This window comes from Oncorhynchus nerka, linkage group LG20, assembly GCF_034236695.1.
Source record: "Oncorhynchus nerka isolate Pitt River linkage group LG20, Oner_Uvic_2.0, whole genome shotgun sequence".
NCBI lineage: Eukaryota > Metazoa > Chordata > Actinopteri > Salmoniformes > Salmonidae > Oncorhynchus > Oncorhynchus nerka.
This window is the reverse complement of record NC_088415.1, coordinates 51,198,469-51,332,515: the sequence shown is the minus strand read 5'-3', so window position 1 is coordinate 51,332,515 and position 134,047 is coordinate 51,198,469. Positions and strand designations below refer to the sequence as shown.

General features: G+C 43.3%; 4 protein-coding genes, 1 long non-coding RNA gene and 1 pseudogene across 7 annotated transcripts in view; 1 reads left to right on the top strand and 5 right to left on the bottom strand.

Annotated features, from left to right (window-relative positions):
- Window positions 1–7,983, top strand: part of LOC115124322 (protein unc-13 homolog A-like) — a 157,008-nt gene extending 149,025 nt beyond the window's left edge. Inside the window, exons 30-40 of the mRNA XM_065006068.1 lie at window positions 2,494–2,571; window positions 2,732–2,820; window positions 2,985–3,128; window positions 3,250–3,373; window positions 4,355–4,411; window positions 4,546–4,626; window positions 4,846–4,993; window positions 5,198–5,254; window positions 5,756–5,848; window positions 6,011–6,170; window positions 6,273–7,983. Coding sequence (XP_064862140.1) covers window positions 2,494–2,571; window positions 2,732–2,820; window positions 2,985–3,128; window positions 3,250–3,373; window positions 4,355–4,411; window positions 4,546–4,626; window positions 4,846–4,993; window positions 5,198–5,254; window positions 5,756–5,848; window positions 6,011–6,170; window positions 6,273–6,564 — 1,323 coding nt within the window. The 3' untranslated portion in view covers window positions 6,565–7,983. The remainder of the gene's footprint in view (window positions 1–2,493; window positions 2,572–2,731; window positions 2,821–2,984; window positions 3,129–3,249; window positions 3,374–4,354; window positions 4,412–4,545; window positions 4,627–4,845; window positions 4,994–5,197; window positions 5,255–5,755; window positions 5,849–6,010; window positions 6,171–6,272) is intronic.
- Window positions 7,984–12,913: 4,930 nt separating this feature from the next.
- LOC115102720 (RNA-binding protein MEX3B-like) lies at window positions 12,914–21,964 on the bottom strand. The gene is made up of 4 exons (XM_029622958.2): window positions 21,610–21,964; window positions 20,556–21,088; window positions 18,492–18,748; window positions 12,914–18,086 (listed from the first exon to the last, which is right to left on the bottom strand). Exons 2-4 carry the CDS (start codon window positions 21,031–21,033, stop codon window positions 16,866–16,868), a joined length of 1,956 nt encoding a protein of 651 aa, XP_029478818.1. The 5' UTR covers window positions 21,034–21,088; window positions 21,610–21,964; the 3' UTR covers window positions 12,914–16,865.
- A 6,526-nt stretch (window positions 21,965–28,490) lies between these two features.
- On the bottom strand, window positions 28,491–34,841 carry LOC115102719 (methyl-CpG-binding domain protein 3-like). 2 transcript variants are annotated; one of them, XM_029622957.2, is made up of 7 exons: window positions 34,753–34,841; window positions 31,806–31,968; window positions 31,584–31,721; window positions 31,031–31,121; window positions 30,765–30,942; window positions 29,919–30,077; window positions 28,491–29,713 (listed from the first exon to the last, which is right to left on the bottom strand). In XM_029622957.2, exons 2-6 carry the CDS (start codon window positions 31,908–31,910, stop codon window positions 29,924–29,926), a joined length of 666 nt encoding a protein of 221 aa, XP_029478817.1. In that variant the 5' UTR covers window positions 31,911–31,968; window positions 34,753–34,841; the 3' UTR covers window positions 28,491–29,713; window positions 29,919–29,923. The 2 variants fall into 2 exon arrangements, with proteins under 2 accessions (XP_029478817.1, XP_029478815.1); XM_029622955.2 differs by lacking the exon at window positions 34,753–34,841 and adding an exon at window positions 34,066–34,233.
- An 880-nt stretch (window positions 34,842–35,721) lies between these two features.
- LOC115101721 (uncharacterized) lies at window positions 35,722–38,225 on the bottom strand. The gene is made up of 2 exons (XR_003859345.2): window positions 36,313–38,225; window positions 35,722–35,868 (listed from the first exon to the last, which is right to left on the bottom strand). It is a non-coding gene; the product is annotated as an uncharacterized LOC115101721 (long non-coding RNA).
- A 16,667-nt stretch (window positions 38,226–54,892) lies between these two features.
- On the bottom strand, window positions 54,893–97,969 carry LOC115102718 (transcription factor E2-alpha-like). Of its 2 annotated transcripts, none has more exons than XM_029622952.2 (21): window positions 97,415–97,969; window positions 93,457–93,549; window positions 92,455–92,527; window positions 84,827–84,900; window positions 77,194–77,269; window positions 76,641–76,681; window positions 76,267–76,396; window positions 74,249–74,298; window positions 70,259–70,361; window positions 69,684–69,823; window positions 69,408–69,546; window positions 69,180–69,232; window positions 66,086–66,164; window positions 65,455–65,531; window positions 65,098–65,277; window positions 64,833–64,920; window positions 64,570–64,702; window positions 64,191–64,244; window positions 60,626–60,870; window positions 59,669–59,815; window positions 54,893–59,578 (listed from the first exon to the last, which is right to left on the bottom strand). In XM_029622952.2, exons 2-20 carry the CDS (start codon window positions 93,508–93,510, stop codon window positions 59,676–59,678), a joined length of 1,929 nt encoding a protein of 642 aa, XP_029478812.1. In that variant the 5' UTR covers window positions 93,511–93,549; window positions 97,415–97,969; the 3' UTR covers window positions 54,893–59,578; window positions 59,669–59,675. The 2 variants fall into 2 exon arrangements, with proteins under 2 accessions (XP_029478812.1, XP_029478813.1); XM_029622953.2 differs by lacking the exon at window positions 60,626–60,870 and adding an exon at window positions 63,257–63,498 and having other exon boundaries at window positions 97,415–97,967.
- Window positions 97,970–104,218: 6,249 nt separating this feature from the next.
- LOC115102717 (dual specificity mitogen-activated protein kinase kinase 2-like) lies at window positions 104,219–110,106 on the bottom strand (annotated as a pseudogene).
- Window positions 110,107–134,047: the final 23,941 nt, after the last annotated feature.

Genomic DNA, 134,047 nt, shown 5'->3' with positions numbered 1-134,047 from the left:
CTCTCTCTGTCTGTGTCTCTCTCTCTCTGTCTGTCTCTCTGTCTGTGTCTCTCTGTCTGTGTCTCTGTCTGTCTGTGTCTCTCTCTGTCTGTCTGTCTCTCTCTGTCTGTCTGTGTCTCTCTCTCTGTCTGTGTCTCTCTCTCTGTCTGTCTCTCTCTGTCTGTCTGTGTCTCTCTCTCTGTCTGTGTCTCTCTGTCTGTATGTGTGTCTCTCTCTGTCTGTGTGTCTCTGTCTGTATGTGTGTCTCTCTCTGTCTCTCGTCTGTCTGTGTCTCTCGTCTGTCTGTGTCTCTCTCTCTGTCTGTCTGTGTCTCTCTCTCTGTCTGTCTGTGTCTCTCTCTCTGTCTGTCTGTGTCTCTCTCTCTGTCTGTCTGTGTCTCTCTCTCTGTCTGTCTGTGTCTCTCTCTCTGTCTGTCTGTGTCTCTCTCTCTGTCTGTCTGTGTCTCTGTCTGTCTGTGTCTCTCTCTGTCTGTCTGTGTCTCTCTCTGTCTGTCTGTGTCTCTCTGTCTGTCTGTGTCTCTCTGTCTGTCTGTGTCTCTCTGTCTGTCTGTGTCTCTCTCTCTGTCTGTGTGTCTCTCTCTCTGTCTGTGTCTGTCTGTATGTGTGTCTCTGTCTGTCTCTCGTCTGTATGTGTGTCTCTCTCTGTGTCTCTCTCTGTCTCTGTCTGTGTGTCTCTCTCTCTGTCTGTATGTGTGTCTCTCTCTGTCTGTATGTGTGTCTCTCTCTGTCTGTGTCTCTCTCTCTCTGTCTGTGTGTCTCTGTCTGTCTGTGTCTCTCTCTGTCTGTATGTGTGTCTCTCTCTGTCTGTATGTGTGTCTCTCTCTGTCTGTATGTGTGTCTGTCTGTGTCTCTCTGTCTGTCTCTGTCTGTCTGTTTGTCTCTCTCTCTCTGTCTGTCTGTCTGTCTGTGTCTCTCTGTCTGTCTGTGTCTCTCTCTGTCTCTTTCTCTGTGTCTCTCTGTGTCTCTCTCTGTCTCTGTCTGTCTGTCTCTGTCTGTCTGTGTCTCTCTCTCTGTCTGTGTCTCTCTCTCTGTCTGTCTGTGTGTCTCTCTCTCTGTCTGTATGTGTGTCTCTCTCTGTCTGTATGTGTGTCTCTCTCTGTCTATCTGTGTGTCTCTCTCTGTCTGTATGTGTGTCTCTGTCTGTCTGTGTCTCTGTCTGTCTCTCGTCTGTCTGTGTGTCTCTCTCTGTCTCTGTGTCTCTCTCTGTCTGTCTGTGTCTCTCTCTCTGTCTGTCTCTCTGTCTGTGTCTCTGTCTGTCTGTGTCTCTCTCTGTCTGTCTGTGTCTCTCTGTCTGTTTGTCTCTCTCTCTCTGTCTGTCTGTCTGTGTCTCTCTCTCTGTCTGTCTCTCTGTCTGTGTCTCTGTCTGTCTGTGTCTCTCTCTGTCTGTCTGTCTCTGTCTGTCTGTTTGTCTCTCTCTCTCTGTCTGTCTGTCTGTGTCTCTCTGTCTGTCTGTCTGTGTCTCTCTCTCTGTCTGTCTGTGTCTCTCTCTGTCTCTGTGTGTGTCTCTGTCTCTGTGTCTCTCTGTGTCTCTCTCTGTCTCTGTCTGTCTGTCTCTGTCTGTCTGTGTCTCTCTCTCTGTCTGTGTCTCTCTCTCTGTCTGTCTGTGTGTCTCTCTGTCTGTATGTGTGTCTCTCTCTGTCTGTATGTGTGTCTCTCTGTCTGTGTGTCTCTCTCTGTCTATCTGTGTGTCTCTCTCTCTGTCTGTATGTGTGTCTCTGTCTGTCTGTGTCTCTGTCTCTGTCTGTCTGTGTCTCTCTCTGTCTGTCTGTGTCTCTCTGTCTGTCTGTCTGTTTGTCTCTCTCTCTCTGTCTGTCTGTCTGTGTCTTTCTCTCTGTCTGTCTGTCTGTGTCTCTCTCTCTGTCTGTCTGTCTGTGTCTCTGTGTGTGTCTCTGTCTCTGTGTGTGTCTCTGTGTCTCTGTGTCTCTCTCTCTCTGTCTGTGTCTCTCTGTCTGTGTCTCTCTCTCTGTCTGTCTGTGTCTCTCTCTCTGTCTGTCTGTGTCTCTCTCTCTGTCTGTCTGTGTCTCTCTCTCTGTCTGTCTGTCTGTGTCTCTCTCTCTCTCTGTCTGTGTCTCTCTCTGTCTGTGTCTCTCTCTCTGTCTGTGTCTCTCTCTCTCTCTGTCTGTGTCTCTCTCTCTCTCTCTCTGTCTGTGTCTCTCTCTCTCTCTGTCTCTGTCTGTGTCTCTCTCTGTCTGTGTCTCTCTCTCTCTCTGTCTCTGTCTGTGTCTCTCTCTGTCTGTGTCTCTCTCTCTCTCTGTCTGTGTCTCTGTTTGTGTCTCTCTCTCTCTGTCTGCGTCTCTCTCTCTCTCTGTCTGCGTCTCTCTCTCTCTCTCTCTCTCTCTGTCTCTCTCTGTCTCTCTCTCTGTGTCTCTCTCTGTCTCTCATATCATCAAGATAAAGAGAAGCTGTATCTTTCTGCCTGCTTGTATCAGCGACATACAGCTTCTGCAAAGTTGCAAGGTCTGATCTCTAATTATGTGTCTTCCTTTCCCCTCAGCCTTGCATCATCATCAATAACATCCAGCAGCTGAGAGTGCAACTGGAGAAGATGTTTGAGGTCATGGGAGGCAAAAATGTGAGTTTGTCAACCTCAACATCACTCAGACCTCAATATGCCATTACAGGAACCACATTGTAAAAAAGTGTACCTACAATGAAATGATTACGCTGTGCCCACAGTGTAATTTTCTATGTAAAAACATGTATTATTAAAGACACTTACTTCCTGCCCCCAGCTTAACGTGGAGGCCAGTGACTTCCTGAAGGACCTGCAATTAAAGCTCAACAACGTCATGGACGACCTTAGTAGGATATTTGCCGTCAGGTGTGTGTGTGTGTGGAGTTGTTTAGTTGAAGCGTTGGTGCTTCCAGGGTAGTATTCATTAGGACATGTAACAGAACTCCCTCTTTCAATCTGTTTTCTTACGCCTTGGTGCCTAATGAATATGACCCTGAGTTGTGTGTTTTTATGGTTGTGTCGGCGTGTAGTTTCCAGCCCCATATTGAGGAGAACGTGAAGCAGATGGGCGACATCCTGGGCCAGGTGAAGGGACAGACTGTTACTGACAACAACAGCGTGGTCGGGGACGCAGACAACGTCCTGCAGCCCATCATGGACTTCCTCGACACCAAGTGAGACAGAACTAGAGATGCACTCACAGAGACACACATACTCTCTCTCTCTGTTCTGTGTTGTGGGGGAAAAAGTATATATTCTGGGTGTGTTAAAATGTGTTTATTCTCTCCTCCCTAGCCTGTCACTGTTTGCTAAGATCTGCGAGAAGACCGTGCTGAAGAGAGTGCTGAAGGAACTGTGGAAACTGGTTATTAACACTATGGAGAAAAGCATCGTGCTCCCACCATTCACAGACCAGTCAGTGAGTGTAATACACACTTCTTCCTACGTCCTGCACCAAACTCTTCAGTACATTCTCTCTGGTATAATACTGAATCTACCGTTCGTTCATAAATCTAAAGTTCTGGTTTGAATACGAGGTTGCGAACATACCCATTGGCTAGAATGAGAGGTAGAGGATTGAATGGTTACTTCCGCTCCCTGCTTGTTGTTAATCGCCTTCAGATTCACTGACCCCCCTCTCTCGCCATCGCCCCACCCTCTCTTTCTCTCCTCCTTAGGCGATAGTAAGTAGTGTGTTTCGCCCTGTCTGCTGTGTCAGCACGGACACACAGGCTCCTCTGCTACCTGCGACAGCACAGCATCACTCTTCTTGTCCCCCATGCTACTCTATGTACCCACCTCTCCTTCTCAGATTGAGCCCAAGACCCTACCCACCACTTGTATAACTCTAGAAAAATGTGGTTGGTGTAAGTAGTAAGGCCATAAGGCTTGCACCTGTCCACTCCCACCAGATCTACACGAGTGACTAGTAGGTAGGGGCGAGGGCTGGATTTGAGTGTGTTGAATAGTGTCAGGATCATCCCCTGTATTTTAGATAGGCGCATGGCGCACGACTGACAGATGGGTTCCCTGAACCGGTGCCACTGCAATACAGTGCCGTACCCCTCCTTACTCTTCTCCTTCCTCTCCTCCCTTACCTCCGGTCTTATATTTTGTCCTTCCTCTAAAGTGTTGCCTGTACGTGGAATGGATTGGGGGCGTTTCCCCACAACCCGGTACTGGATTTGAAATCTCTACCCCCCCCCCCCCCCGATTTGTCTTTATTGTGACATGTTACGTTTAGCGATGAATAAACTCTCCCCTCGTCATTATACTACCTCTTCTGTCATCACTCTTCTCTCTCTCAACCGCATTCTTTCTTTTCATTTTTTCACTCTCTTTCTTTCTCTCCTCTCGCTCTCGCTCTCTCTCAACCTCTCTTTCTCTCTCCCCTCCACAGGGCACTCAGTTGATCCTGAATGCAGCTAAGGAGTTGGGCCAGCTCTCCAAGCTCAAGGTAATGGATGCCACGTTAGGATGAGTTCCTTTCTACAGCACATTTCAGACACAATGCAGTCCTGTCATGTAGTGTGCCGTATTAACTACATTGTCGCATTAACTAACTCTGTCTCTGTTTCCCTGCCCTTGCAGGAGCACATGGTGCGAGAGGAGGCCAAGGCTCTCACTCCTAAACAGTGTGCCGTCATAGAGCTCGCATTGGACACTATTAAGGTACAGTATACATTATGTACACTTTGTAGGATGGATGACATAGTATGTAGTATGTGTTATGTACATTGAAGTAAAATGCACTTTACATAAAGCATCCAGGTATAAAGCTTCATAACTTGTTATAAGCATCTATGAACCTACATAATGTATTATAACAAGGGTTATAATGTTATGTCTCTATGGATAAATAACAATACCTGTTGGCCTCTCCCCCTGTAGCAATACTTCCATGCGGGCGGTGTGGGCCTGAAGAAGACGTTCCTGGAGAAGAGTCCTGACCTGAAGTCTCTGCACTACGCCCTGTCCCTCTACACACAACACACTGACAAGCTCATCAGGAAGTTTGTCCTCTCCCAAAACACTCAGGGTACGACTGTCTGTCTGGATGGCTGGCTCTCTCTGGCTCTTCACTTCTCTCTCTCTGTCTCTCTCTCTCTCTCTCTCTCTCTCTCTCTCTCTCTCTCTCTCTCTCTGCCTGCCTCTGTGAATGGTAACTCTGGTCGTGAGATTTGGTACAACGATACATGTGAGCTGGGATATCCTACTGAACTTTCTCCTCTCTCCCTGCTAGTCCATGGAGGGAAGGGGGTCAGGTATACCCTGAATGAAGACACATTACCAGAGAAGGGTAAGTGCCTTCTCACCTCTCCACCCTCCCCCTCTCCATACACATTCAATGTAAACAGCATGTTTCAGGAGAATTACAGTCTGGTGCAAACCAGCTGCAGGCTTTAACCCTGGCTCTAAACCTACTGTGGCTATGGGCCAGCCAGCCAAGCACTGCTGCACCCTTACACTAACCGGATTGAACCGATATCTGTCCAGCCCTTGTAGGCCACACAGACACGTACTTGTGCACGTGACGATAAAACTTGGAAGAAAGATTGTATTTAGGGAATGGATAATGGAGGAGAGGATTCCAGTGGTGGAACGATCCCAACGTCTAGACATAGCCAGACACACGCACACTGACACAGCATGCATTGTGTAGACAGATTTATCAGCCTGCCTTTGCTTTATTGTGCATTAAACTTGCTTGCTACCAACTGAAACACTTTGGGGTTTACAGAGTGTTCTGGTCAACAGAAGTGATCTCAACACTGTGTGTCTTACACTTGACCTCTGGTAGGGTCGGGAGTGGAGGAGCCAATCGGAGAGGTGGTCATGCATGTGGAGATCTTCACCCACCCCAACACTGGAGAACACAAGATCACTGTGAGAGGTGAGAGATGGAGTGAGGGGGAAGGAGAAAGAGATGGAGGGGGTTATGGGGAAAGGGAGGGCATAAGGGAGGGGTAATAATGGGCTTTACATACATAATTGCACTAGACTTGAGCTTTTCTGAAATGCACTGCAAAAACCCACGACCCTTTCTCTCTCCCAGTGGTGGCTGCCAATGACATTAAGTGGCAGACCCAGGGGATCTTCCGTCCCTTCGTGGAGGTCTACATCATCGGCCCCCACCTCAGTGACAAGAAGAGGAAACACGCCACCAAGTCCAAGAACAACAGCTGGTCGCCCAAGTTTAACGAGACCTTTCAGTAGTGAGTATATCAGGCCTATTTCTGATTAGGGTGTGTGTGCTCACGTGTCAATGTCAATATGTGTGCACTATCCAACCCACCTCTTCTCCGTCTCCTCTCCAGTTCCCTGGGAAGTGAGTTGGGTCCTGAGGGTTATGAGCTGCAGCTGTGTGTGAAGGACTACTGCTTCGCCAGGGAGGACCGTACAGTGGGCATGGCCCTGATGCAGTTGAAGGACATGGCCTCTAGGGGCAGCATGACGTGCTGGCTCCCCCTGGGGAAGAGGGTCCACATGGACGAGACGGGCCTGACAGTACTGAGGATCCTATCCCAACGCAACAACGATGAGGTGGCCAAAGAGTTCGTCAAGCTGAAGTCAGACCAGCGCCCTGCTGAAGAGGGACAGGGGAGCTGAGAGAGAATAGGTCGAGAGATACTGATGCAGACACACACACAGTCACGGAACATACACAGGGGTACACATGTATTCATACACCGCACAAAAACGTGCACTGTACATACACACAAACAATACAGGAAAACACACAACATATGCATATGTTATACAAAACATGGTCATAAACACACTAATGATCTCTATCACAATGATTTAGCACGTGTCCAAACACTGGCCAACGGTTCCTTCGCAAATAGATAGATTTTGTACACCTATCAATCAGTTTATCCATTTCTGCTGCTCTCTTTCACTCTTGCATATTACATCCAATTTTTCTATACATTTAATGCAGAAATTGATTGTGAAAAAAAAATCACCTGAGGAGTTATGGATGACTTTGCACTTTGACCTCTGCATGTTCAGGAGAGCAGCCCTAACCCCAACTCTTACTCCTCTGTCTGTTTCTGTATGTCTGTCTGTCAATATAACAGTCTGTTGTTCTCTGTTTTTTATGTTGTGCTGTGTGATGTGTTCTGTGTAGAAGAGGCCATAAGGCACAGATCTAGGATCAGCGTACAATCCCCTTGTCCTTACTTTGCCTGTTAGGGAGGGGGAAATTTAACTCTGATCTTACAGCGCCTTCGGAAAGTATTCAGACCCCTAGACTTTTTCCACATTTTGTTACGTTACAGCCTTGTTCTAAAATGTATTAAATGTATTTTTTACTCATCAATCCACACACAATAAATACCCCATAATGACAATGCAAAAAAATATTTTTGGGTTGTTGTTTTTTATAATTTATAAAAAATATCACATTTAAGTAAGTATTCAGACCCTTTACTCAGTACTTTTTGTTGAAGCACCTTTGGCAGCGATTACAGCCTTGAGTCTTCCTGTGTATGACGCTTGTAGCTTGGCACACCTGTATTTGGGGAGTTTCTCCCATTCTTCTCTGCAAATCTTCTCAAGCTCTGTCAGTCTGGATGGGAGGCGTTGCTGCACAGCTATTTTCAGGTCTTTCCAGAGATGTTCGAACGGGTTCAAGTCCGGGCTCTGGCTGGGCCACTTGGACGTTCAGAAACTTGTCCCGAAGCCACTCCTACGTTGTCTTGGCTGTGTGCTTTCAAATCAAATTTGATTTGGCACATGCACCGAATACAACAGGTGTAGACCTTACAGTGAAATGCTTAACCAACAAGCCCTTAACCAACAATGCAGTTTTAAGAAAGATATGTGATAAGTAAAAATAGATAAGTAAAAAATACAATTAAAATAACAAAAATATTTAAAGAGCAGCAGTAAAATACAGCAGACAGGCTATATACAGGGGGTACTGGTATAGAGTCAATGTGCTGGGCCACAGGTTAGTTGCGGTAATATGTACATGTAGGTAGAGTAAAAGTTACTATGCATAGATAATAAACAGAGAGTAGCAGCAGCATAAGGGAGGGGGTGAGGGGGAGGGACAATGCAAATAGTCTGGGTAGCCATTTGATTAGTTGTTCAGGAGTCTTATGGCTTGGGGGTAGAAGCTTTAAGAAGCCTTTTGGACCTAGACTTGGCGCTCCGGTACCACTTGCCATGCGGTAGCAGAGAGAACAGTCTGACTAGGTTGGCTGGTCTTTGACAATTATTAGCGCCTTCCTCTGACACCGCCTGGTATAGAGGTCCTGGATGGCAGGAAGCTTGGTCACAGTGATGTACTGGGCCGTACGCACTAATCTCTATAGCGGTCGGAGACTGAGCAGTTGCCATACCAGGCAGTGATGCAACCAGTCAGGCAGGACGCTCTCGATGGTTTAGCTGTGGAACTTTTTGAGGATCTGAGGACCCATGCCAAATCTTTTCAGTCCCCTGAGGAGGAATGGGCTTTGTCGTGCCCTCTTGAAGACTGTCTTGTTGTGTTTTGACCATAGGGTCATTGTCCTGTTGGAAGGTGAACCTTTGACCTAGTCTGAGGTCCTGAGCGCTCTGGAGCAGGTTTTCATCAAGGATCTCTCTGTACTTTGCTCCGCTCATCTTTGCCTCGATCCTGACATGTTTCCCAGTCCCTACCGCTGAAAAACATCCCGACAGCATGATGCTGCTACCACCATGCTTCACCGTAGGGATGGTGGCAGGTTTCCTCCAGACGTGACGCTTGGCATTCAGGCCAAAGAGTTCAATCTTGGTTTCATTAGAACAGAGAATCTTGTTCATGTACCGTTTACTGAGGAGTGGCCTCTGTCTGTCCACTCTACCATAAAGGCCTGATTTGGTGGAGTGCTGCAGATATGGTTGTCCTTCTGAAATGTTCTCCCATCTCCACAGAGGAGCTCTAGGAAGAGCTCAGCTCTAGGAAGAGTCTTGGTGGTTCCAAACATCTTCCATTTAAAAATGTCCTTCAATGCTGCAGAAATGTTTTTGGTTCCCTTCCCCAAGATCTATGCCTCAACACAATCCTGTCTCTTTGTTCTATGGACAATTCCTTCGACCACATGGCTTGGTTTTTTCTGACATGCATTGTCAACTGTGGGACCTTATATAGACAGGTGTGTGCCTTTCCATATCATGTCCAGTCAATTTAATTGACCATAGGTGGATTCCGTTCAAGTTGTAGAAACATCTGAAGGATGATCAATGGAAACGGGATGCACCTGAGCTGAATTTCAAGTCTCATAGCAAAAGGTCTGAATACTTATGTAAATAAGGTATTTCTGTTTTTTATTTGAATTTGCAAAAAAAATTAAAACTTTATCATTATGGGGTATTGTATGTAGATTGCTGAGGATTTAAAAAATGTGGATTAGAAAACGTAGGGGCGTGGATCAGAAAACTAGTAAATATCTGGTGTGACCACCATTTGCCTCATGCAGTGTGACACATCCTTCACAGTCTGTTGATAGTGGCCTGTGGAATGTTGTCCCACTCCTCTTCAATAGCTGTGCAAAGTTGCTGGATATTGGGGTAACTGGAACACGCTGTCGTACACGTCGATCCAGAGTATCCCAAACATGCAATGTGTGACATGTCTGAGTATGCAGGCCATGGAAAAACAGGGTCATTTTCAGCGTCTCGTCGCGGTATCTCTGTGCATTTATATTGCCATCGATAAAATGCAATTGTTTTTGTTGTCCGTAGTTTATGCCTACCCAAACCATAACCCCATGGGGCACTCTATTCTCAACATTGACATCAGCAAACCGCTTGCCCACACGACACCATACACGTGGTCTGCGGTTGTGAGGCCAGTTGGACGTTCTGCAAAATTCTCTAAAATGAGGTTGGAGGTGGCTTGTGGTAGAGAATTTAACATTAAATTCTCTGGCAACCGACACATTCCTGCAGTGCCAATTGCACGCTCCCGCAACTTGAAATATCTGTGGCGTTTTGTGACAAAACTGCACATTTTAGTCACCTTTAAATGTCCCCAACACAAGGTGCACCTGTGTAATGATCATGCCATTTAATTGGCTTCTTGATATGCCACACCTGTCAGGTGTATGGATTATCTTTGTAGAGGAGAAATGCTCAGTAAGAGGAATGTGAGAGAAATTATATTTTTGTGCATATGTAAAAATTTCTGTGATATTTTATTTCAGCTCATGGGACCAACACTTCATGTTGCATTTATATTTTTGTTCAGTGTATATCAAACTGGATGCAACTTCCCCCTTCTTGGTGTGATGTACTTCCTGCATGTTGAACACAATTCTCAGAACACTGTGATTAATTTGATATTACCACAGCAACAGCTGTACAGACCCCCTCTCCCCCCAATACTGACACTTGACACCTTATACCTGTGTGCACAGTGCATATAACCACTATCCAAACTACTATACAATGTGAAACACAAAGTGAGATAAGAATGTTCCGATGTCTGATATGACCGTGTATTTTTTATGATTGTAATCAAATCAAGTTTTATTGGTCGCATACACATGTTTAGCAGATGTTTTTGCAGGTGTAGTGAAATTCTTGTAAGACATGCCAGACTTTCACATCCGTAGAGGGTGGCCTACCAGAGGTTTGGATCAGTTGTTGGGATGTTAGTCGGCTTGTTTGGAACACACCGTATGGCCATAATGTACAGACACTGACATGGTGCAATAGACCCAAGCATGTATGTTTTGAAGATGGTCTGCTCTTTTTACATACTCACCTACTCTAGCAATGGCGCTCGTTTCACAACACTATAAAGGAGTAATAATAGCCAAGATGGTTGCGTCAACTTCTCACAAAAAACACTCTTCTATGTTCCCCTGAAAGTGCACAAATACTGCAAAGGGCTACATGACCATCAGACACAGAAAGGACACTGCCTAGTCAGTCCATATGTCTGCATTTGTGAAAATGTAAGAAATGTTTTCTATGCTATGGGCTAGACAATTACCAACCCATAGGCCACCCATAGCAACTGCATGGTCTCTCTGACTGCCTTCATGATAATCTGTGTTTTAAGACAATATCTACAGTAGTTGTCTTTTTGGTCAATTTGTCCCTGCATTTTCCTGTCAAAAGTTGTCAGCGCATTTTGGAGTGTGTTTGTGCGTCTGTCCTATCCTACCTGACTTCTGGGCTAAGAGTTAATCTGTTTTAATGTGGTTGCAAGCAATATAATCCCAACATAATCACTGGAAACGTGTGGCACGCCCAGGAGTTCCAACTGCAATGCCAAATCCCAACTTTTCATTGGATCACTGAATGGGGAATTCCCTGTTGTAATGGACTCATCTCAATCCCCTCATAGGAAGTGTGTGTTTCTTGTATGACTGGGAATACTTTAGGAATGCGGGAGAGCAGTCCAGCTTACATTAAGACCTATCTGCTGTTCAGTCAGCTCCTGGTCAGACTTTTCCACTGGATGACTTTGCAGGGATTGCGGTGAATGGGCCAACTCAAACGGACCAGCTAATGTTTTTCAAAGACCAATGTTGGCTAGCAGGAGTGTCAACCCCCAAGCCATTGTAGATGACAATGTAGTAGTTCAATAATACGACACAACCCCTCTATATATATCAACCACTCACTTACCATGTCACAGCTGATCTTACTATACAGAAAACACCCCATGTTACACAGACCTGTCTGTCCATTTTTGAACAGTTCTACATTTACAATGCAAAATGATGGGTGTTAAGCACACAGCGCTTATATTGTGATGTTTCTGCTTATTGTAAATTAAAATCAACTCGAGCTTCTTCTAATATTTCCACTGCTAGAGGGCAACATGGCCTGTGTTATGTTGCACTGTGGAGGGAGAGCTAATCCATTAATGTTCTGTTTTCATCTTTTGCTTTTGACCTGTTGAACCAAATGCAAGACATCACAAGATTATGAGAGCCGAGTGTGCCACTGATAGTGAGAATGTATCACTTACTACAATAACCTATGGTCTTCTACTACACACACTGACGTATGCTCAAGCACAAAAGGGCACATGTGAGATGAACACGCATGCATGCCAACACATCTCCATGGAGACCAAGCACCGACGACCCCCGTGAATAAAAACAAAACACCAGTCCAAGAAAGGAAAATTAACTTCATCATGCCAGCACACATCTTGTTTTTCTTATCTGAATACCTAATTAATAATGAATTGTGAACATTTATTTTTCAAAAGGCTTGTGAAGACAAAATATTTAACTAATATGAATGTAGCCTGTACACAGAATTCGCATGAGAATTATTTTTTGAGGATGTTTCTAATTTGTTTATCATTATGATTGATTGTTCTTCGTCAAGGATTAAGGTGGGTTGGAAAGCAACTTGGTTGTGAACTGCTTCCTATTAAAAAGGCGTTTGTCACAAACTGCCTATTCTTTATTCTGTTATACTCAATGACCACATGTAAAAAAGACACTGTCCATCCTAAACCTATCTACAAGCTGCCAACTGAACTGCCTCCTCTCTGAATGGGAGAGCTTTGTTAGACCGTTGTATGCACACCCATCGTTCATAGCATCTAGCCAATGAGTATCTACTGCCACCATGTGGTGGAATGAGAACAATAAGGGACCTACTGCAAGGGATAGTTCACACATATTTAAAAAAGTTACTTTTTACTTTGCTCTGAAAGCAGTATGGACATCAATGCTTCAGTTTTGTTAACCAAGCCAGTCAACAGATAAATGTATCATTTTCGAACCACACCAAATTAGCATTCCTATCCAGTCCATGAAGGAGCGGTGTAGCTCACTAATCTCAGTTAACCCAAAACTAAAATCTTGCGTAATTTGTTCAGATATGTTTACATAGGCTGTCCATAAGACTAGTGGCTCACTGATTTGGTTGGAAGTTTGGAATGCAAGGTAACCACACAGCCATGCAGTATTCCAACCATAAAAAGTGGAGAGAAAAAAACAGAATCACAATAGGGTCATTGTTTTACAGTAAAAAAAATGAAACCAAAAACAAGATTTTATTAAAGAAGCATAAAAAATAAAACTCTTGATACATTTCTCAACCGTCAACAGCTCAAATTATATGCATATATTGTTCCGACTCACGGTTAAAATGTCCATAAACTTTCAAATAAAATATATTTCAATTTTAAAATTTCTTCAATAATTTTTTCTAATTTTGTTATAAATTGCCTACATGTTGTACACAGGAAATAAAATAAAAAATATGGAAAATAAAATATTTTGAAGTAATAAAAAGGGTCACATTATTGTCTGGGATATTTAGGTAAGCAAATAAATTGTAAAAATAAAGTGTAAAAAGTTATTTTCCTCTGAAAAATTATTTGCTAATGCCTGATGGCTTGAAGACATGCACATGGTTAACCTACAAATAATGTTACATGTTTTTAAAAACTACAACTTCCTTACTTAAGTCTGGTAACTTTTTGAAAATGACATCCCATTGATTGTATTCAGGGTATATACACAAGTCAGGCCTGAAACCTTGTTTGCTAACATAACATTTTGGTTCTGCGTTAAAGGATTAAAGCAAAATAGGAAGGCGAAGTTCCAGGGGGAGCGGCTTTCCCGGATGGGCGTGGCTCCCCCTGGGTCCAACTTTGTCACAAAAAGGTCAGAGGTCACTCCTTAAGGACCCTCTATAAACCCTGTTTTCAAACCTTAATGGGGTGGGGATCAGGGGTTAAATTCAGCAAAAAATAATCTGCAGTCAATATGAGAATATTCTGTACCCTTTAACTGTTCATGCTGCTGTACATGACCTGGTGAAACAACCAGACCAGAACCACCTGGCAAATTCAACTCTGGACATTTTAGTGACTGAGAAGTCATGGGGAGTTCTGGAAAAAGGCCTTTAAGATTGACCCTTTTAACACAAAAAAAAGTGACACAACAGTCAGTTCATCTGTTCCTTTAAAAGACGTGGTCACATCCTTCCTTGCACCCAACTTGAGTCTGCAGGAGCAGAGAAAAACTACTAAAAACATTTAAAGTCAGACCCAGCAAGGACGGGTTGCCAGTTTACACAGATCCCTCCCACGTTGAGGGGAGAGAGAGAGCGGGGTCAGGGTTGCCAGTTATACAGTTAACTCCTAAAAAAAGAGGGGGAGAGGTGCTGCGGTAGAAAACGGTATCTATATCAGTAGTGAGTTGCACCAAAGCACCATTATAGTCTTCAGTGAAATATGACTCAGTCAGCCAGCTACTAGCTCCACATCTGTGGACATGAAGGGCCATCCAAGTAGGGAGCATTGCGGTGTAGTTAAATGTGGAGGGTCGATTATTAGATTACAGACTACGACGTCAAGCCGCTGTCCCCTTCACTTGACGAGCTCATTTAGTCAGGCATCTCACAGACATAGAAGTTGTTTGTTAAAAAGTTGCCCGGCTTGACCCTCAAGCACAGAGACTATACTTGAGCTCTGTAGCAATGTGAATTGCCTGTTCATTCTCTTTTTTTTTTTTTACGTATAAATTCTGTTTCATTGTCACACACCAGATAGGTGCAATGAAAAGCGTTGTTTTACAGAGTCAGCCATAGTAGTATGTTGTCCATGGAGCACATGAGGGTTAAGTGCCGTGCACAGAGATTTTTTTTCACCTTGTTGGCTCGGGTATTCGAACCAGCAACCTTACGGTTACTGGCCCAACGCTCTCACTGCTAGGCTATCTGCTGCCCTGCATCCTTTCCTTCTCCCTCCCTGAAGGTAGTCACTCATCTGAAGTGACATTATTGAGAAAAATCCAGTAGAGAACCTGCTTTCACCTGTCCACACATGGTAGATCAGTGGATAGTACCTGAAGGTGTGAGGGTAGAAAGGGATGCTGCATTTGAAAAGTATTGGAACAGAGCCTTCTGTTAATTCGTTCACAGGCGATGGACATGACTGAGAAGGGCTGGTGCTGACAGGGTTGACCAGTGAGAAAAGAACAAGCAACACATTCTGCAGCTGTTGGGGTTTGAACACAGAGTGTCTGGAAGCCCTGGATGAACTAGCTACTAGCTGCCATATTGGATAAGTTGATTATTCTCGCTGTTGTCACTGATAACATGGTTAACATCTGAAAATGTAGTGTGTATATGTGTGTGCGCACAAGGAAGCCCTTTTTCTTCTCCCATTCATTGTTTTGATTTTGTTTGCCATGGCTTGTCTGACTCTAGGAGTAGATCCGCATGTACGTTCAGAAGCCTGCATATAACAACCATGTACCGTCACACCAAAACCAACCATGTCATACTTAAAAACACAGTAAGAGAGGCAGTTGATGTGAAAATACAAACACAAAAATAGAAACACAAAATAGATCTCCTAGGGTGACAATGTCACTTGGGAGGGGTGATCCAGGTTGGACTAGGAGATAAAGAGCTTTGCTGGGGGAGTTGAGGCAGGGGCGCGGAAGACCAAAAATCCCTCAAATCGAGGAACCCGAGGAGGGGGGGGGGTCTAATAACATTACAATGTGTCGCTCAGGGCACAGACAGCTCATTCGGATGCCCCTAATACTGGGGGTGGGCCACCTCCCCTTAACCAAGACCCCTATTGGACGAGACATTCCTGTGTGTGTGTGACATCAAGACCCATCTTATCCTACTCGACGTCAATGCAGTTCAGAGAGTAGGGAGTCAGGGGCAACGTGAGCCACATACTTTACAGTCAAAAGCCAAAGACCCGTTAAAAACAATACATTAGCTCTCCAAAGCAAACTGTAACAGAGGATCTGAGTGGACTGGGTTATGGATGGCTTGGTGTCTACACTGAGCTCCACAGGGGGAAGAGAGAGTGGAAGAATGGGGCCAAAAACAAAACTGGAACTATTGAAGGAGAGCGATTGGGTGGAGAGGGAGAGAGCGAGAGGGGTTGAGAGAAAGAAGGACCAAGGGGAACTGAGTAACTGACCTCTGGCATTAGTTCTGATATTCCTTAAATAACTTAATACCATTGTATTATTCCTATACTAGTCATTAAAACCACAACATTGGATATCAGTTTTTGAACAGTATAAATACCTTAAGTGTTTCAGTCTTCATAAGATCTAGGAGGGCCGTCTAGCTTGTTTTTGTCTGATAGGCGTCTCTGTGCCTGTTTTAAAGTCAGTTCCAGGCTCATAAAGCATTTCCTTTGTCACTATACTAGCTAGCAAGAGAGACCTAGTCAGTTGTATTGAAATGTGTCTTCCACATTTAACCCAACCCCTCTGAATCAGAGAGAGGAGAGATGGCGAGAGAGAGCTGAAAATAAAGAACAGGAGAGAACTCAGAAGACAAAAAAAAACAGCGTTTTGCATCCTGTCAAAGAACATCGAAAAGGAAACTGAGTAGAAAAGTGCAGGCCTAGACAGCTCCGTCGAAAAATATCTGCTATTAAGTACAAAAGTGTCAAAGGAAAAGGCTTGTGAGAGAAGCAGGCAGAGATATCTGAAGAAGAAAAAGATGCGAGAGGATGAAACTATACAGACAGCCTGGCAACCTAGAGGCTAATTCAGGCCTGAAGGCTGGTCCAGGTCAGAACAAAAATCCAGAAGATAGATAAGACACTGGTTTCCTTCCACACAAGTCCACCGTGAAACCTCTTGATCCCACCATACTGTTTCTGCAGTCCGCAGAACCAATCAAAATCAGTCAGTCTGGAAATATTTTCATTATTATTATTGTAGTTATCATTAAATCAACATCCGTATAGTGTCATTTCTAATATTGTAATCATTGTGGTCCATCATATGTGCGGAGAAGGTCATTGCTGTCCGTCCGTCCCGCCACAGTTGATGGTCCACTGCAGTTCTCTCGGATAGTAAGACCGTAAAGTTCCGTTTTTAAAAAAAAAAGATGACACCCCTACCCCTCTCGCCCCCTCCTCAGTCCCCATACCATCCCTTGTCTTCGGGTGGGTGAGGGGGGGGGGGGGACTATTAGGAAAAGATACGGATGCACTGTGTGGCAGTGGTATGGCAGACAGGGCACTCAGGCTCAGCGGACTGGCAGATCTGTCCGGCGCAGTCCATGCAGAACAGATTGTGGCCGCATGGCACCAGAGCCGCTGTCACCTCGCTCTCAAAGCACACAAAGCAGTCCCTGCTCACACCCCCTGGCCCCATGCCAACCAGACCTCCAGAACCAGCGCCTGCCGCGGCCTTCAGCCGGCCCAGCATGCCAGAGCCCAGGCCAATGCCGCTGCCCCCACCCTCTGAATCGGTGGGAGAGCCTCCGGGCAGGGAGGAGGCTGAGCAGGAGGAGTAACCGGTGGATGACCCTCCGGAGCTGGAGCTAGATGCTCCAGAGAAGGACCCTGCACCGGCACCGCCCGACTGCAGCCAGGAGAGGGTGCTGAGTGGGTCGCTTTGGGCACGACGGGCCAGTGGATGATCCAGGGGTCCCACCACTGCGTCAGGGGGCAGGGTAGGGGACAGGCGGGGGGTGATGGCACCGCCGCTCAGGCCGCTGCTGTTTCTGCGGAGAGGCTGCTTCTGAGAGGTACCTGGGATCTTCCCTCCTCCTCCGTTGACGAAAGGGGCCCATATGTTGGAGGCGCTGAACTCAAAGCCCAGCTCCTCAGAGGGAAGGCCTGGGGTGGAGTCACCCCCGAAGGTGAACCCCCCTCCTCCGCCGGCATTGCTGGAGCTAGTGCTGAAAGGGCTGGTGGGGCTACCTCCCTCGTTGGCCCTCCTGGGGGCGCTGTAGCTCTCAGAGCCCATCCCTCCGTTGTGTTGGTGGTAGGAGGCCGAGGAGGACAGCTTCCTCCCAGACGATTGGTGCATGGCCATGGGGAGCGGGGGTGGTGGAGGAGGCGGCGGGGGTGGAGGGGCAGGGTGGGCGTTGTTGGCCCGAGCCCAGAGAGCAGCGCCCAGCCCCCCAGCCAGCGAGCCCAGGCCCTCTAGGCTGACATCAGTCCCGTTAGTGTGGAAGTCGTTGTCTCCCTGGAGGTCCACAAAGGCCCCGGTCCGCAGGGTGATGTGCGTCTCAATCTCCTCCCGGGCTCGGTCCACATTCTCAGGCATGCCAGTCACCTCAAACACGGGGTCCTTCTCCCTGCTGGGCGTCACGATGTAGGTGTGCGTCTGCTGCTGGATGCGCTTGATGGTCGCCCCCTTGGGCCCCACCACTAACCCCACCACACGATACGGTACCCGCACCTGCACCAGGGAAGGAAATACTTAACAGTGAGAGTTTTCCAGACCACCTGACCTGGCCATGAAAAACTGTCAGAGGAATTACATAACTATAAAAACTGGTGATGAACCATGCCATTTACTGGTAGAGCAGTAAAGCAATTGGCATTTAAATGGAATTGAACGGTCGTGCAGTAAGTGTATGAAAGTAGACGTTAGACATTATCATGACCTCTACTTTATCTATCCAAAGAAGGGACATTTTAGCCAACAGATATTTGTATATCTCCACAGGTGCTTGTGATGCTGACTACTGGCCAAGGCTCCCTTGTCGTAAAATAAAGATGACCATCTCAACGGAACTGGTTGAATAAATGATAAAACAAAAAACATTTTAAGCTGCTGTATCTCCTACTGTGATTGTCATACCTGTATAGTGGTCTGTCCAGGCAGGTGGGGGGGTCCAGGGAGCACTCCCCCTGTCCCGGGTGCTCCTGTGCCCGTGGCCCCAGCCTTGCAGCGGGATGCCCGGATCATGGAGAAGTGCTCGGCCGCAGAGACGATCTCCCGCTTGGCCATCTCCACGTCCTCCCTGCGCCCTGTAACTATGAACACAGGCTCCTCGCCTCTCACCGGGGTCTTTATGTAGGTGTTGGTCTTCGCACGCAGTGCCTTGATCTTACAGCCTGGGACAGAGAAGGGTGGAAGATTGCATATACACTTTTTTTTGTTGCCAGTTTTGTTTGGGGGAATTTTTATTGGTCACATACACGTTTGCCAGATGTTATTGCAGGTGTAATGAAATATGTGTGTTTCTATCTCCAACAGTAATATCAAACAGACAAATTTAAACTAAAGGAATGGAATTAAGAATATATAAATATCTGGACGAGCAATGTCGGAGCGGCATAGACTAAAAGAGCGGCATAGACTACAGTAGAACAGAATACAGTATATACACCAGATGAGTAATGAAAAATATGTCAACAGTCTATATAGGGCAGCGGCCTCTAAGTTATTCATTATTCTCATAATGGGAATTTAAGTGGAAAGTATTGGTTGTGCATAAACTATGTGAAAATGAATTATATAATTTAAACAGTATATACAGTGACTAACTTTAAGCGGCATGCAACTTCCATATTTGAATTTATGTATATACCCATTGAATCCTGATTAATAGAACTTATAAATGCCCCATGAGCTTAGTTACACTCAAGAGAACCCAAAATATACGCTTATTTTACTCCAATGTTTAAACAAATTACATGAAAACAAACATAGTTAAAAGTAAAATGTTGATATCATGGATGGCCTGTCCTTGCATCTATAGCCCTTGTCTATGAATTGGAGAGTGGATACATTTCTCCAACCCCTCCTGAAGTTGTTACCAAAACAGGGACAGAACAGCTTTGTTATTGTTACAACCCCTGCTTGCTGCTTTAATTTATTGAAAGACGAGGAATTTGTTGGGGAGACAAAACAATATACAAAACGGGCAAAAAATTCTGGCCACACTGCATTCACTGGTTAACAAACAGATTAAAATACATTTCCAGAATATAAAGCCTATAGCTTGTTAGCCAAGTAGTATTAATGATGCTAACTCAAGAACCGCTGCACTGTTCCTTTAAATATGGACGGTTTACTCTCACCCACCAATGGGGTGCTGAGTGTGTGATGTCATTCTGGGAGGCAGAAAGCATGGCATTTTCAAACAAAGAGAACAATGCAATAACGTTGCCACAACTGCGCCAAGCATAGACACTGTGTGTATGCAAACTAGTAGTGAATATTGAGCTAAGTGTGCGGAGATAAAAATATGAGTGGATTTCGAAACCAGTCGAGAGCGGTCGACGGGGCTGGATGCTGGGCGAAAACACCGCCCAATCCCGTGTTCTGTGCATCGGACCTCCCAAAAGACTCGCATTGGGGTTGAGCAAAACTATATACAAATGACTAAAAATCTACTTTTAACGTTGACCTCAATGTAAACGCCAGGCATTTTGTTTAAATGTGTGACTTGAGGCCTGCATATAGCTAAATCAATATTATTCGACAGGTTTCTTTTGTTTGGTGCCTGCCGGCTGCTAGACATGTCCAGACTCCCGACAATCTGCTGCTTTGTCTGACCCACCCCTCCCCCTACTCGTATCCCATACACACAACATCTTTAGTTGTCTCAACACTTGTCAGGACATGCAGATTAGGCTAGTAAGTCATTCTTGATCTACATGTATTATGAAGCGCATAAACAACATCCACTGTACACATCAAGGCCAAGTCTCAAATTTATCAGCGCCGGCTGGTGTTATTATGAGATATCTCACCATCCAAACAAAGGAAGGCAGTCCTATGCATTCATGTGATTATGAGAGAGGTAGTTGGTAATGGCTAGACTCTGAACATCTATAACTAGAATACCTTATGAATTAGCTAGCTACGGCCTAACCACATTGATAAACAAAAGTGGAAAACATACAGAATTCTTACCCTGTCTTCCCACTATTTCAGCAACGTGTTCTGAGCTGGGCACAGGTACGCATTCGGTCATGTTGACACTCCTCTTGCGATTGCAGAGAACTGAGCTTTGTTCACCGAGCATGGGGTGAGAGTGCGGGCCAGTCATGTGGTACCCGCCCGATCCATAGTACTCTGGAGACGGGGAGCAGGATGTCGGGGAGTCCCGGGAACCCCCTTGGTGCTCCAGCATCTGCAGGTCGACATAACCGCCGTTGGAATTCCCGGAGCACGGTCTCTGGTTCCCGTCGAGCGTGTCAACGAGCCCCCCACAGTCCACCTTCTCCAGGGCCATAAATGACAGCTGGTCCAGGGCGAAGCGGAGCGCATCCTGGTGGTCCTCGTCCCGGGACTCCTGGTCAGTCTCTCGCGGCAGGCTGACCCCGTTGTGCTGGCTGCTCACTACCATGTCGTGGTCCATAATCTCGGGGTGGAATAAGGGGCTAGGCATAGTCCAAGAGGATGAACATCAGATCTTGGGGCGTCTGTGTGCAAAGCGCTCTTTTCTAGGAAATTGACACAACAAAGGGCGTTTCAGCACAAAACGTGTTGCGCCAAGATACGTTTTAGAAAACACACAAATTAAAGGCACTAAAAGTTATTAAACATATCCGATGTCATAGTTCGCTAGTTTCATAAATAGGTTAGTGTGTTGTTCCACTTGGGCGACGTCTCCTTCAACCCTTCTCCTATCCTGCTTTGTCTGTTTGTTGTTGCATTCTGTCTCTCTGTGTGGCGAAAATAAAGCTTGGTTCTTGTTGAAATATGCATCATACAATATTCACCAACACTAGAGCATTTTCTTTAGTCTATTCTGACCGTCTCATCCCGAAATGGGAGCATCACATTTGGAAAACCGGTAATCTGCTAGCAAACTAGCTCCACAGTTGAGTCTGTCACGTTGTCCCCTTTGTTTGGGAGTACCACAGCTAGCTGGCTAGCCGAGCAAAAATACTTAAGTTCAAATAATACGTCTAATCCAAATACGTGTATTTTATATTTGAATAAAATATCAAAGTTACTTTACCTTTTGGCTACCTCCCAATTGTATGGAGTTCCTCTCGTTTGATTCTTGAAGGAATGATGAGTGGCTACCAATGCTCTAATGCTAGCTAGTAGCTAGCTCGCTAAATTGGGGGCGTTGGACAAAATGTTTAAAACGAAAGAGAAGGGACAGGCTGTTGAAACAATTATATTCCAGGCGAATGTCGAGGTCATTTAGCGGCCCGTCGATCTTTGCATCGATTTGTAGTCTATCATTTTACTCCCATGCAGATACCTCCCGACAATTGTATCTGGATATTTATCCCGGCTGTTCCCTGGTCCGCCGCCTTTGTCTCGCCAGGCGCACGCCGCTCTGCCTGTCTCGCACATAGAACTGACGTCAGTCGCGACACAACAATGGGTTCAAAGGCCACGCAACACAGAAGCGCTTCACCGCAAACCTGCTAGCCTCACAGTCACGATCGATATTATTGTTACTGTGGTAAATTTTTATAATCGGAAATTGATCAAGCAAATTAGTCATTTGATGGTTCCATGTCAAATCTTTTGAAAAGTGGTGGGAAATTGGCAGTTTTGGATGCTATGGTGGTGTGGTATCACACGGTTGGTTGGATTATTGGGAGAATGGGGACATTCTATAAATGACCTATCAAAACCTAGAACTCAAAAAAAAAAATCAAGGGTAGCAAACAGTTAAATATCACCAACTATGCTTAAAGGTCGAGAACGGAACAATGTCCCTGTTACTTATTGTGTGGGTGCCTGTCATCCCTCTTGTCATTGACCAAATGGGACAGTAACTGAATAATAGATGCCAGACATGTAATCTGGAATAAGAAATTATTATCCATTATTGATTGCTATCCATTTCTGATTCTCACATTGACCTAGAGCAGGGATGGGCAACTTTGATAGGGGTGGAGCCACGAAAAATCTTAGCTCACCATGAGGGACCACAGCCTACCCACTTCCATGCCCACACATGCAGTCAGAGCCGGCCCTAGCCGTTTGGGGGCCTGTCATGCCAAATAATGTCCCCCAGCCAAAAAGTGTCTCAATGGGTTTCAATATACTATTAGCGTCCATGGTAATGTCAGCGGTGTGATGACCTATAATGATTCAAATTTTGGAGATCATTACAATTACATTATTTTCATCCCTGCTATTCAAACAAGGCTGATTTCCACGTTCCAAGTTTCATTTAGCTAATAAAATGAAAACCTTACTTCAAACCATTTTTGGGTACCTTGTTAACATTAAAACATGAATAGCACAAAAAAAACTGTAATCTGCATGACACATTAATGTTACTTACCCTACAGATCAAAGTCAACTAATTTCCCCTCCATTCATATGCAAGTCCGTTTGATTCATACAGTGGCTTGTCTGGCTGTCATGTTTATATTTTAATCTGCCCTTCCCTTATCTACACTGAAATAATATCATTTCAGTAATCCTCTATTATGATTAACTTTTTTCTATCTCACATAGCTCATTAGTACACCCTTGTGGTTGAATATATATAATTATCTATTGTTTTTTGTTGTTGTTTTTTTTCACCTTTATTTAACCAGGGAGGCTAGTTGAGAACAAGTTCTCATTTGCAACTGCGACCTGGCCAAGATAAAGCGTAGCAATTCGACACATACAACAACACAGAGTTACACATGGAATAAACAAAACATACAGTCAATAATACAGTAGAACAAAAGAAAACAAAAAGTATATATACAGTGAGTGCAAATGAGGTAAGTTAAGGCAATAAATAGGCCTTGGTGGCGAAGTAATTACAATATAGCAATTAAACACTGGAATGGTAGATCGGCAGAAGATGAAGTGTGCAGGTAGACATACTGGGGTGCGAAGGAGCCAAATAAATAAATAAATACCAGTATGGGGATGAGGTAGGTAGATAGATGGGCTGTTTACAGATGGGCTATGTACAGATGCAGTGATCTGTAAGCTGCTCTGACAGCAGGTGCTTAAAGCTAGTGAGGGAGATGTGAGTCTCCAGCTTCAGAGATTTTGCAATTCGTTCCAGTCATGGGCAGTAGAGAACTGGAAGGAAAGAGGAGGAACCAAAGGAGGAATTGGCTTTGGGGGTGACCAGTGAGATATACCTACTGGAGGGTGTGCTACGAGTGGGTGCTGCTATGGTGACCAGTGAGCTGAGATAAGGCGGGGCTTTACCTAGCAGAGACTTGTAGATAACCTGTAACCAGTGGGTTTGGCGATGAGTATGAAGCGAGGGCCAACCAACGAGAGCGTACAGGTCGCAATGGTGGGTAGTGTATGGGGCTTTGGTGCCAAAACGGATGGCACTGTGATAGACTGCATCCAGTTTGTTGAGTAGAGTGTTGGAGGCTATTTTATAGATGACATCACCGAAGTCGAGGATCAGTAGGATGGTCAATTTTACAAGGGTATGTTTGGCAGCATGAGTGAAGGATGCTTTGTTGCGATATAGGAAGCCAATTCTAGATTTAATTTTGGATTGGAGATGCTTAATGTGAGTCTGGAAGGAGAGTTTACAGTCTAACCAGACACGCAGGTATTTGTAGTTGTCCACATATTCTAAGTCAGAGCCGTCCAGAGTAGTGATCCTGGACGGGCGAGCAGGTGCGGGCAGTGATCGATTGAATAGCATGCATTTAGTTTTACTTGCGTTTAAGAGCAGTTGGAGGCCACGGAAGGAGAGTTGTATGGCATTGAAGCTCGTCTGGAGGTTAGTTAACACAGTGTCCAAGGAGGAGCCAGAAGTATACAGAATGGTGTTGTCTGCGTAGAGGTGGATCAGAGAATGTTGCAAGAGCAACATCATTGATGTATACAGAAAAGAGAGTCGGCCCGAGAATTGAACCCTGTGGCACACCCATAGAGACTGTCAGAGCTCCGGACAACAGGCCCTCCGATTTGACACACTGAACTCTATCAGATAAATAGTTGGTAAACCAGGCGAGGCAATCATTTGAGAAACCAAGGCTGTCGAGTCTGCCAATAAGAATGTTGTGATTGACAGAGTCAAAAGCCTTGGCCAGGTTGATGAATGCGGCTGCACAGTAATGTCTCTTATCGATGGCGGTTATGATGTCGTTTAGAACCTTGAGCGTGGCTGAGGTGCACCCATGACCAGCTCTGAAACCAGATTGCATAGCGGAGAAGGCATGGTGTGATTCGAAATGGTCAGTAATCTGTTTGTTAACTTGGCTTTCGAAGACCTTAGAAAGACAGGGTAGGATAGATATAGGTCTGTAGCAGTTTGGGTCTAGTGTCACCCCCTTTGAAGAGGGGGATGACCGCGGCAGCTTTCCAATCTTTGTGAATCTCAGATGATATGAAAGAGTGGTTGAACAGACTAGTAATAGGGGTTGCAACAATTTCGGCAGATCATTTTAGAAAGAGAGGGTCCAGATTGTCTTGCCCGGCTGATTTGTAGGGGTCCAGATTTTGCAGCTCTTTCAGAACATCACTTGTAGGTCCTAGGATACAACAATGAATAATGTGGAATTAATATATACCATCAAAGGATACCTTACAATTTAGAATAATTAACACCTTGTGAAACAGCTGTGAAAACCAACCTGGCAATATTTAAGATTTGAATATATAAATGTTGATATTGTTTTGATAGAGCTGTGTCATTCATTTATTTTCACAGATTTTTGTTGTACACTCACATGGCAATCATAGACTTAAATACTGAATTCTGGTGTGTAATATGGAGGTGGTTGCTGTGTGGGTGGGAGGTTCTGTTTGTCACTTGTTCGCAACAGGCAGCCAATCTCTGAAGGAGGACTTGAAGAGGGAGATTGCAAAGTCCAGGCACTGCTGCCCTTTTTCTTCTGAGTGTTTGCAGTGCTAGAGTTTTTCGTTAATCTCTGTATCTCACATATTTAAGTGCCCAGTATGATAGAGCAAGAACACTTTTTTAGCAGATAATGACAACATGACAATAACAGTAGCTGATGTAATGAAAAGTTGGAGGGTGGTTGGTAATGGAGGACATGAGGTGGACCTACGTCTGGGTGTTGGGCAGAACCCCTAGGTCCTGGAGAACAGGAGCAGAGTTAAAGGGAACAGGGTAGGAGACAGACGTAAACAAGCAAACACACAGGTTACACTTTACTGTGAGAAAATGTGATGGATTAGTGCATTCTCTCAGCCAGCTTCACTAGCTGTCGTTGACAAGCATATTCAGTTCATAGACATATTATATATATTTAATTCAGTGATTGAAATTATAACCCCATCCTCAGTAGCCTATTCCAGCAGGCTATTGGGAAACACAAGCACTTTCTTATTTCAAAATCACCTCGTTATTCATGTTGAAAAAATTAGTCTGTTAATTTGAACTAAGCAAGCTGCTAAATCGTTCACATCTTGTCTAGGCTACTGTACACTGAAATGAGATGTAGGCCTATCAGGGGCTAGAAGCTCCTGCCTTTAGCTAAGCAAACTATGGCAAAATGTAATTACAATCATAAACCCAGATTTGAGTCTGTAGCCTATGCCTATTGAAATGGAAAGTCAATCTCACAAATGGGCCATTTATAACGGTTTGTAGTCTTAACATCTGGCACATTATAACAGCACAATTGCCAGAAAATAGCCTAACATTAGTTTTTTTTATTTTCATCCAAGTGTTTCTTGCTCAGAGATTTCGAGATCCTCTCAAACTCTCCTGTCAGATTTATCTATAGTTATGCACATGCGCAAATGTAATATATTTACAATTATAAACCTGGTTTGAGCCCTGAATGCTGATTGGCTGAAAGCCATGGTATATCAGATCATATACCACGGGTATGACAAAATGTTACTTTTTACTGTTTTAATTACGTTGGTAACCAGTTTATAAGCAATAAGGCACCCCTGGGGGTTCGTGAAATATGGCCAATATACCACGGCTGTAACCAGGCACTCTGGGTTGCGTCTTGCTTAAGAGCAGCCCTTAGCTGTGGTATATATATTGGCCCTTGTGTCATCCCCCTTGTGCCTTATTGCAGTCAAACGAGTTAAATCGCCATCCATTGATGGACAATGATCTGGCGTGTTTAATAAGGGTAAATTATATTTTCTCTTGCCACATATTCATATTCCTTAATAATTCAATGTCATAGCTTGCAATTGTTATTATTTTGAGGAAACCCTAATTTTGCTTCCAACGTCATTACAAGTTACTGAGATATTCCTTCCTAATTGGCTCGATAACGTCATTGAAAAATGGTTTATTGTATAAATATGGCAACTCCTCTCTTGGGTGGTCATAGGGCTATACATTTTGCTTGACCTGGCAACCCTGATTGGCACTATTTTTACCTGTTGGTGGTAGAGAACAACAGAGCGGGATTAGGAGAAGATGGCGGAAGTGGATGCGAATTGAGCAGCGGGTCAAGTCAATTTGGTGAAGATGAATGTTCTGAATGGACAACAATATCTAAAACTGGAACAAAAAGGAAATTGTATAAAATTAGAGTGGAGGAAACATGTATAAATGATAACGAGCATGCATAAAGCACTTCGCTTGATACCGTTTTCTTTACCCAGTCAAAATGAGAATATACACACAATGCAACGCAGAGTGCCTGGATACAGCCCTTAGCCGTGGTATATTGGCCATATATCACAAACCCCCGAGGTACCTTATAAGCTGGTTAACAACGTAATTAGAGGAGTTAAAATAAATGTTCTGATATAAGCACAGCTGTCAGCCAATTAGCATTTAGGTCTCAAACCACCCAGTTTATAATGATGTGTATCAGTTCTAGCGTATTAATGTTTTATGGAAAAAGGGTTGGAAATAGTTCTCCATAATGACAATCTAAATAGCCTACCTACAAAGAGCATGCGTGCTGCTCCCTCTCCTCTCAATCAAGTGACTCAGCCAATAACTATAGTGCTATCAACACACACACCCCTTTGGCTCTCCCCACCACTCACTCACTCAGCAACAGCCTGCCTCACTGCCTGACAGTCAGCAGCAGGTCACAGTAAAATATATTTAAGAGAAAAAATAAAATAAAAATGTGCTGGGGACAATTAAAGGCCACTAATTTTCACACAACGCCAGAGATGTTTTCGCATGTTTTGAGGGAGTGTACAATTGGGCCTGGCTCCCCAGTTGGCGGACCTGGCTGCCAAGTGGGTGGGCCTATGCCCTCCAAGGCTGCTCCCCTGTCCAGTCAAGTGAAATCCATAGGTTAGGGGCCTAATACATGCATTTCCATTGACCGATTTCCTTATATGAACTCAGTAAAATCTACAGAATTATTGCATTTATATTTTTGTTCAGTATCATTTAATTCTACTCATTTTGCCATGGGGAAGAGATAAATGTTTGATGTTTTTAATGAGTGACTAACCATGATTGATGCAAGTTTACATAGCTGGCTAGACTAATTTACCAATCTAAAAAATGTTATCCGAGTGACTGTCAGTGACCAACCTAAGAGGAAAAACTGCTGATGCACAACCAAATTTCACCTTGTGTATTCTACTATTCTAACTTTCAACAGTAAATTGAGACCCCTACAGAGTTCCTAAATAAAATGTTTTTGTTTTGTTTGTGGAAATTGATCCACAGGCCTGAAAAAGGGGGACCGCCAGTTGCCCTTCCCTGACGTCGAGACTGGCTAGGTGGCCTACAAAACCACACAAGTCTCGTGATGAATCTTCTCCAGGTCGTCCACTGCTCTCACAAGCCAAGTGTCTAAAACCTTCAAACTCAATTCTGGACCTCAAAGCCAGTCCCACTGCATTTTTCATTGTTCCCCCCCAAATAACAGACTGATTTAGACCTGGGACATCAGGTGGGTGCAATTAATAATCAGGTAGAACAGCAATCCAGCAGGCTCTGGAGGTAAGAGTTGAATACCCCTGGTCTAAAAGAACACAATACACAAATTACAAAAGAGTTAGCATTTATTTTAGTTATATGAAGAAAAAAAAAAATCATCCAGAATTAATTGCTTGATGTTTGACCTCAAATTTCAAGAGAAAATGGTAACAAATCCCTCTATAGAAACAAAGATTTTTTTTAAACTATAAAGCATAATCTGAACAATTTACATGGAGGGATCATTCTGACAGTGTATGATCTTCCCATTCAGAACTCAAATCAAGAACAAGTTTAGGGAAAAATGTCAGCATTTAAAACCTACTAAAAACAACCAATGTTAAATAACTATGGCATAATTGTGACTTGCCACACAGCAACGATTTCAACAACAAAAAATACAAAATCCCAAATAGGCAACTATTTCAGAGTAGCCGTCTACGTCAGCCGTCGCACCTATTGACAGATCATCAATGTAACATGAAAGCAAATACATCTAGAAAGATGAGAACAGACTAAATTAGCACCATTTTGAACTTATGGGAGAGTTTGAGACATGAGAGCCTGTTCAACCTCTGTGCAGAGCACCACTCTTCATGACCGTCCAGAAGACAGTTTGGAGAACACAGAATCCAATTATTAGTTAGAGATAACAAGAGCCATAATAGATCATGATGCATGCTTATCTATGACTGACTTCTGAAACAGGTAGTCTTTTGCAAAGTCCATTTTGAGCCTCCAAATGTCATCTTACAGCAGGTGGTCCCTTGCCCAATATGCACCCCTCTAACCACTCACTAATTCTCCACTTGGGCAAAGGATACTGAGTGGTACCAGATGGGAAATTGGAATGGGCCGAGTGGTGCCCCACAATCACTCTCTCCCCCTCCCAAAAACACACTTCTCTCTCTCTCGCGCACACACACACACACTGTGTTTTAACCTTAAACTTGTCTTCACAAGAGGGCAAGACTATATTGCCTAAAGCACCATACATACTTCTCCACATTCCATACAATTAGTGAGGGTAAAAATGAGTGAATTGAACTCTGAACGTCAAAGCCTCGTCTAAGAGCTTAAAAAAAATATTCAAAATTACATTTAAATTGGTCAAAAATATATTTAGATTGTCTTGAAGACAGTCAACAACAATTCAGAGAGACGTAGACGAGAGAGGGTCCTTCATGTTGACAGATGCTAGTCAGAACCTGGTGAATGTCCTGTATGTGTATTGGTGTGTGTATGGGTAGAATACTGTGCTCCAGGCAGCTCTCTGTCGCAATCACCAACCCTGTAGGAGAGAGAAAAATGATTGCAAGTAAATCAATAGTTTTTTTTTTGTCTGTGGTACAACCGGTAATCACAGAATTATGTAAACGTTTAAATTCCGGACTTTAGCTACCCTGGTTATCTCGTTACAAAGTATTACTAACAAACCCACACCTAGGCCATTTCTTAAAGGCAAAGTAACTAGCTATTTCATTTCTACGTTCTACCTCTGCTATACGTCCTCCTTGTCATCCTGCTCGGCTTGCTCCTCCTTCAGAGCGTCTGTGTCTGCCTCGTTGGTGGAGGCCTCTATGTGAGCCAACATGTCCGCCATCAGAGCTTCCTCCAGCCTCCTCCTCACACTGTGGACCAGGTCCTCTTGCTTCCTACATACACCAGAGGGAGAGAGAGGAGAGGGGTTAGGGAGCAATGGATGGATGACAGTCCTCGTGGCAAGCTTAAAGGGATACTTATCCAAATTACAAAATGGCATATTGGTTTCCTAACCCTGTAAGCAGTCTATGGATAAGGTATGACAGCAATCCAATGCTTTGGTTTAGTTTGCCTGGAACAGTTTCCACATGTTAACGTTTTAGCAGTAGTGGCACAAATCCCAATCACGGGACCGATAATTAGCATTTTTTAAGCACTATGTCCAAATCATCCGAAATCATCTAAAATGTATTGTGAAGCTCAACATTGTCACTTATTGATGATTTGAACATGATATGTGGCACATTTTTCACACATTTTAAATTCATCTATAAGCAACAATGTTGAGCTTCACAATCAGAGATTATTTCGGATGATTTGGACATGATGCGTAAAAAATGCTAATATCAATCCCATGACTGGGATTTGTGTCACTAATGCTAAAACGTTAGAATGTGGAAACAGTGCCAGCAAACTAAACCAAAGCATGAATTGCTGTCATACCTTGTCCCTTGATTACTTACCGGGTAAGGAAACCAATGTGTCATTTTGTGATTTGGGTGAAATATCCCTTTAACAACAAGGCCCAACAGTAGCTGGGTGTTGTTGAGCCAGACCACTGAGTTGTGTGTGTACTTTACCTGATGTCGTCATCGGTAACCATGAAGGCCTTGCAGAGTGGCTGGGTGGTGTTGAGCCACACCCCAGGGTTCTTCTCCACGGCTGCGGTCAGCTGACCAGTGACGGGTGTGGGGCTGGTGTGCAGGGCGCTGGCAATGGCAGAGAGCAGGGTCTTGTCTGAACACACAGGCCCAACACCTGGGGGGAGATTCACAGAGTCAGATATCCCAAAACATTGGTTTTATGTGTTTATGAGTCTCAAGTACTCTCTGCTGTGTGTACTTACCCTGTAGGCCCTTGGGAAGGTCCATGGTCTTGACCAGCTCCTCTGCAATGTCAAACGCACTCAGACCACTCAGCTTCCTCTCCCAAAACAGCTGAGGACAAACAGTGGGTAAACAGCTCGCCATTTGACTTTAAACGCATCACATAATGATGTGCTTCATAATTTATGGAAAACCTCTAACAGCTAGTTCAGGTTACATAGCCCTCCCATTATGCTCGTCCAATGAGGACTCTCACTCAGACCACTCCTAGCAAAATTATTTATTGAGAAATTACTCTATTTGTTTCTTTTGACTATTTTAATTGAAAACAATCACAGTAAGGTACTTAATTGTTACCCAGAAATGATTTGATATTGAGATAAAAACAGCTGCATTAGACATTTAAGTCAGCTTGATAAATCGAGTGACTCATCCCAATTTGCAATAATACGTTTTCAAAGACTAGGCCAGAGCAGATGACTTCATCTACCAACCATATGGCAGCAATGAAATAAATAACATTACGGTATCGATAAAAGACAAACAATAAGCGCAGAGCATCGTTGGACTCACCTGTCTTGGTTGGTCGACAGCCTTGTGGGGGTCCGTCTTCACTTTGTTGCTAGGGTGATTGGTCACCTTGGTGACCGGCTGTTTAAAGATGGATGCGGTCTGTCGGACTGGTAGGGTCGTGTTCAGGTCCGGCTTAACCTTCAACACAGACAGAAACAGGTCAGGGATCATAGTTCAATGTTCAAACAGATTACACATGATCATGGACTCAAACTCCCTCACCTTGATCTGATGGTTGTTGTTGTCATAGCGATGCTTGTGCCTGTTCCTGTGCAGTTTGTTCGTTAGCATCCTTCCTGCACGGGGGTCAATAGCGTGCACCTCCATGGTGTTGCCCAGGTAACGAGCTAGCTGGGGCTTGCTGAGGAATCGCTTTCCAGGGTCACTAAAGGTGCAGGAAAACAGGCCATCAGGAGAACAAAAAACATAGGCAATGAATTGAGGCACAAACCTGCAGGTACAAGAGGCACAAACCTATTGTGGAGGTCAGTGGTGTTGCACTGACAAGACTACAAATGGGCCTAATTCACAAACCTCAGCCTGCAAAACAACCATAGTAGCAGGGGTGAAAGTAGATTTAATGTCTTACTGGTATGGGACACGAAGTGCCTGCACATTTTTCTTTAATGCTACAATTTTTTAAATTTATTTTACCTTTATTTTACTAGGCAAGTCAGTTAAGAACAAATTCTTATTTTCAATGACGGCCTAGGAACAGTGGGTTAACTGCCTGTTCAGGGGTAGAACGGCAGATTTGTACCTTGTCAGCGCGGGGATTCGAACTTGCAACCTTTCGGTTACTAGTCCAACGCTCTAACCACTATTACAGGGTAGCCTAAAAATTACAGGGTAGCCTACTCTGTCAAAAATATCAAAAACTATGCCTGACTCATAATTGGCCTACGAAATACAATTCAACATCCATCTAACCTGGAGGGGGAAATTACTATCTAAAAGAAACCCAATGACAAAGACAGTGAATACGCACTCACCAGGGATATGGCCGATGGTGCCAATAAAATAGGCTACTGTTTGCTCAATTCAGTTTTAAGAATTTTGACACCTAAAAGACAGGTTGGAGTCTTTCATTGGCATCTCTTTACAGCAATATCCATTTGCTTTCTAACCGGTTTTTCCGCGATTGTGATGTTTAATATTGCGATATGCCTGGCTAGGTCTCCGCGTTTCACTGACAGTAGCAACTCAACAATCATCTATCCGACTGTAGGCTATGCAATTTAAAACAATCCACAGCGTTTTTTCAAATGCGCTAATGATCCTCTGTGGCCAAATCATGCTTTCTGGTGTAGTAGCCTATTTCGAATTATTTGATTTATTTCGGTATAGATAGAAGCTAATTAGGCTATATAATTTTGCCAATTTAATTCAATTCGCTTTAGGGAAGGCTTAGCTTCAACTAGCATTATGGTCACGCCACCTATGCCTTTTAATGTGGCATAAACACAACCAGCCAGATGTTTTCATATGATTGCCAAACAATCACTTAACAAATGCGCTCCTGTAGGCTACCTGCGCACATTCGTCCGCTCACAATATAATTTCAGCATCCAAACCAACTGTGCACCAGCGGACGAGACATCTGTTACAAAACACCTACGTGTATTGTAATGCCATTCTGCGATTGTCATTAGGCTTACACTTGTAGTCTCAATTGACGCATTCACTGTTGTCCTCGCACGCCTCGGTCTCCGCCACTAATCTCAGCCTTGTCCGCCACTCAACACGGCCTTGACTGAATATAAGCGTTCTCCTCAAACCACAACGCAATATGGACAGTATAACACCCAGTTTCCAGTCAATTCGAAAATGCTCATGGGGCTGACAGGCAGAATTGTTAAATAATTGTGTAATAGCCTATAGTTGTTTGGGCATGTATTACTTGTGATAGGTTCACGTTTTACCGGTACGGCGTACCCCCACTATTTATTTTTGCCGGGACGCCGCACCTGACCGCCGTACTTTCACCCCTGCATAGTAGTAAACAATGAAAGTTAGCTAGCTACTGCCGTGGGTAACCCGCAGCACTGCACCCATAATAATGTAGTACAACGTCCACATAATCGGAATCAATTTACACAAATCTAAACAAAGACTTGTAACAGAAAGCTATTGATGCTAACGTTACTTGCTAATTTGTTGTCAAATGTGCGGGGAGCTGACGTTTGCTAGCAAGCTAACGTTAGCAATCAATGACTTATCGTTCGCTATCTAATGGTTACTTATCAAATTTGACGTAATATGTAGACACTGATCATTTGCAATTTTGGTACACAGTTACCTAAGTGGGTGATGTTTTACTTTAGTGGCTAGCTAACGTCTCGGCTACTCCATCGAGAAACAATGTTAGCTAGCTAGAGACATGCTTTCTCTACTGCAGACCAGCTAACATTAGCTAGCTACCGTCTTTTACTTAGCTACTTGTCCTTCTTACAACTCATTCGAGCAAGTCGTACAACCCCACCTTTTCCTCTCCATGCTTCTTGCAGGTTATGATTGCTCGATTTATGTTGATTCGGGAATCTGCATGGGGTTTTAAATATTTAGCTATATATTTTTTATGTGGATCTGCTTTCCTTTTCGATGTCAGCTGTCCTCACTGCTTTCTCTTGTCAAGACACTCAGAAGATCACTCCGCAACGCTAGACCACTGTTACATAAAGTGGACAGCAAGTCATCCGCTGGTCCACAAACTAGTCCCAACTGAAGTCCTGTCTTTGTTGGGATCAGTTGAGTGTTTTAATATGGTTTAATCTAGCTACATTTGCTGGTCTTTTTCTCATCAGTTTAGCTGTATGTTTGTACAAAATTATTTAGATTTCACACTAAACACTTTAAAACTGGCATTTATTCAAGATAGCCCAATTGAGACCAGGGTCGCATTCCCAATGGTGCCCTGAGTACAAACATTGTCTCACAACAGGAAGAACACTTTACATTACAATTAAAACAATAATAAAATATAAAAATCAACCAAGCTGGATGAAATAACCCAATACCAACTTTTTCCAGAAAACAACTATCCATCATGTCAGGTTTGCCAGAAGATACCGACCCTACCTTTGCGATTGTTGACACTTTCGTCTGAACGCAATCATGGTTACAATAAGACACTGTGGAGCCGGTGCGACACATGGGTCGGAAAACATACCTCAATGCAGGGATGCGATATGCCACTGTCCTCCAAATTGTACCTTTATCCACACTGCCACGTTAAGAAGATTGAAAGATTGTTGTTTCTAGGGATGCCTATCGAAACGGACGATATTAGCTATAAAAAAAACACCTGCATCGGCCCAACAGTGACAGTGCGCACCGAGGAAGAGACCACAGACAGAAAGAGCTGAAACTTCACTGCTTGACATATATGATGCAATCCTGGTTGAGAATGAAACAACTGGACAACGAAACAGCACAGCAAGTGAAATAAATAGGTTTTGATTATGTTTTACTGGTAATGGGGACATACGTAAATGCCAACAAAATAACTTTTTGGTCAGTGTGGTGTGTGGCCTTTCTTTAAACTAGGCAAGTCAGTTAAGAACAAATTCTTATTTAGAATGAAGGCCTACCCTGTCCAAACCCGGACGACACCCTATGGGACTCCCAATCACAGCAGGATGTGATACAGCGTGGATTCAAACCAGGGACTGTAGTGACACCTCTTGCATTGAGATAAAGTGCCTTAGAACACTGCGTCCATGTGTGTGTGTTAACTATACTAGAACGCTTAAAGATAGCTAAAATGTAACATTTCGGTATCGGATTCCTTTTGGAAAGGAAAATATCAGATATCGGCCAAAAATGTCATATCGTCGGTGCATCCATACTAACTTCCCCAGAAAACTGATGTTTTCGTCCTCATGCTAACTAGCAGTAGTCACAGCAGCCATTATTGAAAACGGATGAAAAACCATGAAAAGCCGAATTTTTTTTACTTTAAAAACAACATAAATCAGACTTCAAACTAACAAAGGAATAACAATGGTATATAAGAGAAATGTTAATTTCTCATGCCTGCATTTCCCATTCTTCCACCTGAATCCTTGGCTGAGCAATTCCCCCCCAAAATACATAAAATGCACAACAGTTATTCCAAAAAATATGTCAAAGATCAGGATGAAAAGTCCAGTTAAGTTTATTGAAAAAGGTGAAAGCATGTTATTTCTCTTGTCATTGCCCTGGTGTGGAGTTGTCTGATGACATCTGCAGCTCTGGTCACACTGTCCCCATTTCTCTTGGCCTGTCTCTGACAGCACAGACTGACCTACAGGAAAACATAATTGATTTCAGACAGTGGGGGGTGAAGGGGAGTCCAAGGTGAGAATTTATATTTGAGAAGCTCAGTTCTGCTGACATTTTAAAAAGGATATTCTACTCCAAAATGAATGGAAATACAATTCTAAAATGTAATTTCCACCAACTGAAATGAGCCCAATAACATACATATTTTGGACAATGCATATAGCCTATGCATGGTCCATATTATCAGGTATGCTATTAGCAAGATGCATTATCACCTGTAGCCCAACTGATGATGCAGCAGAATAGTGGCTACAAATAAATAGGCTAAAGCATGGGGTTGCTCATCTGCATTTACCCTATTGGGCCAATCATTAGCTAAATGTGATATTTTAACTTGTTAGCATCCTATTGATATATTTTATGTCCCAAAAAAGTAATAAACACAGTGAATAGAAATTCGGCCTACCTGTTAGGGTAACTTGGTAGTATGCCGCCAGCCAGGGTAACATGTCCCTTGCCTGTACTTCTCACAGAAACCACAATTCTTCCAAACATTTTCCCTGGTTGCCACTACTCTTGCTCAACTAAAAATGTAATCAGTCTCACCATTTTTTAAGTCCCCCAGAAATATTTTGTAGGTAGGGTGGTGTTTTACCCCAAGGTACTGTGTTACATTTAGCTCCACTCTCCCCTCTCCTTAACCATGACACGGTTAAACACTTTAAAATGGTGCATATCCCCATCTTTTTAACAAAGGCTATTAAAAACTGCTGTTTTCTCGAGATTGCATTAAGAATTGTTGTGCATTGACTGCTTGGATGTTTCTGCAAAATGAATGCGCCTTGAGAGGAATATTTCTCATATCCAACACACAAGCCGGATAGGTAAATAGATAAACTATTCTACTATGGGGTTGTCGGATTATTCTATTCATTAGTAAATGTGAACTGTTATAGCATCTTCAAAGTGCGTTTGGGCAGAAATATTATTCCAGGGTCCATGTTTTTAGGGCGTGGCGACAATTTTTCCGTGGCTAAATGACTGCAGCGGAAACACTGGTCCCCAAATCGACCACTAAACCCAATATATTGTGAAGATCTGATCATTTACTGTGGCGATTTCACATTGTATAAAATATACCGAGATAATACTGCATATCCGGGTATGAAATCAGGAAGAAAGGAAGTGAAAGATTTGGGATACCACCTAGTCGCGATGCACAGATGCTATCCCTCTTGGACATTATCCGCGCACAGAAATCCTTTGCCGAAAACCTTCCAGCTAGCTTCACGTGCACTGTGTTTCACGAATGTTGAATAAAATTACATTTGAATTTCAGCATGAAACACACTGATAATCTCACTAACGATAGACTGCTACTTATTACAGTGGGATGCCGTTTTGTCTTTGCTAGAACAAATGCTGTACCTGCTACGTGTAGACGCCATAGCGACGATCCTGTCTTATCTACTTGTCAGAATCTCAATGCTCGTCAGTGGACAATGACTTGACTTTGTGCCAACCAGAGAGCATGAACGTGGGGAGCAAACAGGAGTGACAACAAAATTGAAAAAATGACATTCTCCATACATACACGGTTAAATGTCATGAGCCAGTCACACTTCATATGCAATATGGGATAGTAAGTAGCTAAGTGCACAGAAGCAATGCACACTAAATAATTCCAAGGAAGCTAACCAATGTAGCTAGTAATTACATAATTAAATCACAATGGATTGCTTTCCATGAAACAGCTACCGAGTTGGTGCATTTTTTAAATTGTACCTTTATTTAACTAGGCAAGTCAGTTAAGAACAAATTCTTATTTACAATGACGGCCTACACCGGCCAAACGCTAGGCCAATTGTGCGCCGCCCTTATGGAACTCCCAATCACGGCTAGTTTGTGATATATACTTCTGTATGTGTAATGTTTACTGTTAATTTTTGTTGTTTTTCACTTTATATATTCATTTTGTATGTTGTCTACCTCACTTGCTTTGGCAATGTTAACACATGTTTCCCATGCCAATAAAGCCCTTGAATTGAATTGATACAGCCTGGATTCGAACCAGGGTGTCCGTAGTGACGCCTCTAGCACTGAGACGAGTGCCTGCGCCACTCGGGAGCATTGTCCTTAGCAAACTAGCTATGTTGTGCTAGCTAGCGAATATGCTAATGTTAGCTAGCTAGCGATGGGCTGGTAGTGGAATTATGGAGATCGAATTAAAGTGCTTCTTCGTCATCTTGCTATGTAGTTATCTAGTTGTGGCCATCTGGATAGTATCAACAACGGCTTTCTACAAAATAACAACAACAGCGGAGCTAGCTAACATTGGAATCTAGACCATGAACTAAACAACACACAGACATGCATTGCCGTGCAAAGCTACTGCCACCTTCTGGTTTGGAGTATTTTAACATGGCTACGTGTCTGACGACCTCAAGGTCTGTTCAAATCAAATTGTATTGGTCACATACACATATTTTGCAGATGTTTTTACGGGTGTAGCGAAATGCTTGTGTAACAGTGGGTGCATGTTGCACATGCAGGGTCGGTCCTGGACGTTCTTCCACCCTAGGCGAAACAAAAATATTTTCAGAAAGAGAAAAGCTCAATTAATAGGGACAGAATAGCAAAGTCATTTCAAAAAAGAAAATATCCTCGAATATTATTGGCTGAAGTTTGAACATCAGATTGGCATAGTGGGGAATCAATGCATCGGAGTCACGTCTTTCACGGGCATTTTAGAGCTTGTTTCTACCATAAGGCATCACCGAGTTAAGCATTGTTATAGAACGCTTGATATAATCTGGATACGGTTTATGTATTTATTTCAAAATATAAAGCGAACAAAATATATAATTTTTGCCCTTTTCTCAAAGGGTATGTGACTCAATTCAGGCCCTGGTTTTAGTCAAACACACCAAGCCGTTCTCAGACATGGAGGTATTTAAATAGTGCATGGACAATATTGGAGAATTTGGCTATACCAACATCTATGGATAGGATAATTGTTTCTGTCAAACAGGGAGGCTTACCACTTATTTTTTGGAAGATGAAGAAATAAGCTCCAATTATCTATGTAATTCTATGTTTATGCCCATAAACATTTTTGATGGACGCATGCACATATAGGAGGCAGAAAGGAATTTTACTTTAACCCCTGCATCAGCGAGTTACATTGTTGCTATCACTATGCAACCTACTACCAAGTTTCTTATTTAATTTTTACACCTGCATTGTTTGCTGTTTGGGGTTTTAGGCTGGGTTTCTGTACAGCACTTTGAGATATCAGCTGATGTACGAAGGGCTATATAAATAAATTTGATTTGAATTTGATTTGATTTAATAATATCCCACCTGTTATCACACATGGCACGACCCCATAATTGTTACAATTACAATAAAAATAACACTTTTATATAACATATTTAAATATTCCTATAGAACTGTAAAACAGAGTAAGATCATTTGAGCTTTGGAAAGGAGTGCTTTCATAAATGCATGGCGGCCCTCGTTTGCTGGAGCAGTGTAAAATAAGCTTTATGCCTATGCCTTAAAGAATTTTGTTTATTTACATATCGAATTCGATTGTCCAACATCAGCATTTATTTATTTCGTCTCCACCTAGAGTGGCCTCTTTCCTCTGCTGTGGTGCTGCGTTGCAGTCAGCGATTTTCTTTAGCTTGGTAGCTGTCCATGGTCCTGAAATCAAATCATCTGAGTTTGCTAAAACACCAGACAGATCTTCAGCTCCTTCCACCTCTGGAAACTATCTAGGTGGTCATGTGACTTCTCATGCGAGCTGAGGAGGTGACACTGATTCTTCCAGTCCCTGGTTCCATCCCTGACCAGCGCAGATTTACACTGTGAAAAAAGTTTGCAGCAGAAACAGAAGGCTGCATCGTTTTTGCTTGGAATAGACAAGCCTTGGTCTCTCCACTCTCTCCCCGTTCGCCATCCTCCTATTGTAGTGGGCCCTCTTGTGAAATTCCCCTCCTTATCCTGATGTGGCCCAGCCTGTACTAACATATCCCGTAAAGATCCATTCTTATATTTTGGCCACTCACCGGGATCTTTTATGTTTTTTGTCTGGGAGTCGGATTTAGCAGCAGCACCACGACTGTCATCCGGGACGGGGAACGACGAATCTGAGTCTGGGTTCAAGATTAGTAGGGTCTTTGCTGGCATTGTTTGGAGGTGTTCCTAGGCCTGGTGCGACCACCTGTTCTTGTCAGGCCAGAGAGCTGTCATAATCGGTGGAAGTGCATGGCTTGTCATTCTCCACACCGGCTGATGGACATTGCAGCACACTTATACATTTCACCCCGAATTTCTTTGGTTTAAAGATTGTGACTCCTTTCTCATTGTTTTTAAAATATTTTTTATATTCACTTCCTGATAGTTTTAGTCTCTTAGACATGGTAGCTAATTGTTTCAAATCTCTATAGATGACTTTTAGCTCAAATTATATCCACTAGTAGTAGCTAACTAACGTTAACAGGCTAGGTTAGGCTAACGTAAACTCATACATCGCCTTGGTCCGTACAATTGCCCTCATTTTAGTGCCCCAAAAACGTAATACTTCCAGATCAACTGTAATGTGAATACCATTGTAAAGCACAATTTCTCCCCTTTCCAACAGAATCAATTACATGACCTAAACGCAACCAGTTTTTGCATAATTCAAGCAGGCAATGAGCACGTCTTTTTAAAAATGGCGGGGTGGGGAAGCAAAACTAATGGGCTATACTCAGCCTTGTCTCAGGATGGTAAGTTGGTGGTTGAAGATATCCCTCTGGTGGTGTGGGAGCTGTGGTTTGGCAAAGTGGGTGGGGTTATATCCTTCCTGTTTGGCCCTGTCCGGGGGTGTCCTCGGATGGGGCCACAGTGTCTCCTGATCCCTCCTGTCTCAGCCTCCAGTATTTATGCTGCAGGAGTTGATGTGTCGGGGGGCTAGGGTCAGTTTGTTATATCTGGAGTACTTCTCCTGTCCTATTCGGTGTCCTGTGTGAATCTAAGTGTGCGTTCTCTAATTCTCTCCTTCTCTCTTTCTTTCTCTCTCTCGGAGGACCTGAGCCCTAGGACCATGCCCCAGGACTACCTGACATGATGACTCCTTGCTGTCCCCAGTCCACCTGGCCGTGCTGCTGCTCCAGTTTGAACTGTTCTGCCTTATTATTATTCGACCATACTGGTCATTTATGAACATTTGAACATCTTGGCCATGTTCTGTTATAATCTCCACCCGGCACAGCCAGAAGAGGACTGGCCACCCCACATATGCTCTCTCTAATTCTCTCTTTCTTTCTCTCTCTCGGAGGACCTGAGCCCTAGGACCATGCCCCAGGACTACCTGACATGATGACTCCTTGCTGTCCCCAGGCCACCTGACCGTGCTGCTGCTCCAGTTTCAACTGTTCTGCCTTATTATTATTCGACCATGCTAGTCATTTGTGAACATTTGAACATCTTGGCCATGTTCTGTTATAATCTACACCCGGCACAGCCAGAAGAGGACTGGCCACCCCACATAGCCTGGTTCCTCTCTAGGTTTCTTCCTAGGTTTTGGCCTTTCTGGGGAGTTTTTCCTAGCCACCGTGCTTCTACACCTGCGTAGAAGCCTGCTTCTACACCTGCAGGCTTCTACACCTGCATTGCTTGCTGTTTGGGGTTTTAGGCTGGGTTTCGGTCCGATAAGTCACGGTCCATTTCTTGTTTTTAAAGGATGATAGAAGTACTACACCTGGTGGAGAGAGGTTGTAAAGACATAAATAGTTGCTTTATGCGTGCTGTATGTTACGACATGACACGTTAAGATGTAACGGAGGGTCCGTCTTTTCAACTTTTCTCCAATACTATAGAGCCATTACCATGTCGATCAACGCTTGAATAGAAACCTAGTTCACACCCCTGATTTTGACGTCAACACAGTCGCTACAGTCCCATTCGTTTTCTTTGTAGCTTCATGTTGTTTTGCAATTATAATATTGACAAAGTTCCAGTGAAACTTCCTGCTTTTCATCGGCAGGTTTTCTTGTCATGGTCCTTAATTTATAAACACAATTTTTCTCCACACAGATATTATATATGGAATAATCGGGATATATTGTATAAAAATACCTCTCTGTTTTTAGAATATTGGTTCCGAAATAATATCCTATTGGTGAGCCAACTGGTAAATGCAGAGGGTATTTTACTCAGGTATAAAGAATGATTATCACTTTACAAGGTCCCTGTAACACCTAAAGATTTTGCAATTGTTTTAGATGCCATTCCCTCAGGTGTTACTATTCAGGAACGTGTCAAAACGTGTCAAGACCTGACCCTCACAGCCTTCCCTCTATTGACCCTGTTGACTCATCAGTAGGAAAGATTTGTTTATCTTTTGGTCCATTCAACAACAGAGCGATACGATCCTTGTTTCAGCAGGATGTTGTATCTATGCCTTATTGGAATGGATTTATTGATAATATCTGTTGGAAAAAAGTTTGGATGTTGCCACACACATACCTACTTGTTAACAAAATTAAGGTAGTTTCCTTTAAAATTATTCATAAATATTATCCTGCCAACCACTATATGAAGAAGTTTAAGGAAAACATCAACTCAAATGGCTCCTTTTGTAATGACCACCCAGAAACAGTTTTGCATCTTTTTTGGCATTGTATGCATGTAAAAAAAACTGTGGTTTATAATTGAACACATTTATGAAGATTTTACACTATTGTGGAGAGATGTACTGTTTGGATTCTTTACATACAATAGAAATAAGCGGAATCATTTTTATGTAATTAATTTCATTATTCTTTTGGCCAAATTTCATACGCACAAATGTAAATTTACGAACAGAAAACCAGATTTTCGTACCCTACAAAAAGAAATTGAACTGTATTTTAAGACGGTTAAATGCTCTACTAACAAAAAAGCTGTTAGAATTGTAAGTATATGCATGTCCCTTAAGGTCTTTGTGTAATTGTAATGTGATATTGTACCCCCTAGCTCGATTGTCCATTGTTTGTAATCTATGTATGCCTGTGTTCCCTCATGTGCTTTATGTATTGATTTGTTGTTAATAAAAAATAAAATAAAATAAAAAGTTCTTTGTAGCCTCGTTTGAATGTTGCTGTTTACGTTACTGCCTTTAATCACTAATCATCGTCGTAACTCACAAACGTAAAAATGAAAAAAAAAAGACAATAATTTATTTGGCAGATTCATTTTGATTAATGTTTCACAATTGGATAAACGCATATAAACACACACATCACCATTAGCTACCAAGGACAGTGGGAGTGAACTTCGGGAGAAGCGGGAATGGGGTGGGGGCGGGAACTGTAGCAAAGCTATGGCTGGGGTGCCGCGGGCGGTGTAGTAGCGGATCAGGAGCGCTAGAGGGCGGCAGCCAATTGTCAAAATGCAGCCTCAAATTCAAGTGCCGCCATAGGTGAAGACCTAGTCTTGCCGAAAGGGAGGGCCGGACCTGTGCACATGGCTAGTCGAACTCTGCATTGTGACAATGCCGAAACATGAATCCATTTGCAAACCTGTGCCACATATGATTTTTTACCGAAATCAAAACTTTTTTTTACGGCGCGAAATATGCTTTTACAAGTGCCACCTTAATTTTATTACTTATCGTTAATGCAGTCTTTGGTGTGCTTATCAATGCATGCGCACCTTTCCCCCCCACTCCTATCGATAAAATGATTATCAGAATAATAATTGTATTTCTCATACAAACGTTCTACTGTGCGTGAAGTTTGAACTGCATTCTGTCATTACATGATAATGTGATAGGTACTTCAACATTTTACTCTTTTTTTTTAAACAAAAAAAAACATTGATTAATAAAACATATCAGTCTTCCTCAAATGAATGGAATGAATCTGATTTTATTGGTCCTCAACTGGCAGCTCAGACACTACTAAGTGATGGGCATTCCGGCTCTTTTCAGTGAGCCGAGTTCGGTTCAGCTCACCAAAAAGAGCCGTCTCTTTTGGCTCCCAAACGGCAAAAATATGTTTTGTCATTTTTCAAGTCAAACAGTTAGCGATAGTTTGACTATGATTGATGTTACAACAATTCAAAACAAACTATTAAATGAAATCATACTCCACCTTAACCACAATGTATTTAAAAATGCATTGGTTTGTTATGAAAAATAATGCTATTAAACATGTGGATTTAAAGTATAACTTTTTATTGTATATAAAACAAAGTGCATATAAATCTAACCATTCAAAACGAATGCAATCTGAACAGCATAATAGAATATTGCACCATATCAAAGAAAAATAAATAACAATTTGCAAAACTGCAGCATCCGACTTAAAACATTAAACTGGTCCCTCTTTTCTGTCATGTGGTTACATTTGCTTCTCTCTGGCGGCTGGCTGTGATTCGCTGCAGACCCTTACACAGGAGTAGCATTTTTGAGGCTGTCACATAGCTGAAAAGAAAGAACAGCAACTTATTAGTTCAGGTTCATGTTTTGTCTACTGATACTACATTCTCATCTACATATCTAATGCTGGAATAAATAATGATGTAGTAATAACTGCTTACTGTACCTCTCTCCACTGATCTCTACAGTGACCTGCTCAAAGGGTTCCAGGACTCTGCACAGCTCCTCCACCACCTCCCATTCCTCTTGGGTCAGAGCATCAACAGGTGCATTGACAATGGCCAGGGTAGAGATGATGTCATCCTTTGACTCAAGAAACCGCTTCAACATATAAAATGTTTAATTCCACCTTATGGAATTGTCTTGTTTAGGCCTCAGCTCAGGCATCCCCTTCTGGCGTTGTGTAGACTTTCGTTTTTCAGCACCTACTGTGCTCCTGTGGAAGTATTCCACAGCTGCTTTCACTTTGTCCACAGTGGACTTCATCACCCCCAGAGCATCTCTTACAGTCAGGTTGATTGTGTGGGCAAGACATGGATGATGGGTCCATTTGAACATTTTCAAGGCTTTGGTTATGTTCGCTGCATTATTGCTAACACAACATACCACTTTTCCATCTATACTTGCCATTCTCTGGCCACTCTCAACAGTTCATCTGCCAAGTTCTCGGAGGTGTGTCTGTCGCTGAACTCAGAGTTCACATATGCCGGTGTAGGTTGTGTGTAGAACTGGCTTTATGAGATTTTTGGCAAATTCTACAATGTTCACTAACAGTCTTCATTATTAAAATGCATCCAAATGCTACTGTGCTTCTGACTCATTTTCCAGCTGTTGTTTTCACAACTGTCCTTCCTCTCTCTCCTCGGCTGCTAAGTGCGTGACTGTGAATGAGTTGGCTCGGCCCTCCCTCACGCATCTTTGGTTCAATGGTTGACACTGCATGTCTGATTGATAGGAACAACAGGTGAGGCTGTTAGTCTGAGCAGACAGTCAGAACGAGTGCTTGAGCATTTAGGCCTATATTATTTTACTTCTTTTTTTACGTTCTTTGAATTAGTTAATTCTATTCATTTCAATCTTTTGATTATTCATATCTTAATAATTTATTTAAATTAGAAATAGATTTGGCTCTTCTGATATGCGAGCCGGCTCCCAACGTTCACCTACAAGCCGACTCGTTCGCGAACGACCCATCACTATTAGACACGTCATTAAGGATAAATGGAGTTAGCCCTGAGTTACCCTTTCCCGGAGCAGGTTAGTTCTGAAGGATTTGTTGCCATAAAAATATACCTGACTTAAAAAGGTGAGCCACATTCACATGATTGGTTATCTCGAACTGAACTCAGAGTTGACCGAAGTTACCTCACCAACTCCTCAAAGTTGATTCCTAGGATACCAGGTTGTCCTCTAACGAGTGATGTAAACAATATTTATGGTTTCCATGTGTTTGAGTTGTTAGCTTCAACAGCACATACAGTCATGGCCAAAAGTTTTGAGAATGACCCAAATATTAATTTCCACAAAGTTGGCTGCTTCAGTGTCTTTAGATATTTTTGTCAGATGTTACTATGGAATACTGAAGTATAATTACAAGCATTTCATAAGTGTCAAAGGCTTTTATTGACAATTACATGAAGTTGATGCAAAGAGTCAATATTTGCAGTGTTGACCATTCTTTTTCAAGACCTCTGCAATCTGCCCTGGCATGCTGTCAATTAACTTCTGGGCCACATCCTGACTGATGGCAGCCCATTCTTGCATTATCAATCTTTGGAGTTTGTCAGAATTTGTGGGGTTTTGTTTGCCCACCCGTCTCTTGAGGATTGGCCATAAATCCTCAATGGGATTAAGGTCTTGGAGGTTTCCTGGCCATGGACCCAAAATATCTATGTTTTGTTCCCCGAGCCACTTAGTTATGGCAAGGTGCTCCATCATGCTGGAAAAGGCATTGTTCGTCACAAAACTGTTCCTGGATGGTTGGGAGAAGTTGCTCCCGGAGGATGTGTTTGTACCATTTTTTATTCAAATCAAAATCAAATCAAATTTTATTTGTCACATACACATGGTTAGCAGATGTTAATGCGAGTGTAGCGAAATGCTTGTGCTTCTAGTTCCGACAATGCAGTGATAACCAACAAGTAATCTAACTAACAATTCCAAAACTACTGTCTTATACACAGTGTAAGGGGATAAGGAATATGTACATAAGGATATATGAATGAGTGATGGTACAGAGCAGCATACAGTAGATGGTATCGAGTACAGTATATACATATGAGATGAGTATGTAGACAAAGTAAACAAAGTGGCATAGTTAAAGTGGCTAGTGACATAAGAATGCAGTCGATGATCTAGAGTACAGTATATACATATGCATATGAGATGAATAATGTAGGGTAAGTAACATTATATAAGGTAGCATTGTTTAAAGTGGCTAGTGATATATTTACATCATTTCCCATCAATTCCCATTATTAAAGTGGCTGGAGTTGGGTCAGTGTCAATGACAGTGTGTTGGTAGCAGCCACTCAATGTTAGTGGTGGCTGTTTAACAGTCTGATGGCCTTGAGATAGAAGCTGTTTTTCAGTCTCTCGGTCCCAGCTTTGATGCACCTGTACTGACCTCGCCTTCTGGATGATAGCGGGGTGAACAGGCAGTGGTTCGGGTGGTTGATGTCCTTGATGATCTTTATGGCCTTCCTGTAACATCGGGTGGTGTAGGTGTCCTGGAGGGCAGGTAGTTTGCCCCGGTGATGCGTTGTGCAGACCTCACTACCCTCTGGAGAGCCTTACGGTTGAGGGCGGAGCAGTTGCCGTACCAGGCGGTGATACAGCCCGCCAGGATGCTCTCGATTGTGCATCTGTAGAAGTTTGTGAGTGCTTTTGGTGACAAGCCGAATTTCTTCAGCCTCCTGAGGTTGAAGAGGCGCTGCTGCGCCTTCTTCACGACGCTGTCAGTGTGAGTGGACCAATTCAGTTTGTCTGTGATGTGTATGCCGAGGAACTTAAAACTTGCTACCCTCTCCACTACTGATCCATCGATGTGGATAGGGGGGTGTTCCCTCTGCTGTTTCCTGAAGTCCACAATCATCTCCTTAGTTTTGTTCATGGCTGTGTTCTTAGGCAAAATTGTGAGTGAGCCCACTCCCTTGGCTGAGAAGCAACCCCACACATGGTCTCAGGAAGCTTTACTGTTGGCATGACAGGACTGATGGTAGTGCTCACCTTGTCTTCCTCCGGACAAGGTTTTTTCTGGATGTCCCAAACAATCAGAAAGGGGTTTCATCAGAGAACATGACTTTACCCCAGTCCTCAGCAGTCCAAACCCTGTACCGTTTGCAGAATATCAGTCTGTCCCTGATGTTTTTCCTGGAGAGACGTGGCTTCTTTTGCTGCCCTTTTTGACACCAGGCCATCCTCCAAAAGTCTTTGCCTGCCTGCTGCAATTCCTGGGCAAGCGGTGGTGGTGCTGGTGGTGCAATGATGACAGCACGTGTTTCCATGCAGGTAACCATGATTGACAGAGGAAGAACAATGATTCCAAGCACCACCCTCCTTTTGAAGCTTCCAGTCTGTTATTCAAACTCAATCAGCATGACAGAGTGATCTCCAGCCTTGTCCTCGTCAATACTCACACCTGTGTTAACGAGAAAATCACTGACATGATGTTAGCTTGTCCTTTTGTGGCAGGGCTGAAATGCAGTGGAAATGTTTTTTGGGGATTCAGTTCCTTTGCATGGCAAGGAGGGACTTTGCAATTAATTGCAATTAATCTGATCACTCTTCATAACATTCTGGAGTATATGCAAATTGCCATCATACAAACTGAGGCAGCAGACTTTGTCAAAATTAATATTTGTCACTCTCAAAACTTTTGGCCACGACTGTACAACCTGATTTCAAACAATCACTTAAATAGCAGCCAACCATTGTCGCTGTTGATATCCTATGGTGTCATGATTAGTTGATTTCCATGATAGCAGCCTCCTGAAATCAAAATCTGCCATTCCAAAATATAGATAGAAGCCTTCTACTAATTCTCATCTAACCAACTATGTATAGCAGGGTTCCCCAACAGGTGACCCTGCGGGCCAAATTCTGTGATTTTATTTGGGCCCCCCCAACAGTGTTGCGTTTTTCTTTTGACGACCCCCGTATCAAAATCCAACACTGAAATGTAGTTGACTGTCTTCTGCAAGTTGTCCTCTAACCAGGTGAGGTAAAAAAATATCTCCCTTTCCAATGTTTTTTTTGTTATGTTAAATTCGACAGCATGTACAACCAGATTCAATTTATGTTTTGGGAATATAAATAACTTTCAACATTTATTTCCAATGTTATTGTACTTAATCAGGTAAAAAAAAAAAAAGACTGCTTGAATGAGTCCAAAAACGCACTGCCATGGATTTTGATTATATACCAGAAATCCTAAATCGGGTTTGCCCTGCCTACACAGACATCCTGCAAAACAGGACAAGCAGGCCTCTTGGTAGAGAGCATATTCACTTACTGATTGGCAGCATGCACAATGATACTCACCTTCAACTACACAAAAAATACCTCTAGTAGAATACCTCTAGTCCTTGAATTTGCTGCTGACATATGGTACATAATCCAAGATCAGTGTACCAATGCCACCCCTCCAACTGAACCCTACACCGCCAACGTTGGAACCCTGCATTTGGGCGGAAGATTGAATAAGTCAATTTTACAATCTTAACCAGAATCTGGGTTTAAAAGAGACCTGCAAAAAATATTTCCAGACAGGCCTTTTTTTCAGTTGCATACAAGGCAGTGATGCATGCTCTCAATGGTGCAGCTGTAGAACCTTTTGAGGATCTGAGGACCCATGCCAAATCTTTTCAGTCTCCTGAGGGGGAATAGGCTTCGTCATGCCCTCTTCATGACCATCTTGGTGTGCTTCAACCATGTTAGTTTGTTGGTGATGTGGACACCAAGGAACTTGAATCTCTCAACCTGCTCCACTACAGCCCTGTCAATGAGAATGAGGACGTGCTCGGCCCTCCTTTTCCTGTAGTCCACAATCATCTCCTTTGTCTTGATCACGTTGAGGGAGAGGTTGTTGTCCTGGCACCACACAGCCAGGTCTCTGACATCCTCCTTATAGACGGTCTCGTCATTGATCGGCAAACTTATTGGTGTTGGAGTCGTGCCTGGCCATGCAGTCATGAGTGAACAGGGAGTACAGGAGGGGACTGAGCACGCACCCCTGAGGGGCCCTCCTGTTGAGGATCAGCGTGGCAGATGTGTCGCTACCTACCCTTACCACCTGGGGGTGGCCCGTCAGGAAGCCCAGGATCCAGTTGAAGAGGGAGGTGTTTAGTCCCAGGGTCCTTAGCTTAGTGATGAGCTTTGAGGGCAGTATGGTGTTGAATGCTGAGCTATAGTCAATGAATAGCATTCTCACATAGGTGTTCCTTTTGTCCAGGTGGGAAAGGGCAGTGTGGAGTGCAATAGAGATTGCATCATCTGTGGATCTGTTGGTGCGGTATGCAAATTGGAGTAGGTCTAGGGTTTCTGGGATAATGGTATCAATGTGAGCCATGACCAGCCTTTCAAAGCATTTCATGGCTACAGACTTGAGTGCTACGGGTCAGTAATAATTTAGGCAGGTTACCTTAGTGTTCTTGGACCCAGGGACTATGGTGGTCTGCTTGAAACATGTTGGTATTACATAGTCAGGGAGAGGTTGAAAATGTCAGGGACGACTCTTGCCAGTTGGTCAGCACGTGCTCGGAGTACACGTCCTGGTAATCCATCTGGCCCAGCGGGCTTGTGAATGTTGACCTGTTTAAAGGTCTTACTCACATTGGCTGCAGTCGTCTGGAACAGCTGATGCTCTCATGCATGTTTCAGTGCTACTTGCTTCGAAGCGAGCATAGACGAGCTAAATAACTTCTGTTAGGCTCGTGTCACTGGGCAGCTCTCGGCTGTGCTTCCCATTGTGGTCTGTAATAGTTTGCAAGCCCTGCCACATCCGACGAGCTTCGGAGCCGGTGTAGTACGATTCGATCTTAGTCCTGTATTGATGCTTGCCTGTTTGATGGTTCATCGGAGGGCATAGCGGGATTTCTTATAAGCTTCTGGGTTAGAGTCCCACTCCTTGTAAGCGGCAGCTCTACCCTTTAGCTCAATGCGAATGTTGCATGTAATCCATGGCTTCTGGTTGGGGTATGTACAGTTGAAGTCGGAAGTTTACATACACTTCGGTTGAAGTCATTAAAACTTGTTTTTCAACCACTCCACAAATTTCTTGTTGACAAACTATAGTTTTGGCAAGTCAGTTAGTTAATCTACTTTGTTCATTTTTTCCAATTTTTCCAACAATTGTTTACAGACAGATTATTTCACTTATAATTCACTGTATCACAATTCCAGGGGCCAGAAGTTTACATGCACTAAGTTGACTGTGCCTTTAAACAGCTTGGAAAATTATGTCACTGTTTTAGAAGCTTCTGATTGGGTAATTGACATCATTTGAGTCAATTGGAGGTGTACCTGTGGGTGTATTTCAAGGCCTACCTTCAAAGTCAGTGCCTCTTTGCTTGACATCATGGGAAAATCAAAAGAAATCAGCCAAGACCTCAGAAAATAAATTGTAAACATCCACAAGTCTGGTTCATCCTTGGGAGCAATTTCCAAACGCCTGAAGGTACTATTTTTATATGTACAAACAATAGTATGCAAGTATAAACACCATGAGACCACACAGCAGTCATACCGCTCAGGAAGGAGACGCGTTCTTTCTCCTAGAGATGAACGTACTTTGGTGCGAAAAGTGCATATCAATCCCAGAACAACAGCAAAAGACCTTGTGAAGATGCTGGAGGAAACAGGTACAAAAGTATCTATATCCACAGTGAAACGAGTCCTATATCGACATAACCTAAAAGGCCGCTCAGGAAGGAAGAAGCCTCTGTTCCAAAACGGCCATAAAAAGCCAGACTACAGTTTTCAACTGCACATGGGGACAAAGATCATGCTTTTTGGAGAAATGTACTCTGGTCTGATGAAACAAAAATAACACTGTTTGGCCATAATGACCATTGTTATGTTTGGAGGGAAAGGGTTGGAGACTTGCAAGCCGAAGAACACCATCCCAACCATGAAGCACGGGGGTGACCGCATCATGTTATGGGGGTGCTTTGCTGCAGGAGGGACTGGTGCACTTCACAAAATAGATGGCTTCATGAGGTAGGAAAATTTGGTGGATATATTGAAGCAACATCTTAAGACATCAGGAAGTTAAAGGTCGCAAATGGGTCTTCCAAATGGACAATGACCCCATTTGAGCAAGGAGGCCTACAAACCTGACTCAGTTACACCAGCTCTGTCAGGAGGAATGGGCCAAAATTCAACTTATTGTGGGAAGCTTGTGGAAGGCTACCCGAAACGTTTGACCCAAGTTTAAATTGTTTAAGGCAACGCTAGAAAATACTAATTGAGTGTATGTAAGCTGAAATAAGTCATTCTCTCTACTTTTATTCCTACATTTTACATTATTAAAATAATGTGGTGATCCTAACTGAACTAAGACAGGGAATGTTCACTAGGATCAAATGTCAGAAATTGTGAAAAACTGAGTTGAAATGTATTTGGCTAAGGTGTATGTAAACTTTATTTTTATTTTTAACTAGGCAAGTCAATTAAGAACAAATTCTTATTTTCAATGACGGCCTAGGAACAGTGGGTTAACTGCCTGTTCAGGGGCAGAACGACAGATTTGTACCTTGTCAGTTCGGGGGTTTGAACTGGTTACTGGTTCAACGCTCTAACCACTAGGCTACCCTGCCGCCCTTACGACTTCAACTGTATGTACAGTCACTGTGGGGACGACGTCCTCGATGCACTTATTGATAAAGCTGATGTGGTGTACTCCTCAATGCCATCGGAAGAATCCCGGAACATGTTCCAGTCTGTGATATCAAAACAGTCCTGTAGTTCAGCATCTGCTTCAGCTGATCAGTTTTTTATAGACCGAGTCACTGGTGCTTCCTGCTTTAATTTTCCCTTGTAAGCAGGAATCAGGAGGATAGAGTTATGGTCAGATTTGCTAAATGGAGGGCAAGGGAGAGCTTTGCACACGTCTCTGGGTGTGAAGTAAAGGTGGTCTAGAATTTTTCCCCCTCTGGTTGCACATTTAACATGCTGATAGAAATGAGGTAAATCTGATTTAGAGCTCTACAGGGAAACTTGAGACAGGATTTTGTCGAAGCATAGATTTGGGGAAGGGTACCAAAAATGGTCTGCAACATTGAAGGTCCCCAAGAACACAGTGGCCTCCATCATTCTGAAATGTAAGTGGTTTGGAATCACCAAGGCTCTTCCTAGAGCTGGCAGCCCGGCCAAACTGAGCAATCGGGGGAGAAGGGCCTTGGTCAGGGAGGTGACCATGAACCCGATGGTCCCTCTGACAGAGCTCTAGAGTTGCTCTGTGGAGATGAAAAAAAACTTCCAGAAGGACAACCATCTCTGCACCACTCAGGCATTTATGGCAGAGTGACCAGACGGAAGCCACTCCTCACTAAAAGTTACATGACAGCCCGCTTGGAGTTTGCCAAAAGGCACCTAAAGACTCTCAGGTCTGATGAAACCAAGATTGAACTCGTTGGCCTGAATGCCAAGTGTCACGTCTGGAGGAAACCAGGCACCATGCCTATGGTGAAGCATGGTGGTGACAGCATTATGCAGTCAGGATGAGAATGAGATGTTCGACGAGCAGGTGTCCACATACTTACAATTTGGAAGCTAATAGATTGCATTTAGTTAAATTAGACAATAATTGTAATAAGAATACTATTTACATGTAAATATTGGTAACCCAAAAAATATCAGAATAACCGCAGATTCAATAAATGTTATTGAAACGCTATGAAGCTATTTTAGCCTACAGATCACATATTGCAAACAAATCATCTGAACCACACATTTTGGATTTCTGTGCATCCTTTCACAATAGCAAATCAATATCCCAAAACAGTACACACGTTTTTTCCCCCGAACCTGCACATAGTCTCTTTTTTGTGGCACCAATGTGAGTACTTATGTTACTGGCAGGGGAAACAGTGTTGCAGTAGTCTTGTGTAGTGAGTGAATAATAACAAGCAAACCGAACTCCGACCACCTCTCCAGATGGTCTCAGTTCGCTTCAGGGCCTCTTTTGAATGGTCTGATTTCCTTTGGAGCGAACCTCACGGAGTTCACAAAGATAGGCTGAAAGGGAAAACTCCCTAAGCCATTGGCTGTGGATTGACTGCATTGTTTGAATGGAATGATGGCATATTGGCAGTTAATTTAAACTATTTATGGAATCATTCCCCTGAAAAACTGTCTGGCTAGATAACAAACATACAGTGCAGATAAATTCAAATGTATTATTTGACATAACATCTTATCATAGCACTTGCAAACCATGGTCGACCAACTCCCTGACCTTTATCCCATCATAAGAAGGTTCACGTCCATTATATTATTCTAATTCCTAACAGTATGGTTGTCACTATCTGGTCAAGTTAGGAAGTCATAAACCCACCTATTTCTATAATTTGTTCTTAATATGCCTGATGACTTAATAATTAAGCAATAAGGTCCAAGGGGGTGTGGTATATGGCCAATATACCACCGCTAAGAGCTGTTCTTTATGCACAATGCAACCCGGAGTGCTATATACACAGCCCTTAGCCGTGGTATATTGGCCATATATTTCAAAACCCAGAGGTGCATTATTGCTATTATAAACTGGATACCAACGTAATTAGAACAGTAAAAATAAATGTCATACCCATGGCATACGGTCTGATATACCACGGCTGTCAGCCAATCAGCATTCAGGGCTCGAACCACCCAGTTTATAATTATTAATAACACCTAATAGGTGTGTTTAACACGGGAAATAGTTTGCGAATGTTGGCTAATATTCCATTTGCTTTGTTTGTGTTAGCCGCAACCATTTGCTAAAATTTTTGCAAACAGTCTGAAGGTAGTGTGCAGCGAGCATGTGTCTGTTTCGTGTCTAAACTGCCGCTGTTGACTGTAAGTAAGTATTTAGCCACATTTTTCATTCCCATAGAGTCTGTCCTCTCATAGCTCTAGAATCATTGGAAATTGAATAATCAAACTGACATTGCATGGAGTCATTACTCAAAAAAATGCAAAGGACTGGAGAATATCATAATTAGCCTGTAAATGAGAGTATACTTCCAGTAGCCTTCTTTCAGATCTGTCTTTAGTTGCAATGGAGTACAGACAGGTATACACTTATGGCCATATTCCCATCCAGCACTTTGTAATTCTTCAAAAACATAAAACGCTTGGGGCATTCTCAGCCGCTTCTTTCAGGCTACCTTCACACACCTTCACAAAAAAATTGCCAACAGATCCCAAATATTATGAGGCCTGAGGACTGAAAAGGAACAAATGATGTATTGATGCTAGGTCAGGCGGCAATTCAACTATATTTCTTAATTCTACCTATTCCTTCTAAATCCATGAAGAGGGCGTGAGCATGTGCATCAGGGAGAAGGGTGGAATCGCACTGTAGTAGACATTCGCAGAGAGATCATCATGTTTTCAATACACAGTAGCCTACAAACATAAAAGCAAATAATCTAAATACGTTTTCAACCCTTTATTACAATGTTTTTTTTCTCATTTAGGTATACAAGCTCAAAAAGACAGACATTGAAAAAATGTATATTTCTCTTATTAAAAATGGCACATTTATTGCTACATTACTGTTATATACACGACAGTTCTCAATATCTACTTTATATATAAAAAAATAGGAAACTGGAGGCACTTTGAGGACAAATGGATTCTGTCCCCAATGTAAGAGAGACAGTGAGTTTTGTAGCAGTGTGTCCATCTGTTGAACAGGGCAGAGATTGGCAGACCATGAGGCCCCTTGGCAAAATACTAGTTGTGCATTTTGACAAGGGAAGTTCTAAGGATACTGTACTCAACATTCAGTTAATAATAACGAAAAAGGAACACACGTCAGCGATGTTGAGTTCTCAAATCTCATTCGAGTAATAAATCAAAAGACAATACATGTCCTCTGTGAAACAGACAAACCAATGGCAGTTGAGGTGGAAACAATACATTACTGATACTAATGCTTAGGGTTTCATCTGGAGGATGGTTATTATGAAAGAAACTGACAAAATCAAGAAAAATACTGTTACAATTCAGTATCACTCTGCACGGGAAAATACTGTTTAGTTAATAAGTAAAACAAAAAAAACTGGTCAAGGTCCTGTATAGGTACATACAGGACATGTCAATTTCAGATGTTTGATATGGTAACAAATAATGAATCTCTGCCCTAATTCAGTAGAAAATAAAGTTCAGACGACTGTTGCAAATAAAAAAATAAGGACATCATACTCTATTCCACATGAGTATTGTTTCCAAATCGCCAATGGTTTGTACAGAAGATAAAAGGTCTGGGGACACTTCTATTATAGAAACTTCTAATAGGGCTCAGTAAATCAAAGCGAACTCAGTTTGCCAAAATCTGAGATGCCATCACTAACTGACAGAGAAAAGATGTAAAAAAAAAACACTAAAAAAAACTTTAGTTTATTTTACTTTGGGCGCTAATAAGAACAATATTCATAGAGATTTACTGAAGCATTGCCCCACTCTTCCCTCCCATGTCAACATGTCCCTCCCATGTTTATCTGTAAAAGGTTCTCTTGGAAAGCCATTCATGCAGAGACAATCACAATTCAACAGTGTTCGGGCACTGGTGAGTAACCACTAACAATGATCCCAAAGTCAGGAGAATGACTAAGGTTGCCCTATTCATTAATTCCTCATACATCTTTTTCTGTTTGTTTTGAAATGTTTAACTAGGACCAACAGACATTGACAATACAGCAACTGTAGACCTAGCAAGCCGAAAGGTTTTGATATAAAATCTAACTTGTATGAAACACATACAACTTTGTTCCTTTTTCAATCATTTGTACTAAATGTTTGTGTGACAAAGCTTGTCAATAGAGCCCCACAGTAGGAGTCATAATACGCATAAAACCTAGCAATCAAACAGGGAAATGGTTCCAATTGTTTTTCCACCATTCATTTTTCACACAGGGGATTTTTGGAAACACTTAAAAGGGCTGCTGTGTTTCATGTAGGCTTACCCTGGCCTGACGTTTTGACAACCATGTAAATCTCTCAGACAAGGGGACTTTTATCAATATATTCAGCTCCATTTAATCAGATTCAAAAATGCAAATTACCATCAAATTAGACCATGCAAAACTACAAATCCCTGCAAGCTCCTGCACACCATCTCAAGCGAACACCTTGAGAAAATGTGTCAATTTACAACTTGCACAAGACAGCTCCTGGAATTGTAAATTGAAAGAAATTTAGCCAATTTATTAATTACAACAATTAGCTAACAGATTGTTAATCCAAAGATTACTGCCTTGATTCGGCAGTCTTGTCCAGATCATCATGGCATTTGTATTTGTTTATGATCCCACCCCCCCAATACATTTTTTAAATCAAGCGAATATATTGTTAAAAATTCACCTTGTCCTAAAAATATTTACTCGGTTATCAAAACATCACGCCAGGGTAAACCTACATGAAACACAGCCCTTATTTTAAGTGTCTAAGATCCCTGACGGGAAAAATGAATGGTGGAAAAACAATTGGAAACATCTCTCTTTGACCGCTCGTTTTATGGGTATTATGACTCATACTATGGTACTCTATACTCAGACATTTCCATTTTCCTTTGATAGTGAGTAAGTAGTAATAACTGGTTTAAATTACATATACAGACTTTTTGCAGTTAAAAAAAAGACATTCTCCAAATTACTGGTACTTCCAAAAGTTTGGGGATGTTCTAGCCAGATTAGGAATGCCAACTACTTTTACACCAAAGCAACTGGCACGTCATGCTTTTCCCAAAGAAAATTCTGGAAAAAAAAGAAAGAAAAAAAAGAGATCACTTCGTTTGGGAGGGAAGAGAAACACTTAAAGTTTGTTCCTGGTATCTTTAAAATGAGTCGTCCTTACATTTCAACAATGTAAATGAAAAGAAAGTAAGCAATCCAAAAGAAAACCCATACAGCTATCTTACAAAGTAAAAAACAAACGAAAAACAAATCACTTCTACAAAAAGAAGGATCCTTACAAACAGGCTTCGTAAATTGTTCAAAACACCCAATGCTTCCTGTAATTTAAGGAACACAAATTGTCCATCGATGGCAGTTGAATGCATTCAAGGGAAGATATCCATGACATTTCAGAATGCACACCACAAAATAAACCCCCTTGAAGTCCAACAGCCATTCCTTCTGTATGGGAGAGGCTATACGGATACGCATGGTGCCAAAATGAATGATGCAGCAGAGGGTCGAGTGGAGACGAATGGCTTCGGCGCAGTCTGTCGTCCAGATGAGCCCTTCACAGCTAGCTAGTTTATGCTGGCTAAAACAGCAGCATGGCGATAGTTAGAAAAAATAAAAACTTGTAAAAGAAAGTCATGTTTATTTCTATGGGCGAGCAACGACAAAATGGTGCGAATGGCGTGGTGCTTTTCGGCGTGACTTGCTTCCCACTGGGCAGCAGTAGAACATGTCCCCGGAGGTAGTTAAAAGGGGCCAATTCGTTCCATCCCACTTGATTTTATTTTGAGTAGGATAGCAGCCTACATGAGAAATAACTTGTACTACTGGTAGTAACCATCTGGATGAACAATTACTCTGATTAAAACTGAACGATTCTGAACACTCTTCCAAGTCCCAACTTCGGCAGACAAGTTTTAAATTCTTGCTGAATTTTCTAGCCACGAGCATAAACTAGCTAGCTGGGAAGGTCTCTTCAGCTCGACTGACTGAGCGGAATCTGTTCAGCTCCACTTGACTCTGCGCGACATACGCCATCAATTTGGGCACCAAGTGTGTCCCTATAGCCTCTCCTCTTCTAACTGTAGTCTACTGAAAACTTACAGTCTTAAATACGCATGACCTGGACATCTAGGTTTGCCTTGCCAACTGACGACACTTGCGCCACAAACGTGAAGAGAAGGCAATGAAGGCAGGTGGTTGACTGAGTTTGGGGCAGAGTATACTGACCACGTGTCCACATGGCCTGGCTGAAATGGAAACAGAACCAGAGGGGCAAAGACCGGTACGGTGGAGGGGGAGAGGCTTGCTCTGGTTCAGAGCACACACACTTCCTGCATGTTTCAGTCCAATCTCCCCAAGACAGAGTGAGGAAGTCTTGAGATGATCATGCCAGTGTGATCCTGTGGAATAGTAGGTGAACGGGGAGTGGTTTTCAGCTAGTAGAGAGTCATGACCTGTCCTGGTCTCGGTATGTATTGATGAGCTCACCTTCCTCACTGGTAGTCCTTCAACTCCACTCATGTCAGTGACGACAAACAGATGAAGACAAAAATGGAAGGATTGTAGGATCCCTGGATCAAAAAAATACACACCATAATAAATCTTCAGACGGGCCTGTGTCTGGGCAGCCCTTACGAGAAGGCATAAACAAAGAAATATGGCCAAAGTTGGCTAGGGTTTCTTTTTTATCATTGTGCTATATAACAGCACTCTGCCTGCCAATTCAATAAGTGTCCATTTGTCACTATGACAGTCCAGTCTTTTCAATTCTGGTGGCTGGATACCTCAAACTCTACTTCTGTGTTTGACATTGAGGAAAAAAAGTAAAAATGATGGTGGGGATGACGACGACGATTGTAACTTGCCCAAGCCTTGGCGTTATGCATGTACATCAGGCACATAGTTACTCATACAGGTTAGATTCTGATGTCACCTTTTCTTGTGATGAAAGTAAGACTTACTTTTCAGGTGGGAATGGCAAATGACTATCAAAAGGACACACAATCCTAGGTTGCTCACATGAGCAATTGATCCAAAAATACTATTTGATCCAAACAAATTTTGCTCCCAACACGTAAAGCAACTTCTTCAAAATGTCTTACAAAAACATGACCATTACGCAAAAAAAATCATTGCGTTTAAATTTCCTCTGCCTGTGATCCAGTCTCTTCTTGGAGTTCAGGGTGTTTACTGTAAGTATTCTTCAAAACTCTGTGTATTGGTGTATGTATTGTGTGTTCAGGGTCAGGAATGTGGCCACTGGCGTTTGTCAGTTGTGTGTGTGTGTGTGTGTTTGTGTGAGAATGTGCTTCTCCACTATATGTGCTAGCATATATAGAGAGCACCTGTGGATTGACGCCCACTGAGATGCATGATAAGAGAATAAGGCCACGTCTTCTAAGAGCTGTACAAATCAACAGGATCAGGAGCTGGAAGAGAGAAACAGGGATTGTTATATTATGGTAACACACACGTGCCACAATACATGCGATATGGACAGTCACAGTATGACAACTTACCCGGGTGTTACATATGGCTGACAGAGTTGTGTCCATCGCCCCCTAACCCGGGGTGCCCACCTCCCATCTGCATCTGGGGGTCCACCCCCGAAACCTTCTCTTCCTCCCTCCGCTTCAGACACGCTGCCTTGGGGTTCAGGTTACGCTCTTTAGGAAGAGGCCACACAGGTTAGAATCAGAGGGGTGGAGTGGATCTACAGGTTTTGGCTGAAAATTCATGTAAACCGATGGTGGGCACAATCAAGAAGATTGTCAAAGAGATGGAGGCAAGAGGCAAAACCCATCAGGTTTCACAGTATATTCTAGTAAACGGAGAAGGTTAGGCATATAGAAGAACGAGAGTTGTTAAAAACAAAAAGGGTTAGGATTAGACAGGCAAAGAAGGTATGATTAAGGTGTAAATGCTGAGAGATTCTAGTTATGAAAGAAATATAAAAAAGTATATAAATAGTCAAGCATGGAGGACAGTAGACCAAAATGGTGAACGGAAGACACAGCTGGACAGGACAGAGGAACGACCAGACGGCAGCAGTGGTGAGATCATTAAGTATCTTGACAGAGGTGCAGCCCCCATTTTCCCCGCCTCCATCGGCACTCTTTTTGCTCGCACCTTTTCCATTATCCAAGAGGATAGAAGGACAGTCAGAGGCAGGTGAGTGCATATAGAGGTGAGACTGCTGGTTGAGTGGTTGAGTGGAGGTAGAGGGCCTATAGGTGAATCATACTGGTAAAAGGAAAAAGGAAGCCCTATTCGCACCTGCATCTCCAGGCACAGTATGATCTCTTTAGCAGTCATACTAGTCAAGCCTCAGTTGACTGGTTGGAAGCAGACATTACTGGGTTGGTTGGTACAGGAATCCCTACTTTGTACCTGATTCTCCATGTCCAGTATTAAGAACTAATTGGCTGAGTGAAGGTGGTTGGCGGTCCTGGATCTATTCGTAAAGAGAGGCCTACCTCGGACCTGCTTCTCCAGACCCATTATGACCTGCGCGGCCTGCTGTAGGATGATGAGTTTGGTTTGGGCCTTGTCGCTGCGCAGGTGGACCTGCACCATCTTGCCCAGCTCCCTGAACGCCTCGTTAATGTCACGAACGCGCACCCTCTCCCGGACGTTGTTGGCCGAGCGCCGCTCCCGATCGCGCTTCTCCTTCTCCTCGGCCGTCAGGTTCTCATCCTTCAGCGAGGCCGTGCTGCAGCTGCTGCTGAGGAGGGAGGAGGGTCGTTATGGTACACCCCAACACCTGCTGCTTTTACCCTCCAAGTTGCCCTTACAGGTTTAAGTTGCCCCTAACTACAGCCCCAAGGACAATTTCTGGGGAAGGTTTCCTTGGATAGCAAATTGCTGTTCCAGGGTCAGTCATCGTTAGATCCGATCCTAGACGAGCATTTAGGGGCAGCCTCTCCCTGGAGTGTGACCTCAGATGGGCTACAGCATTCCCTGCACACTACTCAATTCACCTCCTAGAGCAGACTGCCTGGTTGGCTGAAGGTGACAGCAGTCATTATTTAAGTGCCATATTTGGCCAGGAGGCCAGCAGCAGAAAGCTGTGGAGGTCCGGATGGACAATGTATTCCAGTGAGGAGGATGGGGGTCACAGATGGATGATCCCAGTGGAGTGGCGCCAAGGTGCAGGAGAGCGAGAGATCGAGCGGAGGGATGGACCGCCAAGGACATGGTACTAGAATCCTTTTCTTTAATATGTTTTATTACTTTTTTTTTTTTTACATGGAGGAATCTTAATTCCAGAGCACTACTGTTACTGTCAACGAAGGCATCGCATAGGACCTTGCAAATGACTCACGAAGAAAGAAAATTGGCATGTAACAAAACCGTATTTCGCAAAGCAACTTTATTACTTCTCGGCAGACTTTCACTTGGCCAAAATAGATCATTTTAGGGTTATTTTGTCAAATTGAGCGTTTTGAATGGAGTTATTATGGGCTGACAACTATCAGACCAAATGTTCCAAATGGAATCTGACAAAGCAAAGACAAGTCTGTCTTCTGCTGATCAGGGTCCAGGGTGGGAGTCAGAGGATAATATGAGGCCTTTGGGGGGGGGCTGTCAGTTAGGAGGTAAGAAGTCCAAGGAAGAGAGGGAGAAAGAGAGCGACACACCCTCTGGCAGGTCTAGATCATACACAAGGCCAGAGAGGAAGCCAGGGGGGAGAGATTGGGAAACAGGACAACAGTAAGCTGAATGCCACTGGTGCCTCATGTTAAATACATCAGCTGCCATAAATGTATTTATCTGAATGAAAGGAAGCTGAAGTCACTGCTGCCATCTGCAAAAGTAAACGACGAAAAGAGAAAGAGGGGGTTGAAGAGAGGGAGAGGCATGGAGATGACCAACAAAATCAGTACATTAAAAAGGTTAACATTTGACAAATAAGGGCATGCAACAAAGACATTGCAATAAGGAAGTGAAGGGTTAAGTTAATACATTGAGGATTGGGATAGGAGCAGAACAGTGAGCCCCTCCATTCAATCACAACCTGTGTCTGCATTTGTATAGCCAATCAGCAAGCAGAATACAGAGTGTGGTGGGGGGGTCTATGCATAGAGCCAGACACAGATAACAGTAACACATTTTGTAGAAACAGAAGTGGTAAGGTCTTGTTTTTAAAACAACATGAGGGGTAAATGTCAAATGATAGCTGCCTGAATTTCTTTCCTTTCTTTTTTTTGTGGATAATAGAGGAGACAAGCCCATATAAGTTAACCCAAGAGAAATAAAACAAGACTAGAGAGTAACTTGGGACTTTTTTTTTTTATCTGAGGAAGTTTTACATTTTTTCCAAATGTAAAACACTCATAAGCAATAGATCACATCTTCACACTTCAAAATTGGGCCATTTGCCAAAGCTGATGAAACGAATACAGAAGCCATCATCTGGTCCTGAAATAATTTTAACGTGAAGTGTAAGATAACAATGTTGTTAAAAAGAAAAACGTGTGTTGCTAAGGCCTCAGACAAGAAGCACCGTGATTGGACACAGACAGCAATAGAAGCAAATAAAGGAAATCAATAATGTTAATATAGTAGAGGGTGAGGCAGAGTCACATGAAGCATATTTTACAGTGGAGACAGCCCAGACAGACAGCCCCATGCCATTTAGATCAGGCAACACATACTTCACCAGACATGAGTCCAGTGCTGGCCTGTATGTGTCCACAGCAGCAAAGCCTTATAGGACTGGAGAAGGGCTAGTCCCAAAACAGTCTAAATAGCCTGCTTCCTCATCCCCTTTCATCCCATCATCACTGATCAACAAACACACAACTTGATGGTTGGAAACTAGCCTAAAGGCAGCATCTCAATACTTGAAAGTGGCCTCCCCTCCTTCATCTGCAATGATCTAAAAACACAGAACAGGTGAAAGCAATATGGACTGACACCTTTCCAATTACATCACATCAATGAAGGAAGAGAGCCACAGAGACCAAACCATTCAAGACAATTGAGACACATCCCAGGGCCTTCAACCTGAAGAATAGGAGACTAGAAACTCAGAATTGGGACGCGGCCCTACCCTGGTCTTTTCTCCTGTCTAAACCTGGATCCCCCAGTGACAGCACACTGACCTCGGACTTGCTGCTCCAGGTTGAGTATAACATTAACGGCCTGGTGCAGAATGAGAAGTTTGGTCTGGGGTTTCTCATTAGTCAGGTGGAGCTGACACATGCGGCCCAGCTCCTTAAAGCCCTCGTTGATGTCCCGTACGCGCAGCCGCTCGCGGGCATTATTCGCCACCCGCCGCTCTTTCTCCCGCTCCACCTTCACCTCCGGTGGCAGATCCTCTTCGTCCTCGTCCTCCTCATCACGACTGATGAAAAGTCAATGTGGACCAAGGGGGGATGGATTGGTTGGAAGGGGGGGGGGGGATAGAAGACATTACATGGGTATGACTGACATATTTACTAACATGGACAAGACTGTCCAAACAAGTATTATTTTGTTCACGCTAGATATTTACTCAATTTTATCATTCGGGAGAGTGCTGTACTAGTTTGTGGACTATGATTACAAAAAGTACTTTGGGGCAAACTTGTTGCTAGAAATTTTACAACAAAACAGGGCTTTAGATAAATCAGTTACATATTTCTGCAAACTGACAGAACATAAACAGCTTTTCTTTATAAATGTATAACATTTTCTTAAAGCCAGGTTTATATTCATGAAATAGCTCTGACATGATACCATCTTATTTAACTGAAATGCAAGGCATCAAATTGAACATTCACATTCATAATACTTACACCATCAGTTATTTAACTCAGGTTATCTGCTTCAGAGATTGTATGCTATAAGAATGTGTTATAATTTCAAGATTGTATAAACCATTCTCAAGGCACTAACAGCACGGCTTTTTTTTATGCTGAAATTCTGCCCACAGTCTAAAATGGTTCTGATATAATCCGTTTTTTTAAACGTATTCTCAAAATAATTAAATAGCTATCTATATTTATGGCCACACCCCCTTAAGTGTGAGGCTCACGTGATTGGATGCAGACTTACTCTGCTCCCGTGTCTGATAGGGAGGAGGAGAAGGTCTGGAAGGAGAACATCTCTCTGAAAACAACGGTAGACACGAGGGCAAAAATGACAACAGTGCTAGGGAGAATCACCTCTTTTTGGGTGCTGGGGTCGTGTTAAGTTGAAATAATGATGGCAAACCTGCACTCCCTGAATTACATTTAATCATTTTCAAGCACCAGAATTTAAATCATTAAATAAATCATGATAATGTTCAGTGAGTGAGAGTTCACCCCCTTTATGACAATGGCACAGGCCCCACATACGCGCGTCTCAAGTTAGGATTTGGCCGAGAGAGACGGACTTCAAATGGACGCGTGTGTTTCTGATAGGTTTTATCGCTATCAGAAGGGTTAGTCACCTTGTTCGAGTGCGGGCCTTCGAGTCTTTCTTCTCATCCTCTGACTTGTCAGCCACAGAGGAATTCTCGTCATCCTCCTTGTCCTCCCTTTTGATGTCAGAGCCACTGGATGAGTGTGTGGAGCGAGAGAGGCCTGAGGGAGGGGGAGATAAGTCAATGAAAAGCACAGCAGATCATTTGAGAAAGAGAGATCGACAAACATTGCGACTCCTTTTCTGAAATGATGATGAAAAGAGTGATAAAGAGTGATAAAAAAAACTCACTGGTGAAGCCTTCGGGCTGGCTGCCAGAGGGAGGGCCATGATGACCATGCACACCCCCACTAGTCGAGTCCTCGTGGTGGTTCGACATCTATAGAGCAGATGAGAAACATTGTATTTGGCAAGTAGACAGTACTACGGACAAGTAGGTGTTACATTGGTATCACATGAAGGAGGAGGATGTACATAATAGTGTGACTCTAATCAATGGATATACCACCCATGAGGCTAGATATGGCCACTACGTATTTATCCCTCCTGTTCTTACCAGGCTGGGCAGTCTGTTGGCCAGTCCCAGGCCAGCGTTGTTGAAGGCCTGGGCGAGCCCTCCTATCCCGGCACTGAGGAGGCTGTGCATGTCAGCCAGCCCCCCTGGACCCCCTTGTCCCCCGGCGTGACGCTGGAGCACGTGGATGGCCTCCTCCAAACGGTCCTCCATCTTGTTTTGCTTTAGGGGGAGGGGGAAAGGGCGGGGTTAAGTAAAACCAATGAGTAAACACTTAATTTATCGACTTCAATTCATCCAACTTGCTTAGGATCAAGGTGGTATTTTTGATCCGATGTTTTTGATCATTGTAACCAGTGCCACTGCACACATACATGGAGTTGAACATAAGTTACTCACCAGAGCCTGCAGTCCACCCTCGAAGTTTGGAGAGGGTGTGGCCTGTCCCGAGCCCCGGGGCCACTGAGAGGCAGAACCTACAGAGGTAGAGACATTGAGCATCTGGGTCTGTGAAAATAGTCTGCGCTAACGGCAAGAGTGGGTCTGTCCAGCTACCAGGTAAACGGTCCATTCTTGACGGCAAAAAAGCAGTCAACCCTAAACCCCATTTCAGACATCACACTCAAAGCACTGTTGTCAAGCAAGAACCTAATCCTATTACTCAGTTCCACTCTAAACCAATAGATGGAGCCATATTATCATTGTAATTGTGTCATTTAAGTTCCCTCTGCAAAATATATTTTCTTGTCATTTTCCATGTGGCTGTAACCTTACACCCCAGGATAGTGCCCCCTAAGGCCTAAAACAGGTGTGATCTCATAGGTCAGTGATTCACTAATGTTTTTGCCCTTTCACTCACCCAAAGACTTAGCGAAATAACACCGTAATCAGTTGTGAATGAAGACTGGGCTAGGAACTAGCAGTAGGCTCCAACCCCCCATTTGGGAAACGCTATGCCAGATTAGACTAAGGGCTAACTAACCCAGGTGCGTTCCTCCTAGCTACAGGTGTATTCTCCCTGCCCACTCACCTGCTATGGCTTGGGGAGAGCCCACTGGAGTAGACGGAGATGATGGGAAGGTGTTGCTGTTGTGGTCTGAGGGATAAATCTACACAGAAACAAAAAGACAACATGAAATGGTGGGTGTTTCTCAATATGCATACTACCGTGCTCCACACTCATGTTCCAAGCGCCTTCTTAGAGGACATTCTTGTGAGGATGAGAGTGTGGAGAACGCAAAAAAACATTACATTGAGAAGCACTCGCACTCCCCCTACTGTAATACCTCACGCTGCACCTCCCAATCACTGAACCTGTACACAAAGCAAACATTGTATTTGATAGTTATCAGCTAGATATGTAAATTGTTGTTATCTAGCCAGCTAGGTAAACATGCAAAAATTACCTAAAATGAATTATGCAAGGTACAGTAGATTTTAACTCTGTGAGTAGTTACCTAACACTTCTTCGTGGCTTGCCAGTTAGCACTACAAGCAAAAATGACCTAAAAATCATCAATGCCATCCAAGGTAGATGTAAATTCTTTGTGGATATCTGGCCAACTAACAGTAGTAGCTAGCCAGTTCGCATTACAGACTTACTATGGGCTTACAACCAACAGTGGGTAGTGTAGGCAAGTAACCATGCCAAAATGTATACAGCATGTATTTATTAACGTATCAAGATAAAATATTGTAGTCCGGCAACATATGAGATGTGAATAGGCAACACTTCATTCCAAAGTCGGAGTGTATTTACTCACGTCAGCTCAAATAATTGATTTCAAGAAAATGTGCGTAATTTTTTATGTGGTCGATTCATATTTCTTTGCTTACTAACCATTGAATCCGTAAAAGTACGCATTCAAGAAGTGCCCTCCGTACTCCGTTTCGAATACTTTGATTTGGACTCATGCTCCAATTTGCATGCTAAGAGCACGGTAGTATGCAATTTGAGAAACACTATTCAATAGTAAGATCTGTGACACAGAGAACTACATAAGACTCAGCATTCTCTTATTTGCAGATCGTTTTTTTTTCTAGGGCGAGAAAAAAATAATCATGGTCAACCGAAAGTCGGCTGTTCTTTTGACCAAATAGATTGGTCGACATTTTTAAATGTGTATTTTTCCCATATATAGACACACCCAATGTGTTTTAATAAAATCAACTATATGCATTGATCTTGTCTGATGCTTTAAGCTTATGGTTTGATGAAGACAAGAGCCTCAAGAGGGCACCAGAGATCTAGATAACCAGAAGAAAAAAACCTTAATCTGACCCAACTATTCTCCTCCCGCTCCAGCTGGTTTTCGCAGATTCTTTCATTACTCTCCTGAAGGTGCCAGTAAAAGGCTACACGAGGAGTCAGCAACCTTTTTCATGTGGATTGCTAATTTATCAAACTATTTCTTCTGATCTGCGTGCCCGTTACGATTTTCATTAGCACATTTTCTTGAAACAGTTTAATTTAAATGTATAATTACATCTTCATATCTCAAAATCATTGTCATGGGATTAATCAAAATTCTATCCAACTCTAAATGAAAAGGATACAAACCTAAAAAGTAACTTCTATTGCCATCTATGTAAAAAATAGCCTACACAAAGCCAAATAAAAACATTGCAGCCTGCAGGTAATAAATATCCTGGTAAAAATAAATATCCGATGAATCACATTGTTGCAGACAGACCATGTGTAGCCAAACTTGAAACATTCTATCAACTACTAACTTGGGTTCTGCCCGAAGCATGCGTTAGGGAACGTGCAACATTGTATCAACTACTAACTTGGGTTCTGCCCATGAAGCATTGTATCAACTACTAACTTGTTTCTGCCCGAGGGGGAACGTGCAACATTGTATCAACTACTAACTTGGGTTCTGCCCGAAGCATGCGTTAGGGAACGTGCAACATTGTATCAACTACCAACTTGGGTTCTGCCCGAAGCATGCGTTAGGGAACGTGCAACATTGTATCAACTACTAACTTGGGTTCTGCCCGAAGCATGCGTTAGGGAACGTGCAACATTGTATCAACTACCAACTTGGGTTCTGCCCGAAGCATGCGTTAGGGAACGTGCAACATTGTATCAACTACTAACTTGGGTTCTGCCCGAAGCATGCGTTAGGGAACGTGCAACATTGTATCAACTACTAACTTGGGTTCTGCCCGAAGCATGCGTTAGGGAACGTGCAACATTGTAGAAAATATTCTGGGCCCTCAAGAGTTTCCTGCACCAGTGAGCTCCGGACAGACACAGGTGTAGGCCATTTGCGCAAGGGATAAAAAGCAGTGCTCGACTTGGGCAGGAGCTCACTGTAGCAGAGTACCCGACACCTCAAATATGTCCTGGTTTGTTTAACACTTCTTTGATTACTACATTATTTCATTTGTGTTATTTCATAGTTCTAATGTCTTCACTTTTATTCTACAATAGAATGAGTAGGTGCGTCCAAACTTTTGACTGGTACTGTATGTAATGGGAATTTATGTACACTAACAATCAAAATGCAAACAATTCACACAATGAAGTTATGAAACAATGAATGTGCACAAATTGGTGGGAGAGACATATTCTGGAGAGCGAAGTGCATTGTGCATTTGGGCGCATGGTCAATCTGACATCTGCATTGGCCATGCAGCATTTAAGGTGATACGGCCTCAGAAGAAGTTAGGGCATTTATACTTCTAGCGCTTCATGGAGCAGAGCAGAGCTGTTTTCAAGGAAGTAAGTTTGTGTTTATACAGGATGTACCACCCCACCTACCGTCAACCAGTCATGTCAATGAGCAGCTATACAGAGCCCTCTGCATTGTTACAAAATTTGGGAGGCGATGCGGTACAGAGCTGGATTTGGCCTCTGCAATTGTGTCACACTTGTGTCCATATGGAGCCTCCGACCACATTTTCGTATCAAGCATAAATTGGCTTTTAGTCTAGGCCTCAGCAATGGATTAGTTCACGGAGACGGGCGCATCTATATAACACACACACACGTTACTGCTCGACTAAAACAAATTTAGGTCGACCAACAGCCTAACGAAAAAATAAAATACAAAATAAATAAAATCGACCAGTCGACTAATTGAGTTCAGCCCTAGTTTTTTTCTTGGTCTACTCACAGATGCTAGGGCTTTGCCGATCTCATCTCCTGAGCTTCCTGTCCCCCGGTTGGCTGTGATGAAACAAAGTAGACAGAAAACTATTAGAACTGATATTTCCATTTTGAAGAACATATAGAAGTAAAGGGAGAAACAAACAAACAGAGGAAGGGCCAGAAAGTAAGAGAAAAATAGACAGAAACAGGAAGCTATATAGAAAAAGACAGTGTCAGTGGTAGACAGTCATACCCATAATGGTGTCTGTTCCGTTGATGGGGGACGTGTGGTTGGAGACTCCGTAGCCAGTGGATCCTGAGTGGAAGCTCCCGTTCACCTCGCTGCCGTGCAGGGGGTAGTTTTGGGGCGAGAGAGGCAGCGGCTGGCGTTTCTGCACAAAAACAGGCTTAAAGTCATTCTCTGTGTTTGGGGAGAGAGCGAGATGACAGTGGTGTATACTACCATCTTATGTAACCTTTATTTAAACAGAGAACCTTTTGGTGTATGCGTTTGTGACAGAAGTCTCACCAGTCTGTCCTGGGGGTTGATGGCTGTGAAGGGTGTAGGCTGGCCCAGGTGGGGGGAGTTACTCAGCATGGCTGTAGAGTAACCCGGCTGCCCCATCGACCCGCCAGAACTCCACGGGTCAGGGGAGGGGTGCAGGCCTTCTGTCAGGGGGAAACCAGGGGAGGGTAGGGGTGTGGACAAAAGAGAGAGAGGGTGAGCACCAGAGGGACGAGCAGCATCCAGAGATAAGACAATAAGGGGCCACAACATATGAAGCATGTCACATACGCCTGATGACTTCATCCTAGTGTAAAGATACACACAGGGCAGGCGGAGTATCACATTATAGCTCGGGGCTTTGACTCACTATCAGTAGGCGTTTCCACAGGCAGAAATTGAGAAAATAAGACAGGAATGGGTCATCGCCATAGACGTCACTGGTCAGCTAATGCATTATTCAATTGATTGACCTCACCTAAAATTATGTTTTGTTCCACTTTCGCCATATAGCAGAGTTATCACTATGGGCTAACCCACTCTGATAAGTACACTGTGTAGTTTTGGCCCCCAGACACGATCTGGTATAAAGTAATGACCTTGCATGTAGAAGGAGCCAGGGTAGCCAACATTTCCAGGCTTGGAGGCAGGATACCCTGCACCATCTCTGTTATATTCCTCTCCTGAGGCCGATGCATACACCTAGAGAACACACAGTAGGGAGATGAGTACGTCAAACGGACTATTTTCTAATAATAATTCCCAATCGATTGGAGATAGTAGAGAAGGTGTAGTCAAAAAAACATGTATTGATATCTTGATTAGGATACCCATCCCTCCCTTCATACCCTTGTACAACATAGTGTTTATCAATTTCTTTTCTTTTTTTCTATTGAGGAGTATGTATTTGAATTTATTAATTCAAATCAACAGCCTCTGACATTTGAGGACACTGGGTCATATCTCTAGAACTTAGCAGTGTGGAAGGTTTTTAAGACTGACAATAACAAGTCCACAGACACACTCCCAGTCTTAATACGGCAACCTTTGGGCCACATTAAAAGGCTACTACAAGAAAACTCTGGCTGCCTCTGAACTAAATTGTCTCCTTTTGTTTTATGTAATTATTTGGCCTATACACAGTACAGCCCAAACTCTGTACACCTGTATAATCTGCTGGAAAGTATTCACACCCCTCGACTTTTCCCACATTTTGTTAGGTTACATCCTTTTTAAAAAATGTTAAAGTTGTTATTTCTCCACAATTCACACACAATACCCCATAATGACAAAAAAAAGTTTAGAAATGTTAGTGTTTTTTTAATGTATTATAAATGTACTAACATATCACATTCACATAAGTATTCAGACACTTTACTCTGTTGAAGCACATTTGGAAGCGATTACATAGACAAGTTCTTGGGTTTGACGCTACAAGCTTGGCATGCCTGTATTTGGGGTGTGTCTCCCATTCTTCTCTGCAGATCCTCTCAAGCTCTGTCAAGTTGGATGGGGAGCGTTGCTGCACAGCTATTTTCAGGTCTCCAGAGATGTTCGGTCGGGTTCAAGTCCGTGCTCTGTCTGGGCCACTCAAGGACATTCAGAGACGTGTCCCGAAGCTCCTCCTGCATTGTCTTGGCTGTGTGCCTAGGGTCGTTGTCCTACTGGAAGGTGAACCTTCGCCCCAGTCTGAGGTCCTGAGCACTCTGGAGCAGGTTTTCAACAAGGATCTCTCTATACTTTGCTCCGTTCATCTTTCCCTAGTCTCCCAGTCCCTGAAAAACATCCCCACAGCATGATGCTGCCACCACCACCACGTTTCACAGTAGGGATAGTGCCAGGTTTCCTCCAGACGTGACGCTTGGCATTCAGGCCAACGAGTTCAATCTTGAATCTACATTCTCATGGTCTGAGAATCTTTAGGTGCCTTTTGGCAACTCCAAGTGGCCCGTCACGTACCTTTTACTGAGGAGTGGCTTCCGCCTGGCCACTCTACCATAAAGGCCTAATTGGTGGAGTGCCGTAGAGATGGTTGTCCTTCTGAAAGGTTCTCCCAACTCCACAGAGGAACTCTGGAGCCCTGTCAGTGACCATCGGGTTCTTGGTCACCTCCCTGACCAAATACCTTCTCCCACGATTGCTCAGTTTGGCCGGGCGGCCAGCTCTAGGAAGAGTCTTGGTGGTTTCAAACTTCTTCCATTTAAGAATGATGGAGGCCAATGTGTTCTTTGGGACCTTCAATGCTGCAAAAGTTTTTGGTACCCTTCCCCAGATCTGTGCCTTAACACAATCCTGTCTTGGAGTTCTACGGACAATTCCTTCGATCTCATGGCTTGTTTTTTGCTCTGACATGCACTGTGGGACCTTATATAGCCTTTCCAAATCATGTCCAATCAATTGAATTTAACACAGGTCGACCAATTAAGTTGTAGAAACATCCAAGGATGATCAATGGAAACAGGATGTGTTGAGCTCAATTCAGAGTCTCATAGCAAAGGGGCCTGAATATTTATTTAAATAAGGTATCTGTTTTTATTTGTAGTAAACGCGCAAAAACTTCTAAAAACCTGTTTCGCTTTGTCATTATGGGGTAGTGTGTGTAGATTGTTAAGGATTTATTGAATCCATTTTAGTTTAAGGCAATGGAAACAGGATGCGTAACAACGTAACAAAATATGGAAAAAGTCAAGGGGTCTGAATACTTTCCGAAGGCGCTGCCTTGAACTAATGACATGGAGGTTTCCATTAACTCAGCACAATGTCTGAACTCCTTATGATCTTAATGCTCTGTTACCAAGACAACAAATGGTTTCTTTAATGGTTGAAAAGGGGGGGGATTTTGCCCTCAACTTACTGCTTCTTCTCTGTGATCGCCAGGGCCTTACGGCTAGGTTTGCGATATGTGGTGTGTGTTACACACATGATCAAGTTAGGTCTGGTTAACACACATGATCCAGTCTCCTCTGTGGCTTACAGAGCATCACCCATAGGATTGCTAGTAGTCTCTGGCATGTCACTAAAGAGGTGAAGGTCCTGAGGTTGTGAACTAGCAGAGCCCTCAGAATCAGCTCTACTCTGGCAGGGGTTAGAGAATCAAACTATGCGCCCGACAACTCAGATCTTACACAGTGAAGTTTTTTCTGTTATTTGATTGAACAGAGACAGGAAGAGAAGAGGAGAGGAGGAGAGGTACAAAAGGGAATGGAGAGATGCACTACTAATTACTGTGCCATCTGCCCATTCCTGGACTGCAGCCAACTCTACGGGCAGCTGGGATAGAGGGATGGGGGAGGGAGAGAACAAGGGGGATGGAGGGGGGGGGCGAGAGAGAAACAGAAAGGAGGGTAGGAGAGGAAGTAGAGCACAAGAGAGAGGGAGAGAAAAAAGATAGGGAGTTGAAGGGAGAGCGACAGAGGGAGAATCGGAAGGAGAACAGGGGAAGAGCAGAAACGGTATAGTGAAGTCAGGTAACGGCCAGGTCTGCATGTCATCAAGCATCATTTTCCCCCTTAAGTAATCTGTGGATGAGGGTGCTGGGCTGGAAGGAATGCAAGCACATCTATAAAAAAAAAAAAAGGTCTATAAATATGACCCTCTATAAAAACATGTCTAAATAAATGAATGGGTGAATGAGTAGGGCTCTGTTTATTTTTTCACCTCGTCGGCAGTGTAAAGGCACACAGCTGTGGGTCTGGAGGCTCTCTCTCTGCCAGTTAGGCTGCTGCTCTAAACACCAGGGAGAAGCCTGCCATGCCACTGGGACTGTGTGTGTGTGTGGGGGGGGGGGGCATAGTCTGGCTATTGGAGTGCACACTCAGTGACGATGAGTGCTGGGAGGCATTTTAAGTATGGGGGATGCAAAAAAAATGGGAGCATTCCTGATAATGGGTGGGTAGGTGGGCACATTTTGGGTTTGGAGAGGGCAAAAGGTCTGAGTGTTCTTGGGTGTGGGTGTGTGTTCTTAAGGGGCAAATAGGCAGACTAGGGTGTGGCAGTCTGGTAAGAGGGGGGTAACGGTGGGGCTGGAGAGGGGGACAGTTTTACAAGCTTTGGTGTTCCATTTATATTTCAAGTTTGGACATTAGCACAATGGGGGCACCAATTGGTGTCACCTGGTTAGTCAGTATGTTACACCTGCGCTGGCTTGTCATCTTGTTAGTCAGAAGATGTTTCAACTGTGCTGGCACAGGTGATATTTAAGAGCGGCTGGCCCAGTGCTCCAGTTGTCTTGATAGACGCGAAAGGTTAACACCTTTAGCTGGCTCTCTCTATTTGATTTCCAGAAAAACATTCCTTTGTCCGATGTCCCTGATTTAGTTTTGCTCCACCATTTTTTGGTTCTGTTTTTTTCTTTTTCTTTTGTTTGCCTCTTAGTGGTTAAATTTAGTGGGTGCTCATGGTGTGTGTCTTTTAGGTCCCAGTTGTTGTTGCTATGCAACTTTCTGTGGACACCCCCGTGACTGTCATTTAGAGCCCCTCCTAAAACCCCACCTGTTTTGTTTTAATGGTCGTTGTCAGTAACTCTGTTAGTTCTCCCTTCTGTTTGAGCGACTTTTGGTTTTCATGCTGGGGAATGTAACAGTACTTACCGAAGAGGGCAGGCCAGGGGGAACTTTCCTGATCTTTTTTGGCTGGGCATCTGAAACACACACGAAACAAAGTTATGAAAGCAGTTAAGGGCATTCCAAATAATTGTCCATTTGGTAAGCGCTGTGCTGGTAGGAATATCTGCCTTTATGGCCCATAACTTCATCAAATGTAATCTAATACAACCAATATGTTTATGCAGTGGCCTCACACCACCTCTCCTTCCATTGAATCCCCTGCAGGTTTAGCAGAAGTGCGATTTCTCAGGTTCTTATTTTAAACCCCAGTAGGAGAAGTGAAGGTAATCACAGTCAGAAATATGAACCAGAATAAAGAGCAACTCCTCTCCTTTGACATAGTAAAAGTAGAGCAGATACGGTCATGAATTCCATGTGATTTTGTACAAAGAGGTAGCAATTATTCAACAGTATACATGTAGAACTAGGGCTGGGCGATTTGGCCTAAAACGCATCTAACTTTTCCCCGATATACATCTAGATTTATAAAAATGTTCTCTCTAAATAAGCTTTGTGGTACAAGGTAAAAATGTACTGCATTTAAAACAGCAAAAATAAAAATCAATTCAGAACTTGGTCAATTATACCTAGGCTGAATATATGCCTTCCACAACCATAAGACTAACACATAATTTAATTATTTTATCAAAATAGTTGTACCTGCTTTTTTTGTTGTTGCAATTCTCACTGATCTGGCTTTCAGGTCGGTCTATAAAAAAATTACCTTTTTGTAACACATTTAACCAGAACCATGCATAATGCAACCCCAGTAATAATGTAGAAAATTACCACCAGTCTCAATCTCTCAAGCCAAGCCCACATGCTAGCAATAAGCCAGCTAATATTCATAATTTAAAAGTTTAGTCAACTTGGATCTAGGTATAATTTCACAAGCTCTGAATTCAGCTACAGTTGTTATGAACACAACCTTATGCCCAACTGTTTAAAAACGGCATTCTAGCCTTTCCACTTCAGATGGAAATCAAATGACCTACCTTATTGCTCAGAATAAGAATGAGTTGCCAATTCCTTATATAATTGTCTTATGATTATTACACATTTATAATATTATATATTTACTTTATTTGACTAAAATTCTGCTAACGATACGTGGTACAAAAACTGAGCATTCATTTTCCAGAATGTGTTTATTGGTACAACCGTTTTAGTAGTGTCTGCTTTGCTTGAAATTTGAGGAGTTGAAACAAAACTGGATGGTTGGAAAGGTTAATGTCTCCTCTATTACAGTAAAATATTGTCCCCATGTGTTGTGGTGTACATATGACCAATTCTGTTGGACCAAACCTTAAATTAAACCATTTGTCAGAGAGGAAGAAGTGATCCCTCATCTTTGTTGTTGTGAGTGGTAGGGGGAAGGGCTTGGGAGAACGAGATGAAGCAAGAGGTTTCACTCTGGCCAAAATCTGTCCAAAATAAGCCTAGTGGGTTTCTATGCGCTTATTTTGAACTGAAGCTTGTCGTCTGTCTTCCCTGCCTTTGGGACAACGACTCCCATTGTTAAGGCGGAGACATGAGCATCTCGTAATTATATACAGATCTCTGGTGTAAATGGGAAGGTGCACAGCACAGACGGAGCGGAGCGAACAAGACCAAAAAGACAACATGAGAACACGAGGACAAACGCTCAAAAAAACAAGAAAAAAAAATTCTGCAATACTGGCATTTGGAATATCACAAAAACAAATTAGAATTAATTTGATATATCGCCCAGCCCTATGTAGAACGTCCGAGATTTACAACAAATGCATTGCAGTAAGCATTTAAATAGAAATGCCATTCCATGGAAGTAAGCTTAAATTCAACAACGTTTTTTTTAAAGACCCTCCAATCTGGCCACCAGGAAAATTGGCACTGCTTTACATTAGTATGTCTATACTACCCGTTCTAATTCTGTGCACCATCTTCCTTGCATGTATCCATGCTAGGAAATGGGGATAGCATGAGTGTACTATGGGGTAATTTTCAGTAGTTTCTGTCCTTACCCATGCTCTCCTGGGTGGGTCTCCTGCGAGGGTTGAATTGGGAGGGGTAGAACTGGGAGCCAGACTTCAGGCCCGAGGGTGACATGGCATCAGGACTGGGCATGGGCATCTCACTGGGCATAAAGCCCGGCTACACAGGAGAGGAATGAGAGAAGACAAGGTCAGACACACAAATACTGCATGGGATATTATCCCAACGTGGAGAGAGGATGAGAAGGTCAATGGGAGGAGAAGGGAGAAAACAACTCAGGGATGAAGGAGAAGATGGGACAAGGTGGGCAGATTCACAAGAACATCCGTCAGAGGAAGAGATGGTAGCTTCAGAGGGGACACAGAAAAAGAGAAGCGAGGTCAAGAGAGGAGTCTGATTTTACCTGCGCTCCAAAAGAAGAGTAGGGTCCACGCTCAGCTTTCCCTATAGAAACAAGAGGGACAATCAGGGCAGGCCATTGTAAAGACCTTTAAAGCCACCTTTTACGCATCTCCAGCACATTAACACTCCAGTTGTTTGTGCACCTAAACCCCTAACCCCCTTCCAGCACACAGCCTAAACACCCTGTCCCCGTGTATGCGCCTAGTCACCCCCACACACACACATGGAATGCCCCTGAAGGAGGTCTCTCATATACAGTGAGGTTCTCTCGCACACAGTCTCTATATCCTTTGAGACACACATTTGCTCCCCTAAAGACGCATCATTATGCAGTCACTTCTCCTGGTCATTTATTGTAAATACAGGGTGGCTTACTGCAGCTCTGAAAGCCACACAAGACCACAGGGACCTGTTAGTGGGTTTACTTGGTCTTGATGGGGCCATCAAATCAGCTGAGCTTAATTAAAGGGTTGAGGGTTGGGGAGAGAACCCGCTCCTGTTCCAAGGTCTAAACCACAGACCAGGTTGGAGGAAATATGTCCAGATTTCCTTACCAAGGATCCCCGAGCCGAACAAGGGGGTGGAAGCGAGGCCTTCGTGCTCGTTGTAATGAGCTCCTTCGCCATAACCCTGGAGGGAGGGAGAGAGATGAGAGATAATATGAAGACTTAAAATCAATTGCTGTGTCTTAAAAAAACAGATTCAGTATGCCAATCTTCAACCAAACGCACTGCGCATGTGGGCTCTTTGGGCTACTCTATGCTTAGGGTTGGGCGATGTCAACATTTGTACTATCGTGATTATGTACCCGTAAAACATTGTGACATACGATGCTAATCACCCCTATTGACCAGCCCCATATATATTTTTCTTCATGACAAGAATACAACACAATGCAACTGAACGAATCATAACGAAAGATAATATTGTTGAAAGCCTGGACAGATGCTAAGTGGAGGCAATGGCAAATGTTTTCTGATATTCCTTTCTGGTGGAGGGGCAGAGCAGGTTTGTGTGTGTGTCTGTCTGGCGTACATATGATGGAAGTGTCTGATGAGGAACGGGCTGTCTTATCGTAGTGAGCTAGGTTATAGGCCTACATCATGGGACGGATAAAAAGCACTACCGTCCTTATAACTGGATAATAATAGCTTTATTTGCCGCAAAATAAATAATGTTGTCCGTTGTGATTGAGAAGAGCCTATGCTATGGTTTCATTTTTTGTTATTTTTGAAAGCCACAACAACTTTGGGACGACGCCTTCGTATGATAGAACATTTGGGAAATAAGCTACTGTTCATAACTAACTTGTCGTAAAGTTTAGGATAGGCCTAGTAGGAAGATAGGTTATTTGGGTTTTTTCAACAGCGCATTAAGGGATTTTCCTGGTCCACATGGATAGGTTATTTAAGATAGAGGACTAATAATGAGAGAACAAAATCTCAACAGTCTATAGAATAAATTTAATGACAAGTTTAAGCTTGTGTTTTTAGGCTATTCAAATAACTTTAACCTCTTGAAACTAGGGGTCACTATTTTTATTTCTGGAAAAATAACATTCCCAAAGTAAACCACCTATTTCTCAGGACCAGATGCTAGAATATGCATATAATTGACAGCTTAGGATAGAAAACACTTTAAAGTTTCCAAAACTGTCAAAATATTGTCTGGGTATAACAGAATTGATATTGCAGGCAAAAGCCTAAGAAAAATCCAATCAGGAAGTGACTCATGTTTTGAAACCGTTGTGTTCCTATGCATCCCTATTGGCTATTGAAAGGGATATCAACCAGATTCCTTTTTCTACATACTCCCTAAGGTGTCTACAGCATTGTGACGTAGTTTCACACCTTTATGTTGAAGAATGAGCGTAAACGACTACATTGTGTAAGTGGCCAGCTGAGGGCTCAGAGTGATTCTTGCGTAAAAGACAGAGGTAGTCATTTTTCCTCTCGCTCCTACTGAAAAGCCAATTGTCCTGGTTGATATATTATCGAATAGATATTTGAAAAACACTGAGGATTGATTATAAAAAAACGTTTGCCATGTTTGTTGATATTATGGATATAATTAGAATCCCCCCCGCGTTGTCATGACCGCTATTTCCGGTGGATTTCTGAACATAACGTGACAAACAAACGAAGGAATTTTGGGTATAAAAATCATCTTTATGGAACAAAAGGAACATTTGCTGTCTAACTGGGAGTCTCGGCAGTGAAAACATCCGAGATCAAAAAGGTAAACGGTTAATTTGATTGCTTTTCTGATATTCGTGACCAAGCTGGACATAATGCTATGCTAGGCTATCGATAAACTTACACAAACGCTTGTCTTGCTTTGGCTGTAAAGCATAATTTCAAAATCTGAGATGACAGGGTGATTAACAAAAGGCTAAACTGTGTTTCACTATATTTCACTTGTGATTTCATGAATATTTTCTAGTAATATTTCTTGACCCCTTGCGCTATGCTAATTAGTGTAGTTGATGACAATTCTCCCAGATCCGGGATGGGTAGTTCCAAGAGGTTTTAAGATGGAACTCCGTTACATTCATTGTTTGATCGGGAGAAAGTCACGCATAAAACAAACAAAAAAGTCGCCTTCAGTCATATTTATAGCCTATGAAATGGGGCGAAAGGAATAGAGGGGGAAAAATTAAGTATCGGTTATAAAAAATGTAAATACAAAAATGGTTTAGGCTATAGCCTAACGCCAATGCATCCGACAGAGAAACAATAGTCTGATTGGAGACTGTGCTGCTTTGATGAAATTCTCCACTCTGTCTGGCCTACATTCCTCTCGTGTTCTGTAGGCGAGGACATTAATTGAAATAGGCTATAACAAATAGGAATATACAAATTACCCAGAATGTCACTTGTGTGCTGCGCTGTGAGACTGTTTTTTTCCTGAGCGGTGCCAGACAAGCTCAAATAGGCTAAACCATTGCCTGTCACATCACGATGTCGTCATCACTGACGATTGCTGTTAATCAATCATCGACGATAGAATCGCAATATCGCCCAACCCTAGTCCAGATAAGTCAGAGCTCTAAAGTTGGTCCCATACACGACTAAATATTTGGCTGTGCGACCCTAAGTTTTATTTAGAGCACCAGCGTGACTAAAATCCAATAATTAAAAAAATACACGAGTAACATTATTTTGCCACAACACTGCGCGAACAGATTTTTCCGAAACATGAACATTGCTGCTTTCCACATTCCTAAATAGGAATAAACATGTTCTCTAATTATACGATTAGTTTTTGTATATGGCTCTCTGATTTAGTAGAGCTGGGCGATAGTCAGATTCATCACGATATGACTTGTATTTCTAATCCAGCGAAATAGACATCAATTTTTTTTTTTTAAACGCTATTTGTTTACATTAGCGGCAGTGACCTAGGCAATTTTTACACGCAGCCATGTAAGACAACTGAAACAGTAGCCCATGATTCAAAAAGTAAGCTATTTCAGATTACATATCCAGAGAACGCATGATTCATATTTGGATGTGCAACCTGTCAAAATAGGATCCAGAATGATCAGATTTATTTTTGTGAAACAAACAAGAAAAAAAAACTGAAAACTTATGTGCATAACTATTCACCCCCCCCAAAGGCAATACTTTGTAGAGCCACCTTTTGCAGAAATTGCAACTACAAGTATGTTGGGATATGTCTCTATAAGCTTGACACTGGGATTTTTGTCCATTCTTCAAGGCACAACTGCTCCAGCTCCTTCAAGTTGGATGGGTTCCTGCTGGTGTACAGCAATCTAAGTCATACCACAGATTCGCAATTGGATTGAGATCTGGGCTTTGTCTAGGCCAGTCCAAGACATTTAAATGTTTCCCCTTAAACCACTCGAGTGTTGCCTTAGCAGTATGCTTATGGTCATGGTCCTGCTGGAAGGTGAACCTCATCTCAAAATCAAATCTCTGGAAAACAAACAGGTTTTCCTCAACAACTTCCCTGTAATTTAGAGTCATCCATCATTCCTTCAAGTCTGAACAGTTTCTCAGTCCCTGCCGATGAAAAACATTCCCACAGCATGATGCTGCCACCACCAGGCTTCACTGTGGGGATGGTGTCTTGGGGTGATGAGGTGTTGGGGTTAGCGCCAGACATAGCGTTTTCCTTGATGGCAATTTAAAAAAAAATCTTAACTGACCAGAGTACATTCTTCCATATGTTTGGGAAGTCTCCCACGTGGCTTTTAAAAAATCTTTAAGCAATGGCTTTTTTATGGCCACTCTTCTGTTAAGCCCAGCTCTGTGGAGTGTACGGCTTAATGTGGTCCTATGGAGTCTCTGTCCAATCTCCGCTGTGGACCTTTGCAGCTCCTTCAGGATTATCTTTTGGCTCTTTGCTGCCTCTGATTAATGCTGTCCTTGCCTGGTCCATGAGTTTGTGTTCTTCTCCACAACCTTGTCCCTGGCCTGTTTGGAGAGCTTCTTGGTCTTCATGGTGTCACTTGCTTGTTGGTGCCCCTTGCTTAGTGGTGTTGCAGACTCTGGGGCCTTTCAGAACAGGTGTATATATATATATATATATACACACTGTGATCATGTGACAGCCCATGTGACACTTAAAGTTACCTGTGTGCAATCTATTTGATTAATTATGTAACTTATGAAGGTAATTGGTTGCACCTGATCTTATTTAGGGGCTTCATAGCAAAGGGGGTGAATATGCACGCACCACTTTGTTTTTTATTTAAGAATTTATTTAAAGAAGTTATTTTTTTCATTTCACAAATTTAAACTATTTTGTTTATGTCCATTACATAATATCCAAATAAAAATGGATTTAAATTACAGGTTGTAATGCAACAAAATAGGAAAAACACCAAGGGGGTAAATACTTTTGCAAGGCACTGTATGCAAGCATTAAAAAATATCATTAAAAAACATATTCCAATGTGATTATGGGTCCCTTGGGAAACATTGACCAACACTTTGGTTAATACCCAGTCATAACTCACACCAGTCTTTTTAATTTGTTTTCATGACCACCACCAACCGTTGAATAATCATTCTCTCTTTGATTCCAATGTTTCACCCGTGTTTTGATCTATAGAGCAGAAAAATCACAATACTTTTTGCTCCTATCGTGCAGTCCTCCTAACAACGTGGTAACTTTACCAGTATAGGCAAACATGTGGTGCCACAGAAAAAAAAGGAAGAGTGATATCTTCTTAGGAGCTCTTCTTCAAAAGTAAGTAGGATTCATATAGACCCAATGTAAGCTATATACACAGTTTAAGTCGGAAGTTGACACACACTTAGGTTGGGGTCATTCAAATTCGTTTTTCAACCACTCCACTAAAGTTTTGGCAAGTCGGTTAGGACATCTACTTTGTGCAGGACACAAGTGATTTTTCCAACAACTGTTGACAAATTATTTCACTGTATCACAATTCCACTGGGTCAGAAGTTTACATACACTAAGTTGACTGGGCCTTTAAACAGCTTGGAAAAATCCAGAAAATTATGTCACGGCTTTGACATAAGAGTGAATAGAAGGTGTACCCGTGGATGTATTTCAAGACCTACCTTCAAACTCAGTGCCCCTTTGCTTGATATCATGGCAAAATCTAAAGAAATCAGCAAAGACCTCAGAAAAAAAAATTCTGACCTCCACAAGTCTGGTTCATCCTTGGGAGAAATTTACAAACGCCTGAAGGTACCATAGTACGCAAGTATAAACACCACGGGACCACGCAGCCGTCATACCGCTCAGGAAGGATAGGCGTTCAGTCTCCCAGAGATGAACGTACTTTGGTGCGAAAAGTGCAAATCAATCCCAGAACAGCAGCAAAGGATCTTGTGAAGATGCTGGAGAAAACAGGTACAAAAGTATCTATATCCACAGTAAAACGAGTCATATATTGACATAACCTGAAAGGCCGCTCAGCAAGGAAGAAGCCACTGCTCCAAAACCACCATAAAAAGGCCAAACTACGATTTGCAACTGCACATGGGGACAAAGTTCGTACCTTTCCTGGTCTGATGAAACAAAAAATAGAACTGTTTGGCCATAATGACCATCGTTATGTTTGGAGGAAAAAGGGGAAGGCTTGCAAGCCGAAGAACACCATCCCAACCGTGAAGCACGAGGGTGGCAGCATCAAGTTATGAGGGTGCTTTGCTGCAGGAGGGACTGGTGCACTATACAAAATAGATGGCACCACGAGGGAGGAAAATCTGGTGAATATATTGAAGCAACATCTCAAGACATCAGTCAGGAAGTTAATGCTTGGTTGCAAATGGGTCTTCCAAATGGACAATGACCCCAAGCATACTTCCAAAGTTGTGGCAAAATGGCTTAAGGACAACAAAGTCAAGGTATTGGAGTGGCCATCACAAAGCCCTGACCTCAATCCTATAGAAAATGTGTAGGCAGAACTGAAAAATAGTGTGTGAGCAAGGAGGCCTACAAACCTGACTCCGTTACACCATCTCTGTCAGGAGGAATGGGACAAAATTCACCTAACGTATTGTGGGAAGCTTGTTGAAGTCTACCCGAAACGTTTGACCCAATTTAAAGGCAATGCTACCAAATACTAATTGAGTGTATGTAAATTTCTGACCAACCGTGAATGTGATGAAAGAAATAAAAGCTGAAAGAAATAATTCTCTATTATTCTGCCATTTCACATTCTTAAAATAAAGTGGTGATCCTAACTGACCTGAGACAGGGGATTTTTTACTAGGATTAAAATGTCAGGAATTGTGAAAAACTGAATTTAAATGCATTTGGCTAACGGTGCATGTAAACTTCCGACTTATACTTTTGTCTAGATAAAGGATTTGGACACCCGTTCAAATTAGTGGATTCGGCTATTTAAGCTACACCCGTTAATGACAGGTGTAGAAAATCGAGCACACAGAAATGCAATGTCCATAGACAAACATTGTCAGTAGAATGGTCTTACTGAAGAGCTTCGTGAATTTCAATGGTGGCACAGTCATAGGATGCCACCTTTCCAACAAGTCAGTTTGTCAAATTTCTTGCCTGCTAGAGCTGCCCCGATCAACTTAAAGTACTGTTATTATGAAGTTGAAACATCTAGGAGCAACAACGGCTCAGCCGGGAAGGGGTAGGCCACACAAGCTCATGGAACAGGACCGCAGATTGCTAAAATAAATAAAAATTGTCTGTCCTCGATTGCAACACTCACTACGAAGTTCCAAACGGCCTCTGGAAGAAACATCAGCACAAGAACTGTATGATGGAAGCTTCATGAAATAGATTTTCATGGCCGAGCAGCCACACAAGATCACCATGCGCAATGACAAGCCTCAGCTGGAGTAGTGTAAAGCTCGCCGCCATTGGACTCTGGAGCAGCGGAAAACGTGTTCCCTGGAGTGATATATCACGCTTCACCACCTGGCAGTCCGAAGAACGAATCAGGGTTTGGAGGATGCCAGAAAAACGCAACCTGCAGTAATGATAGTGCCAAATGTAAAGTTTGGTGGAGGAGGAACAAATGGTCTGGGGCTGTTTTTCCAATGTTTTGGGCTAGGCCCCTTAGTTCCAGTGAAGGGAAATCTTAACACTACAGCATACAATGATATTCTAGACAATTGTGCTTCCAACTTTGTGGCAGCAGTTTTGGGATGGCCCTTTCCTGCTTCAGCATGACAATACCCCCGTGCACAAAGCGAGGTCCATACAGAAATGGTTTATCGAGATTGGTTTGGATGGGCTTGACTGTTCTGCACACAGAGCCCAGACCTCAACCCCACCTTAGGGATGAATTGGAACGCTAACTGATCGACCAACATCAGTGCCTGACCTCACTAATGCTCCTGTGGCTGAATGGAAGCAAGCTCCCACCGCAATGTTCCTACATCTAGTGGAAAACCTTCCCAGAAGAGTGGCTGTTATAGCAGCAAAGGGGGGACAAACTCCATTTTAATGCTCATGATTTTGGAATGAGATGTTTGACAAGCTGGTGTCCACATACTTTTTGTCATGTACATTATTTTCTGTGCTCTTCAAATTTTATGTGGTGCTCCTAACTTTGTTAAAAGCGCCAGTGATATCAATGATTTGTTCTTTATTTAGAGCCCTGCTAGTCATATACAATTAGTAATATCCCCCATGTAAGAAAAACATGTCCATGCTGATCAGCGTGTAGTCACTGTATTGTACAGTATGAAGTGTGCAGTGTTCCTTTACCCGTCCCTGGTTGAAGGAAGAGCTGTTCTGTTCTCCTGATACCCAGGGGCCAGGACCGCTCCGCTCATCTATACCTAGAAGATGGAACGCACAGGGTTAGACCTGCTCACTCAGAACAATGTAAGACTGGAAAGGGAAAGGAGATGAGGGAAAGGGACCAAAACTAGTAGTAGACTGGTAGTCTTTCACCCAACTCCAAATAAACCCCTAGTTCCTAGTACCCTCCCAGAGCATTTGTAGGTTAGAGAAGTTGGAGATGTGACCAAAATGGAAAAAAATTCTACCTAGCCAATCAGAGGGCAAGGGGGATCCATTAAGATAATGCCAATACCCATCTTGTCCTTAATATCTACACCAGTACCTAGGGAGATAGGGGATATAGGCTAGAAGCCAATATGCAATGGAGGGTGACCCAGTTAGGAAGCACTGCTGCTTCCTCACTGGCTAGAAGTGATCTAAATAACCTTTGGCTGAGCGCTGCTACTTCAGCTCCCCGTGACAGCTCTGCCACCACACTGTCACTTAGTGTAGCTATGAGCTGTAGGAAGTTTGAATAATTAACACCCAGTATGAGCCTCCTACAATCATCCTCAACATTTGTCATTCTCCCACACTCCCCACTTCTGTCCATGGCAACGCAGTAGTTCGTATCCCCATCCCTTCACACCTCCCTTTGCATGACAGCAGTCTAAGGAGTACACAAATGACAGAAGGGACACACGTCATGCATGTTGTCCCTGGTCAAAGGATTTGCATTGAAGGGGAAGTAGGGAGAGCGATTTTAAAGACTGCCGAAGCAAAAATTCCTGCCCCCCTCCCCCTCTGTTTCCTCTCTTACCGCTACCCAGCATCTCTGGGGAGAAGCAGAGGCTTAATTGTGTGCTTATTTGCATAATCGTGCATATTAATGAGGCTTCGCTCTATGAATATTCATATTTTTGTTTTGTTGTCTAATAAAGAAAAAATGGAAAGGGGCGGAGGGGAGCAGGCTGGAAGCACGACTGGATCAGCCATCAAGGAGAATGATGGGTCCAGAGAGGAAAGAGCTGCTATATCACCGTGACAACTGATCTATAGGAGAGATGGCAGCAGAATCGCAGATGAAGGAGACGAGGGGTTTGTTGCCTCAACCTGACTGTCACTCTCCATGTCCAGCAGTAGAACAGACTCAGAGAGGACATGTACACAGAGGGATATGGACCAGTCCTTTCCCCTGCTGAAATGACACCAGTGTTTCCCCTAGACATTTCTTAGGTGGATCGCAAAGGCAACGATTAATGAGACAGCGCCCACAAATGATGAAATGTGCCGAATATTGTGGACCGATAAGAGGTTGGAATGATACTGTGAAAATGAGAATGCCCTTTTAGTTTAAGAGAGGTTTAAAAATAATGGCTGAAATGTCAGTCTTTTGGTGGGATGTAGTTTTGGCCTTACCATGCAGTGACTTGGTTAATAGACCAATAAAATCTTTAAAAAATAAATAAATAGATTTCCAAACCTCTCTGCCATTAACAGCTAATTCTCAGTTTTCCCCTCCCCACTCAGGACTGTCTGGGAGTGGTCTATCAAAATTCTTGCTTGAGAAATTGCCCTTTTCTAAGAAGCCCAGTTTGTTTTCAATTAAAATGGTCAAAAAGTAACAATCACAGTAAGGTACTTAATTATTAACCAGAAATGATTTGATAGCGATAAAAACGGCTGCAATGGACCATTAAATATCTCCATAACTCTATCGAGGGCTGCCAACAAACATTATCAGGACATCTTAATCTGGCATCCTGCTACTGAATCACGCCGGACCTTTATAAGCCACTCGCTCCCCCTCACGTCAACACCGTGAATAGGCGGCTAAAATATGGTCATCTGAAGAATGTGGAAGACTTAGCATAGCCACTGGGGTAGGAAATGAACATGGTGGGTATCTTTTACTGCTCTTTAGGAAGACAGATGGAAGGCAGGGGATATAGACCTGAACTGACACCCATGGAGATCCACAAAGGCACGGGGATAATAGGGAGCTCTGCAGGTAGCTAGGGCCTCACACCTCGGGCTATTCATGTGTTCTCCTGAGGAGAGGAAGGGTCTACAGGAAGTACGGAGAGAATGGAGAAGAGTGTGTCTGGAATGCATGGAAGGAAGCACTCTCCTAGACCTTCTGGGGTAAGTAGTAAGTAGCATCACAACTCTTATTGAAAGGTATTTTAAAATGGCAGGTCCAGGGATTTGGACTGCATTGAAATGTATGGACGGGGAGCTGCGTTTCAACCGGGGAGAAAAAAAGAGAAAAAGACGAAGAAAGTTTCACACCACACAAATTACGCGCATTGAGTGAGGGAGAGGGCAAGTGAGCAACTCTAATTTTAATGGTGTTTTACTTCACTTTCATGCATATTCATTAGGACCACATTTTCCTACTAATTAACAGATCTGCTGATTAGTATAAAGGAGAGAATAAGTGAGAGTCGTCTAAGTAGACTAGTTTGTTTTCCTCAAAACTTCAAATGGCTTCCTCCTGCAAGTCGTTACCATGACAGCCTGATATATGACAAATAGAACATCAGAGAAAACCACAGAGCTCTTGTCCACAGAACCCTGGTAGAAGAGAGGACCCAGTACTAAACTCCACATTCTAATTATACGGATTAATTTAACCAAGAATCTTGAAAATAGTTGGTCTACTACGTTACCAAGCCATTGCTGATGACAACAAACCTAAAAACACGAGGCAGGAACTCCACACCTTAACCTCTTTTATAGGGTTTGCCCCCCCCCAGGGATACTTCTGTGATTGAGTGAGTTAAGAGCGAGTGAGAGAACGTCTCAGCATGTTCGCTCAGAGAGCGAGAGGGTTGAGTCAGGCCAGACACATTCACTAGCGAGTCCCCTTTAAACCGGGTCTCACCACCCCTTCAAGCGAGGTTGGCCTATAATTACATCAGGAAGAGATACTGGAAATGGCCAGTCAGCCTGAGTCACACAAGCTATGAGGCTACAGGACCAATACACAGGGAACATGCAGGCACAAACACTTTGCTTTTATAGGATAATGCCCCGGGCACTGATTGGTGTACTGTCTGGTGTCTACACTTCCTTCCTTCCTTCCTTTCATCCCAGCCCTGTATGACAGAAATGTGAGTCAACCAGACATAATACATGATGCCTAATAAGTATTAAGGAGTGTGATTATGATTTAGGGAATGTCTACAATGGATACACAACAGTATCTTGTGTGTTATAGGATGTGTCTGAAATTATTAACCTCTGCGCACGGAACCCGGTAGCGGGATGAAAAATCGACAACATACGGTGATCGCTACATAAAGTCATATTAAACATTCATGAAAATACAAGTGTCTCACATGTTTCGAAAGCCTAGCATCTTGCTAATCCAACTGAGTTGTCAGATTTAAAAAAGGATTTACTGCGAAAGAATACAATGCGATTACCTGAGGATAGAGCTGCTACAAACTGCTATAAAATTAATTGTTTACCTTTGACGATCTTCCTCTGTTTGCAATCCCAATGCTCATTGTTACACAATGAATGGTCTTTTGTTTGATAAAATCCATTTTTATAGCTTAACACAAACATTTTGTGAACCGCTTGTGTCGTGAATTCCGTCTCATTCCATTTTTGACAACACATAGAGGTAAATACACACAAAACGTGACTTTTCCAATCACGTTTGGTTTCATTGCAATCAACTGGTTTGTTTGTAACACAACCAAACCTGATGGATCATTTTGCGGGACGTAATTGACTGAAAGAAACCGATTTGAAGACAAGTAATGACATCATTGTGCAATGATTTGCCCGCTGTTTCATTGATTGACTGTATTTTAACCCAATGACCACTGATCGTCTTGAAATCTAGCTGGGTAGATAGCCAATGAGCTGAGGTAACCAGAAATAGGTCATGTTTATGTGTTGGAAGACCAACCCATGTAGTAAACTCCGGCGTAAAGAGGTTCATTCGCCATTGAAAATTCATACCGGAAGGAGCAACGCATGTTGCGCACAGCATTGTTTTGGTAAAGCGCATATTCAGCTATTTATATATCAATCAGTATGGCGACTAAGTCAGGAAAAGCTAAATCTAAGTCTAGATATACAGATGTACACACAATTTTAGAAGAAATTGATCGGGGACAATTCATGTAGCGATTCCCAAATGGAGCAATATTTTTGAACGGAGAGGACATCGTTTTGGACTGGCAAGTTCTTCTCATGCTAATGCCGTTGTTTGAAATTAATAATATAAAATATTATTTGTGAAATCAAATAGCCTTATTTGAGGCTGTTGAGGGGAGGGCAGGCCACAACAATGGCCAAAGTGAAACAGAGACAGTAGATACAGCTGGTCTGTTGTAATATAATAAAGACAGTAGATCTAGCAGGTCTATAATAATATGATAATAATAATAAACCTTATGTTCCCTGTACTCTATATATATATATCTGTTTATTATACCTGTTGATACAGGGCTCATATGTGAAACTATTCTGACTGAACATTTTCTTTCACAGTGACACTGACTCCAAATGAGAGTCCCCAGTGCCAAGGTGTCCATCCCCCACTGAAGCTGGTACATCCAGCTCCTGCCACGAGTGGTGTTCATCTGCCCAAATGTATTTCTGCAGGCATGGATGTGCTATGGCACCTGGCATCAGCAGCATAATATTGTGTAGAGGACTGAGGGTCTTCCAAATATTGAAAGTGTTATTTTGTAAATGTATACATTTCCCCCCCGTGTTTTCCCTCCATTTGGGGAGGGGGGGGGGGGGGTGTTATAGAATACCATTTTGGTATTTTGTATATAGTTATTCCATTCAAAATGTATAACTTCACCAATTTGGCCACTTGGGTACATTTAGGCTACTTGTGTGGGACACCTGGGTGACTTGATAAATGTAAAATGATGAATGTCATGTAGCACACTCATTTGGGAAGTTAATCATTCTGAAACTTTGCACAAGTACTGTTGCCCGCTTGTGTTTTTCACTGAAATTGTCCCCATCATCCTATCTGAATGTTTGTTTTAATCTTGTTCATTTTAAAGATGATACAACAATAAAAAAAAGTATGTTTTTCTTCATTGTATTATCTAAACCAGATCTAGTGTGTTATATTCTCCTACATTCAATTCACATTTACACAAACTTCAGGGTGTTTCCTTTCAAATGGTACCAAGAATATGCATATCCTTGGTTCTGTGCCTGAGCTACAGGCAGTTAGATTTGAGTTTGTCTTCAGGCGGAAATTGAAAAAAGTAGGGGTAAGCTCTAAGAGGTTAATAAGAGCCAGTGTCATGATGCTGGGAGGACAATATTCAACACCAACTTGAAATTACAATTTTGAACATGATTAGGCCTGTTACTTTCCATATTGAAGTTATTTTATAATCATTCAAGTTCGACGCTACAAGCATATTCTGGACAATGGATCTTATGTTTAAAGCTCTGTTTGATCAAGTCTGACAGAGTATGCTTCTATACTGCACAAGGAATCCAATTCATGAGCAAATCTGATCAAGTTACTGAATGACCAAATCCAAATTTCCATTCACATGAAGGAAAGTTCCTAAAGAACGAAAAGTTCAAGTCCATGCAAAATGCATACGTTCCTCTTTTGCATTTCAACCCAAGCCAGAGTTTAAAAATACCAGTTCAGAATCTCAGTTTCTGGTTGCCAGTAAATGAAACTTGGTTGGAAGTTAGTTTACACCTCAAGGGTTTTGCACATAGACACCCAAAGTCAGAGAGAACTAGGGACGCATGACAATGACCGTTCCTACGGGTAAAGATCTCCCAAAGACGCAGATCTGTGATCAGCTTACCCTTCCCCAAAAATTTACCATAAAATCAATATCTTGGGCCAGGCTAAACTCATCCTAATCCATGACAGCACACGTCTAACCTTTTCCACTCTACAGGGACGAGCACCAAAAAAATACAAATAAACCACAGCTCATCTGAATCAAATCTAGAAAAAAAGGCAAGGCAGAGCAGATACTAACCAATGCTACCAAGGAGATGGTAGTGCAGATAGACTAGGAGCCTTCCCTTATAGAGCCTCTTCCTCCCCATTGTGAGAGTATGGGTGGGGGCTTCCTGGGTGAAATCATACACTAGGCCACATATGCTGCCTGCCTATCCACTTCTCTCTGCGGCCTAGGCCCTTTGTTTTGGCCTCTGATGAGCATTGTGGAGACCTGTGCTGAGGGCTGCCACACAATACCAGGAGCAGCCGTTGGATTGAGGACAGTAACGGCCTTTTTCTGTAAGTGTGCACCTTTTGTCGCCACAAAAGAAAATATAAGTGGCCCTCAAGCTTAGAGAAACACCATAGTTCGGTTTCCACGCTTCACCTACTCCATCCCTTTCATCTGATTTATGCTACTTCAATATCCTGTTTCTTTTCAGTTACAACCTGAAAATACCTACATCAACGGTTCAGGGATTCGAGGAGGGTGAAAGAAGGTGATTGGAGAAGGGCGGTGAAGGAAAATGATTGGCGGAGAGGAGAGGGTTGAAGAAAAGGTGGCTTGAGGCCGAGAGAGAGAGGATGCAAGTTGGATGTGGAGCATTTTTTATTTGACCTTTATTTAACTAGGCAAGTCAGTTAAGAACTAATTCTTATTTTCAATGACTGCCTAGGAACAGTGGGTTAACTGCCTGTTCAGGGGCAGAATGACAGATTTGTACCTTGTCAGCTCAGGGATTTGAACTTACAACCTTTCGGTTACTAGTCCAACGCTCTAACCTAACCTGCCACCCCATGGTTCTTGTGTTGATCTTGGATGGTTATCAACAAGAGGAGATGGGATCTATTGAGGGATGGTAGTTGGTTGGTTGGTTGTTTGGGGGTGAGGAGGAGTGAAGAATAACAGAAATAGTTCCCCCTTCCCCACAGGGTGAGAGATGGGGAATGTGGGGGTGAATAGGGTCACCCCCCTGTTTTAACACCCTCCGTAGAGTGTGATGGAGAGGCAGCAGCTGAGAAGGTGAGGACAGGGACACCTGGAGGGGGGCTGAGGCTGCTTCCTTTTCATTATGAACCTTATTAACAAACATCTGCAAGGAGAAGACCGGTGGAATCATATCCAATCCTTCGACCCATCTGTGGTAATGAAGGACAGTATGCCATTTCAGCCTATTTGGATTGATACAGCTACTGTGATTTGACCTCACTGACAACACTCCCTTCGGGGCAGTGAGAGGATGGACAGTGGGGTGGGGTCAGAGGTGGGAGAGTGGAGAGGGTTCTCAGAAGACAAATAAGAAAGTGTTGTTGAAAGGGCTGTATAACAGCCCATCGATGTCATGCTGTTCCTTAAAGACATATATAGGGGACCATTACAAAGCAATAACACCCTTAATGAAACAGCTTCAGATGAGATGTAGGGAAAAGGTGGATGTTGACCATTTTAGATCATATGGTCACATATGAAGACCATGTTGGTCAAAATGTTGTTGTACGATCACCAAGGTGACCTGAAGAAGACCATGTTAACTGAAATACTTAAATGATTGCACCATAATTAGGCTTTATTAAAAATCTATTTGGGAGCTGTAAGCATTCAGTGGGCATTCATTTTTGTATAAAAACCGAGGGCGGGTCTTACCGGAGCCTCCAAACTGGCTGCTGGCGAGAGTGGTGGGCCTGTTCTTCCCATTTGACACCGGTGGTGCAAACATCTGAAACAGAGACAAACACTGAGTCAAAAACATTCAACCAGAAATGGGGTGTACATTTTTTTTTTAAGTCCTGGGGCCATGTCCACAAAGCATCTCAGAGTTGGAACGCTAATCTCGGATCAGTTCATACAATCTTATTCATTATGATGTAAAAGTTCAACCTGATGCTAGAGAAGCACTGTGGATATGGGCCCTAAAGTTATAAAAAAAACAAAACAAGCACAAGTCTCCTTTTGACATCTATGTCTTGAGAAAAATGGCAAGCCCGTGGCAACCACTTCACTAAACTAGTCATCTTCATTAGACTACAGGACACCAAAGCTGCTCTTAATAGACACCAAAGTACAATTACAACGGTTACATTACACCTCTGATGTTACATGGTTTGGTGCTAGGCGCTAATTTAATCTATCTGATAGAAGGATTTAGTCGTTCTCAGTTACAACAGACTCCCGCAGCTGTCAACAGTGTGAAGCAATCTAAAAAAACATGCCAATGAGTTAGTCATTGACGCGAGTGACTCACAAAAACAGCCCAATAACAACACCGGCTGATTGATACCGTGCTATTCACTTTATGTACCAACCTTCTATACCAAACAATACAACAACAAAAAACACTTACTTTTATTATAGTTAAGAGACATTTTAGCAAATGGTCTTTGGCATGTCTATCTTTGATGGGTTTGGATTTATACACTTGTCTTGACAACAAAAGGTGTGTTGAAGTGTTTCTGTGTACATAAACTATTATCTAAAATAAAACATTTTACCAGTCTACGTTTTTCCCGTGCCCATCCCATTATAAGAGACTATGTGTATTCGACTACAAACAACCTATTATATACCCGAAGGAGCTGTTCTGGACAAATATATTCTAGTATTGGGAACAAAAATATTGCAGGGCTGTTGACAGCAAAGATGTCTTACCGCGCTGAAATCCAGCAGGTCGCTGAGCTCCTTGTCGGTTCCCACTGTAGCCATTCTCTGCTGCTGTCACTTTGGCCCTCGTAGTCTCAGCAACTGAGGGGAAGAGAGAGAGTGAGAGAGAGAGAAGTGATCTTTAGTGGGATAACAGACCAACTGGCAAGGTCTAGAGCTGGGTTGTCAAACTCATTCCATGTATGGCCAAGTGTCTGCTCGTTTTTCCCTTTCAATTTGTATCCAATTAAGATCTACACAACCGGGTGAGGGGAGTTCCTAACTAATCAATGACCTTAATTCATCAAGCTAACGCAAGGGGGGAGTGAAAACCAAGCATTTCGCTACACTCGCATTAACATCTGCTAACCATGTGTATGTGACAAATAAAATTCTATATGAAAACCCGCAGACACTCCGCCTCAGTGGAATGAGTGACACATGGTCTAGAGCAGGGGTCTCCAGCAGGTCGATCGCCAGCCACCAGCAGCCCACCTATGAGTAGCTCGCCAAACAATTCTGAAAGTACATGCAATTTTCACGCGTTGCAGGGTAAAAAAAAAAAAACTGTCATAAACAAAACCTTGCAAGTATCAGACACTGTTGGCTTCCAGCTAATATCTAATCAACACGACATCGTCATTATTCCACCCCAGGGGGGAGCCAATCCTAACAGAATATCTGCCCGTCTGTCTGTGTGGCGTGTGCATTTGTCAGTGTGTAGACCATTGATGCGATAACAGTCTAGTGGGTTGACAGAAATACCTTCCCCTCAATTAAATGTTAACTGCAAAGTAGGCTTACCTGGCAGAAGTATATCAGCAGTAAGTACATAAATCTGAATATATTATTTGTTAATTTGCATACTTTGCCATGAAATGAGTAGCAGCAGTAAAGCACCATTGCTAGAACGGCACATTCCTCACTCACTAGATGTAATTAAAGGGGAAGTACACTCAAATCTTCCCAAACTAAAAATAAATAGTCTTTTGATGTGATTTAAGAATTGGCATGGACACAGGACATCCATTTCCATTGTTTCTCTAAGAACAATAGACATTTTGAGTGGAAACTAAAAAAATCTAATATCAGGAAAAAAATAAAATTGAGATTTTTTTTGGGGGGGTATAAAACTGAATTTGTGTGTGGGCCAGGGCTCTCAAAGTAGCTCTCATGCTAGAAAAGGTTGGAGACTCCTGGTCTAGAGGTACAAATAGTTGAAAGACAGAAGACAAGAGAATCAGAGTGACAAAAGTGTGAAGTCAAATCTTAATCAATTGATTCCTGTGTCAAGGGTACATGTTCAGCATCAGGATTCAAATCCACCAACAAATGGCTTATTCAGACACCAAGATTTCTCTACAAAAAACCATTAACTTGGTTGCAACCACTTTTTACTGTGTGTTTAGACATCTCTTTGGAATGGATACTCCACATTACAATTCCCCTTGTAGAACATAAGTTCACATTTGGCAGAGCATGTAGGTGGTCAACGTGATAAGCAAACTTGTCTGAGACCTGAAGACTGAAGTTTGTTCCCTGAGCAAACAAGGGGCTCCCCACGCATAGGCTTTAGTTCAGTGGGCTAACAGTCTTGGGAATGTAAAAGTAAATCAGGTTTGATACCCGGTTGGCCATCATGGTGAAAATGTCACGAGCATCGAGTCAGCATGATATCACTTGCCTTCTGTATAGAATGACCAACAGTAGGGTTGGCAAAACACACAAAGCACCCTTTACACACACTTCAAAAGGCCAATAAAGGGAGAGGGATGGCACAAATATAGCCTACTAGTTATTTCACTGCTACAAGTTTCCTGCTCTGTTATTGAGTTAGATGACGCAACTCTTTCCCATTCATTTGGAATTGTGGCCTGCAGATTTGTGCTACATAGCTCAATCTACAAAACAGGTGGTGTGGAATCCCTTAAGGTATGGAAACTACTAGCAAACGTACACTCTGGGATGAACTACTGGTGATGCTTTAATCATTGGGTATTAGAGATTTTCAGAGCCTTTATCAAAGATCTAGTGTCACAAACTCTGGGCTTTCCCCATTCTAGCCCACATCAGTCAGCTATCTGGAGTATGGCCTCTGGTCTACCACAAAGCCAATACTCGCCTCTCTCCTCCTTCCTCAGCCCTGACTGCCTCTGCAACCTAAGAAACCAACCTGCTTCAAGAGTCGTTGTCAACAACAACAATACCAGCCTAGACATCAAAGGCCATTACACCCCATGAGTTTATCAAATAAAGGACCTAGTTGTTCTGTTTCACAACATTTCCCCGTTTGTACCAGATGAACATAACTCAGGTGTCAAGTGTTTTCCTCAAACTTCAGCCAGAGTAAAGTTTAGGCTACAAAATCTGTGTTCCAAAATCAAACACAATCATCTAAGTAGGCTAATGAACAGCTCAGGGCATCGACAAGCACTGGGTTCTGGTTGTGTGAAAGGATTTCAGACACATCAAGAACAAGAGTAGCCTGTGTGCTGAGCATCAGTTTTGTTGGTGATGGTGAGTGTGTCTTCCCTCGAGGGTAGCATCTGAAACACTACCAGGCAGGCAGCACCCCATGGCCAAGAGCCAACACACAAGAAAGTGCAAAGATAAGAGGGGGCCTCATGCAAAACTCAGTTTGGTAAACTTGTCACTGTGGGGAATGTAATCATGAATAGGCTGCATGATAGTTATGTAAGCCTTGTAACAAAAAGTATACTATAACCTACTTAGAATCACATAGTCAGGATGCTTTTGATGGACATGACTAGTATAAGGAGTACACTAACACATGCATTACTACTGAAAAGTAGTATGACCTTGTTGGTACAGAAAATCATGCTGCAGCAGACGTTCAACAGTTGCCCTACAGTCCTCTGCAAGTCCCATTTGCTGCGGAAATCTGCCAACTCCCTAAAATCGAAGTTCCATAATAGGCCCCACTGACGAACCCCCCCCCCCTCCCCAATACTTAGGCCTTCCCGGACCGCGAATCTAAATAGTTTTTGTGGATTTCGACGGAATCCCCCAAGTGCAGGTTTTACCATTGTCAGCCCATAAATTATTGTTCAGTCGGTGCGTTTGGGATGGGTGAGAAACCGGTTGTGAATTAGCTGTCGAATACACACGACTTCTCCGCTAGTCTGTTAGTCTAGAACACAAAGAGAGTCAGGCCCTGATAAAGTTTGTGATAACGGCTAGAACAATGGGGTAAAATTTGCTCTCCTTGCCTATTAAATTAAATGTGCATGATGGAAAAACGATAATAAAATGTGTCGAACCGTGTAAAGAATGTACATTGCTTATGTTCATGTTCACGGGGTTCAACGCGACAGAAGAGGGTGGGGGGAAGGAATTTACTGCCAAATGTGAAATAAACAGAGTGGAAAATGTTGAGGAGCACATAACTGGGAATTGAGATAAATTAGATCGTACGTGTATTATAAAATAAATATAAAAACAGCCTATTTGACCCAGAAAATAGAGGCATGCATGCGTGCCTTTCTGGGCGCAACTTTCCTCTACACCACAAAGTTTTCCACTAAATATTTAACCAAATTTCGAACCGTCTAAAAAAAAACATTTAGTCTGTTATTCCAAAAAATATTGATACAGAAATGCCAGTAGCATCACTACAATGATTTAGCCGTTCGAACTGGCATGTTAGTTTACTTTTAAAACTTGACAATGTTGTCCAAAGTGAACAAAGAAGTAACGTTATTTTCCGACAAGCCTGCAAGTAGCTGGCGTTACTGCCCAACTGCTGCATGCTCGCTCCCATGGCCCAGGCCGGACAAAAATTCAAGACCCCGTTTTCTCCGGGAGTGCTACTCACACAACTCATTATTATTATTATTATTATTATTGTTATTATTCGCTAAAGTTACACAATGCCCCCGCCAAACATATGCCGGTCAATATCATAATATCGTTCACAAATATACAGTGTGTGATGTGGTGTATTTACCTTTCAGTAACCTCTTTAATTATGTAGCATCCAACAGGGGGGGGGAGAACGCTTGTAGAGAGAAAAACAAAGTTGGGGATAGATTCCCTCTCTGTGCTCCGGACTGTAAAATGAAGAGCGAACGACGATATCGTGTTCTCCCTAACCCTTATTGGTTCGTTATAGAGTCCACGTCAGGAAAATGAGACAACGTTTCCAAATAGCTTCATCACTCTTGTGATATCTCAATCGATTATTTTAGTTGCGACAATTGTAACCATTTTATCCTCCGAGTAGACATGTTAACAGCCTCCACAATTGTCGGTTCCAAAAGAGTATCCCTCCGCGGCTTACGAGGATCGTAAAAACACCAGTGGTGTCCGATTTCAAACGCCCTACACTAAACACTGCCGTTTTCAATAAACATCCAGTAACACATCGATATGGAGATGCTAAAATGCTGTACAGCATCAGTGTTATTGTCGATGCATTAAAATTACATCTTTTTTAAATCGCAAACCATGAGAACTACGTCAATTTGCGGAGGGAGACTGCGGAAAACCGAATAGTGGCAGACCAGAAACAGTGTGAGATGGAACGATAATACAGCAGACGCACAACCAATGGTATGCCACGAGAATCTGATTGACAGTAAGAAAGTCCAAATATATATCGACATTGTTCGTTGGGCCTGCCTCCAAGGTTACCCCATCATGGACCCGCTATGGTCCGTGTTATGGACAGCATTTCATTTTAATAATGTGTTTAACTGCAATAACAGTGCATGATGCAGTTATTGGTAAAGGCTGAACTTGAAAACCATTGCAAAATATGTATCCTCATATTAGGTACATCAACAAGCCGTACATATATCCTATTTGCACAGGGCCTATACAATTCAGTCACAAATTCTGTAAAAACAACAACAACAAAACATGAATATAGGCTACTAAGATAATGCATGAAGGTTACTAGTATCCTAATCCATTTAGACCTAATGTGATCTACCAGCCCACCCTATCCTCCAACAAAAGAGTATTGCAGATTTAAGCACATAGATAGTATCTGTTAATAATAATCTAGCCTACCAGTATTAACATTTATTTTACACAAAATAATTAGAGGGGGCAGATCAGGGGTCAGGATTTCTGCATGTGTGTGTGTGTTTGTGTGTGTGTGTGTACGTGTTTGTGTGTGTGTCACTCCAAAGGCAGCATTGGACAAATGGCTCCACCTCAGTGGTGTGAAAGTGTGGTTAAAGAGGGGGTTTAAAAGTACAGGATACAGCAGCATTTGCCTTTTATATTGATCCTTTGTGAGAACAGCTTGTGAGCTAAGAAGTTTTCATCTGTCTTATATAAGGTTCACCGGGAGAGAATAGTGCACAGTGTTTTCTTCTGCAACCGATCTGGACCTGAAACAGAGGACTAACCATCCCTGGTGGCCCTAGCTTATGACTCAATATACATTGGGAGGTGAGGAATTAGTGGACAAGACCACAACAAGAATGTATAGCGTGGGGGCAGGGAAACTGTATGGGCAGCAACATATGCCATGTGTTATAGAGAAAGGGAAAGGAGTGCATATAACAGGAAAATGTGTTATTACTGTTCTATTACACTGTGATTAGTTAGTATAGACAGACACCTTTTCTCCATTTGGGAGGAGGATGATACATTTGTTTGACTGACAAGATTTAGATTATTGTATTTGAAGTGCATCTCATTTCCTATTTCTTAGGTTTTTGGACCCCGTTTGTATCGTTGAGACATGTGTCACTATAAGCCCACTATGGTAAGCCCACTATGGTAAGCCCACTATGGCAAGCCCACCAATGGTGTTAGCCGTTGGCTTAAATCCAAAATCCCTGTCAACATTATTTGTGTCCATCAGTAGTATAATGAAATGGAAGTTTGGATGATTGTAGCGTTCCCTCCACAGGGGCAAGTAGTCTGTTATGAATTGTCTGAATGCACCAAGGCTTCATCAGTTGAGGGGGGTCGGGCACTGAGTAACAGCTGGGTCTGACATGAAGTGTGTATTGTATAAAGGAGTGTGTGTGTGTGTGTGTGTGTGTGTGTGTGTGTGTGTGTGTGTGTGTGTGTGTGTGTGTGTGTGTGTGTGTGTGTGTGTGTGTGTGTGTGTGAGAGAGAGAAAAGGGCAAAAGAGCTCCTGGTTTTCCGCTATGGTTTTGTAGAGGGAATGGCAAGTAATACAGACTCTGGACCTGGTTCTCGTGAGACAGGTATTTCAGTGGTAAAATAAACAAGCACAGCATGTGTCTGTGGCTCATGTTAGTTTTTGTGTGTTTGTGTATGTGTGTGTGTTGATGTGTTTCAAAAGAAAGAAAAAAAAATTCAGTGGTATTGAGTTGAGCTACATCTGCCCCAGCCTTCACAAGAGTACAGAGCGCACCACATGTGTGGCTTCACAAACCAAGGGTGAGATGTTCACTTCGTTTCCTGACCTGCTCTTTCCTCCCTCACCTCGTTTCTACTATTCTGCTGTTGTAATGATTTTTAATGCCGATTCGAAGTTGATGTCATTGCTGTCATACATTTGTATCTACGTTGTGTTTTTTCCTCCCCTCTCAGCTATGAGCAGTTTATGATAAAAGGTTACTATGTCCTAGATTTACTAGGCTTTTTTGCACCTGTGGAAAGGTCTTACCACTTCTTCTGTAAAAGCGTGAAATTCTGTTTTATATAGGTATTGCCATCTTTGCACTGTAGCATTGTACGGTGGTGTGGTTTACCTATAGGCCTACGCAAAGTATGAAAAGCTATTTTAAGCGTGGAACCCCATCCTCCTAACCCTAAAGCACCCTCTCTTCCACCCACGCTTTCCTGGGCTCCCTCTCTCTACAGTTGTACAGCTCCCCTTTCTTAGCAGGTAGGCCCTGTGCAGCCACCCACGCATCAGGTACAGTGTGCAAAACCTGGGGCTTCCTGTTATGACTATGGTTTCCTGTTTCCTGTAACAAATGCAACAAACTCAATAGTGCAGATCTGGGACCAGCTTGCCATAATTACTGCCCAAATAAATTATTACAAGAAAAAAACATAAAACTGATCTTAGATCAGTGGAGAAGGGCAACTTAATTCTAAAGCAACAAAATTATCTCTGTGGCGATGTTTGGAAAGAGGTGTTGTTGCCATAATATGCAAGCGAACGATAGAGAGATAGAAAGAGATGAAGATGGGTGGGGGTTGAAGGCTATGTAAGGAGAGAGAGTGAGGGGGGGGGATTAGGGGTGCCAAGGGAGCACTGAAGCAACAATAACAGCAGTGTGTCTGCCCGTGGGTGAAGTTACTGCTTGCCAAAAATATAAAATAACATCCTTCGTGCTCAATGACACATATGCTGCCATTGCAACCCCCCCCCGCCAGGCTACCTCTTGCTCTTTTTCTCTCCATACTGCTCTCTTTTTCTCTCCCTCTCTAGCTCAACGGGGGTCATAAGAATCACCGTTAACCAGCATGCATCTCTCTTGCTCCCCGTAGCGGGTCTGGCTTGTACCATGCTGTGTGTTTGGTGATGATGTACGTTAATCACTGTTTAACAACAACCACACCCTTCACTCTCTGACAGAGACAACATTCTGTCATGACAATAGACAAAAGCATTAATCTATTTTTCATTTATCCATCTAAGCATTCATGCATAGGCCTATTCACCCTCTAATGGTGGACCCCCATTACCCTTTCCTGTTTTCACAGAACGTGATTAGAGGTGCAATATACCTCTCTCTACTCTTCTCTGTCTCTCTTTTCCACTTGCTTTTTCCTCATCTTCTCCTCCCCCTTTCTTGCAGATTGGAATTCATTAGCAATCAAAGAGCTACTGACGAACGCAGGATCTTAATTACCCTCTAATTTGCATATTTGCATATTAATGACTGCAGACTTTGCTGTTTTACTGCCGCAGTGGCTTAGAGCAACCCACCCCCCCATCTCCCTCATAGCCCCCCTCCTCTCTAAGTTCTAGAATTACCCCCACCACACAAACGTGTGCACACACACACAGACTTATATACAAAAACCTGCACATACTCTGCTAGAATCTGAGCTCTTTAAGCTTTAGACTTATCCCCAACACACTCATACACACACACGCTCAAGCGTGAGTGTACACACAAAACCTACACAGTCAACATCCTTAGCACATAGGTAAGATCGGCTGTGGGGAATCTGTTTACTCTACTGAAGTGGCCTTTGAAGGGATATGATACAATTGTTTTTAGACACTAATCTAAGGTCAGGTTTGCTGTTTTCCCTCTTGGTAAGCTGGTCCTAGATCTGTGCTTGAGGGCAACTTCTACCCTGAGCGTCTCTGAATTGCTATACTTCCCCCTAGTGGTATCATGAGTGTTTTACCACAATGTAGCAAACCGTTGCAAAAATATTGCTACCGAAACAAGAGTTTATTTTACAGATTCAGGTAGGTCCCTCCCCATTTCATTCCTAGTGAATACACCCCAGGATACCGGTAGTTCATGTCATGCCATGAAAGAAAATCCCTTTAGAATTTGCTTTCAATAGTTTTATAGAAAATAAGGAGATTGTGTTCCGTTGTGACAATACATATCATTTATTGACAATTATGGCATGAAAACATTTTGATGTTTTTGACATGGTACAAAACATCCATAGTTTTAAACCATTGTTGAGAAGAAATACACAAAGAGAAGCAAAGAAATCAGTGAAAGGCCCTCGACCACCCCAGGACACAGAAACACACTTATTTTATGGCAGATCCATGCCCTGCTGTATACTAAGTGTACAAAACATGAAGAACTCATGCTCTTTCCATGACAGACTGACCAGGTGAATCCAGGTGAAAGCTATGATCCCTTACTGATGTCACTTGTTAAATCCACTTTAATCCGTGTAGATGACGTTTCAAGTACCTTGGTGTTCACATCACCAATAAACTATCATGGTCCAAACTCACCAAGAAAGTAATGAAGAGAGCACGACAACGCCTTTTCCCCCTCAGGAGATTTGGCATAGGTCCCGCGATCCTAAAAAAGTTATACTGCTGCACCATCGAGAGCTTCCTGACCGCTTGCAACACCGCCTGGTATGGCAACTGCTTGGCAACTGACTGTAAGGCGCTATAGAGGGTAGTGCATACAGCCCAGTACATCACTGGGTTCCTGCCTCCAGGACCTATATATACACTAATCGATGTCAGAGGAAGGCCCAAAAATTGTCAAAGACTCCAGTCATCCAAGTCATAGACTGTGCTCTCTGCTACCACATGGCAAGCGGTACCGGAGCACCAAGTCTAGGTCCAAAAGTCTCCTTAACAGCTTCAACTCCCAAGCCATAAGACTGCTGAACAATTAATCAAATGGCCACCCGGATTATTTGCATTGACACCCCCCACCTTTGTTTTTACAACTGCTGCCACTCACTGTTTATTATCTATGCATAGTCACTTTACCCCTACCTACATGTACAAATTACTTTGACTAAGCTGTACACCCACACATTGACTCGGTACCGGTACCCCCTGTATATAGCCTCATTGTTATTTTGTATCATTTTTTAAATTTAATTAACTTTATTTATTCAGCGCATGTGACAAATACAATTTGATTGTTTTGAAGGGGAGGTGACAGGTTTAAAGAAGTATTTTTAAACCTTGAGACAATTGAGACATGGATAGTGTATGTGTGGCATTCAGAGTGTGAATGGTAATGACAAAAGGTTTGAGAGCCTTTGAACGGGGTATGGTAATAAGTGCCAGATGCACCGGTTTGTGTTAAGAACTGCAACGTTGCTGGGTTTTTCACACTCAGTTTGTTTATCAAGAATGGTCCACCACCCAAACATGGGCCAGCATCCTTGTAGAGACCATGCCACAATGAATTGAGGCTGTTCTGAAGGCAAAAGGGGGTGCAACTCAATATTAGGAAGGTGTTCTTAATGTTTTGTACACTTAAGTGTATATTACGACAGTGTTTCCCAACTCCAGTAAGAGTACCCACAACCCTCAATGAGTTGAATCAGGTGAGTTTGTCCGGGGCTACAACAAACATGTGTACAACATGTGTACTGTTGGGGGTACTTGAGGACAGGACATGGGAAACACTATGAGATATAAATGACTCTGGTTAAGGTGTGCTCATCTCCCAACACTGGTCAGGCATGCATCTCTCCTACAGCCAAAGGGATGGAGGGAGCCTGGCCAGGACACAGACACTAGGGCTGCATCTCAATAGTCTAATGGCATCCTCTTCTAGTATAATTTCCTTTAACTTCACTAATGTGAAATAATTGGACAGGATGCCATCCCACATCTCATTGACACACTCAAACTGCCAAAAGAGAAAAATAAAAACTGATGTACAGTATGCATATAAGCTTAACATATCTGAATATCAGAGGAGGCTGGTTGGAGGAGCTTTAGGACGGGCTCATTGTATTGGCTGGTATTAAATAAATGGAACGGAGTCAAACATGTGGTTTCCATATGTTTATTACCGTTCCATGTATTCCATTCCAGACGTTACAATGAGCCGATACTCCTATAGCTCCCCCCACCAGCCTCTGTTGAATATGCATACACAGAGATGTGAAGAAATACAATGTACATGTATGTCAATACATATGAGTAACTCCTAATCATGATCGTAACAATACCTATGGCCTGGCAAAAAAGACCAATATACACTGCAGCGGTGGCCCATGTTTGGGTTATTGCTCGTACAGAGTGATTGATAAATGTAACTGAAAAGCAAAATAAGATGATCTTGGGAAAATAGATGAAGTGCAGTTGTGTTTACATACTCAGGAAGCTGAAATAGGTCTCGCTTAGTTTGTGATGTCAAGTATCCCGATTTCTTTATTTCTAAAACAAGGCGTATATTTCTGCGTAACCTCTGTTCAAATGGTTCTGGTGTTACAGCAATGCAAAATAGTGCCTTCAGAAAGAACCCACACCCCTTGACTTTTTCCAGTGGGATTAAAATAGATTTGTCATTGAGCTACACAAAACACTGTCAAAGTGGAAGAAATGCATTTTGTTTTGTTGTTGAGTATTCAACCCAGAGTCAATACATGTTAGTCACCTTTGGCAGCATTTACAGCTGTGAGTCTTTCTGGGTAAGTCTAAGAGCTTTGCCACCTGGATTGTACAATACTTTCCCATTAATTAAAAAAAGTGGGTTAATCACCACGAGACAGCCATTTAAGTCTTGCCATAGAGTTAAGATTAGTCAAGTCAAAACTAGGACACCCAGGAACATTCAATGTCATCTTGGTATGCAGCTCCAGTGTAGATTTTGCCGTGTTTTAGGTTACTGTCCTGCTGAAAGGTGAATTTGTCTCCCAATGTCTTTTTGAAAGCAGACCAGGGTTTCCTTTAGGATTTGTACGTGCTTAACTATAGTCTGTTTCTTTTTTGCCTAAATATATATTTAAAAAAAAAAATAAGGCCTTGCCGACAACAAGCAGCCACCACCATGCTTGAAAATGTGAAGTGGCACTGTGGTTTCCCCCAAACATAACACTTTGTACTCAACAAAAAGTACATTCTTTGCCACTTTGGCAATATTACTTTAGTGCCTCACTGATAATAGGATGCATGTTTGGAATATTTAATTCTGTAGAGGCTTCTCGCATTTATGTTAATCTCAGTTCTTTGATCGTCATTTAAAAATTTAAAAAAACACCATTGGCAAGGGTGTAACACTTGAGTCAAGACATTTCAGCTTTTCATTTAATACATTGAGAAACAACTCCACTGACATTATGGGGTATTGTGTGACAAGTGACAAAATCTCAATTTTATTTTAATTCAGGGATGTGAATATTTTCTGAAGGCACTGTAGATAAATGTCAAAACTTGGTGCCAACTGTAGATTGTGAGTTAAGAGTTCACCGCATGGGTTTATCTAAAGCCTCTACCTTTGACCAGGCCCATTTTACACCTTAGGTCTGCTCGTCCAGGGTAATGAAGCTCCCTGATGCCACACTGTTGATACTGCAGACAGCCAGACCGCTTTGACGGTCTGATAGGGGAATCTGACAGTGAGGGGTTGCCCTAACCACACCATTGAAGCAATGTTGATTACGGTTGAAACTGTGGGCTTGTTTCTGACAGGCCAGTTCATACCAGGATCACCTGAGAGGAAAGGTGGCTGACAAGGAAAGTGTGTTTGTATACATGTGGTTGGAGGCTGCTTGCGTCCACAGGCCACTGCATGAGTGTCTAGTCTGCAGTGCATGTGGGAGTGCTGGGTTGGTTCAGCCCCATGGTTTTACAGAGCCAGCAAGCAAAGTCCACCTCCTCTACCTCAGAGCGCTTGATAAACACGTGGTTCTGAAACAGAGATCATTGGCTCAGTACAAAACTACATCTGTGCATCAGCATGTCAATAAAATCTGTCCAATTTCCCAGGTTATTATAAGTCAGGCAGTTGATAAGCACAAAACTCACCATCAGCATCTTCAGGTCAGCCCGGTCTTTTGGGTTCTTCATAAGACTGAAGCACAAGAAAATCATAGTAGTCAGATCTAACAAAGCAGTTAGATCTAATGACTAATGCTGAGGACCACTTTGGAAACAAGTGTGACATTACTCGTACCCATATACACCAGTTGAAAATTGCAGATTTGGGCCCTGATGTGCACCTAAAATTGGAAGTGGCTACACAGGAAAATGCTATAAATGACAGAGCTCAGGCTCTGCACTTCAGTGCTGTAGGGGTTTGGCTGACAGCCTTTATGAACTTGAGCACCGCACGCGACAAGGAGTCGCCCCCATCCCTCCCACTAATTGGGCAACTTTTCAACAATGCTTTGTTGTCCGAGTGAGGGAAATGCTGTAAATTAGGACTATTTTGAAAGATAAGACATTGAGGATTACCATCTTTGATGTCATGCAAGCAGGCCAAACACCCCTAAGTCCAAATGTGCACTTCCCATTTATTCCCGTATCAAACTCATGTCATATACAGTATCAACGTTTAATGACCATCTTTGATATACAGTGGTAAGATGAGCGTCATTACCCAGGGTGGTTCTGAATAGAATGAGCCTGTTAGTTGTAGAGAACTCATTGCGGAACACGCACGCATGACTGTTAAGCGCACCAAAATTACCATTGGTGCCGCAATTGCCTTGCGAAAGCCTAAAACTGTATTTTATAACTTAACTGCGCACACACTTTAGGTTTGTGGCTACTTGAACACCAGTTAGTCCTCTTTCAAACCCTTGCAAAATATATCTAGTTCATACATGTTGAATCTACCCCGCATATTGTTATATTACTGAATGTATCCAGAGTATTTTCAGACTTATCAGCAAATCTGCCGAAAAGTACAATAAAAGGTCAAATGCAAAATCAAAGTGTATTGTTTGGACTCAGTCTTGTCAGGTGAACCTTTGTGTCCTCAACTTATCTAATAACGGTCCAATACTCTCCACTGTTCCCTTTTAATTGCTACCATGCTTATGCATTTCATATTTCTGTAACAAACATTTCAATTTAGCCCCATCCAAATAGGCCAATTCCCTCGTGTAAAGGGTTAAGCGCCATCCTCTGGGAATTTATTGCATCTCGTTGTATACGTTTTTACCCAAATAAATGCATTTCAATAAATCAAGACATTGTATTCTTTAAATCATTCAGACTGAGGGAGACTCACCATCTAGTCAAAGTCATGGAAATCAGAAGTGAAAACTCCATGGGGCAGTTTGGGGGGAGGCTGGAACAAGATTAACAGAATAAAAACAGCCCATCTATACACTATGCCTTGGATATAGAGTCGGTCATATCTTATTACAATAATTTGTATTCTATGGCCATGAGGGGGTGGTCTCCTCAGCAATGCTCACCTCGTTGACAATGTAGTTCAGCAGCTCAAAGATGGCCATCACAGGCCCAACGCTTGCAAGACAGTGAAACAGAGATCAATTGTACAAATAACTTCATTCTAACCATCTGGAGGAGAAACTGTTCTCACTGCTGGCAGGTCTGCCCCCGGGGGTTCCGGGTGAGGTGCTGCTGTGCATGTCTCCCTCGGACCCATCCATGATGGGCCGTCCGAAGATAGTCTCCAACTCCTTGGCGTCAGGAGGGGGTATCGGCCGATAGATAGCTCCACCAGAGACAGGCCCATACTCCACACGTCAGACTGAACAGAGTAGTGGGTGCCCTGCAATCGCTCCGGCTGTTGGTTAGAGACAGATAAATGGATTACACAGAGGCTTACATGCACACAGAGAGAGGTGTACACAGAGAGGAGGTGTACACACAAACATGTAGGAGCGTGTTCCCACGAAGGAGTTTGCCATGGAGTCTATGAGCTGTCCACTCACACCAAAGTCACACAGCTTGATCTCCCCACGAGAGTTCACCAGGATATTAGAGGGCTTCACATCTGGGGGACGGATGGGATTTCAGTGAGTGTGGGCAACTACATACAAGACAGATCTAACGACAACTATACAGTAGTAAGTAAAACAAATCAACGTGTACCTCTGTGCATGATCTAGTGTTTTTCTCGTAGATAGGCTAACCATCTGAGAACCTGTGACAAAACGTTTTGGGGTAAGTCTCAAAAATACATAAAATATAAAAGGCAATGGAAAGCTAGCCATCTGACTGGCACCATCTTTAGGCTATGTAGCTGGTACTCACAGCAATGCTGACTTTCCCTAGGATCTCCTCAGGGATCCTCTTGGCCTCCTTCAGCACCTGGTCCAGGGAGCCCCCATCCTGTAGGGAGAGAGGAGAGCCACTCACAACCACCGCACTGCCATACGGCAGCAGTAGGGCAAGGTCCGAGTACCTGCATTACATTTGCAACTTCACCATCTCCCCCTACTCCGCAAAATATTTCCCTTGCTCTTGAAAGGCACTCAACCTCCCCCTCCCTCACCATGTGTTCCATGCAGATGCTGATTTCTCCGTCGCTGTAGAAGGCCCCGTAGAAACTAACTATGTAGGGCGAGTTACACTCATGTAGCAACTGAGGGAGACAGAGCAGGTGGGGGAGGGGGGGGGTTTACAAACAGGGGAATAGCCTTATTTAGCTCAGATTTGACTAAATTATTGATACATCCCTAACAGTGAATTAAACCTTTAACATTGTTGAGTACTACATTTGTAGATTTTAAGTTAAATCACAACAAAAGCAGCACCTGTAGCTCTCTGATGATCTGGTTTCTGATGGCTGGCTTGATCTCCAGATGGATCAGCTAAGGAGAGGGAGGAGGAATGAATACAATACAAAATCTAAACAGCTGTGTCTCATGACTAGTAGCCAATGCTGGTTGAGTCAAAATGGCCATCTAATTGTTTTATTGTAACAGTGTTGCTTCAGTCCCAACCTGGGCCAAGGAGACCTGAGCCAGTCTCAAGTGCAACTCCATGGTAACAGAGTTATGCCACCAGTCACCCAAGAAGCATCATTACCCATTGCTCCACATAAGCCGCAGCCCTTGCTGAGCAAGGGAAACTACTTCAAAGTCTGAGCGAGCATGAAACACCAACTAGCCAGCCATTTCGCACTTGTTACACTAGCATGACAGATGTCCAGTCTGAAAAATAAATAAAATAACCAACCCCTATACTCTAAATACATAAGGATCAGACGGGTGTAAGCAATATGATAAGCTACAGGCAATTTCCATGGAGACTCATTCACTTTATTCCAAACAAATCATTGATTTCAGTTGAACAAAACCTTAGAACATAACGCACAAGGACAACTATAACAAAAACATTTACTGGACATGCAGTTTGGTAACATAATTACTGCCAAAGTTTAAAACTGAGGTAGCTTTTACAGTAATTCCATTACCAAACTTTGCATCTGTACAGTTCAGTAAATTTGTTACAGTAGTCCTTGTGCATAGAGTTGTATGGTTTGTTAAACTTTGAAATCAATTTTAAACTGAAAAATCAGTCTCAGGTGCAACTCCATGGTAACCGAGTTTGCCATCTAAACCACTGGTTGTCCAAGTGGACTTCCCCTCAATCTGATAACATTCTTAGATCTGGAAGGATGTCACACTTGGTCCCATTCAGACAATTGTGAACTCAGTGGGTTGCTTATTTTGTGTGTGCAGCGAGTACACGCCAAAGGAACTCCGAACACTCAAAAGTGCCCCTGAAGCAATCCAAAACTGACACCATCTCAAGAGGTGGTCTGAGTTCAGGTCACTTGAATTCCATAGTTCAGTTCCATTTTTTTAGGGCAATGTGAACAAAGCTCCCCAGGTTCTTTTGTAATTATTCCCACAGCACATACTGGCAACGGCATTGACACCACTCACTTTTCTGGCCATGACCAGGCCCGAGGGGTTGTGGCACACCTTGTGGACCACGCCTCCATTGCCAACGCCCAGCTCACAGATGCGGTGGAAGTCATCGTCTTTCAGCTCGCCCGCTTTGACTTTCTGGGTAAGGAAAGCCTCCAAGCGCTTTTTCTGCTGCTCAGCTATATCCAACTCTTCCAGCTTCTTCTGTAGGGCCTCCAGGTTAGCCCTGAGAGGGAGGGATGGAGGATGAGTTAGCTCACGGTTAAGACTTTGAAAGTAGAGGGGGACTTGAAGTGTATCTGTTGAACAGTAGCCAGCTGGCTAAGCAATTACACTTACTCTGAGGCAGCAGTGATGGTCGTAGAGGTGGACGAATCCTCCCTCACCACCAGTGGGAGTGATGTTTAGGGGCACTGGTCATCTTTTGGGGGCCATGTTTGAGAATAATTTGATCGCTAAATAAAGCTTCTCCTAAACAGCGTAAAGCTTATTGATCCCAAATTGCCATCTGATGATCAAACAATCCAAAAATCCACCTGACTGCCTAGCTATCAAACTAGCCTGTGAATCTATCAAATCAAAACAGGTGACAAGGTGGTTAGCTAGCTAAGCTGTCTGTTATCTGGTCTAATTCACCAAGCTAATTTGTTAACTTTAAAATGGCTGGATAAATGAGCTAATTGGCATACAGGCACTAGCTAGCAATCAACTGGCTAGCAAGCTAACATTATGGTAACAAAGCAATAACTATTAAGACAAGTAACGTTAGCTAACTTCTAAATAATTCTCCAAGTCGGGGGTAAAAAGAAAAACCAAGACCAACGTTAGCTAGCAATACAAGCTTAAATGTATTGGGACCACATGCACATGTTCATACCAAATGCCTTTAGCTAACGTTAGCTAACTAGCCAACAACACTCACTGTGGTCCTCGCCAAAACAGTCTAAGCCTAACAGAACGTCAGGACCGTAGGAATCAATAAATGAATCCGTTCCTGCCGGGTTTTCGGTACACAGAATGGGGGCGTGGCTAAATTTGGCCAGGTCCCATTAAGGAGGTAACTACAATTATCACTTAACCTGCTCAAAAGTCTAAAAAGTAGCCGTTACTACATTTATACAATAAACACTTTCTACTTAACGTTATCGCGCCAATTAAGGATTATGTAATGACGTTAGAAGCAAAATTCGGTTACAAACACTTCATGCAAACTCTGACAAAAGATTGGAATATGTTGCAAGAGAACATAATTCGCCCTTAAAGGCACAATGGGTTATGGTATATGGCCATGTACTCTTACGTATGATGTAACAGTACCTGGATACAGCTGTTTGCCGTGGTTTATCGGCCACATAACAAACCATGGGGTGGGTGCCTTGCTGTTCAGTGGCGACCCGTCATTCAGGGCAGGTGAGGCAGTGTCACAAACAAGGTAAAAAAATATGACTTAATAAAGCCTCCTTACAAACAGGAAGGCAGCGCCAAAATGAAGGCATTTCAGCCTAGCTCAATGCTTTCTGTTGAGGGGCAGCCAGAGGAAAACAGTAGGGGTTGGTAATGTTCTCACACATGGGGACACTACATCACTGCCAAATCTAAGAGTAGAACTCAAATTCAAGCCCCTTGGGTGCTGCCATAGAGTTACATTAAAAGGTGCCCATCCAAGGCTCAATGTCATTGGCCACGAAAAAATATCTACAGTAGCTTTGATCGATCATGTCAAAGTCTTAGCTAGCAGTCATGAATCAAGTCGACAGCCTACTGACAAATATTTTAATCCTCATAAGAGAAAATAAATAGATAACATGTCGGTGCTCAGCTAAAACAATTACGCAATTTGGTAATTGCATATTCAACAATGGAATCAGTGTTTAACTGCAAGCAATGCAAAGCAATGACCAGCTTGCTATTCAGTGGAGAGTATGGTCCCAATTCTCAGTTTAAGGTTCTTTTCCAAGATTAAAATTATAAACATTGGCCATGCTGTCAATCCAGCATGATTTCTGCCGTGGTCAAACCTGTTCTCAGAGCTGGGAAATCTGACTTGTGAGTTCAAGACAACTGGGTGAATTTTTTTTTTTTTAAAGAGCTCCGACTGGGGAAATATGTTTTGCAAGTCATATAATAAAATAAGTAGAAGCTACAGTCTCTTCCTTTCATTAGAATTTCCACGACAGGACTACAAAGGGATACCCAGCCGTGAGCTGCCCAGTGACACGAGCCTACCAGTCGAGCTAAATGCCTTCTATGCTCGTGTTGAGGCAAGCAACACTGAAGCACGCATGAGAGTACCAGCTGTTCCGGACAACTGTGATTAACGCTCTCTGTAGCAGATGTGTGCAAGACCGTTAATCTGTCTGGCCCTGCGGCCTTGTGAATGTTACCAGGACGTGTACTAGGAGCATGCTAGGACCAACTGGCAAGTGTCTTCACTGACATTTTCAACCTCTACCTGACAGAGTCTATAATGCCTACGCTTAAAGTAGACGACCATAGTCTGTGCCCAAGAAAGCAAAGGTAACCTACCTAAAATGACAGCTGCACCGTAGCACTCAAGTCTGTAGCCATGAAGTGCTTTGAAAGGTGATTCATGGCTCACAGCAACACAAATTCACATACGGCCCCAACAATCTCAATTACACTGCCCTTTCCCACCTGGACAAAAGGAACACCTACACTACCATTCAAAAGTTTGGGGTCAATTAGAAATGTCATTGTTTAAAAATAAAATAAAAACACATCCGACAATTGATATCAAATTAATCAGAAATACAGTGTAGACATTGTTAATGTTGTAAATGACTACTGGAGCTGGAAACACCACTTTTTTTTAATGGCATATCTACATAGGATTGATGGTTGCAGATAATGGGCCTGTGTTCAAATGGCACATTGTGTTAGCTAATCAAAGTTTATCATTTAAAAAAAGGCTAATTGAGCATTATAAAGTCCTTTTGCAATTATGTTAGCATAGCTGAAAACTGTTGACGCAATAAAACTGGCCTTCTTTAGACTAGTTGAGTATCTGGAGCATTGAAATTTATGAGTTTGATTACAGGCTCAAAATGTCCAGAAACAAAATAACCTTCTTCTGAAAACAGTCTATTCTTGTTCTGAGAATTGATGCTATTCCATGCAAGAAATTGAATCTCATTCAACACTGTGTACTACTCCCTTCAGAGACCATCACCAACTGGCTCTAGTGAGGATAGGAGTGGGAGGCCCCGGTGCACAACTGAGCAAGACAAGTACATTAGTATGTCTAGTTTGAGAAACAGACACCAAGTCCTCAATTGGCAAGTTCATTAAGTAGTACCCGCAAAACACCAGTCTCAACGTCAACAGGCGACTCTGGAATGCTGGCCTTCTAGGCAGAGTTGCAAAGATAAAGCCATCTCAGACTGAAGCCATCTCATACACTAGCATATGGTCTCACAAGGGGCCTGAGGATCTCATCCCGGTACCTAATGGCATTCAGGCTACCTCTGGCGAGCACATGGAGGGCTGTGCGGCCCCACAAATAAATGCCACCCCACACCATGACTGACCCACTGCCAAACCGGTCATGCTGGAGGATGTTGCAGGCAGCAGAACGTTCTCCACGGCATCTCCAGACTGTCACATCTGTCACGTGCTCAGTGTGAACCTGCTTTCATCTGTGAAGAGCACAGGGCGCCAGTGGCGAATTTGCCAATTTTGGGTTTCTCTGGCAAATGCCAAACATCCTGCACAGTGTTGGGCTGTAAGCACAACCCCCACCTGTGGACGTCGGGCCCTCATACCACCCTCATGGAGTCTGTTTGACCGTTTGAGCAGACATTTGTGGCCTGCTGGAGGTCATTTTGCAGGGCTCTGGCAGTGCTCCTCCTGCTCCTCTTTGCACAAAGGCGGAGGTAGCGGTCCGGCTGCTGGGTTGTTGCCTTCCTACTGCCTCCTCCACGTCTCCTGATGTACTGGCCTGTCTCCTGGTAGCGCCTCCATGCTCTGGACACTACGCTGATAGACACAGCAAACCTTGCCACAGCTTGCATTGATGTGCCATCCTGGATGAGCTGCACTACCTCAGCCACTTGTGTGGGTTGTAGACTCAGTCTCATGCTACCACTAGAGTGAAAGCACCGCCAGCATTCAAAAGTGACCAAAACATCAGCCAGGAAGTATAGGAACTGAGAAGTGGTCTGGTCACCACCTGCAGAACCACTCCTTTATTGGGAGTGTCTTTGTAATTGCCTATAATTTCCACCTGTTGTCTATTCCAATTGCACAACAGCATGTGAAATGTATTGTCAGTGTTGCTTCCTCAGTGGACAGTTTGATTTCACAGAAGTGTGATTGACTTAGAGTTACAGTGTTGCTTAAGTGTTCCCTTTATTTTTTTGAGCAGTGTATATATAAAAAAATATTAAGATATGCAAGACAGACACTGGACAGAGGAAGACTGGGAAAAAAGTAAACATTTGTGAAACGCAGAAAAAACGAGTGCTTGACGCCATCTGTCAAGCATGGCGGCGGCAATGCGATGGTCTGGGGGGTGCTTTGGTGGTGGTAAAGTGGGAGAGTTGTACAGGGTAAAAGGGATCTAGGAGGAAGGTTACCGCCATACCCTATAGACGTCGCTTAATTGGAGCCAAGTTCGCCCTACAACAGGACAATGAGCCAAAGCACAGCGCCAAACTATGCAAGAATTATTTAGGGAAGAAGCAGTCCGCTTGTATTCATCTATAATGGAGTGGATAGCAGTCACCGGATTTATATTTATAACCGTGCCAATGTGTGGACTATATTTCCAGCTGCACCGTTGATACCATCTTCACTGGCTGCGTCGCTGCCTGGTACAGCAACTGCAAGGCACCCGGCAGCAAGACACTACAGAGGGTGGTGAGTATGGCCCTGTACATCACTGGAACTGAGCTCCCTGCCATCCAGGACCTCTATACCAGGCAGTGTCAGAGGAAGGCCCCAAAAATTAAGGACTCCAACTACCCAAGCCATACTGTTCTCTGCTACCGCATGGCAAGCGGTACAGCAAGTCTGGAACCAACAGGACCCTGAACTGCTTCTACCGCAAGCCGTAAGACAAAATAGCTACTTGCATTGACCCTTTTTAGCACTGACTCGCCACTCATACAGTACGCCCATAAACACGCTACTACCTAGCATCTATCCTGTTGCCTAGTCACTTCACCTATGCGTACATAGCTACCTCAATTACTTTATCCCTCCACTCAGTACTCCCGCTATTTTTAGTTATCCACTATCCATTCCTCGTGTCGCCATTTGATTTTTAAAATCTTTATATTTAACTTTGTTAGAAGAGGACCTGTAAGTAAATGTTTCACTGTTTATCTACACCTGTTTACAGTGCACCAAATGGTGGGTTGGACCTAAATTTATATGCACAGAAAGCCACATTGAGTTTATCTACAAAGCCCTTTTGGTTAACCACCCTCTATAGTCTCCACCACCAGCAGTTCCCAGTCTGCTGGGTGGTTGATACTGTGAATGTCCTGGGGACTTTAAGTATTAGGCAAGACTGCCCCTCTTGTGCACCAGAGACATGGAATAGTCTACAATCCATGCTTCATCCTAGATATGTTAATGCAACTGAATGAATTTAAAATATTGACGGGAGACTTTGTAAATGCTTAAAAAAATCTATTTTTTTTAAAAAGTAGGCTGGATCAAGTTGACCGTTTCAATTCTGTACAGTATTAAAATGTTGCTGCCTTCTTGGCCAAGTCTACCTCGAAAAAGAGACTGGGTCTCAATGGGCTTTGTGGTAAATAAAAATGTGACAAATAAGATTTGATTGGAGGTACAACTAAAATGACAGCGGCAGTGTTCCTCTGCCCAAGTGTTGCTTACCCATGCTTATTTTTATTTAGTCACATGTTTACAAATGTAGTTGCAGTGTACAGTGCCCTCCATAATTATTGAGACAGTGAAGCACTTCCTTTTGCTATATAATCCAAACTATGACTGAGGTTGAAGTGCAGACTCAGCTTTAATTCACCATGTCAGGTCAACAGTTTAGAAATTACAACACTTCGTACATTTTAGGGGAGCAAAAGTATTGGGACAAATTCACATGTATTAAAGTATTAAAAAGTAAAATATTTGGTCCCCTATGCATAGCAGGCAATGACTACATCAAGCTTGCGACTACACATTTGTTGGATGCATTTGCTGTTTGTTTTGGTTGCATTTCAGATTTTATGCCCAATATTAATCAAATGGTAAATGTATCAGTTGAGTCAATGTCAATAAGAATGTGCATGCTGATAATCTTGAATGAATCGTGAATGGAGAAAGTCAGACGCACAAATATAACCAGTGGCAATTTTAGCATGTAAATCTTGGTGGGGCAAACTCAATTTTCAGATGCATGCCAGCAATAACACAACGCGTAAAATTGCACTATAACAGCGACAACAACCGCTACACCTGGCTACCAGCTGAGCATTGTCTGGTAGAGAAACAGTTCAGTCAGCCTCTTTACTGCCTTTAAAAAAAAAAGAGCCGATATGGCCAACTGACAAATGTGGTTTCTCCTGGCAAATGAGATGAACAAAACTATGGCATAAGGGAGCGATGAGCAGATGAGGCATTCCGATTAGGACATTAACGAGCGACGACAGACGTAGTCAATATAACTGTTCAGCACTTTTTAAATGTACAGCGACAGAATGCAGAACATGGGCTGCTCTTAAAGTAATTTCCCTGTACACCAGGTCAGAACCGTAGGATAAATAAGTGAAAGCGCTTACAATATTAGATGACATTTCTCAAAAACAAGTTCTAGGTAGCGCCACCAAGTCAGAACAATGACGTTACGCAAAATTAAGAAGTGAAAATACACCAAATTATTAGGGTGCGGCACATAGACTACTAACAGTTTACAACACACTTATGTATACTGTAGTTAAGTATTACTATTTATGTAGTAATTTTTTTGGACTCACCTTGGCTTGTGATGCGCGCACTTAAACATGAAGGTGGCGCAGCAGTCCTTGGTCAGCAAATTTTGTCAAAGTCTAAATCCAGAGAATGCCATGGTGGGAACTCAAAACAGCCACGCCATTGAATAGCAGGCTATTTGTTGCTTTGCAATGCTTTCAGTTAGCCACGGATTCCTTCCAAACTCCTCATTGTTGAATTTGCGATGCCTCTTCATATGACAATTAAAAGGATTTGCCAGGAGATTGTCAATATGATTCATGACTGCTAGCAAACATGATCAGTTCAAGCAAAGCTACTGTAGATAAAAAAATCACGTTGTGTGGCCAATGACCAAGCCTTCTTGGAAGCACTTGTAATATAACTATAGCAGGACCCAAAGGGCTGACATTTGGGATGTCTAACCTTACTAAGACTTACATTTAGCGATGACGTAATGTCCATGAGAGCCAATCACGGCGCAATGCTCCTATTTTGCTGGCTCGCTTCACCGAAAGCACCTAGCTAGGCTGAATCACCTGCGTTTGGGAGATGCCTTAATACATGTATTGCAAAAGATGTGGGGCTCTGCCCCACCTGCATTGAATGAGGGGTCTCCTGATCATAAACCCAAGACATGCTAACCTCTCACCATTACAGTAACAGGGGAAGTTATGTTTGTGCATCTAACTCATTTTTCTGGGAAATTATACCACCGAAAAGGGCACTTGAGACTGGTAGGGCAAAGGAGCATGTGCTCTGCAAAGGTCGAGCCCCATCTCAGCTCACTGGTCACGATGGCAACACCCATCCGTAGCACGCGCTCCAGCAGGTGTATCTCATTGAGCATCCCCAAAGCCAACACCTCATTCGGCTGCCTTTCGTTCCAGTACTCTGCTGCCTGTGACTGGAACGATTTGCAAAAATCGCTGAAGTTGGAGACTTTTATCTCCCTCACCAACTTCAAACATCAGCTATCTGAGCAGCTAACCGATCGCTGCAGCTGTACATAATCTATTGGTAAATAGCCCACCCATTTTCACCTACCTCATCCCCACAGTTTTTATTTACCTTTCTGCTCTTTTGCACACAAATATCTCTACCTGTACATGATCATCTGATCATTTATCACTCGTGTTAATCTGCAATATTGTAATTATTCGCCTACCTCCTCATGCCTTTTGCACACATTGTATATAGACTCCCCTTTTTTTCTCTACTGTGTTATTGACTTGTTAATTGTTTACTCCATGTGTAACTATGTGTTGTCTGTTCACTCTGCTATGCTTTATCTTGGCCAGGTCGCAGTTGCAAATGAGAACCTGTTCTCAACTAGCCTACCTGGTTAAATAAAGGTGAAATAAAATAAAATAAATCTGTGAAAGCTTAGTGAAATTCATTTACATGTCCCATCCGTGCTTGGGGATAAAAAATAAAAAAAATCAAATACAGAGGTTTACCCAAGATGCTAGCAGTGTTATTAAAAGTCTTATTGAAACATTTGGCAAAAGTTTTACAAAAACCTCAATAGCCTATCATTTCTGTTCTCAGAGTGTTAATAAAACCTCACAGGAAAACTTAAGGAACCATAGCAAAAACCTATAAATTAATGTTCCCAGAACATTTTCACTTCTGTTCTCAGAATGTTTAAAAAAACATTTCATTTTAACAGTTAGGAAAGGTATGGCTTCATTGCCACAACCAATGTTCCCACAACTTCCAAGGAAACAAGATGTGATAGCTGGATTCTGCCTTTTCAAAATCATATGGCACACGACATTAGTGATATGGCACTAACTGGACAATAAAAATGTCTATAGAAGTTGACCTGCACTTCAAGTTCATGACAACCACTGACAAATATTACAATGACTGTAGATAAATTAGTACCATGGTTCAATGTCCCACTTATGACCTACCATGTGACAATCTGGACTTGACAATCCATGGTGTCCAGAAGCAGAAGACAGGCCACCAGAGAAGAGGCTGATTATACCAAAAAGTACAGCAGGATTGTGGTGTAAACTCCTGAAAACAGAAAGATCAAGTTGGATTACACATGTAGGATCTTACATTTGAGCCAGTTTGCTAGTAGGAAAATAATCCTGCAGAAACAGGAAATGTGAATTATTAGTGCCTTCAAAAAGTATTCATAACCCTTGACTTATTCCACATTGTGCCTTAATTCAAAATGGATTAAATAAACCATTTCTACACACAATACCATACGTGAAAAGATTAGAAATGTATTGACAATGAAATACAGAAATCTAATTTACAAAGTATTCACACCAATGACTTTAAAAGGATTTTAGGTATGCAGGATTTCTCCCATTCATTGCAGAGTCTCAATCTCTGTTAAATTAGATGAGCTAGTGAACAGCCATCTTCAAGTCTTTCCACAGAATTACAATTTTACCTTTATTTAACTAGGCCTAGGAACAGTGGGTGAACTGCCTGTTCAGGGGCAGAACGACAGATTTGTACCTTGTCAGCTCGGGGATCTGAACTCGCAACCTTCCTGTTACTAGTCCAACGCTCTAACCACTAGGCTACCCTGCCGCCCCAATGGAATGGGATTCAAGTCTGGACTTTGACTGGGCCACCCAAGAACCTTCACATTCTTGTTCTGAAGCAATTCCAGCATTGCTTTGGCTGCATGCTTGGAACATAAATCTTCACCCCAGGCGAAGGTAGTTTGTAGTCTGATACAGGTTGTCACAGATTTACTTATATTTGGCTTCATTCTTTGTTCCCGCCATCCTTACCAGTCTCCCAGTTCCTGCCTCTGAAAAGCATCCCACGATGCCACCACCATGCTTCAAAGTAGGGAGGATGTTAGATGGGTGATGAGCTGTGCCTGAGTTTCTCCAGACATAGCACTACATATTCAGGACAAAGAGTTTCATTTGTCTCTTCAGACCACAGAATATTTTTCCTTACGCTCAGTCTTTAACATGCCTTTTTTGCAAACTCCAGGCATGTGCATTTTGCTCAGGAATAGCTACCATCTGGCCACTCTCCCATAAAGCCCAGACTGGTGATGTGCTCAGACACCCTTTTCGCAGGTTCACCCATCTCAGCCAAGAAACTTCATAGTGCTGTCCGAGTGGTCATTGGGTTCTTGGTCACCTCCTTGACCAAGGTCCTTCTTGCCCGGTTGCTCAGTTTGGGTTGGACGGCAAACTATAGGCAGAGTCTGGATAGTTCCACATTTGTTCAATTTTCCAATGATGGGGACCACTGTGCTGTTGGGAACATTCAACACTAGAAATGGTTTTATATCCTTACCCAGATACATCCCTCAAAACAATTCTATCTCAGAAATCTACTTACAGTTCCTCAGACTTCATGGTCTAGTTTCCTCTCTGACATGCACTGTCAACTGTGGGACCTTATAAAGACAGGTGTGTTTCTTTATAAATCATGTCCAAACAATTTAATTGGCCACAGGTGGACTCCAATCAAGTTGTACCGACATCTCAAGGATAATCAAAAGAAAATGGATGCACCCAAGCTCAATTTGGAGTGTCATAGCAAAGGTTTTTGATTTGAGTCTTACTGGGGTCCGACTCATAACAAAAAAAGAGCTTACAGACAAAAAAACTACAATTTACATACATTAACATGAGGTGTGTGTGTGCATCTATCAGTTACATACAAGTCAGTACATACACACAAGTAGGTCACATGGGGGAAAGATGTTGTGCCATGAAGTGTTGCTTTTTATATGTAAATTAAATATTTCTGAATTTAATTTTCAATATATTTGCAAAAATTTCTATAAACATGTTTTCACTTTGTCATTATGGGGTATTGTGGGTAGATGGGTGAGAAACATGTAATACATTCTGAATTCAGGCTGTAACACAACAAAATGTGAAACAAGTCAAGGGGTATGAATACCCCTTGACTATGTGGATTATAATTAATGGACATTGTTGTAAGTGATGATACATTTTTTGAAAGGGAAAATTAAGTCTAAAATTTCAAAGTGGAAATTACAAACTTCAGAAGCCCTTTTAAACCTCAAATACACAAGTTTGACATTTTTTGCATTGCAGTACAGGTCTCCAACAGGGAGATCAAATTAAGATCCTACATATGTATACTCAATCATAACATCGTAGATCTGGGTTCATGCATATTATACTGAATAAAAATATAAACACAACCTGTAAAAATGTCAATGTTTTTACTAAGTCACAGTTCATTGAAGGAAATAAGTAAATTGAAATGAATAAATTAGGCAAAAATTCTATGGATTACACATGGCAGCCTTTGTGGGCCTTGGAGGCCATAGCCCCCCCTCATGCTGTTTAATCAGCTTCTTGATATGCCACACCTGTCAGGTGGATGGATTATCTTGGCAAAGGAGAAATGCTCAATAACAGGGGTAGAAACACATTTCTGCACAACATTTGAGAGAAATAAGCATTTTGTGCATATGGAACATTTCTGTGATTTTTTTATTTCAGCTCATGAAACATGGGACGCATTTATATTTGTGTTCAGTGTACATTCATTCTTGCTAATGCATGAAATCTTCCATCCCCCCCCCCCACTGATGTAGATGACATAGGGGGAGAGGATGCTTTCTATGCGTGCTTCCATGGAGGCCATGCCCAGGCCCATGTTCCTGACCACAGTTGGCAAGAGCTCAGTGGATAAGAGGTAGAGGAAACAGTATGCCCCCGGTACGCCCAGCAATGCCAGTACCTGGGACAGGATGTGCTGATCTGAGGGGACACAGGAGCAGGGCTGGAAACCCAGGCCCTGCATGTCCCCAGGCACCCTCATTTGTTGACTTCTGTGATCGAAAAAGCCTTAGTTTCATGCATGTCAACATCAGAAGCCTCCTCCCTAAGTTTGTTTTACTCACTGCTTTAGCACACTCTGCTAACCCTGATGTCCTTGCCGTGTCCGAATCCTGGCTCAGGAAGGCCACCAAAAATTCAGAGATTTCCATACCCAACTATAACATTTTCCGTCAAGATAGAACTGCCAAAGGGGGAGGAGTTGCAGTCTACTGCAGAGATAGCCTGCAAAGTAATGTCATACTTTCCAGGTCCATACCCAAACAGTTCGAACTACTAATTTAAAAAATGACTCTCTCCAGAAATAAGTCTCTCACTGTTGCTGCCTGCTTACCGACCCCCCTCAGCTTCCAGCTGTGCCCTGGACACCATTTGTGAATTGATCGCCCCCCATCTAGCTTCAGAGTTTGTTCTGTTATGTGACCTAAACTGGGATATGCTTAACACCCCGGCAGTCCTACAATCTAAGCTAGATGCCCTCAATCTCACACAAATCATCAAGGAACCCACCAGGTACAACCCTAAATCTGTAAACAAGGGCACCCTCATAGACGTCATCCTAACCAACTGGCCCTCCAAATACACCTCCGCTGTCTTCAACCAGGATCTCAGCGATCACTGCCTCATTGCCTGTATCCGCTATGGATACACAGTCAAACGACCACCCCTCATCACTGTCAAACGCTCCCTAAAACACTTCTGTGAGCAGGCCTTTCTAATCGACCTGGCCCGGGTATCCTGGAAGGATATTGACCTCATCCCGTCAGTTGAGGATGCCTGGTCATTCTTTAAAAGTAACTTCCTCACCATTTTAGATAAGCATGCTCCGTTCAAAAAATGCAGAACTAAGAACAGATATAGCCCTTGGTTCACTCCAGACCTGACTGCCCTCGACCAGCACAAAAACATCCTGTGGCGGACTGCAATAGCATCGAATAGTCCCCGCGATATGCAACTGTTCAGGGAAGTCAGGAAGCAATACACGCAGTCAGGAAATCAGTCAGGAAAGCAAAGGCCAGCTTCTTCAGGCAGAAACTCCAAAAAGTTCTGGGACACTGTGAAGTCCATGGAGAACAAGAGCACCTCCTCCCAGCTGCCCACTGCACTGAGGCTAGATAACACGGTCACCACCGATAAATCCATGATTATCGAAAACTTCAACAAGCATTTCTCAACGGCTGGCCATGCCTTCCTCCTGGCTACTCCAACCTCGGCCAACAGCTCCCCCCCCCCCCGCAGCTACTCGCCCAAGCCTCTCCAGGTTCTCCTTTACCCAAATCCAGATAGCAGATGTTCTGAAAGAGCTGCAAAACCTGGACCCATACAAATAAGCTGGGCTTGACAATCCGGGCCCTCTATTTCTGAAACTATCCGCCGCCATTGTCGCAATCCCTATTACCAGCCTGTTCAACCTCTCTTTCATATCGTCTGAGATCCCCAAGGATTGGAAAGCTGCCGCAGTCATCCCCCTCTTCAAAGGGGGAGACACCCTGGACCCAAACTGTTACAGACCTATATCCATTCTGCCCTGCCTATCTAAGGTCTTCGAAAGCCAAGTCAACAAACAGGTCACTGACCATCTCGAATCCCACCGGCGTGCAATCTGGTTTCCGAGCCGGTCACGGGTGCACCTCAGCCACGCTCAAGGTACTAAACGATATCATAACCGCCATCGATAAAAGACAGTAGTGTGCAGCCGTCTTCATCGACCTTGCCAAGGCTTTCGACTCTGTCAATCACCATATTCTTATCGGCAGACTCAGTAGCCTCGGTTTTTCTGATGACTGCCTTGCCTGGTTCACCAACTACTTTGCAGAGACAGAGTTCAGTGTGTCAAATCGGAGGGCATGCTGTCCGGTCCTCTGGCAGTCTCTATGGGGGTGCCACAGGGTTCAATTCTCGGGCCGACTCTTTTCTCTGTATATATCAATGATGTTGCTCTTGCTGCGGGCGATTCCCTGATCCACCTCTACGCAGACGACACCATTCTGTATACTTCCGGCCCGTCCTTGGACACTGTGCTATCTAACCTCCAAACGAGCTTCAATGCCATACAACACTCCTTCCGTGGCCTCCAACTGCTCTTAAACGCTAGTAAAACCAAATGCATGCTTTTCAACCGTTCGCTGCCTGCACCCGCACGCCCGACTAGCATCACCACCCTGGATGGTTCCGACCTAGAATATGTGGATATCTATAAGTACCTAGGTGTTTGGCTAGACTGTAAACTCTCCTTCCAGACTCATATCAAACATCTCCAATCTAAAATCAAATCTAGAGTCGGCTTTCTATTCCGCAACAAAGCCTCCTTCACTCATGCCGCCAAACTTACCCTAGTAAAACTGACTATCCTACCGATCCTCGACTTCGGCGATGTCATTTACAAAATAGCTTCCAATACTCTACTCAGCAAACTGGATGCAGTTTATCACAGTGCCATCCGTTTTGTCACTAAAGCACCTTATACCACCCACCACTGCGACCTGTATGCTCTAGTCGGCTGGCCCTCGCTACATATTCGTCGCCAGACCCACTGGCTCCAGGTCATCTACAAGTCCATGCTAGGTAAAGCTCCGCCTTATCTCAGTTCACTGGTCACGATGGCAACACCCACCCGTAGCACGCGCTCCAGCAGGTGTATCTCACGGATCATCCCTAAAGCCAACACCTCATTTGGCCGCCTTTCGTTCCAGTTCTCTGCTGCCTGTGACTGGAACAACTTGCAAAAATCGTTGGAAGTTGGAGACTTTTATCTCCCTCACCAATTTCAAACATCTGCTATGTGAGCAGCTAACCGATCGCTGCAGCTGTACATAGTCTATCGGTAAATAGCCCACCCAATTTTACCTACCTCATCCCCATACTGTTTTTCTTTATTTACTTTTCTGCTCTTTTGCACACCAATATCTCTACCTGTACATGACCATCTGGTCATTTATCACTCCAGTGTTAATCTGCAAAATTGTAATTATTTGCCTACCTCCTCATGCCTTTTGCACACAATGTATATAGACTCTCTTTTTTTTCGACTGTGTTATTGACTTGTTAATTGTTTACTCCATGTGTAACTCGGTGTTGTCTGTTCACACTGCTATGCTTTATCTTGGCCAGGTCGCAGTTGCAAATGAGAACTTGTTCTCAACTAGCCTACCTTGTTAAATAAAATAAATAAATAAACACAATACAGACAAGTCATTTTACTACAACAACACAATACACCTATCAGCACACAATATATACTACAACCTGTTATTACAGCTACTTGTAGCAGTTTCCGTCAATAATAGTTCAATTAAGTTTAACAGAGTCCCTAACCCTAGTCCTGGAGATTTACAGGGTGTGCTGGGCTTTTGATAGATAGACATTTTCCTCAAAGAGTAAAATTAAGTAATACGGCCCAAGGGGTGTGGTATATGGCCAATAACTTCTTTGCTCTATTTGAGGACAAAACAGTGCCACTGACACGGCCCGCTACCAAAACCTTGCGGACTCTCCTTCACTGCAACCGATGTGAGTAAAACATTTAAACGTATTAACCCTCGCAAGGCTGCAGGCCCAGAAGGCATCCCCAGCCGCGTCCTCAGAGCATGCGCAGACCAGCTGGCTGGTGTGTTTACGGACATATTCAATCCATCCTTATCCTAATCTGCTGTTCCCACATGCTTCAAGAGGGCCACCATTGTTCCTGTTCCCAAGAAAGCTAAGGTAACTGAGCTAAACGACTACTGCCCCGTAGCACTCACTTCCGTCATCATGAAGTGCTTTGAGAGACTAGTCAAGGACCATATCACCTCCACCCTACCTGACACCCTAGACCCACTCCAATTTACTTACCGCCCCAATAGGTCCACAGACGACGCAATCGCAACCACACTGCACACGGCCCTAACCCATCTGGACAAGAGGAATACCTATGTGAGAATGCTGTTCATTGACTACAGCTCAGCATTTAACACCATAGTACCCTCCAAACTCGTCATCAAGCTCGAGACCCTGGGTCTTGACCCCGCCCTATGCAACTGGGTACTGGACTTCCTGATGGGCCGCCCCCAGGTGGTGAGGGTAGGTAACAATATCTCCACGCCGCTGATCCTCAACACTTGGGCCCCACAAGGTTGCGTTCTGAGCCCTCTCCTGTACTCCCTGTTCACCCACGACTGCGTGGCCATGCACGCCTCAAACTCAATCATCAAGTTTGCGGACGACACTACAGTGGTAGGCTTGATTACCAACAACGACGAAACGGCCTACAGGGAGGAGGTGAGGGCCCTCGGAGTGTGGTGTCAGGAAAATAACCTCACACTCGATGTCAACAAAACAAAGGAGATGGATTGTGGACTTCAGGAAACAGCAGAGGGAGCACCCCCCTATCCACATCGACGGAGAGGGTAGTAAGTTTTAAGTTCCTCGGCATACACATCACAGACAAACTGAATTGGTCCACCCACACAGACAGCATTGTGAAGAAGGAGCAGCAGCGCCTCTTCAATCTCAGGAGGCTGAAGAAATTTGGCTTGTCACCAAAATCACTCACAAACTTCTACAGATGCACAATCGAGAGCATCCTGGCACCGCCTGGTACGGCAACTGCTCCGCCCACAACCGTAAGGCTCTCCAGAGGGTAGTGAGGTCTGCACAACGCATCACCGGGGGCAAACTACCTGCCCTCCAGGACACCTACACCACCCGATGTCACAGGAAGGCCATAAAGATCATCAAGGACAACAACCACCCGAGCCACTGCCTGTTCACCCCGCTATCATCCAAAAGGCGAAGTCAGTACAGGTGCATCAAAGCAGGGACCGAGAGACTGAAAAACAGCTTCCGTCTCAAGGCCATCAGACTGTTAAACAGCCACCACTAACATTGAGTGGCTGCTGCCAACATACTGACTCAACTCCAGCCACTTTAATAATGAAAATTGATGTAAAAAAAGGAACACTAGGCACTTTAAACTATGCCACTTTTATGTTTACATACCCTACATTACTCATCCCATGTATATACTGTACTCGATACCATCTACTGCATCTTGCCTATGCCGTTCTGTACCATCACATTCATATATCTTTATGTACATATTCTTATCCCTTTTCACGTGTGTGTATAAGGTAGTAGTTGTGGAATTGTTAGGTTAAATTACTCAGTGGTTATTACTGCATTGTCGGAATTAGAAGCACAAGCATTTCGCTACACTCGCATTAACATCTGCTAACCATGTGTATGTGACAAATACAATTTGATTTGATTTGATATGCCATGGCTAAGGGCTGTTCTTAGGCACCCTGGAGGTGCCTTATTGCCATTATAAACTGTTTACCAACGGAAGTAGAGCAGTAAAAAGAAGTGTTTTGTCATACCTGTGGTATACGGTCTGATATACCACGGCTGTCAGCCAAACGGCATTCAGGGCTCGAACCATCCAGTGTATAATGTGTAATAGATAATGTACTACACAAGACCTTGAGGTATTAGGTAGGGGGGAAAACATAATTTCGCTTTGGTTACAGATCACTGGGTTTCAACACAGACACAGATCCTCATGGACCTGCTTGATGACCAGCAGCATGAATGCCACAGAAAAGCAGCAAGTAGAAGAGGATTGTGGGTCGCCGGGAACGGCAATTCAGAACTCCGGTACTCATGTAGGTCACAATCTTGTTAGTGCCGAGTTAATGTAGTTGAGGTAGGAGTCGCCGTTCATGTTGGTGGTGTTGAGGGAGAGACTGTAGAAAACCATGGAGGTCACTGCCCTGGGGGAGGGAGGGACAGAGAGAGAAAGGGAAAGAGGGTGAGGGAGAGGAGAGAGGGAAGGAAAATCATGGGATGGCCATGCAAAAATACAGATTGGTGAACCGATGAGCATGTAGATAAGATATGTTTTCAGTTTCAGGTGATGGTTAAGGATAGTTTGTTGTTGAAAATGTGGGGTTAAAAAGCAACATTTCTGTCTTTTCTAGCATTACCAGATAGTGATGACCATGAACCTAGTCGAAGTGGCCCTTACCAGAGCATGAGGTTGAAGATGGAGACGTTTCTCATGTCAGTGGTGCGGCTGAGGTCTAGGAAACCCCTGCTTCTGCTCTTTACCACGGCTCCTTTGCCAAAGAGGAGGACATAGGATACAACACTACACAACGCTAAATAATAGGTTACTAAGATCATAGACATAAATCAAGAGTGTTGCTGTTGGGCTGGAACAAAATACTTTACACTCTGCTAAATTCCCCTATTATTACCGTCATTATATATAATAGTACTTTTGTGCGCGCGCATGTGTGTGTGGGGGTTCTGTCCGTCTCGAAGGGAATCTCCTCGCTGGCTGCTGCTGCAGGGCCGGGTAAAGGAGCTTGTCATCCAAAATGCTGCTTAGAAGAACCGACACACACACCTTCTTTTTTTTTTTTACAAGACTTTTGGGGGAGTAATCCTATTTTACCTAACTCCTAACCCTAACCTTAACACTAAACTCTAAACCTAACCCTTAAGCCCAAAACAACATTTTAACAAATTTAGGACTTGGAAAAAGTCCAAACTTTTCAAAACAAAAATCCTATCAGGACATTCTGTTGACTTGTCAGGACATTCTGGTCCTGATAATGTAGGAAAAAATGTACACACACACACGCTGAATTTCCAGAATTGCAAAGTTCTGCTGTTGTGGTAATTGTGAGACGTTCCATACTTGGCAGTCCTTCATTCTGAACACTTCTTACCCCCATCCTACATACTTCCCAGACATACCAGAACAAGCTAGAGGCCTTTAATCTACTGGCCTTAATCTGGAAGACTTAATCTAGAGGCCTTAATCTAAGGTTGGAATCTTGCATTGTGAAGAAATGGGAAAATAATTCAGGGGCAGCTAATTTAGGGTCAGCTGTAACGATCTAGAATTTGAATCTTGGAATTTGTGTGTGTAGCCGGACAGGTAGGATGACTGACAACAGTGTGACAAGGTGAACAGGAGGTCACGGATCAGGTGACAGAGGAATGGAGGAGACTGAGGCAGGAATTCCTTTAACCACAAAGTGGTATATTTACTGGATAGTTTTTTTGTGAACTGCTTAACAAAGGAAACAGAATAACATGTATCAAATTAAATTCCTAATCTCAGAAGTCACATCTGTAAATCGCTCTGGATAAGAGCGTCTGCTAAATGACTTAAATGTAAATGTAAATGATTCTCATTACTAACAATGTGTCAAGGCTCAGTAGAAGACCCAGATGCAGACAGTTTCGAAGTAACAAACGTTTATTACAAAAACAGGAGGGCAGGTAAACGACAGGTCAAGGGCAGGCAGAGGTCAGTAATCCAGGGTGGTGTGACAAGGTACAGAACGGCAGGCATGCCTAAGGCACGTTCACGCAGATGAGCAGGGACCCTGGGCATTTTTCTTTTGGTGTTTTTCAGACTCAGTAGAAAGGCCTCTTTTAGTGTCCTAAATTTTCATAACTGTGACCTTAATTGCCTACTGTCTGTTAGTGTCTTAACGACCATTCCACAGGTACATGTTCCTTAATTATTTATGGTTTATTGAACAAGCATGGGAATCAGTGTTTAAACCCTTTACAATGAAGATCTGAGAAGTTATTTGGATTTTTACGAAATAACTTTGAAAGACAGGGTCCTGAAATAGAGACGTTTTTTGTGTTGCTGAGTTTATATGGAGGGTACAGGGCAACAGAAGATGAACAGCAGATGGGCTAATGATCTTGGAGATGGGGAAAGGGCTGATAAAACGGAGGGGAAAGTTTGCAGGAAGCCAGGGAAAGGTGGTGGTCCGCTTGCCATCGATACCTGGAGGTAGTCTTGAGAAGAGCTGACCGGGCTCTCTTCCAGGTACTGACATCTGGGCCGATGGTATGCCGACCTCTTCCTCTTGCTCTGGGAAGAGCGGGGGCTGATAACCCAGGGAACACTCGAAAGGCGTGAACCTGGTGGCAGAGCAACCAAGGGTGTTGCAGGCTTATTTAACCCACACGAGTTGCTGGCTCCAGGTGGTGGGGTTGGCGGAGACAAGGCAGTGAAGTGTCGTCTCCAGGTCTTGATTGGCGTAGTTGGACTAAGGGTGGAACCCGGGGGGCAGGCTGGCCGACAACCCAATGAGTGTGCAGATCGCCTTCCAGAACTGGGATGAGAACTGAGGACTCCGGTCGGAGACTATGTTCCCTGAGAGTTCATGGATCCGGAAGACGTGCTGCACCATGAGCTGGGCTGTCTCTTTAGCAGAGGGTAGCTTGGGGAGAGAAAGGAAATGGCGGCTTTGGAAAATCAGTCCACTACAGTCAGGCTGGCGTTGGTGCCATGAGACGGGGGAGACCCGTGACGGAGTCCAGGGATATGTGAGACCTGAAACAGTGAGGGACAGGAGCTTGCCAAGGAGCCTTGTTTTGCACACAGATCGTGCAGGCTGAGGCGAACGCGGAAACGTCTGGAACCATGGTAGGCCACCAAAAGTGGTGCTGCCCAAAGGCCAGGGTCCGACGGGAGCCCGATTGGCAGGTAAGCCTGGAGGAGTGGGCCCACTCCAGGACCGAGGGGCGGACAGCGTCAGGAACAAACATCTGGTTGTCTGGGCCCCCCCGGGGTTCGGCTGGCATGCTGTGCCTCACAGACCTGCTTCCCTATTCCCTAGCCGAGTGCCGTCGCCAGGCACGAGATGGGAAGGATGGTCTCGGGGTCCGAGGCTGTAGCCGTGGGGCTATAGCGGCGTCACAGCACATCCCGCTTGATATTCTTGGATCCCAGTCGTTAAGAGAGGGAGAAGTTAAACCGTGTGAAAAGCAGCACCCACCTAGCTTGCCTGGAATTGAGATGTTTGGCGGTGCAGAGATATCCAGGTTCTTGTGATCTGTCCACACAATGAATGGATTTTCCGCTCCCTCCAACCAGTGTCTCCACTCTTCCAACGCCATCTTCACCGCGAGAAACTCACGATTGCCCGTCCAGCAGCTGGGGACAACATGAACGGAACCTTAGGCGAGGTGAGTGCAGACAGAGGGGAAGCCAGGGTGCTGTAATCATGAATAAAGTGGCGATAAAAGTTGGCAAATCCCAGGAAACGTTGCAGCTGCACTCTGGACGTAGGCTGGGGCCAATCCACCACCGCTCTCAACTTCCCGGGATCCATTTGTACATTCCCTGCAGCGATGATTTAACCAAGGAAGGGGATGGTGGAGCGATGGAATTTGCATTTCTCCACTTTCACAAAAAGCTGGTTCTCCAGGAGGCGCTGGGCAGGCTGCGCTGACTTCAGACAATGGGCGTGGCAGAACGGGCTCCAGCCCGTTCTAAGGAGACTTGATTAGCATAAATTGGATCGCCTCGCTGTGCTTCCCTGACACTCATAGGTTGATGGGAGTCGTATTGTGGGTGACCCGGCATATAGAGTGCCCGTCCAGGGCTCTAACGTCCATAGGAATGGAGAGGGGCTGAGTCGGGATGCCTAGCTCGGATGCCAGGGTAGCGTCCAAAAAACTCTCATCGGCCCCAGAGTCGATGAGTACCTGGAGAGATTGACAGGTTCCTCCACCGCAGGATGGAATGGAAAGGGGTGCGAGTAAAGGAAGAGGAAAAGTTCTCCTTATGGTCCACCAATGTACTCGCCCCTACCAGTGAGCCTGGTCTTTTAGTGGACAGGAGGACACGAAATGAACAGTAGTGTCCCGCAATACAGGCAACTCTTTGTGTGAAGCCAGTGTAGACGTTCGGCTGGGGACAGCCTAGCTGCATCGGCTCGGGAAAGGGTGAATCGGCAGACTTCTGAGACACTCGGGGGAACTCGGGTAGCCTCGGGTCCTCTCGGCCACGGAGACGTCGGGGACTTCCGGTATGAGGTGGAATCCTTGGGCGGGCGAGTGGAATCGGATTTCCTCTCCTTCCAACGTTCCCGTAGCCGCCCATCGATCCGCATGATCAAGGCACTGAGCGAGTCAAGAGCCGTCTGTAGTTCCCGGGCTGCTAGCTTGTCCTTCACTTCCTCCGATAATCCATGCCGAACAGCGATTCCAGGTTCCAAGCACTCTAATCTGCCAACGTGCGGAAATCCACCACATAGTCTGCCACACTGCGGGAGTCTTGCCAAAGCTGGAGTAACTTCCGGGCAGTTTCTCTCCCAGACAATGGATAACTGAAAACCTTCACCTCGAACTCCTCCAGACTGAAGCATACAGCCAACTGTTGTTCCCACAAGGCCGTAGCCCTTGTGGGAACAACAGAGTCCTCCCGGATATCAGCGTGATGAGGTACGCTATCTTTGAGCGGTCCGAGGGGAAGGGGGAGGGCTGCAACTCGATGATGAGTGAACACTGTGCGAAAAACGCCTGACAGATTCCCGACTCTCCAGCGAAGCGTTCTGCGGGAGGTAAGTGGGGTTCTCGGGAAACCGGTTTGGCCGGTGTAACATCCCACTGTTGAGATTGCTTATGGTTATAAGAACTGAGGTCGGGCGTTTGTATACTTTAGTGTAACTTTACTCAGAAGTATGCTGGCATTACAGTGTGAGGGACATGTGAACAGTCTGGCTACTGTAAAACATGGAACTGGAATCCCACAGTACAAATACACGGACTGGATTATGGCATAATGTTCACTACATTACATTCCTCCCTTATTTCAAAAATAAAGAAACTTAGGTTATCACTGCTGGTCAGTATACATTTCACTTGAGATATAACCTTAACATGAACTATTTCACAGTCTTTTAACTTGATTAATTACATTTCTTCAATGAGATATCTTGGAGGTCTTCATTTGGTTCTCATAGAGTATCGAGGGTTTGGATCTGGATCTGGGTCTTGATCTGGTTGTTCAGCGGCATGTGGACAAGAGTTCAGGTTGTCCTCTTCTTCAGACAGCTCGGGGTCAAAGTCAACAGGTATTGACGGTGGAAGCTTTTTGAAGAAGGATGAGTTTCTGGTAACCAGACGTCCAAAGCGTGTTCGCATTATCATCGATCCTTTGATTCTCACAACTTTGTAAGGTTTAGGATCGTTGGGAGTCATGAGTTTTCTTGTCATGCTGACGGCAGAGTACCGTCAGCATGTCTCCTGATTTGAGTGTGGAGGGTCGTGCTCGGTTCTTGTGGTCAGCAGTCTCTTTCATGCATTGCTTTTCACGTTGGTCAGTGTCACGTAGCTTGGTGTTTGGTGCAACATGAGGCATTGTGGGAAGTGTAGTGCAGTTTTCTGCCAAACATCAGCTCTGCTGGGGTTTGTTGAGTAGTTCCGTGAGGGGTTACACAGTAGTTCATGGGAAAACTGTAGAGATTTTGTTACCAAGGTTTTCCTTCAGAGTTTGTGGCCGTGACAGTTTGAGTGTTCTCATGAAGCGTTCTGCTTCGGCATTAGCTCTCGGGCCAGTAAGGTGTTATCTTTCTATGTTTAAATCCAAGGTAGAGGCTGAAATCTGTGAAGGACTGTCCATTGAAGGGAGGTCCATTGTCCGTTTTTACAATCTCAGGTTCTCCAAAGGAGGAGAAAACTTTGTTAAGCTTGGCAGAAGTGGCAGATGTGGACTTTACAATTCAACTTCCGGATACCTTGACTATTCGTCGACAACTACAAGTAGGTAGTCACCTGATGGGAAAGGACCGCAAAAATGGACATAATTCTAGCTATGGACCTTTGGGGTAGTTTCGACATAGACGGCGGTTCCATAGGAATCTGCAGTAGCAGTTTGACATGGAATGCAGTGCTGAATTGCTTTTTCCACCATGTCATCTATACCTGGAAACCAAACCTTTTCTCTCAGTAGCTGTTTTGTTTTTACAATACCTAGGATGTCCTGTGTGAGCTAGGTTGATTGCTTGTTTGTGGAGAGAGACTGGAAGAATGAGCCGTGTCCCTCTCAGGATGACGTTTGCTTGTGCTTTGATTGTTAGTTCATAGTTCATGTCTCATGCGAAAGAGTGCTTTTAGTGTTGGGAAATCAGCATCTTGTGTGTCACGTGGTGAATCTTGCCACGTTCCTGTGGACAATAGGCGAATCACCTTCTATAGAGTGGAGTCTTTCTTTGTTTCTTCTTGCACCTCTGAGTTATCGCTTTGAGAATTGTGTTGTCGATGATAAAGTTCACATATTCTTCTGCCCCTGCGATGGGATGTCTTGACATGTAGTCGGCAGGGTTATCTTTACCAGCTTTGTACTTCACAGTGTAGATGTAAGGTTGAAGTTTCAGTCTCCAAGTCGTGCTGGGGGTGTGGCTTTTGGGTTGTTGAAGTTATGCTCTAGTGGTTTATGATCTGTGATGTCTGTGAAGTGAGATCCGTAGAGATACAAGTGAAAATGTTCACATGCCTAGATGATCGCCAGATCTTCTCCCTCGGTTTGTGAATAGCACTGTTCAACCTCAGAGTGCTCGGCTAGCATATGCAATGATATGGGCGTCTTTGTCACTTGTAGGGTTGTGCTGACTTAGTATGGCACCTAAACCAACTGGGCTATTGTCAACTAACAGTGTCGACCTCTTGGCTGGGTTAAAGTAGGCTGTCGTCATGTGCTGCATCTTAATTTTTCCATCGCAGACTGGTGCTGTGTTCCCCATGACCAGGTGTGATCTTTTCTTGGGAGCTCACGAAGAGGCTGTGCAGTTGTCGCGAGCAGTATTGTATCATGCCCAGTA

Coding starts and splice junctions, on each gene's coding strand:
- LOC115102720 (XM_029622958.2), bottom strand. CDS start 21,033: ATGCCTAGCCCCTTATTCCACCCCGAGATTATGGACCACGACATGGTA. Junction 18,749..20,555: donor TGAAATAGTGGGAAGACAGG/GTAAGAATTCTG, acceptor TCTCTGTCCCAG/GCTGTAAGATCAAGGCACTG. Junction 18,087..18,491: donor CTGGACAGACCACTATACAG/GTATGACAATCA, acceptor TCCCTGGTGCAG/GTGCGGGTACCGTATCGTGT.
- LOC115102719 (XM_029622955.2), bottom strand. Junction 31,722..31,805: donor ACAACAACCATCAGATCAAG/GTGAGGGAGTTT, acceptor TCTGTGTTGAAG/GTTAAGCCGGACCTGAACAC. Junction 30,078..30,764: donor GTTACCGATGACGACATCAG/GTAAAGTACACA, acceptor TGGTGTATGTAG/GAAGCAAGAGGACCTGGTCC.
- LOC115102718 (XM_029622952.2), bottom strand. CDS start 93,510: ATGGCTACAGTGGGAACCGACAAGGAGCTCAGCGACCTGCTGGATTTC. Junction 69,233..69,407: donor CGGAACAGACACCATTATGG/GTATGACTGTCT, acceptor GTTTCATCACAG/CCAACCGGGGGACAGGAAGC. Junction 60,871..64,190: donor CTATCAGACACGGGAGCAGA/GTAAGTCTGCAT, acceptor CCTCCTCAGCAG/CAGCTGCAGCACGGCCTCGC.